Below are 144179 nucleotides of genomic sequence, written 5' to 3' on the forward strand. Positions count from 1 at the left end.
AAGCCCCTTGCTATATATGTATATATATATATATTACCTACTGGCGGTCGCCAGTAGGTATATATAGTTAGGATTTTTTCTCTATGGGATTTTTGAAAATTCTATGTCTAATAACTTTGGCGTTTGTGGACGGAATTGGCTGAAATTTTCAGGAAAATGGCACATTTTGTTTCTGAGCAGCCCTTGAAAATTTGGGGGGGTTCGTCAAGGGGGGGCCGAGAAAAAAGGGGGGTCCCAAAACGTGTTTTTAACATTGAGTTTTCCATAGGGCGGTTGGCCTCACTTTTAGCCCGAACGGCTGAATGGATTTGCATGAAACTTGGCAAAATTGTAGGGACTGGTAGCCCGATGTGCCTTTTGTAGGTCTCAATATATGTGCTACAGTGGATTTTGAGAAATTAACGTTTAAAAAAAGATATATATCTGTAACAGCGGACCGGGCAGCGCTCCAGGACGCGTACTTTTCGCGCAACGGAGCTTTGTGAAGCGAAGCTGATTGGTTCTCCGGCGTCTGTCAACATTCCAAACAGTCCGTAGCGGCCGCCATCTTGTCTCTCGGTAGGATCGAGAGACAAGAGGAGGCGAAAGCGAAGGGGCAAATGACCATAAGGGGGAATAGTAGATCCTCGCTGACCCCCTAGGTTTGATGTGGAGGTTTTAAAAGGGCCCCGCGGGGCAAAAAAAAAAAATAATAATAATAATCGAACGGCTGAATGGATTTGCACGAAACTTGGTAAAATATTAGGGACTGGTAGCCCGATGTGCCTTTGCTAGGTCTCAATATATGTGCTCCAGTGGATTTTGAGAAATTAACGTTCAAAAAAAGATATATATCTGTAACAGCGCTCCGCTTCGCGTAATGGAGGTTTGCGACGCTGATTGGTCATTCTGTCACTGGGCTATAGTTGGGCTACATCTGGCTGATATTTGTGTTACATTTGTTTTTTTTTCGTCTCTGGCGGCCATCTTTGGGCTACATTGGGCTACATTGGGCTTCATTGGGCTTCATTGGGCTACATTGGGCTACATTTGGGCTCCAACATATATATAGGCCAATGTAGCCCAATATATATTTTTCAAAGTTAATTTTCGTAAAAACCACTGGAGCATATATCTTGAGACATAGCAAAGGCACATCGGGCTACCAGTCCCTACAATTTTGCCAAGTTTCGTGGAAATCCATTCAGCCGTTCGAGCTAAAAGTGAGTCCAACCGCCCTATGGAAATGAAGGAAATGAATGGGTAATTTGTAATTAGCAAATAGCTCATCGCAAACTAGGAATGGTAAAGAATCGCTATTTATTCCTTAAAGTTCGCTATTTAGGAAATGCAAAAAACTTTGATGATACATATGGCGGTTCATCTCTAACAAGATAAGAAGCATAGGGATAGATTTATGATGACTGGCGCATCACCAGGGATGTGTTAGTCATTCTGTGCCGCTGTTCCGTCACCTATGGTGTGCTGCATTTACAATGCGGCGCATCATGGGGCAAAAACAGCACAGATGCGTGATGTATCTGTGCCGTAAAGGTGGCGCATTGCTGGAGTTGTATCGCAAGTGTGATGAAGCTCCAGCAAGGGTCGGGGGTGCCCCTGTCGCAGGGTTTCTGTTCTCACACAGAACTGTGGACAGAGGATTGGAACCTCGGCGAATTAGGGTGTCCCAAAACTCACCTTAGTAATCAAAAACCCCTTAGCAAGCTAGGTACAGTGTCACATTGGATATAACAAACTCTCAATGTTTAGACAATCCAGAATATGAACTTATAGTACCTCAGGATACGTGGAACTCATGAACAGTCGGTCGTTATATATTTCTTAGAAACCAGAACATGGAGTTAAGAAGAACACATGTGTATTTGAAATGTTTATTTACTAATGCCGTCTTCTCAGGCGTAGTATCTTAGATAATACAAGTACACATATTATCAGTAGCAAAATTACCAGCATAGTTACTAGTACATAAAAAGCGAATGGTGACAGTATGTTAACATGCTGTAAATGAATAAGAGTTAGCAACACTTATAAGCAGCCGCGGGCCGTGGAGCGAGTTACGGTGGGGCAGGGAGGCGGGGAGGGGGAGGGGCAGGGTGGAGAGGGCTCCACCCTGCTTCTCCCCCTCCCCGCCTCCCTGCCTCACCGTAACTCCCTCCACGGCCCGCGGCTGCTTATATCTCACCCTCCCTAATACACATATTATATTATTTGCTAAGAAGGTCTCTTTGTGTTGGTTTAGGGCGAGCCCATACTTTAGTGTCTTAGATTTGAAGGAATCACATCAGCATACACCAGCTCTCTCTTCATGTGAACCGCATCAAGTGTTGTGTATGTGTGTTCGGCAAAGCAATATAAAACCCGCCTCATGCCCAGAATTGGCAGAAGTTGCACTTATGTTATGAGTATGAAGTCGTGGAGATCAGACCTCATAACAATTCTGTATCGTGTTGTTCTTGAAACTTTAGCACTCGCTGTACAGATATAGTTTAACAAGCAAAGCAGATAGTAGAGCAATAACATATTATTCTCATGTAAACCACGATGAACTACTAGGTTGAAAGCTAAAGCAACAACTAAGTGTCGTGTGCAGAAGTTGCAAAAAAGGAAAAATGGCGTTTAAACCGGTAATGAGCCCATGCTAACTTAACACGGTGTAAAGATATCCAGGACCTAGATGACACCTCCCCATGATCCGGAAACGAACTGAATAAGATAATAGAAGTGCCATCTCATGAGAGCAGATTGCAAGTTTATATGTGGACGGTCCGCAAGGTAAAGCATTAAAAACTAGGAAAATTTAATGCTAAAGAAAAATAAAACAGCCAAGTACTTTATCGAGTCTTAAGCCAATAGGCAAGGTAAATAATAAAAACTTGACAAATAAGTCAATGAATTGTCAATGAAATGCTAGTACTTAGCATATCAAACATGAAAAAGGTCTATGACATAACTGTGTATGCAAAATAAGCTGCAACAGCCTCCAATAGGAAGTCACCGTCTTCATCCGAAAACAGTTCAGCCATCCAATTTAAAAGCGGAAAAGAACATACGTGCTCTCCCAGCACCGGATCCTCTATCACCATCAGAGGACAGCTCGGTGGGTTTTCAAGAAAGCTCTGTTCCAAGAAAGACTGTGTTGCCGCCAGTAAATTCCAGGGACCAATTAGTCCATGCATCAATGCCACAGCCATAATCCTTTCGCCAGGACAAACCAACTCGTGAGTAATGATAGGAGTCATCAGCTGATTAAAGTCGACGTCAGGAGAAACCGGTCCGCAGAGACACAAATCAATGGCCCAATCGAAATCACAGGTCAGGCAGTGAAATACAGGCTGGACACAGGTGAAGTAGGAGAATCGAAAAGATAATCCATATGCCGTGCTTAATATCGCCAACGGCATTGTGCCATAATATTCTAGCATGCGATTGCGGAACAGTGTCAGCAGCTGCAGGGCGGGAGGTTGCATAGGAGGAACATCCATATTTAAAAATGTAAAAAAGCACAAGAGCGTCCGCTGGTAATGCAAGTAAAAATGGCAATCCACGAAGCAGAGTGGAAAAAATACAATGAAAGAAAGCAGGGATGACTCCAAAGATTTTCTCAAATGAAGTCACGAGACCACTGGTAACAACTTTAAAAAAGTGCGCCAGGGCCTTTGTGGAGGATGCGTTAGAGATAGTCCGAACCATCTTGCTGAAATGGAAAGGCAAATCTGAATTGAAAAGGGTCTGCACCTCTGTACGGGTGTTCGCTATGTGAAGCACGAAAGTTTCACGGGCCGAACTCAAGGCCACCTCTCTCTGAGACAAAAGAGCTCTTATTCTTGCCATGCCGTTGAAATCTGCTCCCAAGGTTGGTATTTGTGGCGAGATTGAAAACTCCCTATGTTCATGTGTGGGAGGAAATAGAACATTTCTGCAGCAAATAACCCGTTCACTTACTGTTACGATAAAAGGAATACTTTTAATTAACCCAGAACAATCTTCATTATTGAGCATCAAATAACTACCATTTTCCAACAACTTGAACGTGGGGATGATAGCAGGAACTGGCGTGCCTTGCAACACGCAAGCCATATTTGGTCGGTGTTTGTTGCATGAACCGTGTAACTGTATGTGCCTACACATTAGTGAATGATCTGGCGTCTCAGTGCATTCCTCTCCATTCAGATAAACTTCTTGATCATCTTTGAAACATCTGTATGTGTATGGAAGCGACCAGACCTCATGAAGAAAAGCACTACCTAAAGGTTCATAACGACCTATTGGTATATATTTCATACAATTTGAAAACTTATATAAAGCAAAAGGCAGCGTTATTAAACCGTGGATAAGGCACGTTGCCAAAAAACCCACAATCCTCTGCTGATGATGTCACTGAGCATGTCATGAATGATGTAATATGTGACATCATCAGCAGTGGATTACGGGTAATAGTATCTCTAGTTTACTCCCCTATAGCTGTCTTTCTTTTAACATAAGTGTCTGTTTCCTTCACTTATACTTACTGTTTTTGGTTCGCTTCCGGTTCGCGTACCGGCGAGCGAACTGGGAAGCGAACTAAGAGAAATAGAGGTTGGCACAGTTCCAAATATTGTACCAATTTTTTAATAACGGGGAGGTAGTTCTGAAAAGAACTTTTTTTTTTATTGTTTTTGTTGTTTTATATTTTTTTTATTATTTTTCGGAACATTTTTTTACTTTTTTTGAATTTTTCTGAACAGTTTTATATTTTTGGGGGTTTTTCTTGGAGGGGGCAATGAAAACGATTCATTGTAAAGGGCTCAACAGGAGCAACAAAACAAAAAAAAAGTATTTATTATTTTGGGCGTTTCGTACAAACTTGCATATGATAGTCAATAGCTCTGTTGATCAGAGTGATGCTTCTTTCTCCGTAGCAAATGAATCCATCGCAAAATACGCAGATGTGTTTTACTTCACCAAATTTCATTTGTATATTTGGCACCATCTCCCTGCCCTCTGGTCCCGTTACTTCCGGTACAACAGATCTTCTGGCCATAATAGGGAGATTATCTAGGTCGTTCCGAAACTGTGCAGCACTGTAGTTGTTAGGATGCCACCTAGTCATATGGCGATGCATTGTGTAGTTTCCGAAACTGTATTTTTTCTCGGTTCCTCTGGACAGTCTATCTTGACATATAAGGCAAGTTACGTATCTTGCATTTACTTTTTTCTGACCTTTGGGAATTTTAAAAAATTGCCAAATGAAGTTTTCTTTCCGGTGAGACGTCCTGGGCTGCTCAGGCAAAAACTGCCTCTCTTCGTGCTCGTCGTCCTGTTCCTCTTCTTCCTCTTCTTGTTGAATTATAACTTGAGCAGGTGGTCCACTCTTCCTTGGATGTGGTGGAGGTGGTGGGGAAGCACCAGCTGAAGCTACTAATGAAGCCATTGCTCAGTGATCACAAAGGGTCTTTCTCTCACAATGATGAAAGTCAGAGTGAGGAAAGAAGGAGGGATTTTCATCATTTGGGAAAAACAAGAGTTCTCAACCAATGAAAAGTGTTCATTTTAGATTATATGACCTAGTCTTACATCATTAGGAAACCAAAAGTGAAATGAACCAATGAAAAGTGTTATTACCAAGTCACATGACCTGCTGTGTTTACGTTAAGCGCTTTGCAGGGCCTCCCGGTTTGCTTCCAGAAACCTGCGCTTTGCGACTCGCTTCGCGTACCAGTTCGCTAACGTAGCACGTCATATGACGTATCACGCGACAACGCGAAACGTCATGCGGACGGGAGGCGTCACGATGTTGTTTTCTAACGCGGCAGTTGCGGTAAAGAAACGTTTACCGGCTCGCGGTCTATTTCGCGGCATCAAGGTCAGCTAACGGGAAGCTTCCCGATTCGCGAAGCGGGAACGAAGAAAAAAAAATATTTAAAAAAAAAATTATTCATAAACATATAAAATATATTTTTGGATTTAAAGAAAAATACATTTTACAGCTACAGATATTAGCTGTTAAAAAACCAATGAAATTCACTGAAAAAACCATAGGTTATAGACCATATATAGTTAGGAATTAGCATTTACAAAACCTTGAAAATTCACTGAAAAAACCATAGGTTATAGACCATATATAGTTAGGAATTAGCATTTACAAAACCTTATTTTACTCACACAAAACCATTGAAATTCCATATATAATTAGTTGCACTAACTATATATCGCGCACCCGCAATCCACTGCTGATGATGTCACATATTACATCATTCATGACATGGTCAGTGACATCACTGATGACATCACTGATGACATCTCAAATGACATCACTGATGACATCACTGATGACATCTCAAATGACATCACTGATGACATCATGACACACCAATACCAGTTACTACATACGCACTCACTGATTCCTATGTCTACACACACATTCACTCATTCACCCATACAATTACTCATACATACAGTCACTCATTATTACAACACTATCATATGCACTCATACACCTATGCAGACACTCACACACTGCCACTCATCCATGGAGTTACTCACACACCTAGTCAGTCCTGTAAAGAATCAATCACACTTCCATTTCCTCATCTATACAGTTAAACACAGAACACCATACTTCAGTGACATCACTGATGATACCTCAAATGACATCACTGATGACATCTCAAATGACATCACTGATGACATCATGACACACCAATACCAGTTACTACATACGCACTCACTGATTCCTACGTCTACACACACATTCACTCATTCACCCATACAATCACTCATACATACAGCCACTCATTATTACAACACTATCATATGCACTCATACACCTAGTCAGTCCTGTGAAGAATCAATCACACTTCGATTTCCTCATCTATACAGTTAAACACAGAACACCATACTTTTTCACACATATACTAACACATAGTTACTCTCTTATACAATCACTGATACAAGTACACATTGATATGCACAGAGTCACACACCTCCCAGCCAGCCACACACACACTCAGTCTTCCATCCATCCAGTCATTCTTCAATATGTAAAACGTATTTAAACTTTACAAAAACACACAGACACTAGATGATGTCATCAGTGATGTCATCAGTGATGTCACTGACCATGTCATGAATGATGTAATATGTGACATCATCAGCAGTGGATTGCGGGTGCGCGATATATAGTTAGTGCAACTAACTATATATGGAATTTCAATGGTTTTGTGTGAGTAAAATAAGGTTTTGTAAATGCTAATTCCTAACTATATATGGTCTATAACCTATGGTTTTTTCAGTGAATATATATATATATATATATATTATCGCACAATCCACTCCAATCAGGCTAGAAAAATGACCAGCACAGCGATATCGTAGTGATACTTTTTAATTCAAGCCCCTAACCCCCACAACAGACGCGTTTCGCCAACAGGCTTCGTCAGTGTTAACCAGTGCAAAAATACAAGGCGCCATTTAAAGCCACTATTCACATTTCCATCAACAACATCAATGACGGTTCGTTTGTGATTCAGAGGGCGAATAACGTGCCCATCTTTTAGTGTGCAAATAAGCCAACAGATGTGTATTTTTCAAACGGCGCTATGTACAATAAAGTGCTTGGGTGCAAATTAAAAACAATTGTAGCAACAAGTTACTCATTCATTATTTCTGCGTATTTTTTTAGACCAATTAATTGAGCACTTCGACAAGGCTAAGAATTGGTAATATTCTATTTTACATCATATCCATTTTTTTTTCCCCCTTTCTTGCCTTGCTTGAATTAATTGCTGCCCTATATATATACACTGTTTTATTTACTTCACAAACCACTTATGTTAACCCCACCCATGCTCGTGACGGAACCGCTCTGTCACGAGCCTCGGGTGGGCTGTGCTGGTGACGAAGTGGTTCTGTCACGGCCCGCTCGGTGTGCCTGCGTGGCGCTGATTACGCGCCTGCGCGGCGCGTTCTATTGACCGGGCGGGGCCGTGACGGAACCGCTCCATCACAAGCACAGCCCACCCGAGGCTCGCGACGGAGCGGTTCCATCACGAGCATGTGAGCACCGCGCGCCCCCCCCCCCCGAGCGCTGCACCGGAATTGCCGCCGCAGCGAAGGGGTTGCTTGAATTTAACCTGATACTACAGCTCCCACAATGCAGGGTGACAGGGAACACAAATAATGGACAGGATAATGCATCAAGTGATTAATAAAAATGTTCTTATTGGCCCCTGTGACCCCTGACTATGTAAACTGTGATCAAGTCCTCAGAGGAGAACGAAACGCGTTGGTGCAGCTTTTGATGAAATACCAATAAAGGATTGTTTTATCACCGAATCTGGGAGTGCGACCCTCTTTCCCTCGCCGCGAGGGATCTGGAATATATATATATATATATATATATATATATATATATATATATATATATATGCTTCCAATCCTGGCTTGGAATGAAAAAGAACAGGCACCGACTCCGTGGATGAAGATCAAAGGCTTTTATTCACCTATATAAATGATCAATATATATATATATATATATATATATATATATATATATATATATATATATATATATATTCACTGAAAAAACCATAGGTTATAGACCATATATAGTTAGGAATTAGCATTTACTAAACCTTGAAAATTCACTGAAAAAACCATAGGTTATAGACCATATATAGTTAGGAATTAGCATTTAAAAAACCTTATTTTACTCACACAAAACCATTGAAATTCCATATATAGTTAGTTGCACTAACTATATATCGCGCACCCGCAATCCACTGCTGATGATGTCACATATTACATCATTCATGACATGGTCAGTGACATCACTGATGACATCACTGATGACATCTCAAATGACATCACTGATGACATCACTGATGACATCTCATTTGACATCAATGACCACATCACTGATGATATCATTCATGTGACAATACAATGCATCTCCTCACATTTTAATATAACCTTTGTTACACCCTTTGTTAAATACAGAGTATAATTTTTGAAACCATTCACACACCAATACTAGTTACTACATACGCACTCACTGATTCCTACGTCTACACACACATTCACTTATTCACCCATACAATCATTCATACATACAATCACTCATCTTTACAACACTATCATATGCACTCATACACCTATACAGATACTCACACTCTGCCACTCATCCATGGAGTTACTCACACACCTAGTCAGTCCTGTAAAGAATCAATCACACTTCCATTTTTTAATCTATACAGTTAAACATAGAGCACCTTACATTTTCAAACATATACTAACACATACTTACTCTCTTATACAATCATTGATACAAGTACACATTGATCTGCACAGAGTCACACACCTCCCAGCCAGCCACACACACATACAGTCTCCCATACAAATACTTGAGCAATCAATCAATAACCCATATAGTTACTCATATAGCTACTGATCAACACATGCAGCAGTTTACAGAACAACAGACATAATGATGCACAAATTAAGACAGTTTAGTCACTAACCCATGCACTCAGTGAGACACATTTAATCACTCACTCATACAGTCAGTCACGCACCTACTAAATACTTCATCCAGACACTTCTACATCTACTCATTCTTCAATATGTAAAACATATTTAAACTTTACAGAAACACACAGTCACTGGATGATGTCATCAGTGATGTCATCAGTGATGTCATTTGAGATGTCATCAGTGATGTCATCAGTGATGTCACTGACCATGTCATGAATGATGTAATATGTGACATCATCAGCAGTGGATTGCGGGTGCGCGATATATAGTTAGTGCAACTAACTATATATGGAATTTCAATGGTTTTGTGTGAGTAAAATAAGGTTTTTTAAATGCTAATTCCTCACTATATATGGTCTATAACCTATGGTTTTTTCAGTGAATTTTCAAGGTTTAGTAAATGCTAATTCCTAACTATATATGGTCTATAACCTATGGTTTTTTCAGTGAATTTCAATGGTTTTTTAATAGCAAATATCATAAGCTGTCGAATGTCAAGTACGTGGTAAGTGAAAACATTTTCGTGTTTATGCACACTGATCTGCTTTGAATGGTGCCCCCCCCTCATTTCTATTAGGAGTACTCTCTCTTTGCAGATAGTGAAAGGTAGTTAACGCAGGCCTTTGCCCCCGTTGTAATCCGTCGTGCCTGCTTCTCTCTCCATTTGATTGATTGTTATCCAAGTATTTACTGTTTTAGAATTAGTTCTCTTTGGTTCATTCTCTATTTACAAACAAACACAGAGTCGCAATACTCTGTTTAGTCTTTGCAGATAACGAAAAATCGTGTAAAAAAAAAGAAAAGGAATCGAGTAAAATCAGTAGGCCACTAATGGGATCTCTTTTTGACCTCGCTAAAATAGAAACATTAGGAACAACCCCTCATGACAAATACAAAACTAGTGAGATGAACTGAACTCCACACAATGATGGCTGCAAAACAGCTCGGCTTCGCCACCCACCCCGCCCAAAATAACGATAAAGAGCGGCTGCCATGATTGGTTGCGGAATGGCCACAACGGAGCTACAAAATGGTGGTGCTCTCATGCTAACCCCAGCTTCAGTCTGAAACATCCAGAAACACTGTAGACTACCAATTCGATCAGTTCCGGTAGCGCCCCAATGTAACCCGGTAGAGAAGAACTAGCCCTCCCCTCTTTGACTGATGGTTCTTGTTGCCTGTCCCTTCTGTTGTCATTTAACAGAACTATTTAGCCTGCTGAAAGGGGTTGTGTTTCGACCGCTGGTTGGTGGAGACATTTTGACTATATTCTGGACCTGCGTTGTCGCGTAATGCGTCATATGACGCGCTGCGTTAGCGCATCCGGAAGTCATCCGGGGCGCGCAGCGCGTAACGTAAGCATAACAAGTCATGTGACTTGTTAATAAAACTTTTCATTGGTTCATTTTACTTTTCTTATTCTAATGATGAAAGCCTTGGTCATATCACCTAAAAATTACGCTTTTAATTACTTCCGAACATTATTTTTTCTTAAATATATGTTATAATGTTCCAGGCTAATGTACTTTCCCGGAAATTTTACAACTGTCCTGCAAGTAAAATATATTCTTTTTTCGAGAAAAAGAGCGTTTCTTCGTCCCATGACGGAGCCGTTGAGCAAAAGAGGGTCGACCTGCTGTCTTAGTCGCCGATACGCCTGAATATGAGATTCTTATCGATCACTTTATGTTGCAGGAATAGAAAACACAACAGCCCTTGACCATTTATCTTTACTGCGTTCCTTCGTATTATACCTTTTACCCTTCATGTAATTGGTCTGCTTTATTTCACTTGCCTTTTAATGATTCTAAAACAGTGACTATTATTAAAAACTTTACCAATGTATATACTACTACCATGTTTTCTTTTAAAAACCTTTATTGTGAAAATTTCATTATACAAATACGAGCCTATAACCACGTGGGCCTGCCACAGAGCAAACTGTAATCGTATATGATGAATAGACATTTACACTGTAGAGGAACGTAACGGGCGGGCCATTAGGTTGCAAGAACTAAGGTGTCTAACAGTTACGGAATCGGTGGACGTACATTTTATAATTAAAATACGACAGGGCCAGTTACAATAAAATTATCTAGATATACATTTGCGGGCAAGTACCATGGGTGACGTTAATTCGAATTTTCAACAGTACAGTAATCAATAACACATCAGAACTTAATATCAATAGGGATGTCGAAATATTCAATCAATTCTCGTCCCCGCCCGCCATGTGCTTCAAAACTGCATACGTATCTCGTGATTTCAAGGTTCTGCAACCAGTACACAACAAGGAGTTACGAGTCCCATTTATTCCGGCGCCATTTTGGGCGAGGACGGGCAGGTCCAGGATATAGTCAAAATGTCTCTACCAACCATCGACTATGATGATGTTCATATGCTGTATTTATTGGAGTAACACTCATCTGTCCACATGAAATTAATTTACCACAATCTAAACATGTCATTTTAATCTTTCCAAAGTTCTTCTAAATATTTGGGACTGTTTCCCTTGCCTCTGAAGCTCTCAGTGCCACTTCTTTGATGAATGTACTAGCAGGTCAGGGGTTCTCCTCCAAATCTCTCTTTTATGCAGCACTATAATTAATTGGTGCCACCTCTCCATATGACGATGCATGGTATAGTTACCACAACTATATTTTTTTTCGGTTCCTCTGGAGAGTTCATCGTGGCAGATGAAGCGTGTAACGTACCGGGCATTTACCTTTTTTTGCATGTACAGGAAAGGAAAAAAAAATCGAGCGTCCGAGTTCTAAGGTGTCCCAGGGCCATTTTAGTGGACCAGGCCCAAATCCAAAGAACAGGCCGCCATTTTGAGAGTCCTCTTGCAGCCGCCTGTCGCTGTAGCATCAAGAGCAGCCGAAACTCAGCTGAATGGCAACTGAAACGGTAAATGGGCGCCCCACTACATTTCAGCATTGTAGGATGACCACACCAGTACAGCAACTTGCTAGACATCACCTCGGTGCCATCCGGATCTCGGCGCCCCACTGCAGATGAAGTGCCTCTCAACTATGAAACCACCACGGTGACATCCGGATCTTGGCGCGTTGTGCTGCCTTCGGCCTATTCGCACATCGGTCCGCTACTGACGCCATCTCACAGGCTAATGGGGTGACCCACGCCGAGTTTCAGCATTGTAGGATGACCACACCAACTTGCTAGACATCACCTCGGTGCCATCCGAATCTTGGCATCTCAACGCCTAGTGGTATCTTCCATACAGAAAATATTGTTACGCTGCCTTTGGCCCCATTCGCACATCAGTCCGCAACTTGGACATCACCTCGGTGCCATCCGGATCTTGGCATCTCAGCGCCTTGTGGTGTCAGTCAGAAAATATTGTTGCGCTGCCTTTGGCCCCATTCGCACATCAGTCCGCTACTGACACCATCTCACAGGCCAATAGGGCACCCCACGCCGACTTTTACCATTGTACGATGGCCACACCAGTGGCACAACTTGCTAGACATCACCTCGGTGCCATCCGAATCTTGGCATCTCAACGCCTAGTGGTATCTTCCATACAGAAAATCTAGTTACGCTACCTTTGGCCCCATTCGCACATCGGTCCGCAACTTAGACATCACCTCGGTGCCATCCGGATCTTGGCATCTCAGCGCCTTGTGGTGTATTCTCTTCAGAAAATATTGTTGCGCTGCCTTTGGCCCCATTCGCACATCGGTCCGCAACTTAGACATCACCTCGGTGCCATCCGGATCTTGGCATCTCAGCGCCTTGTGGTGTCTTCTACTCCGAAAATATTGTAGAAAATATTGTTGCGCTGCCTTTGGCCCCATTCACACATCAGTCCGCTACTGACAACATCTCACAGGCCAACAGGGCGCCCCACGCCGACTTTTACCATTGTACGATGGCCACACCAGTGCCACAACTTGCTAGACACCACCTCGGTGCCATCCGGATCTTGGCATCTCAGCGCCTTGTGGTGTCTTCAAATCAGAAAATATTGTTGCGCTGCCTTTGGCCCCATTCGCACATCAGTCCGCTACTGACGCCATCTCACAGGCCAACGGGGCGCCCCACGCCGACTTTCAACATTGTAGGATGGCCACAGAAGTGGGACAACTTACTAGACACCACCTCGGTGCCATCCGGATCTTGGCGCGTTGTGCTGCCTTCGGCCTATTCGCACATCGGTCCGCTACTGACGCAAACTCACAGGCCAACGGGGCGCCCCACGCCGACTTTCAGCATTGTAGGATGGCCACACCAGTGCGGCAACTTGCTACACACCACCTCGGTGCCATCCGGATCTTGGCATCTCAGCGCCTAGTGGTGTCTTCTATTCCGAAAATATTGTTGCGCTGCCTTCGGCCCCATTCACACATCGGTCCGCTACTGACGCCATCTCACAGGCCAACGGGGCGCCCCACGCCGACTTTCAGCATTGTAGGATGGCCACACCAGTGCGGCAACTTACTAGACACCACCTCGGTGCCATCCGGATCTTGGCGCGTTGTGCTGCCTTCGGCCTATTCGCACATCGGTCCGCTACTGACGCAAACTCACAGGCCAACGGGGCGCCCCACGCCGACTTTCAGCATTGTTGGATGGCCACACCAGTGCGGCAACTTACTAGACACCACCTCGGTGCCATCCGGATCTTGGCGCGTTGTGCTGCCTTCGGCCTATTCGCACATCGGTCCGCTACTGACGCAAACTCAAAGGCCAACGGGGCGCCCCACGCCGACTTTCAGCATTGTAGGATGGCCACACCAGTGCACCTTACTAGACACCACCTCGGTGCCATCCGGATCTTGGCGCGTAGTGAAGCTGCAGCAGCTGCAAATAAGCTTCAGACAGTGTTACAACCGCTGCTCAGAACTCTCAACTATGACACCACCTCGGTGCCATCCGGATCTTGGCGCGTTGTATTGCCTTCGGCCTATTCGCACATCGGTCCGCTACTGACGCCGCCTCACGTGCCAACGTATTTTCTCCGCATTTTACACCCTATGCCGCATAACAGGTCATGTGACTTGTTTATAAAACTTTTCATTGGTTCATTTTACTTTTGGTTTCCTAATGATGGAAGGCTTGATCATGTGACCTAAAAACAACACTTTTCATTGGATGAAAACTTTTTTTTTTTCCCAAACGATGAAAGCCCCACCTTGTTTCTGGATGTTTCAGACTGAAGCTGGCGTCAGCATGAGAGCACCACCATCTCGTAGCTCAGTCGTGGTCATTCCGCGAGCAATCATGGCAGCCGCTCCCCACCAGAAGCCTGCAGGAGTCGGAGCCCCCAAAACTTTTGATGAATTCTCAAGGCGGAGGGGACGCTTTCGAGAATGGGGTCCAAGACCTAGCAGACAAGCGTCCGATTTCCAAGGTGTCCCAGGGCCATTTCAGTGGACCAGGCCCAAAAAGGAAACAGCCTGCCGCCATTTTGAGAGTCCTGTGACAGCCGCCTATCGCTGCACCGCAAGAGTGGGCGCAACTCAGCTGAATTGCGGCTTTTGACACAGTGGACCAAAAACGGACGGAATGGCAACTGAAACGGTAAAGGGGCACCCCACTACAACAGATGACACTCCACCTGGAGAGGCCCGTTCACGCCGCCTCCCCTGGGGCGCCCCACGCCGTTATTCGGAGCAGCATTGTAGGATACCAAAACCAGTGCGGCAACTTACTGGACATCACCTTGGTGCCATCGTTCTGCTGCCTTGGAACTATTCGCGCAACAGTTTGCTACTGATGACCCACCCCCCGCGACGCCCCATGCCGTTATTTGCTGGGTGGCAACTTACTAGACATCACTTTCGTGTCATCTAGATTTCAGCGCGTTCTGCTGCCTTGGAACTATTCGCACAACAGTTTGCTACTGATGACCCACCCCCCGCGACGCCCCACGCCGGAAATCTGGACGTTGTGCTGCGTTGGGACTATTCGCACAGCCGACCGCTACTTCGTTGTTTTTCCCTAAAATTTTTTATATGTTATTACTATTTTTGTTTTCTTGTATATATTTATAAATTATTAAAGTTTTATAATCTTACTACTTTGTCGGAGTGCTATATATTTTTAATGTGACACATAATTGTAAAAACTTTGATGTACAAAGAGTCATCCCTGGAATCTTCCGCTTCAGGCTCGGTCCCCTCCCCAATCACAATACAGGATGGTTTTCAGATAATAGCAACGCTTCTGCTGTGACGGATCTCATTGAGTGTGGGCCTTGATCTACTATAACTCCTTTGAAGAGGGGTGATTCTTTACAGCTGTGGCCATAAACTACATCTGCAGGGCTAGCTGATACCCTAGGACCAGCCTGGACAATCGGACACAGAGGAAAAGGAGTGTCAGAGGGTGCGGTAGTGAATAGGGCGAAAGGGAGGTGTCGGGCGGGCACAGGGTGTGATTCTCAGGGAAGAGCAGCGCAGATGGGGGGAGGTTTATTACCCATGCATAAGACAGAGAGCGGGGGTGACCACTGCCTGGGGCAGATGCTTGCGAGTGTGGGGAGCCATGCTAAGGATCGACAGCGTGCACAGAGTGGGTCTGGTCAAGGCATCTAAAATGGCTGCCGTGCACGACAAAAGTGTGGCATTTGAAAAAAGACAAGATGGCGCAGACAATGTTTTTCAACACTTCCTGATTTCCTTCGAATCGAACGTTAACAGACGTTGGGGCATATTACCAAAGTTAAGCGATATTTATCCCTAACGATGCTTAGCAACGATTTTTTTACCATCAGAAATTATCGCAGATAAACCTTGCTATTATCAAGGTTTATCGGAAATACGATAAAAAACGACCGCAATGCATTAATGTCGCTGAAAACTCAGCGATATTCATGCATTACCGAGCTAATGCTCTTAGCCATGTTATCCACCTCCCATTGGATAACATGGCTAAGAACTGCTCAGGGCAGGTGGTAGCTTTTGGAGATATTCGCGCTTATCTCGAATATTTCCAAAAGTTGATAATAGGAGATAGCGATGTTAGCGACTGTTTCCAGTCGCTAACATCTTGGCATGCCCACTTTGCATGTCATTAGTGATAAATATCACTCACATGCAAAGTGGGGCCCAAGATGGTCGCTATCTTCTACTAGCCGTCGCTAACTGGTGTTAGCAACAGCTAGGTAATACACATATAATTTTATCTCCGCGAAGCGGAGCGCTGTTACAGATATATATCTTGTTTTTGAACGTTAATTTCTCAAAATGCACTGAAGCACATATATTGAGACCTAGCAAAGGCACATCGGGCTACCAGTCCCTACAATTTTGCCAAGTTTCGTGCAAATCCATTCAGCTGTTCGATCCTACCGAGAGACAAGATGGCGGCCGCTACGGACTGTTTGGAATGTTTACAGACACCGGAGAGCCAATCAGCTTCGCTTCGCAAAGCTCCGTAACGCGAAAAGTACGCGAAGCGGTGCGCTGTTACAGATATATATCTTTTTTTGAACGTTAATTTCTCAAAATCCACTGGAGCACATATATTGAGATCTAGCAAAGGCACATCGGGCTACCAGTCCCTACAATTTTGCCAAGTTTCGTGCAAATCCATTCAGCTGTTCGATTATTATTATTTTTATTTTTTTTTGCCCCGCGGGGCCCTTTTAAAACCTCCACATCAAACCTAGGGGGTCAGCGACAATGTACTATGCCCCCTTATGGTCATTTGCCCCTTCGCTTTGGCCTCCTCTTGTCTCTCGATCCTACCGAGAGACAAGATGGCGGCCGCTACGGACTGTTTGGAATGCTTACAGACGCCGGAGAACCAATCAGCTTCGCTTCACAAAGCTCCGTTGCGTGAAAAGTACGCGTCCTGGGGCGCTGCCCGGTCCGCTGTTACAGATATATATCTTTTTTTAAACGTTAATTTCTCAAAATCCACTGGAGCACATATATTGAGACCTACAAAAGGCACATCGGGCTACCAGTCCCTACAATTTTGCCAAGTTTCGTGCAAATCCATTCAGCCGTTCGGGCTAAAAGTGAGGCCAACCGCCCTATGGAAATTAACATGGAAAAACGCGTTTTGGGACCCCCCTTTTTTCTCGGCCCCCCCTTGACGAACCCCCCCAAAATTTTCAGGGGCTGCTCAGAAACAAAATGTGCCATTTTCCTGAAAATTTCAGCCAATTCCGTCCACAAACGCCAAAGTTATTAGACATAGAATTTTCAAAAATCCCATAGGGAAAAAATCCTAACTATATATACCTACTGGCGACCGCCAGTAGGTAATATATGTATGTATGTATGTATATATATATATATATATATATATATATATATATATATATATATATATATATTTATATATATATATACATATATATATAACCTAGGTAGTTATAGTTAGGACATATTATCCATAGGAAATTCGCAACATTCTATTCCCAATAACTTTGGCGCCGATTGATGAATCTTTGCGAAATGTTTCAAACTTTTGGCCAGCTCTGGTCTGCTTCCATCCTGAAAATTTCGGGATGATTCATCAAGCGGGGGCCGAGAAAAAAGGGTCCCAAAACACATTTTCCCCATGCAATTTCCCATAGGACCTTTAGCCACAGCTACAGCCCGAACTACTGAACGGAATTACACCAAATTGAGCAGAGATGTAGTCCTCAGTTCAGACTTGTGCCTTTTGCTTAAATGGTGTCAATCTGTTTAGTAGTTCCTGAAAAAACTACAGTTAAAAACATTTATATATCTATGGGCACGGTTGATCCGTGCACCCTGAGCGCACCATGAGCGCTCCATAAGTGTACCCTTTCGATCACGAGCTGAATGCTATTTGGCTGTCAAGTGGTTGTCAACATTCGAAACCAGGAACTGTTGGCAGCCATTTTGTGCCTCGGTAGAAGCGAGGTTGAAGAAGTCAGTGGAATATGTGTGCAAAACATAGAAAGGGGGCAGGGTAGAAATACTTTTACCCTCTAGACCCGCTACCCCCTGGGGCTACTAACAAAAATTGTTGGGGGCTGCAAGGTCTCCAAAGCCCCAGGGACTATCACTTCCCGGGTCTTTATGTATTGTGGGAGGGCCGGCTCCTGCAGTGTCCTGGGGTGTCATCCCACCCTCCTATAGCAAGGAAATCTGGGGCATATTATCAAGGGGTTTTATCTCTGCTTTTTTGGCTTTAAAAGCCAAGAAAGCGGAGATAAAATTATCTCCCTATTACCAAGCTGTCTCTAACACCAGTTAGCGACAGCTAATAGGAGATAGCGACCATCATGGGCCCCACTTTGCATGTCAGTGATATTTATCACTAATGATATGCAAAGTGGGCGTGCCAAGATGTTAGCGACTGGAAACAGTCGCTAACATCGCTATCTCCTATTACCAACTTTTGGAGATATTCGCGCTAAGCGCGAATATCTCCAAAAGCTAACACCTGCCCTGAGCAGTTCTTAGCCATGTTATCCAATGGGAGGTGGATAACATGGCTAAGAGCATTTGCTCGATAATGCATGAATATCGCTGACTTTTCAGCGATATTCATGCATTACGGCCGTTTTTTATCGCATTTGCGATAAACCTTGCTAATAGCAAGGTTTATCTGCGATAAAAATCACCGATTTGCGGCGATCATTTTTGTCTCTAAACAAGTTAGAGACAAAAATTATCGCTAGTTGTTGGTAATATGCCCCTCTGTTCTCTCTTTCAAAATATAAATCAGATTGCTTTTCCACATGGGGAGCTGCATGTTAGTAGCCCCCCTTGTGAAAAAGCAATGCTCCCAAATGTGTAGAAGTTGTGCACCAAAGACGCTGGAGTCGCGCACGCTACAAATTATGAGTCGTGCATCCAGCGCTCGCACACCAGGGGGCCGCACTGGGTACGCAACTTCTAATTTTATCATAAAAACATAGCCCCTATCAGTAATTCATAATATCCCCGGGGACCCTATCCCCCGGGTCTTATAAAAAATGTTGGGGACCACAATGCCTCACAGTCCTGTTGGCTCCCCGTGTCCTTTGGGAGCCAGCATTACTTTTCCACATGGGGAGATGCTAACTTGCATGTGGAAAAGCAATCTGGTTTGAAAGTGAGCACAGATTTCACTGCTCTGTCTTTCATAATCCAAACCAAGTTTGCTATGGGAGGGTGGGAGCCGTGAGACTCCCGCCCTCTCATAGCAAACAGCAGTGTCCCGGGGGTAGGCACCGGTGCCCGGGACACAGTAGGAGCCAGCCCTGGGGCAGTCCCCAGGGCCCTCAAGGGCTCCTGGCAGAGGGCCACGCAGTCTGCCTCCTACGATACACAAATCCCTAGGGTTGCTGGTTCCCGGGGCTTGAAGGGGGTCATTGAGGCCCCCACACTTCTAATTTTGCAGAGGTGGGGCCTTGGACGTGAAAGTGGTGCAAGGGGGTTGTAAATCTGGTACACAGTGTTCTGTTTTACTTTGCTTTCCTTTCTGTCATGTAGAGGATCCTGGGTAAATATAACGGTTTCTGTACAGCCACCTACCCCCAAACGGCTTACTCCCTGGTACCATAGTAAGAGTTCATGGAACACTTAAGTGAGCACAGAGGTTAGAAGTTCACCACACCATGTTTCTAATCGAAACAGTTACTGTGCTGGAGTTTTAAAAGTTTTCCATAGGAACCGTTAGTCGTAGCTATAGACTCTGGTAAAGAGCTGGTAAAGAGTTAGCCTCAGTATTATACTTCAAATTATAAATATTATTTCTATTTTTAAATGTTTTCTAACTGTATTATTATCACACTAAAATGTCAGTAAAAGAAGACGTATATACTTTTTTAAAATTAACTTTTATTAAAACAACAATAAATAACCGGAAATGTAACTTAAAGATACCAATGTAATAAATAACTAGAAACATAACTTTAAAAAAACAATTAAACAGAATGTGATATGGACTCCAATAGAAGTAGGGTAGGTAATCTGCAAAACAAAAATGAAAATAAATGTTAAAAATTAGATCGATGTGACTAATGAGGTCAAACATTACAAGTTAAGGTAACACTTGGCAATGTTTGGGTATTTGCACGTCTGCAGTGTGCCTGATACATTCCACCTCTCTTATAGGTCCGCGTTCAAGAGGTGTCTGTATGGAAGTGCCTACTGCATCAGATTTACAGTATGGACCAACAGATCTTTAAAATGATTCAGAGATGAGACAGAATTAGGTGAGAGATCAAGTCATTATGCAGGACAATATTCTTTGGGGCTTATTTGCAAGCCCCTTGCATCACTTTTGCATTACTTTTCCCATGTTAAAAGTGACACAAAAGTGACTCCAGGTGCTTGTAAATAAGCTCTTTTATTTCTTTTTTTTTTTATTATATTTTTATTTTCCAAGTTATACACACTTTTACTTATACAATTCAACATGTACCGATAATAAATTGGCTAGCCAAGATTGCATTCCCGGGGGATTTTTAGCAAGCCATGCCCTGGCTATAGTTAGCCTGTACACTGTCATAGCTACAAACAAAAAATCCTGTGGTATTTCCTCCTCATATGCACCAACCCCTAAAAGTATCCAAGATGGGACAATTTGTATTCCTAGCGATCTATGTAAAAACATCTCTATATCCCTCACTAGTGTGTGCAGTTGGGGGCAAGTGGCGAAAATATGGACACTATCTGCCTCTAGGGAGTTACATCTGGGACAACAAATACCCGCAGTACCACCCCACTTTGCAATCCTCGCTGGCGTGAAATATAGCGAGAAAAGGGTTTTATAGTGTTGTGATTGCAAAGGGGATGAACACAAAACTGTTCATCCTAGTTCCAGGGATTCCTGAAACCAACCCTGGTCACCACCCAATTTCACAGCCCACTTATTACTGTGTTTTTCCATATCATAATTTTTACTTTTTACAAGAATTGCGTAAAAGGATCGTATTGTACAGTCCCCTGACATCCTTATTTTCTCTAGGATATAATTTCTACTGAAACCAGAAGCTCCACCCTGCTTGTTACCTAAAAAACTCCTAATTTGAAGATATTTAAAAAAAACCCTATTGCTCAAACCGTACTTGTGTCTCATATCGCTAAACTGCATCATTCCATCAGAATTAATGACATCACCAATCTGTGTGATCCCCCTTGCATCCCAGTCTGCCATTACTATATCTGAAAATACCTCTGGGGGAAACGACTTGTTTTTGTACATCATAACATATCTGTTGTATCTACCTAATTTGAATTTTTTCAAAAAAGCACTCCAAATATTCACTGCAGCAGCTATTGTTTCATACTTTGTCCTTTTAAAGTATCCAAAGTCAACGCTATTTAACAAATAGTTTCCCGTTTCTGCCCCTAGTATTATTGCATATACCTCCGTAGAGAAGCTAGATACTCTTCTATCAAGATTTGCCCCTCCAATTAAGCCCTGCATATATTGTAAGGATACAGCCATATAGTACAATCTAAAATCTGGTGCTCCCCACCCTCCCTTCTCTCTGGGGAGGGAGATGAACCTATACGCCCTCCGTGTCTTCCCCTGTGCCCATATAAATCTATTCATCATCGCCTCTAGTGCATTAAACCAATTTGTTCCAAATAATAATGGGATTGACCTAAAAAGAAAGAGAAACTTAGGGAGTATCAACATCTTAATTATATTCGTACATTCGACTAGTGACAAATGTAAATTGTTTAATCTGTCCAGGTCTACTTTTACTTGAGTCATTAAGGGAGCCATATTATTCTTTATTATGCTTTCTAAATTCGCAGAAATCGCAATCCCCAAATATACTGCAGAATCAACCACCCTCTCATCATTGCAATCTACATACCTATTCTCTACAATTTGCGTTTTTAAGGAGTTTAAGCTATACCCCGATACCCAGCCAAACTTTATGGCTTCCAGTTCCACCTCCCTAATAGCCCCTGCCGGGTTGGGTGTCATAATGGCCACATCGTCTGCATACGCCAAAGATTTTATCGAGCCACCTTTCATCCGCATTGCCGGTATCTTTGGATTTTGTTCTAATCGACAGAGAAAAGGATCCAGATAAAGCGCAAATAATAAGGGGGAGGAAGGACACCCCTGTCTAGTCCCCCTGCTGATTTTAACCCAGGCCGAATGCCCTCTGTTAACCCTGATCTTAGCTTTTGGATCTTTATAAAGAGTTTGTATAGCCTTTATAAATCCATCCCCTATACCACTCCATCTCATACCAGCCCATAGATAACTCCAGGAGACCCTATCAAATGCTTTTTCAGCATCTAAGAAGAGTGCTGCCATAGGGTCTCCTAGAGAACCTGCTGCATCGAACATAGTAATTACTTGCCTGACATGTTGCGTTGTACCCTTACCTGGGATAAACCCATGCTGGAAGGGGCTAACCAATCTCTCAATAACCCTTGACAATCTTTTAGCCAGTATTTTAGAGAACACCTTTACATCGGCGTTTATTAAAGTGATAGGTCTATATGAACCTGGGGCCATTGCAGGTTTACCCTTTTTGGCTATCACTATGATGTCCGCAGCCCCCCAGGAGTCAGGTATTGCCTCCCCCTTCTGGGCCAGTATCATAATATTAAACATATCAGCTGCTAGTACCGTCTGAAACACTTTAAAGAATTCCAATGGGATTTGGTCTGGACCCGCTGCCTTCCCAGAGGGTAGGCTACCAAGGGACATGAGAAATTCTTCCAATTGGAATGTGGCTTCTAATTCCTCTTTATCCTGTATCTCAATTTCAGGAGGAGTGACGCCCCTCAGATATCCCTCTATCTCTTCCTCACCCCCTATGTTATCAGAGGAGTAAAGATCGACATAAAACTGTCTAAAAACTTCCCTTACCTGCCCAGCCTCTGTAAATGATCTGCTTGACATCCGAGTTTGCTGCACTTTGTCTACTCAGTGCCGCTAGGATATGCCCCACCCTTTTGCTAAACTCATATGCCTTCTCCCTTTGAGTCAAGTACTTCTCCACTACTTTTTTAGCCATTCCTTCCAGGGCTTCTGCTCCAGTTACAGTAATCCTAAGCAGTAGCTGGCCGAGCGGGGAATTTTGTGCTATAGCTACTGCTAAGTCTGCTTCAAGTTTTAGAAGATTTTGTCGAATTTCATCAGCCCTTAATTTCTCTTTTTTTTTATTAAATAACACGAAGCTCAGTGTCTCACCCCTTACCCCTGCTTTAAATGAATCCCAAACAACCCCCGGGGGTGCTGTCCCTCTATTTATGTCCCAAAAGTCCTTTATCCATATGGTCATATAATCCCGATATGCCTGATCTTGTAATAGTGCACGTTCGAAAGTCCATGAAACTTCTCTTTTTGGACTCTGGCCTAGCTTAAGTGTTACTACCAGTGGACTATGATCTGAGACTAGTCGTGGATGTTTCTCAATTTTTAAATCAGCGATCAAATTCTTAGAAATTAAAAAGTAGTCCAAACGAACCAACACCTTGTGTGGAACTGAATAGAATGTACTACCGTCTAAGTATGGGTGCCACCAGGGCCGGACTGGCTACCGGGCAGTTGTGTGTGCTGCCGAGCTAGGGGCTAATTTCTCTGTGGTGGGGGCTTATTTCGTTGATAGGGACCTGCGCGCGATTTGAAATAAAAAAAGCAAAACGAATTTCGTTTTGCACACGCAGGTCCCCATTAACGAAATGAGCCCCCAGCACGGCAGCACACACAACTGCCCGGTAGCCAGTCCGGCCCTGGGTGCCACCTTTTCCAGGGGTCTTCCAGGGAGTTATGAAACACCATGTCTGAGAGTGCTCTATAGACCCTTTTTTTCTCCCTATATATTGCCCCCCAGGAAGAACAAATGATCTACTAAGATCATGTAAATTGAGATCTTTTATTTCTGATGCATTTAATCGCAGGTATTGTATATCTAGGCCGCTCTGCTTACCTCATGTAAACAATGTGACCAACAGAGTTCACAACTTGAACTTAGCTTTGGTTGTACATGGCAGAGTGGACAGCAGCGTCCATAACTTTAAAAGAGAAAGAGAAACGATGTGAGAGAGAGTGAGAGAGAGAAAGTGAGAAAAAACAACACTAAAACTGTGAGAGAGAGAAAGTTATAGATGTAGCAGTTAATACTGGAGAAAATACTCATAGTTCACCTTTTGCCTCCGCAGTGTGTCCAAGCATGTGCTGGTTCATAGTGCATAGTATATAGAGTTAGTAATAGCATAGTACATACAACTGCACACAGATATTTTTGCTTTATTTATTTGTTCACTCAGGATAATGTATTTCATCAACTTCCCCTGTAAGAGGTGTCTGTGTGCTGTTTTTCTTCCAAAGTAGTATATCCCATGCACTCCCACTGCATAGCGGTGAGTTCTCAATATTGCATGCCTAGACTTTTGCCCCCCATTGATTCACAGAGTCCGGAGGTGAGTTTTTTTCTTGGGAACTCAGAGGCAGATTTAGAAGCTCATTATGCCACTTTTCCCATGTTAAAAGTGACACAAAAGTGGTGCAAGGGGCTTGTAGATCTTCCCCTCAAACTGTTGTAACCTATCCTCACTTGTCGGAGGTAATTGTACATTTCTACGCAGTGAAGTTGCTGCACACTACCCACTCTCTCCTTTCACAGATGACTTGTCGCTGTTTCAGAAACAAGCTTATTTGCTCACCTTGTGACACTGGTGAGATTCAAAGAGGGTGCACCACGTGTCGAAGCAGCCTTCTCAGGCGTTGTTACGATGGCCACACATCGTCGCAAAATCCACAAACGCAGAGCTTTGTAGCTGTTTGGTGGGGATGACGCCAATTTGTGAAACACAACCTGTAAAATTATAAAAAGGAAGTTAACATTGTGTGTCATTTCTTTATCAAAGGAGAGAGGAAGTGAGAGAGTGACTGAAAAGAATATTCGCAGCTCACCTTTCTGTCACTGGTGTGTATTTTTCTTACCACATGCCGGGACATAATGCACCCTGAAGCTCTACATCTAAAAGATAGTCAAAGAAAGATGTTATGATTGGTATTTGTTACTATCTTAATGTGAAGTACAATAAGATCGCCCAGTCACACACCTTCCCTCCTGCATTTAAAAACAACTATTTGTACGGTTTATATATCGGACGTATGACCGATTATAAAAATGCAATAAGATACGGTATATAGGACTGCGTACGCCTGAATCGTTGCGTCGGTTTTTTATATCCAGTCTGCTGCAGCCATCGACTCCCTCCGATGCGCAACCAGGCCTCACTGCTCACCTTCTCGTGGACAGGACACCTTCTACATCATGCAGTCCCGCTCTGCCACCAAGAACTCTGACATATGGTGCTGAGTTTTGATATTGGTATTGCTAACAACATACTCCTGCTCCCATCATCATCGCAGGTTCCTCAACTGCTCAGTCCATCCGGTACCACTAACTCAGTAACCAAAGAGGCCATGCATGTAGTGGTGGGCCCTTGTACTCGGTGGCTTGGGCCTACATGAGGCGTCCGAACCACTAGGACGGGCCATCTCAGTGTTTCGGATGGGAGCAACTCTAAAATGGTGTAGAGCACGTGCGCCCCGTCCTTTTTATTGGTACTGTCACATGTGTAGTGACGCATGTGCTGGATGGGTGTGGTGTGGGTGTATTCCAGCCATGAGGGAGTGTGTGTGTGCCGTTCTGACAACTAGACCTGAAACTAAGAAATCACTACAATGGAAATCTGGGCAATTTTCCATTTTTTGTTTTTCCTGGTAGCATAAGTGGAGTGGGCTGGCCTGACGTACGCCAGTGCTGCGTGAGGCTCTGAACCATGATTCTAGAGCTATGGGCATGATTCCGTTGTTAGCTATATGAAAGATCAAGTGATTCGGGTGTCCGTTTTTTCCTGCTGACGTCACCTAGGTCTTTAAAGCAAATGTGTCATTATATCTGTAAAGTTCCACAACTTGGCCAACATGGAAGGTAAGGGGTCTCACTGACTCTATGTTCGTTCATAGTTGCATACATAAAATATGGTGGACATGACTCATTTCTGTGATTATGAATGTTTGATGTACATTCAGTGGCGGTTCGTAGCTGGATTAATACAATGCTGTGAAAGGTTTAAGTTGCAATTTTTGGCACATGAAGGACAAGTAATATATACATGTATGTGATTATTCAGGTACACTGTAGAACTTGGTGGTGGAAATCAGTGTCTGAGGCTCGGAGTTGCGTGCACATCCTGTTATTGTAGAGTAATGACGAAATGTACGCGTGCCTGAAAATGTACTGTAAATACGGTGCTCATGTCAATTGCTGATATAGTTTTGAGTTGATTTTACGCTATATAAATATGCAAAAATAAAAAAGGAGGAATAGCCCACACTTACTGTCAAAGGTAAGATAGTTGTAAATGCTTTTTATAGGACAATATAATGTGGAAGGGCGCAGGAGCAGCATTTTACAAACATAATAAATACACAGACACAGATAGATAGTTGAAGTGGGTACAGGCACGAGTGCTTGACTCCATTTTATTACGGTGTTGTTGGTAACAAGTAGAATAGTAATCATGATATCATACACAGATATTTAATCATAAACTGTTTATGACTTCTACTGTACAAAGCTAGGAGCACTGTATGTGAAATAATACACAAAAGATTCTATCATAAAGATTCATGAGTTGTGGTGCACTGAGGTAGTGGCGGTTTGTGTGGAGCCCGCGATGATGCATGGTTCAGGCAGACCGTATTGTTACAAATGTGTTTTGACTATTGAATTTTGCCTTAACAAGGGCACATGGCGAATATTTACAGTGTACTAAGTTAGTGGTACATCTGGTGTTTAGCGTGTGCTCACCCTGTGATGATGCGTGGTCTTTGCAGTCTGCACTGAAACCATTCACTGTTGGATACTGGACCATATAAACTTTGAGGGGGGGAAACTAGCATCGATGTTTATCAATTGCTGAGCAAACTAGGTGTACTGATTGATCCCCATAACAAATTAAACAATTCCACTTCACGCAGTGCATTCTAGCTTTCAAAAATTGGGGACGTATGTCTGGTTGGCGATATTATAGGTGATACCCCAGAGGTACTTGGTATTGCCGGTGGTGGAGGTACATTTTGGCACAATCTTCTACATTCTTTGTGACCATAGTTCACAGGATACAACAATTGAAGGTGCTTGCACATACTAGCAGTACAACAGCACTATTTCTTTCTCTGCTTTAAATAAATCGAGGCTGAATTTAATACTGTCTGTAGTGTATATCAAAAGGTATATTCAAGTTCTGTACCCTACTGTCCACAGTGTACATCGAAGCTACTAGTCAGTCCAGTTATAGAAGAATGCTTTTTTTCACTTATTTTAACAAAATCTGAATACATACAGTATAATTGTTTCTGCATTAAATAAATCAAGGTTGAATTCCCTCCTATCTATATTGTATATGCAAAGGTCAATTCACTTTGTAAACCCTGCTGTCTGCAGTGTAGATCTTAGCGTGGAGTGCATCATCTGCAAGTTCAATGCTGTCCGTAGTGTAAATGCAAAGCTGAATTCAAGTTGTGAACCCTGCTGTCCACAGTGTAGATCAAAGGCAGTAGATTCTGACGACACAGTAGAATTCTCATTGTCTTAAATAAATCGAGAATTAATTTAATATTGTCTGTAGAGCTAATGCACTTCTGGTATTAAATAGTGAACTCTGTTGATCACAGTGTACATTTGAAGGCAGTACTTTGTACAGACATTGAGGAATGTTTTTTGTGGCATCCATTAACAAAACTGTCTCTTCCTTACATAAATCAAGGCTAACTTGACTGCTGTCCGTAGTGTAGATGGAAAGCTGAATTCAAGTTGTGAACCCTGTTGTACGCAGTGTAGATTGAAGTCAGTTGTTGACACAGACATGGACGAATGCTTTTTGTCACTTATGTAAACAAAATCTGAAGACATATAGGACAATTGTCTCTGCATTAAATAAATGAAGGCTGAATTTCCTACTATTTAAACTTTAACAAAATCTGAGGACATAGTACAATTGTCTTTGCTTTACATAAATTGAGACTGAATTCAATGTTTTCTGTAGTGCTGATGTGCAACTTGAAGGAATACAAAATACTACATTACCATAGAGCTATGGAGCTATTCTTACCAATAGCCCCGCCCCAATTACCAGTTAGTTGACAGTGAAGAAGGGTCAATCATTTATTATACAAAAGAACTCTGCACAGAGGAGCCTCTCACATCCTCACCCCTCTAGGTGCGCGGAGAAGACTGCTGGCTTACAGTCAAAACCAGACTGATATACTCTCAGTGAACACATGAAATCACCACACATGGCAAGTTTCTATTTCTCATGAAGCCTAGAGGAAAACCCATATATGGCACAATAGATTAGAATGTAAGACACGTGCGACATATTATGCCAATGAAATTAATGCAAGCCCCAACCCTTCCAAAATTATTTTTAAAATTCTGAAAGATCTGAGTGCGAAAAAAGTAGAAGTGAATACCTCTACATCACAGATATTTTGCGATAACCTGGCCCTGTTTTTTGTAGAAAAAATTAAGAAAATTTATAATCTATGCCCTGCAAAGCCCACGATTAGTCCTTCAAAAATAGAAATTATATCTGAACTTACTAGCATCCCAGAATTAGACCAGGAAGTCTTTGACAGGCTCTGTCAAAAAGTCAAATCAGGTTCGCCTCTAGACCCCCTAAAGCCCGAACATTTCAGGAAAGCAGATGGTATAGTGCTTGAACCTTTGAGAACCATTATTAATACGTCATTGATGACGTCAGAAATTCCCACTAAATGGAAACAGGCGTGGGTAAATCCCATAATTAAAAAACCTAATTTAGATCCGACAAAACCCAAAAACTACAGACCTATATCCTTGTTACCATGGCCAGACAAGGTTACTGAGTCTTACGTGAACACCATCTTAACGGAACACCTCTATGCCAATAACATCTTAGACGCCTCCCAGCATGGTTTCCGTGCAGACCATAGCACAGAGACGGCACTTCTCAGTGTGACAGAACATCTTAGGTCCATTAGAGACTCCGGTCAAACGGCAGCGCTGATCCTGCTCGACCTCAGCGCTGCCTATGATACGGTCTCACACGAGGTGCTTCTGTACAGACTGGAGGCAGCAGGGGTGAAGAGCTCAGCCCTGGCCTGGTTTAAAGCATTTCTGACAGACAGATCTTTTCAGGTAGCTATCCCCCCATTCCTCTCAAAAAAGAATAACATAATGCAGGGAGTACCCCAGGGTTCAGCGCTCAGCCCCACACTCTTTAATTTATATGTCCAACCACTAGCTGAGGTCGCCAAGGAGTGGGACCTGTCCATCGTCTCATATGCTGACGATACTCAGCTGGTGGTGACATTGAGTGATGATAACGGAGCAGGAGCGCTGAATTTTAAACATGGCCTCGCTGCAGTAACTGAATGGTTGACGGCCAATTATTTACAACTTAATGCAGACAAAACGGAGGTGCTAATAGTAGGAAAAGATACCAAAGCCTGGGGAAAGGAATGGTGGCCGGAGATTCTTGGCCCTCTCCCTGACCCCAAAACAGAGGTAAAGAACTTGGGGGTGTGGTTCGACTCAGCCTTGAGCTTTGTCGGCCACACCAAAAAAATTGCTGCCACTAGTTTTGGTATCCTGCGTAACCTGCGACCTATACTAAAAATGTTTGACCCCTCCACACGTCAGTTGATTATCCAAGCCACAATCCTTTCTCGCATAGATTATGCCAATTCCTTACTCTTGGGAGCTAATCAAGCGGAAAAAAAACGTCTGCAGCATGTCCAAAACGCGGCAGTACGGGCCCTAACAGGGCTTCCCCGGTTTGAGTCGGTAACCAACACTCTGGTAAAATTGCACTGGCTACCGGTGGAAAAAAGAATCAATTTTAAGGCCCTGTGCTTGGCCTTTAAGATCCTAAAAAAATCTTCACACCCCATGTTATGTCATCTTATAACACATTACACTCCCAATAGACCCCTCAGATCAGAAGGACAAAACTTGGCCTTGATTCCTCGTGTCAGACTCGCCCGCACGGGCGGACGCTCCTTCCAATATATGGCTGCTAAACTATGGAACGCACTACCACTGTGGATTCGAAGCATAAATGACCTTTTATCCTTTAGAAAGGCAATTAAGACCCACTTGTTCTGCTAAGCTGACCTTAAAGCTTGTGGTATGTTGCGCTCGCTCCTGTCTGGTCCAGCGCCGGGACGCCCCTTCGCTGGGGCAGCCGTTGCGCTATATAAGCAGCTGTAACATAACATAACATAACAGAATGAAACTCAGCTCAAGCTATTCATTACTGGGGAGGTCAGGAAGGAGGACTCCCTTTCTATCTCGGGCATGGGAGTACAGGAACAGTGTCTGCAGGAATATGCTTATCGTAGTCTTAAGCAAGATGTGGCCTTGGGTCTCGGACGGTATACTTTCAGCTGCTCAGGCTCCATGAAGGAGGGGGGCAAACTCTGTGGAGCTGCAGAGCAAATATCTGCATCAGAAGTCTCTCTGTCATTAACAAGCCTCTCTTTCTTATAGCAAAGTATACAGAAATATCCATATTGTAAACCTAACCAAAGGAAAGCAATGTACCACAACAGGTCTTTTACTGAGAAGGCAAGAATAAGATAAAAGCTTTCACATTACAGGAACAATTCTATACACCTGTAGCTTGCACCTTGCAAAGATAGCTTAGTGGGTTGCAGCACATGAATAATAAGCTGCAACTGAATATTGGTTTAGACACATTAGGCCAATACTATATATATATATATATATATCTTGCAAAGAAGGGTTAAGCACATCAGGCTAACACATATATTGGATACATCAGGCCAATATCACATATATCGAATTTCATATCCCATCAGACGGCCCTTTTGGCGTGATGTAGCCAACATTTAAACAAAAATTAAATAGAGAACACTCCCTCATTTATAAGTGCCACTGAAACTAAGAACCTGACATTTCATTGTCTGCAGAGGGTGAGATCACCACCACCTTGCACTATACCAACATTCATTTAATTAATCATGTCTCTGGTAGCCAAAGAGATGGCATGAGGAAAATTCAAATTGAGGCCTAAAGCCTAAGTCACTTATACTATTGGATGACATATATGAAATAATATGTTCTGCATGATTATCCACAGATATTCAGATACAGTTTCTAATAAGACATTTTCACATTATATATGTCTGATTGATTTAACTGAATACACATGTTTTTACACAAAATCACTGACTTGCTCAAGGGAAACATTTCTGCTCAAGGGAAAGAACTAGCGTACTCAGTGAGGTTGATCCATTGGAACTCTACACGTCATTTTCTTATCTGGCATGAAAAGTTCATGCTTCCCTCATTACATTTGGGCAGGCATTTGGATGAATGATACCTTTTTGCTGTCCTCTCAGGATCTATCTCTAATGCAATATACTGTACTTCACCTATAACAAGAATAGGGACAAAACCAAATCATCTGTTACTAGTCAGAGTGGGAAGCAATCCATGGACCCTATAGCTAATATATAGTATCAGTACTCCATCTGTGTCAGTCTTTGTGTGGGGTCAAACAGGTCATAGACATACTCAAATGAGACAGTGGCATTCCTTATTACTGCCTTCGGGTGAAAAGGGGATGCTTTTCATCATATGATGGACTGGATGCTGCTTCCATTAAACAGAATACTACTCCAAAACAGTGCCAGCAAAACAGTAAGATCAGTCTCCCATTCTATGTAATCGTGCTGAAATCGCTTGTGCAAATACAACTATGCCCAGAGTCCGTTCGAAGCCTCTCTGGTAGACTTCTATTGTTCAGCAAATCTGCTTCCGTCGTCACAGGGGCCTCTTGATTCAGGCCTTTCGTGAAAGTGGTTTTTCTTAGTATCCGTTGGAGTGCCCTCCTGGCAAACACTCAGCTCACTCGAAAGTCTCAATGTCTCTAGGCAGTGCACCAATACCTTTCCTCTGCGGCAGGCACTACAAATACCATGCTCTTCGGTGCTCATGGGCGCAGATCACATCGTGCAGACCCAGGTACTGTTAATCGGGGAAGAGCAACAGACTTTCATGCTCAGCAACACTTTCAGGCTCCAACACTCATTATTCAGTGTCAGAGGACGCTCTGGCTGCTGTTTCATGGATACCACAAATGTAGTGCCTTTTTCCAATCCTTGATCCTCCGGTGCACTGCCATTCCGTTGGAGCAAAGGAAAAGGGGACTGGCCCAAACTCAGGCCAAAGGGGGTCAGGGGACCGCGGGCTGTCAGAGGTTACTAGCACATGACAGGTAGAAAACTGAATCTCCAACCAACCCTGCCATCAATAGCAGGGATCCTTATCTTTCGCTCTTTTGCACTGAAATTCATATTCTGCGTTGAACAGGCCTCCTTCTCTGGAGTCCACCGCCGTCTAATGAAGCAAGCACAATACTTTGGAGATGCCATTGATGAAGCGCTGGTTATCTCTGTCCAGCTTTGCTACTTTCTGAGTGCTGAGACTGTTGGGCCAAGACGTCCGCTATCATTGATGGGAGTTAGGATTCGTCTTGATCACCGTTCTGCAGGGTATCATTCTTCCTTTGACTCTGGAAGATCCCGCAGAACCTAGTGATGTAGGAAATGTGACACAGTTGTTAGTTATCTTCCAAGTAAAGAAAATCAATTCCTAGTATTTAACAAGGTGACTGCAAGCAGGTGGCCTACAATCTTTGAGGGAGTGGCCATACGCCATGGGACTACTATAATCTAAAATGCACTGCTACTCTCATAGGATGCAAAGACAAAAGCAGTAGGCAAAAACAGTGCCTCTAGTCTTTTCAATTGGTACTTTCTATTATTTTCTTGTCATCTAAGTGTAGATAGCTACATGGGAATTCTGCATGTATGTCCTCACACACAATAGCATTGTATAATGGGGTAAACATCTCTTGAAATACTACCTCTATGTGCTCCTACAGTTCTTATCTAGAACATATCAAAAAGGGAAAGGTATGAAACAACTTATCAGAGGCATACAGATACCTCCCTTTAATAATGGTGTTTTAGGTGCATGATGCAATACAGGCTAATGATCAAAATGTGGAGAAAAAAATTCAAGGACTAGAGAGTCCTGGTATTTCCACTCTTTAAAACCCATCTGATTCCACCAATATTCAAAACAGCAGAAACAAAAAGGTAAAAACCAACTAAAATAGGCATTTGTAACTGTGCCATGTTCCAGAAATAAGCGTAAGGTATTCTCTATTGAGGTGAAAAACGTGTCTACTATAGTCCAAGTGAAGAAAGGCCTTGAAAACCCATCTGGTCATACAAAAGGGAACTATACATAATATAGGCATAGTACATCACTTCAGCCTGGGAATGCGTGCTTGAACAATACACCAAGGGCTGCAAAAAGACATAAAACTGCTTTTCCCTAATCAAAATTATGCAACATCAGCTTCTAATAAGGACTGTAAGTTTATTTACACAGACTAGCTAATAAAGAACTAGCTGTGTCACCTAAGATTAGTAGAACAAAACTACCCACAACTAATTCCCCTTAAAGATCAAAATAAAACATGAGAAAAGGAGAGAGCAACGTACATATTACCCAGCCTTAATTTGTAAGGGAGCTAGCGGGGAGCTAGCCTCCTCCCTCCAGTTTGACAGGAGTAAATCTGAAACAGGTTTCACATCTGTTAACACTATCAATCCCGGTGGGTAGCAACTGGGCATAAACAAAGTTACAGAGCAATTTTGAAAGGGCTGGAAAATCCCTGTAGCAAATCACATTGCCTCAATTTATAAGTATGAGGGCTGCATAAATATGGCAAAGCTGATCTGTTAATCAAAGTTCACATATACAATTTTAAGCAGCGGGCAATATACTTTGGTCATAATATAGAAGTCAGCCTTTCATATTATACCTAAATGTATGCATTTTACTGAAACCTAAGGCAGATTAAAAGTGCTCTGAAGACACAAATTGTTGTGTATTATGCTGCCTAATTTCGACTTTGCTATTTGGGGTACTTAAAATGAATATCCTAAATACTTTTTACATATTAAACATCCTCAGAATGTTTTCTACTAACTGCAGAGATTGGACATGAGATATATCCCATGTAAATCCTTAGAAAAATGACTTTTGTACGCTTGCGCTGAGTGAAATTTCCATATGCAAATGTCTTTATTATGTGACACCATAACTTAAACAATATTTCAATGCTAGGAGGTCATAACATGAGTATTAAGCTTCATAAATGTTAAAAAACGATTTTAAAAGCACTCATGTAAAAATTAAACATTTGTCATAATTAATAACTTTTTGATAAAACTAATCATTTTTGATAATTCCACATATAAAAGCAAGCTACATCCCTTGCCTATCATATTTAGACGCATTCATTCACTAGCTTAAGCACAGAAACCTAACTTAAAACATGAAAAAATGTTGCGTCTACACCCGTGTTGAACTGAGAAAGCCCTGACTAAATAAACATTCCTGGCTATTCGTGGGCTACAAAAACAACAGCTGCTGGCCTTAGCGGCAATAATCGCTGTTTCTCCGTGGTGAAATGTGAGCATGGTGGCAGTCAGTCTTACTTAAAACAGACTTTTCAAATTCTAAAATGCGTGTGCAACACAGCAAAATCCAATGTATTCAGATTGTGTGTTTGCCTGTTAGTGTCTAAAACAATATGTCTAGGGAAAATTCTGCAGCATCAGAAAAGTTCAGGTCACCTTTAGCAAGAGCCACACAGTTATAATTTCTTCCCTATGATCCAATAAGGGAATTATTTTAATCAAGGGCTGCCCGTTTCATAAGGGAAGGAGCAGTATCATGGCTAACTGCAGGTGACACACTTTTAATCCGGTATATCTCTTTTGTTTGTCTCCAATAAGACATACACTGGTGAAGTGTTGTCTCTTATGCTCACAGCATGAAGTATCATATCTGTGAAATTTAGTAACTTTGAACAAGTTCCAGCCAACTGTTGTGCAGAGATGGACATCGTCACGGCCATCTGCTTACATCACAGGGGAACTTGTACTAGTAATACAAAAAATAGAATTGTCAATACGACACAAAGACAAAATCATATATAAAATAAGAAATACATAGGCCAAGCCATCAGGTATACTTTGCTGTATACCAAGCACAGAAAGCATAGACAAATTACAATAGCATATATAAATGAGCAGTGACGCACAACACTGAATCTGCAGCTCAAAATCCAACATTCTGGCCTGCTTAATTTGTCAGGCTTAAAATCAATAACTGATTTCTTTGCCTTTCTTACCCCCATCTGACATTTGTTCATCTTTATGATGAACAGGTGTCAGCTAAACTTACTGTGTCACTCCTGACACACAGGACCAGCAGGAACAATTTATGAAAAGGACAAAATGTACAAAAATGACATTTTATTTTTGTTTGCCAATCCAACTCACGTGTCTTGTCAGTAACAATCCATGAATGATCTGTGGTCAGAAACAAAAAAAATACACAACACACACACAGAGACACTTCTCATAACATATAAAATATCAACTGTAACTGTTAATCAAGTGGCATTACATAATACACATTAACCAACCACAAAATTGAAAAAATGTACTTAACTGCAATCCTCTTATCAGTCAGCTTGCAACATTAAGCCACCTTAGTTTTAATTTGCTAAAAGTAAAATTGTTCCACTGACACTCCATGTTAGCTTTGTGCCACAATTTCTACTTTGAAAAATAATTCTTAATTGGCAAATCGTTTTCACCTAGGCATGTAGCCTATAAGATTTCAAGGAAGAGCATCATTTTACTTTTTGTCTAGGACTTAATGCAACATTTCATTTTCTGTTAGGAAAAAAAGCAACTAGCGACATTCTTTTTCCAGAGCAGAGATACAAATGTATCATTTCTGCAGAACATTTAGCATGATGTTGGGACTTTCAAAGAAACCCTTTGTTATATATTTCCTTTAGAATAAAGTTCTTTAATTTATTAATGTTCTTATGGAAAAACCAGAAACCCCCATTTCAGTGGCCCGGTTCAGCAAAGCCATTCAAAAATGCACTTCTCAGAGACAAGGCCCCAATTTAGAAGGTCACAGATGCCGACATGACAGCCTCCTTCCCTTGCTTACAGGAACTAAAAATAGCACCTCAGCGCGGACTGTGAGCCAGTCACTGCAAGTGCTCCTAGCCCCCACCTTCTGTTCACTCTGAGCTGTCAAAGACAAAATGCCTTCCTAATTCCTCCTAACCTGCAATAATTCACCCTATTTTTTAAAAAAAATATTTTTTTCTTTTAGGGGCTAAAAAGTTCTCTTATTCTCACACATACTGTGAATATTTTCACAGAACCTTAGAACACACATACCAGCTTTTTTTAGAACAAATGCTTGTTGCAATGGTATTCATTTCATCAACCTTAAATGAATGAACGTCTCAGTAAGCCATGCTAAAGTTAGAACCTTCATCCCTGATTTTAAACACAAACCTCTGCACCAAGCACATTGGCTCACTGAGCTATCAAGAACACAAACCTACATGGGAACAAATTACAAATTCGAAATACACACAATTTTTCTCAGACTAAACTTTTAATCTGTCCCTTTTTGCTTTTCATTAGTACTTTTTGTACATTAAGGGTGTCATCAAATCACAGGGGTTGCTCCTTTTTTTTTTTTCTAGCCTACACCCCTTTTCAATTTCCTTTTGTGACGCATTGATGGCGACGAAACCAAATTAAATGTACTCCTTAACATTTTCACTTCTCAGAATTCTCTTACATATTCACAGTCATCTAATCACACGCTTTTTCCGGCGCCAGCAACATCCAAAACACAATTTACCACAACACAACCTTCTTATTCACTAATAGCTTACTTCCATTCAAATGAGCAATCTTACAAACATACAATCTCATAGTTACATGGCCATGTTACATACACTCCCATAGTTTATACTACAGTCATATATTCACCACTCACACATTTATTTCAAAAAGTGATTGAAAGCAAGGAAACAGTCGGTGCTTTTAACCAAAACAAAATGCAAAAATAGGAGACAATTCCAAATACCAAAGTGACATGTCTTCAAAACGAACAGAGCCCGTCGACTCCTCTTCGGGGAATCGATTTAAAAGAATTCCAGACCAACAAAATTCAACAACAAAAAGAGACAGTTGTTAGACTGTCTTGAGATCATCAGACAGGCGACCACAAACCCTCTTACAGGCCATCCCATAGTCCTGTGCTGGTTGGGCCGGGCGTCTGGGCGCGTAGCTCCAGAACCATAGCTTACCCAGTTCCTCCTAGGGCTTTTCTGAAGAGAATTCGGCCGAGTGAGCAAAAACCCCTTTTGCAACACTAGGGCGTCCAATGTTTTCTCAAATATCACCAAACAAGCCTGTGGGGCATCTGCCCGTGCAGCCACATCAGACCCCCAGATTCCCTTGTGGTTCACTAACCACCAAATTCCAAATACAGTTAACTGTTACCAAAAGCACCGCTCAACAGTGCTATTTAAAAAGACACCAACAATACAATTCACTCACCTGGTGCACTCAGGTCTGATTGCATATTTTTCACTGCCAGCTTCTGACAAAGTGCCCTGAAGACCAACATGGTCAGCTCCTGGGTTACACCTTATAGGATTCCGGCGAGGGGTCATTTAGCACCTGGGGAGACCTCTGGGTACAAGAGTGGAATCTCACCAAAAACTGGCTCTGCAATTAGGATCGTTATTTTCTTATCCACCCCTCTGACCAGAACTCCCCCTTATCCCTCTTCTCCCGCTTATGGGAGGGGGGGACCCTAAACGCGGAATTCCGGACGAGCCCCCAACTGAAGGAATACAAAATATTACATTACCATAGAGCTATGGAGCTATTCTTACCAATAGCCCCGTCCCAATTACCAGTTATCAATAATCAGTCAGTTGGCAGTGAAGAAGGGTCAATCCTTTATTATACAAAATAACTCTGCACAGAGGAGCCTCTCACATCCTCACCCCTCTAGGTGCGCGGAGAAGACTGCTGGCTTACAGTCAAAACCAGACTGATATACTCTCAGTGAACACATGAAATCACCACACATGGCAAGTTTCTATTTCTCGTGAAGCCTAGAGGAAAACACATATATGGCACAAAAGATTAGAATGAAACTCAGCTCAAGCTATTCATTACTGGGGAGGTCAGGAAGGATGACTCCCTTTCTATCTCGGGCATGGGAGTACAGGAACAGTGTCTGCAGGAATGTGCTTATCGTAGTCTTAAGCAAGATGTGGCCTTGGGTCTTGGACGGTATACTTTCAGCTGCTCAGGCTCCATGAAGGAGGGGGGGCAAACTGTGTGGAGCTGCAAAGCAAGTATCTGCATCAGAAGTCTCTCTGTCATTAACAAGCCTCTCTTTCTTATAGCAAAGTATACAGAAATATCCATATTGTAAACCTAACCAAAGGAAAGCAATGTACCACAACAGGTCTTTTACTGAGAAGGCAAGAATAAGATAAAAGCTTTCACATTACAGGAACAATTCTATGCACCTGAAGCTTGCGGCTTACAAAGATAGCTTAGTGGGTTGCAGCACATGAATAATAAGCTGCAACTGCATATTGGTTTAGACACATTAGGCCAATACTATATATATATATATATATCTTGCAAAGAATGGTTAAGCACATCAGCCTAACACATATATTGGATACATCAGGCCAATATCACATATATCGAATTTCATATCCCATCAAACTGGTATCAAGTTGTCAATTCTACTGACCGCAGTGTAGATTGAAGGCAGTACTCAGCACAGATACCGATGACAAATTTAGATCCAAAGTAGAATTCAAGTTTAAACCCTGCTGTCTGCAGTGTAGATCGAAGACAGTAGTCGTTACAGACATAAGTCTGCGGTGATGTGGCGCTGAGTTCACAATGGGCCTGTATCAAGGAGGCACGCGGTCATGGTGGCAGCAACTTGGCAGGGTGCGGACCTTGGCTGCCGCGCAGTCTCTTCTCTTTGCAGAAGTGAACCACACCCAAGGCATAGCCTAAATATTTATAGTCTTACGTTGACGTTGTTTACGTTGGACTAGCCCACTCTGCTTTTGTTTCAATGGGGGGGGGGGTGAACACAGCTACATGACCAAAATTTTCCCCAGTGCCCGAGATAATATGGTTGCGTCCACTATTCATTACACTACACGTATCAATGGTATATCAACACATGGAAAAGGATTTGGTTTGTAAAGTGAATTGTGTATAGTATTTCAACTGTAGTCTTAGCGTTATGTACATTATAGTTGATGTTCGAGTCCTTTCCCTTATTCATACTTGGTTGCCACATCTCTGTACATTGAGCTAGTGTGCTGTTGAGGGGATATATTATTTTGGAAAGGTCCTTTGTCCTGTTTTGCGCTGCCTCTGAGGTAGTAGGGGGGAGGGATCCGGGGGGGGTGGTTGTGGTAGTGGTGGCGCTGGGTATTGTGATTTTGTTTGGTGTCGGAAGTGTATAATTAGAACTTCTATCACATATTGCTTTTTAAATATGGGTGTGAGTTGGATGTAATTCACGCAGTACATAGTCGACATTCTTACATTAGTTAAATGTTGATGTTAATTTGTTAGTGGTAAGTGGAACTATTGCCTGATTTTTTAAAATGGGGAAGTGGTCAACATTATAAGTAGGAATTGTCATTTAAAAAGCCTTCGAAATTCACAGAAAAATTCATTGGTTTCAGGCAGGTTTATAGTTAGGAATTATCATTTAAAAAACCTTTGAAATTCACTGAAAAAACCATAGGTTTCAAGCAGGTTATGGTTAGGAATTATCATGTAAAAAACCTTAGAAATTAATTGAAAAAACCATAGGTTCCAGGGGTGTTATAGTTAGCTGGACATTTCACTCATACAAAACCATTGAAATTCCTCCATTATAGTTAGTTTTACTAACTGTAACTCTTGCCCGGCAATCCACTGGTGATGATGTCACAGATTATATCATTCATGACATGATCGGTGATATCACTGATGACATCACTGATCACATCACTGATGACATCACTGCGCACACCCTGAGCGCACCCTCCCGATCACACACTGAATGCTAATTGGCTGTCAAGTCGTTGTCAACATTTGAAACTAGGAACTGTCGGCAGTGTGGAATATGTGTGCAAAATATATAAAGGGGGCAGGGTAGAAATACCCTGATCCTCTAGAGCTGCTTAGGGGGTCCCTGACGGACTCCTATGCCCCCCAATATATATATATTTTTTTTAACTCGCTAAGTGCGCGCAGGGTACTTGGATCCTGCCGTAAAAAATTAAATAAATAGAATGGAGGTTCTTTTAGAATTTTAGAATTATCCCTGGGGGGGGCCAAATCCTGGGGGACAAAATTTATAAATTTAAAGGGACCCCAGGGACCGCCACTCTCCGGGGGTACAAAAGAAATTGTTGGGAGGGGCTCAAAAGCCCCTCCCAGTACAATTTGTAGGGGGGCTCAATGGCCCCCCCAAGCCCCGAGGACCACCACCCCCGGGGCTTTATGAGTTGTGGGAGGGGGCCCCCCTCTTGGAGCTCTCGAGGGCTCTGGGGAACGCCACCCCCCGGGGCTGACTCCTGCAGTGTCCTAGAGTGCCCACTGCTGTTTGCTATGGGAGGGCAGGAGTCTCCCCCCCCTCCCATAGCAAACTTGGTTTGGATTTTGAAAGAGAGAGCAGGGAAACCTGTTCTCTCTTTCAAAATCCAAACCATATTGCTTTTCCACATGGGGAGCTGCATGTTGGTAGCTCCCCATGTGGAAAAGCAATGCCGGCTCCCGAAGGACGCTGGGACCATGGGGGCATTGGGGCTCCCCCCACGGTCCCCAATGTTTTTTATAAACCCCGGTGGATGGGGTCCCCGGGGATAATAAAAATTAGTGATAGGGGCTTTTTTTTACAGTAAAATTAGGAGTCGCGCACCCATTGCTGCGCTCAGTGTGCCCCCCTGGTGTGCACACATTGGATGCATGGTTTCTAACCCATAAGGTGCGCGACTCCAGCGTGTGTGGTGCACAACTTATACGCGTTGGCAGCACGACTTTGGCGCATTGGGTGCGTGACTCCAAGCCAAAATACAAATAATATTTTTCAGATATACATCAAGCTTATATGTTTAGTTCTTAGGTGGCTCTAAAAAGAGCCCTTGTGTTTATTGAGAGATTTTAGTACCTACAAGTAAGTACCGATGCAGAGTCTAAAGTTTATGAGGAAGACTGTTTCCCTCATGTGTAAAATATACACCATCTCTCCTACAGATGCCATCCATATTGAAAAGCAGATTGTTGTGGTAAATGGACCCCATTCTATAGTCTCGGGGAAAAGCAGAAACAGATTTATTCACATGTTTCCTAGCTTTCTCAATCTGTGGACAAAATTGATTGGACCAGTTCCATTTCTGTCTTTTGCATATGTTAGAATCGACAAAGGTAGTTTGGGGGAAAAGCGACATCACTTCTCTAAAGGTGTCCTTCATAAGCATTTCCAGACCTACCCCAGTCAAAGTGCCTAGGTCATAGCCACCACAGTGCACAATTATGAGGTCAGGGTGTTGGAGATGCAAAAAGGATATAACCAATGGCATCAATTGGTGCCACTTTGACCCTCTCTGTCCAATCCTTTTAATGTCTACATTTGGTAAACCTAGGTCTTTGTGAATTCCTTTGTTTTCTGCATACCTTTGGCTTCAGAAAATATAGCTGTGTCCCAAAATCCACACTCCAAGCATCTTGAAGGGAGGTCTGGATGCACTCAGATTGTGTCTGTAAATGAAATGGCAGTTTGAAAAGTCAGATTTTTCTAAAATGGTGAATAAGATGCAGTTTTGAAAAAAGAAAAGAAATGATTGGTTGTTTGAGAACATTCTACACTGAAAACTAGGGTTCATGTTTCTGTTGTTTAAAAGCATGATTCTTATTGGTTAACAACATCTGATTGAAAGGACCATTACATAGGATAAGCTGATATGTTGAAAAGTCAAGCACACTTTTGTTTTGATTAGCAACATTGTGTGATGAACCTTTGACCTGTGTGCTCAGTTAAGTGTTCCATGAACTGTTTCTATGGTAACAGGCACAAGGCAGATTGAGGTTAGGGTTGATATTTATGTCAATTGAAAAGGGTTGAAATGTGTAACCAATAGAAATGTGTGCTTGCTTGTGAATTAATGTGGGAAGCAATGTGATTTGATGATTACATATATATGTGTGGAAAATGAGAGTGAAACTTTGCCATTCTTTGGTTTTGCTGACAGGTGTACAGAATAGAGATTTTGTATAAGAAATTCTGGTGTGTGACTGACATACTTCTTAATCCACAAAACAACTTGAAAGGGGAGTTATTAATTTGTGAGGGGGTGTATGTGGTACATTTTGATTTTAATAAGACTAATGTGTTTCTCCTGCTAAAGTGCAGGAGCTACTTTTTGTTCTAGAATCTTATTGTGAGTGTGTGTGCATTTAGAAACAATTCTGAGATAAGTATTAGTGTATTTCATGTGTTTGCAGACAGATAACTGTGTTGTTCTGATGTTTTGGTAGAATTAGGAACCAGTCATTTTTTTATGTCTTTGCAATATGAGTCAAGTTTCTACATTATAATGCAGTACTCCTTCTAGACTATGAAATGTGTTTTGGTAAAATGCAAGGGATAGTGCTGTTTGTCTAGAATCACACAGAGTGCACTTAGGAATCGTTCTGATAGAAGCACTCTACTAATTTGTAGTAGAACATTTTGTGCAATGTATACAGTCACCTTATGTCTTGTAGTCTAGTAAATGAGTTTAGGTAAAATGCAAGGAATAGTGTTGCTTGTCTAGAATCACAGAGTGAGTCTGTGTGCATTTAGGAATCGCTCTGAGAGAAGCATTTTGGAACTTCATGTGTTTCCTGACGTGTAATTGATTAAAAACCTATTTCTAATCAATTTTGGCAGAATTAGAAAATAGTCATTGGTTATGTGTTTCCAAAATGAGTTTAGCTTTAATAGTAAAATGCAGTAATGAAATATGTGGAATGGATGATTGATGTGTTTGCAAACACAAAAGTACATGTACTGTTGCAGTGAGCCAGGCTTTAGGGTATGCAGTGGTCGAAACTTCTATGCACTATCCATGTAGTAGTCTAACCACCTTCACACTTGTGTTTCAGGTCTACATTTCCCCAGTCAGTATCTATAAACTCCACTTATAAGAAATACTGTTATTTGTCTAGAATCACACCGTGAGTCAGTGTCAATTTGGGAAAATTGAGGGAGATTGATTTGGTTGGTTGATGTTTTTGCAGACATATAAGTACATGCACTCTTGCAGTGACACTACCCCTAGCACGACCCCCTACAGTACCAATTCACCACTGCACTACCCTAAACCCTAAAATACTACCCCAGCATAACCCCCTACTCTACTCAAACACCATTGCACTGCCCTAAACCTTAAATCTACCCCAGCATGACCTCCTACACTACCAAACACCACTGCAATACCCTAAACCCTAAATCTACCCCAGCACGACCACCTACAGTACCCATTCACCACTGCACTACCCTAAACCTTAACTCTACCCCAGCAGGACCTCCTACACTACCCAAACACCACTGCACTACCCTAGAACACTACCCCAGCACGACCCCTACACTATACAAACACCACTGCACTACCCTAAACCCTAAATCAACCCTCAGCATGACCACCTACACTATGCACTAACTACTTCACTACTCTAAACCCTAAAACACTACCCCAGCATAACCCCTACACTAGCAAAACACCATTGCACTACCCTAAACCTTATATCTACCCAGCACAACCTCCTAGACTACCCAAACACCACTGCACTACCCTAGAACACTATCCCAGCATGACCCCCTACTCTTCCCAAACACTTTTTTAATTACCTATCATCCGGGTGCGCAAAATGGAAAGGCAGACGCATTATCTAGAACTGGCACGGAACCTCAGAAAAACTTAACTGAGAATCAACCAATCATTCCAAAATCGAGGATTATTGGAGCCACAACTTCCATCAATCTGGAGAAAGCAATAGAAGAAGTCATGAGTTCGGAGGCATTGCAAGAATGGGTTAAGGAAGATGCAAACAGAAGAATCATTCAACAACTGCTGTATTTCCAGGACACCTTGTATATTCCCACTACAGAATTACAACAGCAAATAATGCGTGAATGTCATGATGATCGTCTAGCTGGGCACAAAGGAGAAGCCAAGACTGCAGAGTTAATTAAGAGACATTATTGGTGGCCGAAGATGACCTCAGACATAGAGAAGTATGTTACGTCCTGTGAGATTTGCGCGCAGGGAAAATCGGAGCTGCAGGCACCCAAGGGGCTATTACAGCCATTACCCACACCACCTTATCCTTGGCACACAGTAACACTTGACCTTATCACAGATTTGCCAAACAGTCAGGGTTTCGACACCATCCTATTAGTAGTGGACGCCTTTTCTAAGATGGCCCATTTTGTAGCACTAAAAGGGGTTCCCTCTGCCAAACAACTAGCCACCCAATTCAGTTCCCTGATAGTAAAGATACATGTAATTCCTAAAATAATAATCTCAGATAGGGGTTCCCAATTTGATCTGATTTCTGGAGGGCCTTCATGGAGAGTCTAGGAACCAAAGTCAGGTTTTCCACCAGCTATCACCCAGAGACTGATGGGCAGACCGAGAGAGCGAACCAAGAACTGGAACAATATCTACGTTTGTATCTCCTGAAGGAGGAGGGGGATTGGTCTGACTACCTATGGTCAGCAGAGTTTGCTCACAATAATGCGAGAAACTGTTCAACTGGGTATTCCCCCTTTTACTTAAACTATGGCAGACATCCAAATGCGACTATTCGACAAATGGAAACAGCAGTTCCAGCAGTAAAGGAAGTAATTTCGCATTTGCATCAGATCCAACAAAGAGCAGAAGACAATCTAAAAATAGCCAAAGAAAAGTATAAAGGTTACGCTGATCAGAAGAGACGTGAAGGGCCTTCCTTGACAAATGGAGATCAGGTCTGGTTGAGCACCAAGAACTTGAGGTTAAAGGGAAATCAGAAGTTTCAGCCTCGATTTATTGGTCCTTATCCTATAGAAAAACAAATCAATCAAGTCACTTACCGATTAACTTTGCCACCTAAATTAAAGATTCATCCAGTTTTTCATGTATCTTTGTTAAAGAAGGCTTCGACAAACCTGAGAACTCAATTACCTCAAAACCAATTCAGTTAGAAACAGGGACTGAGTATGAAGTAAAAGAAATTTTAGATTCCAAGAAATCCAGAGTAAGACTGTACTATTTAATAGATTGGAAGGGTTATGGGCCTGAGGAGCGATCTTGGGAACTGGAGGAAGATGTTCATGCTCCAAGGTTAATTAGGTCTTTTCACCAACGTTTTCCCAGTAAACCCAGAAGGAGAGGATCTGTCTTGTTGGGGGGTACTGTCAGGACTCAAACCCTGGGTTCCATCCTTAGTGACCCTAATATGAGGCGAGCTGGACAAGATGTTTCTGCCAAATACACTTGGACAAAAAAGGTACAGATTTGGAGAAATAAGATGGCCGCTGCAGTGGCCACAGCAGGAGGCGAGTAGACGCTATAGTCTCTCTCGTCACAGCTGCAGTGAACTCTAGGAGCAGCGGGAGCGCATTAAGGAATGCGCACTTCACCACAGAATCTGACCGGAGAAGTTTGTTTCAAGGTTGCGCTATAGTTTAGTCAGAGAAAACGTTCCAGTATGAAAGGTATTTAGGTGGCAATGAATCAAATAGAGGACGAGTTCTATTAGGCTCTCGGCGCATTCAGTCAAGCACGAGTTGCAGAGTCAAGTTTAATTATTTATGTCCTCAGAGGTGCTGACGCGTCTGTGAAGGTGACAGAGAAAAGATTTATCGAGTCTTGTTGTTAGAAGGAGCTTGGAGTCAAGCTGTTTGAGAAGGCGTCTGGAAAAAGAAGCCCAGTGACGCGTGAAAGAGAGAGGATTTTACGAGTCAGAAACCAGCTGGAGAAGGATAAGCTAAGTGAAAGCTAAATGAAAGTATTAACAGACTTTTACAGAATTGCAATGTAAATTCGTAACTTCCCTGATTAGAAATGTTCACTGAGTTCCAACTGATCTGAAAATAAAGAAAAAAGATAAAGATTTAACATGGACAGTGTGCTTAGCCAGGAGAAAGAATCTAATGAAATGTAAATATTGTAAATACTCACCAGGAGCTGAGGAATTGTAGTTTACCCCGTCAACCTGCAAAAGACATAAATATCTGGGTTAAAAAGTGTAAGAAGTGCAGAGCAGAATTACAAAAGAATAACAGATCCTCAATTAGAGAAGAACTCCGCTAATTAGTGAAGTAAGTGCACTTAACCTTAAGAAAGAAAATTAACATAGTCAAGGGCCATGTTAGGGAAGTAAATTAAATGTTATTTTTCTTTATATACTAGTGACAACTAACTAGAGGAGAATTGAACCACGACCATATTAAAGAAGAGGAGCTAAGGTCCTGAAGCATAAGGGTGGGTGAGAGAAGATTACAGAGTAGAACCTAAATAGTTTAAAAGAGGCTAGAATTATGATAATGTGTTATTGTTTTTAGGTTCCTTAGAGAAAGACAGCGACAGAAGGTAGCTGAGCGAAGGACCCATACAGGAACAGTCTCTTCTCTTCTCTTTTGTTATTTTATCCAATTTCCCCCTTCCCCCGAGGTAATGCAAGGAGGTTCTGTTTAAAGACCTACTGGCATTGCTGAGAGGGATTTGGGTACAAGCATCTCTGTTCCTGTGCAAGAACCGGTAAGCCTAAGTCCAGCTTGAGTTCTGACAGTTTCTGAGTGATTCAGTTTTGGTGATTATTGGTCTGAATTTACCAAAGCGCCAGCGACCTTTAACAATCGCGCACGCTGCGTTGTAGGATTTTTTCTCTATATTGTAGTGTTGTGCAAATCTGTCCATGTAGATTACACATGTGTATTGTTCGAGAGGCAGAATTTTGATTGGCAGAGGATATTCTTCTTATTCTAGATCTTCTAGTTTTTTCATTTTCGGGTCAAAATAGAATTTCACGTCTTCTGTAGCAAGAGAATTTTCCCATTGTATCCATTTTGGATCTAATGCCACAGCATTTAAATTGCGTGGGCTTGTTAATGCCTCAAGGGCTGATTCTGCTGTTAAAACAGTTATTCTTCTGCCTTGGGCTTGGGCTCTTTCTTTTGCAGCAGTTTGAACCGCTATTAGAATTTTTTCAGTAGAACTGAATTTCATTACAGCTTGTGTGTACAAGTGAGATTTGAAAGCTATTGGTACAGTTTCTCCCTCATTAGAGGTCAGGTACGTGAATCCACATCTTCCTGGGATGACTCGGATTACAAGGTTGCGTACGTTTTCGTAAGTTTGTAATTTTGTTTTAGCTAACATGTCTGTTTGCAATGATCATAACATTTCTGTGTGTATCTGAGTCCAATTGATTGGTTTGAAATCAGGTTTTATTAATTCATAGAGAGGTTTAACCCTCTCTGCATAATTTAGAATGTATGTTCTTCCGAACGTTCTTCAGCATTTTAGGTGCTTGGAGTACAGCACACTTCTCTAAGAAGTTGTCTGCTAGGCTTTTGCCTTCACTTGATAATTCATATCCTAAAAATAGGACAGTTAGATGGGCAATTTGTGACTTTTTAAAGTTGAATTTGTAACCCTCAGCTGCAAACCCAAGTATTATGGTGTTCACTCTTTTCAAGTGTGTCTCCAGGTCATCATCTGTGAGATAGATGTCATCGATATAAGATAATGCTTCATCATCATATATTTGTAGTAACTCTGTTACCCTTGCTGAGAATAATCCTGGGCTGTTCTTGAATCCCTGTGGGAGTCGACAGAAGTGTTCCTGCGACCCCATTATTGAGAAAGCGGTCAAATACCTGCTTTCAGGTGAAATATTTTGACAAAAGAATCCATTAGAGATATCTAATGTCGTTTTATATTTTTTGCGCACAATGTTATTCATTGGTGCTGCACTGTGTGAGCTTTGTACTGCAAATGTTTTGCAACAGGAGTTTAAGTGTCTGTAGTCCAAAACTAGACGATATGAATCGTCTGGCTTGGAGACAGGAAACAAAGAATTGTTCATTTGTGAGGTGCATGTTTCAATCACCCCTTGATATTCAAGTTGATCTAAGATCTCCCTGACTTGTTTTTTAGCTTCTTGTTTAATTGGATGCTGCCTTTGTGCAGTGGGTTGACTTTTTAACTGGATTTTGTGGGGAGGAGAGTCCTCATCCTATCCTACATGATTTTTATATAATGCAGGAGCTTGGGCCACTGCCCATTTTCTTGCAAATATGGATTTTTTATGAGTTGAAATATGATTTGAGAAGGCAGGCATAATCATTTCTTCGCCATGAGGGCACTCCCTGACAAACTCTGGTGGCCAGTCTTTCTCAGCTAAAAGAATGTCATAGCCCTTCGAAAGGTTATCCCAAAAGATACCCTTTACTTTCCTAGTCTTATCTCCCTCTATACGCAATGTTATTTTGTATAATTTATGGGGTTTGCTAACTCTGGTGTCTGCAGTTTCCACCTGAATGTATTCATTTGTGTCCACTGTCTCCAGAAGATTCATCAGGATCTTGCGAGCTATTGTCACTTCTGCTGCGCTGTCTAGCATTGTCTGGGCCCACTCTCCGTATTTTCAGTTGTGTCCTCAGTATTCTCGGCATGTTTTATTTTAATACTGGCTACCTTCTTTCTTGGAAATTGTAATTTTTTACTTTGATGAGCAGGTTCCTTGTCTTTGGACTTGACGTGCTCTTCTTTGTGTTCTGACCGTCCTCTTCTTTCTGATTTCTGTGAGGAAGTCCGAAAATATCGAGAGGGACATGTATCAATATCTTGATATCTATCAGGTTTTCTCAATTTATCCCTATCTCTAAGGTTGTATCTTTCCTCAGAGGACTCCCTCTGGGGAGACTTGTTTCCTCGGTCTGGAGATCTTTCACTCCGTTGAGGAGACCTTCCTCTGGACTGGAATCCTTTTTCTCTGGGAGTGGATTGTTTATTACCATCCCAACTCTTTTTTGGAGTGTTTAGATTATTTATAATAAATGTTTTCTCAGGTTTTTCAGTTAGTTGGGGTTTTACTGGTTTCCCACCCAAACTATCTCTACCTAGTTCTTCATAGGATTTTTCTATGATTCTGGCAAGTTCAAATGGTTGTTCTGCTATATCCATTTCTTTCAATTCCTGGAGATATGTTATATCGTCCATTGCCAATTGAACTAATTCTCTATATCTTATCTTATCTTAAGTGAGATTTGTAAAGCGCGCTGACACCATAAGTTTCCTGGCGCTGAGAGAAAGATGCCTTTGTTAATTCTTTTAGTTTAACTAAGAGTTCTTCGCTTGACATTTTTTCAATGTCAGATTCTGGTGTGTAGCTGGCTAGAACTGGCCAAGTGGCTCCTGTTCTACCTAGTGGACCTAGCCTGGTGATGTGATTTTTATGTTTTAGGGCGCCTTTAAACCAGAGCAGCTGCTCTTGGTATGTTAGTGGAATTTCAACGTCCTCGAAAGGAGCGTATTCATCCTGAGGTTCCTCTATTTTGTAATAGTGGAATTCTTTTGTTTGCTGCTGGAAAGTGTATCCATGAATAGAATACCTCTATCTGCCGATATTCATGGGCCTCTACCACAAATATGACTGTACCACTTCGTGATGTCAGTCCATTTTCTATAAGTTTAATAGTTATAGTTCTTCTTACATTCGCCGGGATGATTATTGCATCTGGGTCATTCTGTTGGAGAGTCGTGTCATCTAACAACAGTGGAGACGCTAAGGCATCTCTTTCTTCATCACCTTCCGGCATTTTACTGACTGAAAGGTTTTTGTTGCAGATCAAGTTTCAAGGAAACAAAGATTAGGTGAACAATATTTTGGAACACTGTATCCTTAAACGTTGACTAAACCAAAAACTATACATAGGAACTTCTTCCTACTAAGTTCCGGCGGATTTAAACTTTTACCCACTCCAGACGTCTATTGGAGTTTTTACGGGAAAAGGGGTCTGTGTGAAAAAGCACGACTGAGTTACTCTAACGTCTTGCGTTAGATTATCGCCTTACCAAACGTTGGGCGCCATGTAGTGTAGTTCCTATATTACCAATAGGCTCTGCGCATTGGAATAATATAAACAGCAGTGTAGACGTAGGAATGAGGTCGACTAGGTCTCTACTGACTATATTAGACTTAATTAGTTTTGCCAGCTAGCTCAGAGGTCACTAAAACTTTCTTGACTGTTCAGGAAAGAGTTAACTCTCCGTATTTAGACAAGAAGGGATTAGCTTCTGACAACCGCATAAAATGACAACTTTGCTCCCTCAGAATAAAGAGTGTATCTCTAGAGTCGTGTGAAAACAATAGACAGCTATTTCACTCAGTCAATCGTGCATACTTAGTTTCACCAGAGTGCAGAGAAATAGAGAGACGGGCGTTTTCAATAAAAGGTGTTATTTATTGAGCAGTCTTCTTTCTCATGCAAGAGAAATGAATTGCCACAATGGTAATACTTATCATGAAGTAAAGTGCGTACCGTAAAAGGAGTATTATAAAATAATACTGTAAAAGCATTGATATGGTTTCTTAGCCATATGATATTTTAAAATAGATAAAATATATACATACATAAAAACATTGACTAACGGACTCAACTGGTGCTTCTACATACGCCTACCCCGGTGTACCTGACCTAAGCATAATACGTGGGAAGGGGTAAGTAAGTTGCAGTTTAAGTTAAGTTGGTTTTTGCCAAGGAATCTGAATCAACCTTGGTAATAGAATGTAGGAGGTCTTGTATCTCTCTCTCAGGACTCGATATCCCAGTAACCTGCAAGGGTATCTGGAAACACCGGAGCTGGATTTTCTCGGCTGGAGAAAAAGACAGCATCTTTCTCAGTGCGTCAAAAGGGAGGGGCGGCTTCCGTGGGCTCTCGTATCAGCTGGGCTCTCGGGCAAGTAGATAGCAGCTCTGCTCCAAACCACCGTGTGTTTGCTTAAGGCAACGTTGGTATATTTATACCTGAAAGGTGCCGGGTTTGAGGTAAGGTTGGACATAAGACGTCAATAAAAGATGTCACTAAGAACTGGCCGTTCTTTCAGTGCTCGCAGGAGTTCTAGGACAAATCAAAACAAAAGCATGGGGAATTCCCAGGTTGCTGGAGGTTTGGTTTGTTTAAAGAATGTGTTGTACTTTCTAGGAGTCTAGGGACGTAGCCTTGCCTAATTTGGACTGCATGGGCTATGACTAAATATGGATATGATTCTTATGCCTTTATAAGGATATTATTTGTTATAACCATATAAGGGCATAAATCGGGAATATCTAATTAGGGTCCTAGATAGAAACACAACAGATGTTTGATCTGTACTACACACCAGCAAAGATAGCAAAGTCGGGGGGGGCAGAAGGGCGATAGTTGTGACATGTGTTGGCTTCAAGCGGCTGATGCAAAACACATGTTCTATAGGTGTCCAAGTCTAAGGGAATTCCATCACAAAATTGAGTACTTTATAAATACAGTGTTAAAAATCCAGGGTTGTAATCTCTCCAGAGCTGATCATAACGGGATCTGAGGACACTGGGACAATTGGAAGATCTAGGCATACTGCCGCCTTCCTGTTTGTAGAGATGGCAATGATTTGGTTGTGCATTACGTCTCAATGATTAGGTCCGGAAGCTCCTGCATTTTTTAATTAGAGAGCTAGAATGCTCGCATTATATAATTGGAAGTCCTCTGTCCTTTTAAGGGGGGAAAGGAGGCGTGAGATGGGCACTAGAATATGGGCCCCTATCAAGGAGTGGTCCAAGGGGTAATGGATACAGATGAGTTGGACTAATTGCTGCTGGCATGGCTATATAGATACTTGCCCTATCATGTGTGTCTTTGTTGTTTCCTTCTCGCTCATCTCTGGTTTTGTTTTTCTTTTTTTTTTAGGCTCCACAAGTGATTTACAAGTGTATGTCATGTTTATTCTGGATCAGTTTTTGTTTCATTGTTCTTCTTCCGTCTTTTTGCATTTCTGTATATTGTGTTTGTCATGACTTGTTTTAACAATCAAATAAAGAAAAAGTTTAAAAGAAAAATGAAATTGAGGTACCAGATGGGTATCTCTCTCTCTATCACATTTACATCTTGACTCAGTGCGAGAAAACCCAACATAGAGCTAGCAGACCCTACTCAGGGCACCAAGACCCAACTACCAAGAAGAGAATACTTTCATTTGGTGGTTGTCACACTGTAAACCCCCACTGAAGCTATAGCCCTGAGAAGAGTGTTAAAGGGAGCAGGGTCCAGCGGGAAGTCCTAGTGTAGTAACTCCTTGTGCGAGGTGAGAGGATTCAGCTGTGCACCGATCAGGCCTTCATCTATATGCAGGATTATTTTTGGTGACCCCTATATGCCAGGAGAGGTCTGCTGTAGACATGCAGGTTCTGCTTTGCCCATACTAACCAGCTACAGTGTCCATGTAAGCAAGAGGGGGCCACCCGTAAATTTCCCACTTCAAGGAATGCCAAGAATTGTGATCGGTTGGGTTGGGGTGCTTGTGCTGGAAGAGCCTGCACCATTAAAACCATGTACAGCAGCAATCCAGTATGCCGGGAGGGGGTGCTGGTACCAGAGGTGCTGGTACCAGAGCAGCCAAAGGATTTGGGCCACTCCCCAAAGGATAGAGTGCAGCTACGATCCATGGTTGGACACCCACTGCAAAGAAACTGCCCCCAAAGCCCCCTTAAAGACTGGCAGAGATGCAGTGGACAATATGCCACCCTTGCTGGCTCCAGTAGGATGCTGAAGAAAGGATTCCTTTTATTCTTCCCCTGCAACCTCCCTCCCCATGTTGAGCAAAATCATCTTACTGTGCCTTTGCAAGCAGGGAGCTGCTCCAACATCTAGGAGGGTTCTGGCAGTGCTACTTGGAAGAGCGAGCCTGCGCTGGGGGTTCTGACACATGGGCAGCAAGCAGCGCCACATTTCCAAACTAAGAAGGACTTATGAGTCAGCGTTTTGAAAGGTTGTGCTTCATCGCTAAACTTTTCTGTGCTGTAAGAGGGGAAAAGTTGGGACTGAGGTAAATTCCCTTCTAAAAGTGCTGCTGCACCAGAGACACTTCTGACTAACTGTCTGATTTATATTTAGGCAGGCAGATCACAATTTCTCCATGGAGATGAAGTAAATTATGCAGTCCCCATGGTGGAGTGGCTGCCCACCTAATTCACAGATGACTTCCAAGGAAGCAGTCATATGTAAAGGCATTGGCAGGAACTGCCGTTACAGCAATTACTGGCAATGCATTGTACTGCCTGTTACAGGGCTGCATTGGAAGGATGCAGCACTGCAGCAAACTGTATTCTTTTTTCTTTTCAAAAACAAAATCCTGAAACACAACTTTATTTTTAAAAAGAAAAAAGTTATACTCCCCTTGCTATGGGAGATTTCTCCCATGGCACCCTCACCTCCCACCCACAAGGGGGCCCACAACGGGCCCCCGTCACTATTCTCCACCAGCCATTCCATAGCAGCATCACTGCCATGGAAAGGCCTGCAATACCAGACATCCTGATTTGGTGGATGGGACCTGCTAGGCACTGCCACGATTTCTGGCCATCGGATCCGTCTGCCAGGCAATCTGTCAGATTGCTTTTGGCGGACCCGTGGCAGACAGTCTTTGCGTCCGCCATGGTCCAAGCGCTATTCCCTCCACCATCGTAATATGGAAGGGAAAAATCACAGTACAGATGCGGAAGGACCGTCACCGCATGACTGGCAGTAAAGGGGTTTCTGCCATCGTAATCAGCCCCTAAGTTGCTATCAAGTCAGAAGGGAGAAATCTTGAATACGGTCTAATAGTTTTCATTCTCTAATGCAGCCACCAGTGAATGGGGAATAACCTTGAACATGTTACATGATTGAGAATGAGACAGGATTTCACTTAGCAGCTAGTAGAGCCTCTGCCTCAAGGGAGATTGTGTTGTTGCATTTGAATGTTGCTTTTCTTTGCATGTGTAGAGAATAAAATGTAACCTTTTCCTATAAAAGTAAGTATTTGGCTGAACATTAATTTACTCTTTGTAGTGTTTTAGCTTTGAGTTATGAGTTGTGTTTACTGACCTGTATCTTCATCCCCCCGAGAGAGCCTTGACTGCTCGACCACACCTATCACTGAGAGTCAAGTGCAGAAGGGGTTCTTGGCCCAGCTGAGTAGGGATCCATACTAGGTCTGATGCTGGGATATCAGGAGTAAAAGTCCTCAACAAGCAATATTCGGCCCCATTAGCCCCTGCTTACCCCATGCCCGCTGAAAGAGGTTTTGAAAATTGGTGTCAGCAGTGGGATTCAAACCCACACCTCTCTAGAATCCAACATAATTTATCCTGTTTATAAAAAAAATTTGACAAAAAAAGATTTTTCTCTGATGAAGGCTAGACATTTGCAAAATGCATTGACACACTTTTAGGCAGTAAATTAGTAGTGCATGTCGGTGTCCGCTTGATCACACAACAAAAGACTTAAGGAATTGACAGTAGGCACCCAGGAACAGAGGATGCTCTCACGTTTACATGCATAGCCAAGTTAATAAATGAAAAACTAACAGTAGTGCTCATCTAACCTCTCTAATACATTTTGGACTTGGCTTAAAATTAGCAATATGTCCTCAATTGGCAGACCTACATATCCAAAGTCCAATTGGAAATACCTGAGCAATAAGAGAAACTGTGCATCTCAAATCACCTGGCAAACAGCAGAACTGCAGGGTAGTGAAAAGTGTTTACCGTCATTAAGGCAAGGATAGTGCTAATTCAGCTGTACTTGTAGTCATTTATTAGACTGTAGACGGCAGAGTTATTAGCACTAATTATTTATCTGTGGTTTATTGCGCCTTATTCATTCTGGTCGTGCTCAAGCACTGTGTGGTTTTGGAAGATGTAAGCTTCAGTTTAACTGTCCTATGTATGTTATTTCTTTTATTCATGGGGCATCCAGGCTTTTTTGGTACCAAAAAGCCCCTCGCTTGGTGACCCCTGCCCTGAGTGCCCCATATGCAATGATATCTAGATCCCTTACTTACTTACAACCAAGAATCTCTGGCCATCTCCGTCCTCGGCTTATCTTTCAATCGAACTCCAGGTGTAACCCGTCTCCTTGGCAACAGGTATTTCTTGGACTTCCTCTTTTCTTTTTCCCTTGAGGTTTCCAGGTGAGGGATTGCCTGGTGATGTTTGATGCAGATTCGTGTCGGGTATGAGCTATCCACCCCGATGTCTTTTCATGATTTCCTCATGAGGATGGAGTTGGAAAGTCTGCTGTAATAGGTAATTGTTGCAGATGGTGTGTGACCAGTGGATCGGGAGGGTTTTCTTCAAACAGGTTTAGATGTTGGTCTGTACTTTGTTGGTGGTGGTGACTGTTGTCCTCCAAGTTTCTGCTCCATACAGAAGGACCGATTTTATGTTGGTGTTAAAAAGCCTGATCTTGGTTTGCAGCATTAGGATCTTGGAGCTCCACATCTTCTTTAGCTGAACGGGGCTGATTTTCCTTTGCCAATTCTTGCCCTGATGTCGGCATCTGGTCTGCCCTGCTTGCCTATAATACTGCACAGGTAGGTGACGTCCTCATCCTCTTCCAATGCATCGCCTGCAAGACTAACTGTAGTTGTGCGGCCCGTGTTAGCCTTCAGGATCTTTGTTTTTTTCCATGTGAATGTTGAGGCCACGTTCTGCTGATGTGGCTGCCACATTTTCAGTCTTCTATTGCTGCTGCATATGGGTATGGGAGATTAGCGGGAAATGGTCTGCAAAGTCCAACCGTTGAGCTACGTCCAAGTTGTCCACTGGATCCCATTTCTTCTCCTTGCTATGGATGGTTTCATGATTCCGTCTATGGGCAGCAGGCAGAGAAAAGGTGACAGCAAACAGCCCTGGCAGACTCCAGTCCACAGTTGGAAGGCTTCTGTGAGTTAACCCTTCATGCACTATCGTGCATGTCATTCCATTGCATTTCCTGATGATTCTTATGAGTTTTTCTGGCACACCACAATGGGGGAGGAGCTCCAAAGGGTTTGTCTTCCCAAGCTGTCCAATGCCTTCTCATGGTTGAGGAAATTGATGTAGAAAGGGAAGTTCCATTCCATCGACTGCTCCATGATGGTGGGCAGTGTCGCAATCTAGTCTTTCCGGATCTATCTTTGCAAATGCCAACTTGCTGGTCTTGCTACTCAGCATTTTCTTGTTCCTTCATTCTGTGCAGGATAACTCTAGTGAACACTTTGCCGGGGTTTGGTAGAAAGTTATACCTTTTCAGCTTGCACAGTTACTCAGGTCACCTTACCTGGCGATCGTGATGAGATATTCTTCCTTCCAGTCTGACTGGTCCCTTCCTCTCCCCAAATTTTTCCAAACATGGGGTACAGCATGTCTACAGATGTTTCAATGTCTGCCTTCAGTGCCTCTGCAGAAATGTTGTCAGGTCCTGCTGCCTTCCCATATCTCAGATGTTTGATGACTTCCCGTATTTCTTCCTTTGTTTGTGTGCTGCAGTCGATTGGCAAGTTCATGTCTGCTGTCTGTACGTTTGGTGAAGAAGGTGGCCAGGCTGGTTCAGCAGTTCTTCAAAGTGCTCCAACCAGCTTTGGTACAGGCCTTCATTACCCACAATTGTCTTCCCAGCTTTGTCATTGATAGGTCTTTACAGCTCGTATTTTCTGGAGAGTTTCAATGTTATGTCGTAGAGGTCTATCAAGTTTCCATGGCTTGCTGCTTCCTGGGGTTCTGTGGCAAGACCATCAATGAATCTTTGCTTCTCTGCTCTAAAGCTTCTCTTTTCCTCCCTTTTAGTTTTGGTGTATTTCCCTTGAGCTTTTGCTTTTCTGCTCATTTGTCTGGTGTTGACTGCAGATTTCTTTTCCTTTCTCTCTTGGATTTTGTGGAGAGTTTCAGTGGAGATCTATTCTTTATGCTAGTGTTGCTTGGGACCCAATACCTCCAGACAGGTTCATATCACTGTTTCTTTGAACTTCTTCCACAGTCTTTACTGGGTCACTGTCATCCTCTAGTTTTTGCAGGACTTGAAACTTTTTACTGAAGGTGACTGAGCTTCCACTCCATTTCTCTGCATGTTTGAGGATGGTGGTGTTATATAACTGGTCTTGGGTAGTCAGTTCCATCCATGCTTTTGTCAGATTTAGCTGTAGCCTGGCCATGACAAGGTGATGTTCTGACACAATGTCCGCTCCTCTAATCCCTCTCAAATACTGCAGGGACCTCTGAACATTCTTGGAAATGCTGACAGGTCAATCTTATTCTCTCTTGAATGGTCTGGTGACACTAATGTTGCCTTGTGCATTCTTTTGGGTGGAAATATACTACAACCTTTCATCAGACTGTTCAGGGCAAAGAGACCCTGCGAGCCTTTCACCATTCTTGTTCATGTCACCCAGGCCATGTTTCCCCATGACTTCTTTGTACCCAGCATTGTCGCTTCCAATCTTGGAATTGAGATTACCCATCAGTATGGTGACATTTTTCTCAAGGCATTTCTCCTGGATGGCCTGGAGCCTTTTGTAAGAGTGTTCTTTTTCCTCTTCTTTGCTGTAATTTGTAGGTGCATAGTTCTGGATAACATTCATTCTGATCCTGTTTTTCTTTGTGGGGAAGGTATCTGTGATGAATCTGGGACTGTGGGTTCCCATCCAATCAGACGTCTGGTGTTAGCATCAGTGCTACTCCCGGAGTATGTGGGGTATTTTTTTCCTCATGGTCAGAATACAGCAGCATTCCTCCAGGAGCTGGTCTTTTCTGTACATACTGTGTCCATCTGGTCCTGTTGATGCCAAGCAGGGCAAGGTTCTAGTCTTCATCTGTGCTGCCACTTGGGCTGTCATGCTTGTCTCCTATATGGTCCTCACATTCCATGTTCCGATTTTGATGGCTTGGTCAAAAGCAGGTAGATCAGCTTTGTGGCTTCCAGGGATCTCTGGCTTTAAACACAAGGCATCATAGTTCCTCCTGAAGGAGATTCCTCCCACCCCAAGGCGGGGATGTCTTTTGGTTGATGTTTCTGTAGCTAGGGTTTTTTACATAGAGGAGTAGCTAGCCCCACGCATAACAGTACTCCTTTCACAGCTGGGCTTCGGACCAGCCACGGAGGAGTTATCTGTATACCTTGTGATGATTTTTCTAGTCATGGGTGAACACAGATCATGCACTTGTGCCACGACATAGGCCTCTCTGACAGACTTCTGCCTTGTTGAACTGGGAGGGGGTACACAAAGAGCTATCATTTTGGTGGTGAAAGTATACTGCCTTTACCAGGAGTTAGGCAAAACCACAGGGGATGATGGACCGAGTGTTGAACATTGCAAGCACCCACCCCCAGTCAACTGATCTGAGTTTAATCCATCATCATTCTTTAGCTCACTCTGCCACCCCAGTACAGACATGGCCATATGCAAATCAGTCTGACCCTGTGAATCATGGGAACAGTCCGGCCCGAACGGCCAAGCCATGTCTTCCCTGAACCGGAAAAAAGAATCCTGGGACCTGTTGCCACCTAATCAGCCATCATCAGCCAGGCTAGCTTGAATACAGTGGCAAAGTGAGCAAGAGACCCACATCTGGGCATATCCTACCAACTTAGGGCAAACAAAGCAAAACCAAAGGGGATGATGGACGGAGTGTTGAATATTGCAAGCACTCACCCCCAGTCAACCAGGAGTGGGCGTAGTATGCGTAGTGGGGCTACACGAAGCTCCGCGAAGTGGGGTGGAAGCTACACCCACCCACACACTTCGCGTAGCCCCACTACGCGCCACCCGCCTCCCTCCCGCCCTCTTCTACATGCTAATTTTAATGTTAAACACAGTAAAAGTAATGACAAAGAACTTACCTGGGATGCGGCGTCCTCGGGCTCCCTCTTCCTGTTGTCGCGCCGACTTCTTCCAGATAAATGCGCACGCGCGGGCACCCGTGCATGCGCATTCGTCTGGACGAAGTCGGGGCGACAACAGGAAGAGGGAGCCCCGGGACGCCGCATGCCAGGTAAGTCCTTTATCATTACTTTTACTGTGTTTAACATTAAAATGGGGATGTAGTAGAGGGCAGGAGGGAGGCAGGTGGCGGGGAACTTTGCTCCGCCATGGAGTGTGCGTAGTGTTGCCTACTACGCCTACTTTGCGAATCGCGAAGTAGGCAACACTACGCACACTCCGTGGATGGAGCAGAGCACTGCGCCCAGGGTTAAAGTCAACTGATCTGGGTTTAATCCATCATCATTCTTTAGCTCAATCCACCACCCCAGTTCAGACATGGCCATATGCAAATCAGTCTGACCCTGTGCCTCATGGGAACAGTCCAGCCCGAACGGCCAAGCCTTGTGTTCCCTGGACCGGAAACAAGCATCCTGGGACAGGTTTCCGGCTAATCAGCCATCATCAGCCAGGCTAGCTTGAATCCAGTGGGAAAGTGAGCAAGGGACCCACGTCTGGGCATACCCTGTCAACTTGGAAAGAACAAAGCCAAACCAAAGGGGATGATGGACGGAATGTTGAACATTGCAAGCACTCACCCTCAGTCAACTGATCTGGGTTTAATTCATCGTCATTCTTTAGCTCACTCCGCCACCCCAGTTTAGACATGGCCATATGCAAATCAGTCTGACCCTGTGCCTCATGGGAACAGTGCAGTCCGAACTGCAAGCCATGTCTTCCCTGGACTGGAAACAAGCATCCTGGGACTGGTTTCTGGCTAATCAGCTATCATCAACCAGGCTAGCTTGAATCCAGTGGCAAAGTGAGGAAGGGACCTATGTCCGGGCATACCCTGTCAACTTAGGGAGAACAAAGCAAAACCGAAGGGGATGATGGGCGGAGTGTTGAACATTGCAAACACTCACCCCCAGTCAACTGATCTGGGTTTAATCCATCATCATTCTTTAGCTCACTCTGCCACCAGAGTTCAGACATGGCAATATGCAAATCAGTCTGACCCTGTGCCTCATGGGAACAGTCCAGCCCGAACTGCCAAGCCATGTCTTCCCTGGATGGGAAACAAGCATCCTGGGACTGGTTTCTAGCTAATCAGACGTCATCAGCCAAACTTGCTTGAATCCAGTGGCAAAGTGAGCAAGGGACCCACCTCTGGGCATACCCTGCCAACTTAGGGTTAATAAAGCAAAACCAAAGGGGATAATGGACGGAGTGTTGAACATTGCAAGCATTCACCCCCAGTCAACTAATCTGGGTTTAATCCATCATCATTCTTTAGCTCACTCCGCCACCCCATTTCAGACATGGCCATATGCAAATCAGTCTGACCCTGTGCCTCCTGGGAATAGTCCAGCCCGAACTGCCAAGCCATGTCTTCCCTGGACCGGAAACATGTTCTGCATTCTGTCCATCAACTGATGTTTTTGCGTTTACCAGGAATTAAGCAACACAAGCATATTGGTTGCAGCATACTTTGTGGTGATCAGTAAGAGTGAACAGGTACTTTTACCTGTATCGCTGGAGTAAGGCCTACAGGCCTGCTCATATAAAGTTCCGCTGCTGTGGACTTAACTCACTCTTGGTCTATATCAAGTTACTATGTATTGGTGTACAGTGCATGTGTGGTTGCATGTATGTGCTCTATTTGTGCCTGTGAGTAGTACAATACATGGAAGACTCTAGATTCCATTTCGGGAGACCCAGGGCTGACTGTAGGTGCTTGAGGAAGTAGAGGCTTCCCCCTCGTACAGATTTGTGATAAGTTGCAGTCCTAGGAGATGGGCAGGACACACACCGGAGGGTACATTTTAAAGGGTGCTCTTTCTTTCTGACAGAGTGCACTGGGCGCTTTTTTTTAGGAAGGAGATGGAACTGATATAACAATCATCAAGAGTAGGGCTGAGGCTCTAGCATAACCTTTTGATGCATAAATCACTGTATCTACATCTAGGTGTGAACCTATAGTTCATGAGTACTCACAAACATTTTCCCAAGGGCCATACATTTTGGTTTGTGGTGTGACCGAGGGCTGCATGAATGCTAGCTGGGTAGCTGGCGGCAAGGGATGGGGATGGTAAGGTGGGTGTAGAAGTAAAACATGTACATCTAGTGGCTGAATTGCACAATGTGAAGCCTGAAAACCTGGGATCAGTTCCGCCTTCCACACCAAATTTTATGATTCTAAGCAATTGTTTTATTTCACTTTCCCTCCTTTTTCTTCAGTATCCCATATAAGAGGACCTTGAAATTCATGACTTTAGGATGTGCCCTGTATGAAACCTTCTCCTGTGTATGATTTAATAAACTCTAATGTTGTCCATGTATGATAGCAACCCAGGCCACGCCACCCAAAGAGTGCACACAAAAAGTGACTTGCCTCTGAGTTTACTATTGCGATTGTTGTCAGTGTGGGTGGAAGGAAGCATGAATGTTTCTTAAATTTATGTTTCAACAATAACACTTAAAAAACACTTCTCAATACAGTGATATAATTTAATGTACTGAGGTGCAATGGTTCGGCATGTTAATGAACTACACTTTTTGAATTTTGAAGACTTTATCATATTTTCAAATGTTTGTTTCAAGAAGACTTTAAAAATGACAGTGTTCCTAAAGTTAAGTGGTGGAGGAATCCTTAGTTACTTCCTTTCCTTAACTTCGATTAATATGAAAACAAATGCTTGCCCGTTTATTTAACATCTGTTTAATGTTAGGGCTGATGCAAGTAAAAAGCAGCCCCTGCTGTTGACCAAGGGGGCTACATCTTAAAATCAGGAGGGCCGCACGCAGCCCAAGGGCCATACCTCGTGTATCACTACTTTAGTCACTCCCGATGCTTGTTTTGGGGGGTTTTAAGATTTGGAGTCACCCCTGCTGTGCCAGACTGTTTACTGGAGGAACACCGGAACAGGAAAATGGATCCTTCAAAAGGAAGCCAACCCCCAGCCCAAACCTGAAAGACTAACACCCTAAATCATATTTTGTGCCTAAAAAAAGGTAGTTAGATGCCTCCAACATTGTCAACTGTCATGCAGCCAGTCAGGCTGTATGTAAAAGAGGAGAAGCTGTGCAAGATTTTTACCTGTGACCAGGGCAGGGGTTTAAGGTCTGCCAGTCTCCCCACTGTGTGAGGGGACATCCAAGGCCACCTGCCACAGAGCCTGGAGCATCATTGCTTGCCTGCTAGCCAAGACCAGTGTGCCATGTGAGGAAGAGGAGAGTATTTGGAGGGAGCGAGGTCCAGCACAGGATCCAGGCGGCTGGAAACCAAAGATGATGTGTGGGGAAACTGCTCTAGTACTGATCAGGTCATCTCCTGTGTGCCTGTAAAAGTCAGCAACTCCCTATGCCAGAGCGGGTCACTGGGAAGAGTGCATTATTGCCACATCTATCGGCCCATAGCCCACATGTAGAGCAAAGTCAGTGATCCCTTATGCCAGACGGGGGTGCCATGAAGAGAGAATTACTGTTCTGTTGATTGGGATGTAGTCCTTGTGGGAGGTAAAGGTAGTGACCTTGTAAACCAGAGGATCATGACCTGGTTCTGTAGGTGTGAATAGGGAAGGCCCCAGTGGTGACCTAAAAGGTTCCTGTGCCCTGACTGAATCATCACAACCTGTCCCACCATCTGTTTCCTGCAAGAGGGATCAGAGGAACTTACCATGATACTGGAGGGAACACTGCGGACAACCAGCTGCAGCCCCTGAAATGTTGAGAGTGCTACTCACTGCCAGCAGCTGGTTCAAACTTCCATGATGTTAGAGTGTGGAATGCTCTCAAGGACTAGTAGAGCACAGAGTATGATGTAAGGATGCCTGCATTGGCCATGACTGCCATGAGAACAAAAGCGCAGGGAGAAGGCAGAACTACACCCCATCTTAGTAGATATGGTGCAGTTCTGCTCTCTTTCATTCACACAACACAGTACAGCAACTTTACTTACTTGTCGTACTGTATTGTTTGAACATTTTGTCAATCTTTCCCTGGTCTTGATTCAGAGATTGCTCACATTTCAGTGTCAATAAAACAAGTATTAGCTTAGGAGATGTTAGCCATTCCAAAATGTTTGGCAAACATTCACTACACAAAGCAGAGGGACAGAAACATGTAATTGCCATGTGATAAGCTCTGCCAAACTGGCCCACATGCTTCGTACTTGACAGCTCTATCAAATTATATTAGATGTGAGGCTGGAGGCTTGGGTGTAAAGAAGTATGAGCATTCATTTCCAGGCAATTCTCAATGCCCACAAGGCAATAACAGTTTTCTCCGCTGCACCAAACGGCCATCTGTAATCAGGTGCCCTTGGCTGCAGCCCGGATCCCTCATGCCTAGGGCCTGTCCAGGTGGCATTGGAACCTGTTACCTGCAGGTAACCAGACAGGACTCATATTGAAACTTGTGACCTGCATGTTACCGTTACAGACATGTTTCCAGAAAGCACATAAACCACTGAATGGGACCATGGACCCAACAGACTAGTGCAGCACATTGAAGTATGTGCATTAACCCATGAGGTATATTCTGATTGCAGAAGCTCTGGTTTGCATTGAAGATACAGGGACCTGTGGGAGGCACATTGATCCCTTCATTTATCCTAATGTGATCAGAACCTGTGACTTTCAGCATATAAAGAATTTACTACACTAAGGTCATTAACCTCCAGAGCTACCCGAGTGAGATCATTGGCCTGTGACTTACACACACATTTGTACAACCACTTGAGCAGTGTTAGTGGCATTAGACCTTGTTACCAGCAGTTTTTGCTCAGATCAATGCAACAAAGCAGACACCCGCTGACCTATACGATCTGGTCTTGATGCTGCTACTGAGAGAGGGGGTTTCCACAACTGTTCACATTACTAACTCAATTATTTTTTTTAATTAAATCTACGACTAAATAATGACACTGGTTTAGGTCTACTTTATGTTGCAACGATTGAGGAATGTTGGAGGAATAATTACAAATAAGCTCCCGTTGGTGCAACATATGTCTCTGACCCCTTTCTTCGATGTGTGATTACTGCAGCTGACACCCTCACATGCAAGAGGTTCGTCTGCTCTGGTTCGAAGCCCTGCATGGAAGCAATGATCACCTGCTCCGACAACAAAGCACAGTGCTTCACCCTTAAGCAGGACAAGCCACTGCGTGAGTTGACTACTTTTTATGGGTCACCAGTGCAAAGCAGGGATGAGAGGCAAACAAAGGCACGTATAGTTCAATCACAATGGTTGGAAGTGTTGGCAGGTGTGAAAGTTATTTGGTAAAGCACATTTAGCCCGTAAGACAAAGCATGTGTCTTAGAATCATTAAATGGAACTGATATTGCATTTATATAGCACTTATTACACCTGATAAGGTATTGAAGAACTTTACATTACGCTACCAGGGAGCCCAAAGTTAGTGGTTGCTCCACTGGTTATTGGAATTAGTATCACGTTCTCAAGGAAATCATTCTATGCATATACTTCAATTTTGTTATGGTATATATTTATGAGTTAGGTGTGATCATTAAAGAGGATTATGTGAGAAGCAAATTGTTGGTGGAAAAATAAGATATTGTCAGGTTTCAGTGACATGGTTTCAAAGAAAGTGACTTTAAGACAGTCATGCCATTTAGAGTATTCTATATATAAAAGAGGCATACAGAAAATAGAAGGAAATGTGAGGCACATTCAAAATAAATAATGGAGTACAAAATTTAAAGTTTAAGTCAATGTACATTTTTCATGCCAGGTTTGAGAAGTATGCCAGGTAGATTTTTGTGATAGTATTGAATCTGTGGATGTAGACCTGTAGAATTAAACAATTTTTTAAATGTTCGCCAATGAATGTAGCTTTTAGAACTAAAACTTTTTCTACAGACCCTTTAACCTTCAAAGAGTTGAGCGATACTTGCCTCAGATCAAAAAGCCACACCAGTGCTTGTTGAGACCCTTTTATCGAGTGATTGACAAGCCGAGAAAGCTTTAAGCACATTCCAGTACCAGTAATTCTCATTTGATAACATAATTAAGGAAGCTCTTGTGCACATCACCCCACTGTAGATGTGATAAATACTTGCAAACTCATAAAGGACACCTGTGTTTACCAAGTACAGAAGTGTATTCAATACTATGAAGTATTTTTATAGTTTTGTATGCAAATCACTCTACACTGTATATAAGAGACACATGTAAACATTCGTTACATAAACACCCGCCAACTTAATTTATAACAAGGCAAACATGTTGCAGTAATCATCATTAGTAAACTCAGGGCATCATTTATCTGGCCCATTCATTATTTGGTTCAGAAGGGTGTTGGATGGTGCTATTTCCTGCCGCTGCCTGAAGAGCACCTCGCGCAATAACTCACTGTCCACAACTTCTTGGTTATCAAGAAAGGCCACTTTATTAAGACAGGTGCAAATTAAATTCTAATAAAACAGTTTGCAATTCATTATTTAATAAACCAAAATTTCCCTCAACTTATCTTGGCATCCTTATGAAAGATGAAACCCCCACCAAGTTAACCCAAACAAACCCAGAAGCAACTGACTCTGGTTGATACCCCCCTCCTTTCCTTTAACTTCCCTTTGAGGATGGACCAACCCGCTCCAGGCTACCCACCCCCCAGAAAAACCGCCTACGGACTAAATGAACCTATACCTGCCTTAGCGTGGCAACCAGGAAAAAAAAGCTTTGGCAGTACCCAAAGCACAGAAAAACAACAAACAAACAGGACCGGAAAAAAAGGGGAAGGGTGGGTGGGGCTAAACCAACCTTCGCTACCCGCCTCCCACCGGCACAGTTCCTTTCCCGCCCTTTCTACCCTCACTTATCCTTTTTCCTCCGCTTCACTTAACTAATCACCCCCCTTTGCACCTGTGGCCAGCTCCCTCATGCGAACCAACCCAGGGGAGTGACCGGCTCGCGCACGCCTCCCCCTGGGTCCCCCCAGATGCCACATACCGGGCACCAAGGCCCACAATGCAATTTATCCAGATCATCTGAGATTTATGTTTTTTCCTAAATGTGGGAATTGGAATATTGGCATATGTCAATGCTTTGTTATTTTACTGATGAAGGTAGGATATTTAATTAAGGAGGATTCATAGATGCACAATTTAGGTTTGAGCAAATATATGACTTGAATTCCATATGTATGAGTCTGTGACACTTTTCAACCGAAACATGCTTGATCATCTTTAAACTGTCTCATATTTTACTGATGATGCCATGACCCTCCAGGATCTTACTTGCCCTGTAGTGGAGTACGCCAGATCCTCAACAGTGGGTGGTAACAAAGAATATTAACCAACTGAATGGGGAGAATTAAATGCAGGTTCCAAAGCAGTTCCAAGGGCACAGCTGCAATCAAGGGAATGAAAAGTCCTTAGAAATCTAGACTTTGGACATTAGAATTTCCACAGCATCCCAGGCAGCAGTCCGGATGTGTTTGCCCTTCCATATCCTGAGAATCTGTGAGGGTCAACAATGGCCATGTGAAAAGAAACTTAGCTCCAAAAACTAATACAAATCTGAGGACGTTTTCACCTGTACCCTTTTATTATATCCCAACATCCCCTGGCTGTATTTGCGTGTAGCTGGTGATCACCATGTACTAGCTCAATAAAGTAAAAACTAAAAGATTCATCACAGATCCCTCAATGGAATGGTTCCTAGATGGTGGGATATGGTTGACTGCTGAAGAGTGCTTCATGAATTCTACCATATAACAGGCTGCTGAAAGTAACCTGGTTTCTGTGATTTGATTGGTTGATGCAAAGCGTTTCACCTTTCCCGGGAGTTGATTGCCTGCGTGAAATTGAAGGCTGGAAGTTAAGAAACACTGGCATCCGGTTGGGTGGTGAAAAATTACCTCTAAGATCTTTCAGATCTGATTGGCTCTGAATGTATTCGTCAGGTTTGTGGCACTGATGGCTTTTAAATATTTCTCTCCTCTTAGAATCCGTGCTTGGTGGTTGCATAAGCCCAGAGAACTGCATAAAAATGAAGAAAAATAAACCATTAGTCTTCTGCTGCTCCGATACCCTCTGCAACTTAATGAACTCAACCAATTCAATCAACTCAATCAACTTAATCAAACCAATCAACAAGTTACGCAAACCTCCCAAGAAGCATCGGAATTGATGAGCAGAATGAAGAGCCCTGCCACGTCAAAGAACTTTAATATGTGTGGGGGGAGGGTAGGAGGGGCAATTGCTGGCTGCTAGGGAGAGGGCCCAAATGTTGGTCTTTGGCAGATGTCTCTGAAGGGAAAGCAATGGTCGGAAATCCTAGAGTGAACCTCTGTGTATAAGGGATACTCTTCATAGGTTGAGGAAAGTGGAGAGACAGACACAATGGTTCTGGTGAGTAGGGGTCATACTGCCCCCCAAAAACTGTTTTTATAATGTCAGATTTATTCTTTCCCCGTCACAACTTTGAGAATGGTATGAGGTCTCTTTGTTTTGTTTTAGGTTCCAGAATACCCGCTCTTGACAAACAGCCACCATTTTCATTTGGAAATGGCACCAAAGCCCTTATCATCATCCTAAGAATTTCGTACACACAGTTTATTCCAGTTTCTAAATAAATATGTTAAAATAAAGTCTTCCCAGCCTAAAGACCAATACCATGTTTTCATGGCTGGTTGATTAGGCATATGGCTTCAGCCTACACAATGAGCATAATTAACAAGATGTCACAAGCAACAATAGAAGCAAATGCAATTCATCCAGATCATCTGAGATTTATGTTTTTTTCTAAATGTGGGAATTGGAATATTGGCATATGTCAATGCTTTGGTATTTTACTGATGAAGGTAGGATATTTGATTAAGGAGGATTCATAGATGCACAATCAAGGTTTGAGCAAATGTATGACTTGAATACCCTATGTATGGGTCTGTGACACTTTTAAACCGAAACATTCTTGATCATCTTTAAACTGTCCCATATTTTAAGGTTGATCTTCCTTAGGTGCATTTACACATCTTAAAATACCCATCTCGATCAGCATTCAACACATTAAAGAGAAGAGAGACAGTCTGGGGACAGAGAGAAGGATTAAACTAGAAACAACAAGATCTAAATGGATAATAATGGGATTGAACATTTAACAGAAGACATCTATTAAAAGAATTGAGGGGGTGAATACAAATGGTTATATTGTCTTTAGCTCAGGAGGCCAAACACAAGGTTACAATCTTATTAAATAACATTTATATACAGATATTTTGCTTGTGCCTGTCATTTAGTGTTTTGTGACTCTCGCTAAAGAATCTGGCACTCCCAGAGTTAGGTAGGATCCTCACCTGTGTGGGAGAGAAGCTCTAGGTTAAATTCTTTTGAGAAGTTTATAAGCCTGTGTCTAAGAGCTCTCGTTATTTCTAATGGAGTTGGAATCAGAGCATGTCATCCTTTTCATTCATGGGAGGATTCTCCGTTAGGGTACTTGGGCTGCGCCCCCCTGAAATGCTTTCATTCACATTCCTAAACAAATATTGAATAGATCGATTTATTTAGAGATACAATTGTATCTCTAAATAAATAAATCTATTTAAATCTCGGCTGTATGTCCCTGGGTGCCTGCCCTGCCTCGCTCTGAATCAGGAGATGGAAGCCAGGTAGTATATCTACTTTCTGAACAGGGAAGCACAATGCTGGGCTTACTGTTCTAAAGGACTTCATAATGAATCATTGCCATTGTAGTCTATGGCAGTATTTTCTATAGGCCAGTGATGCTGTCAGTGTCATGGTTTGGGGCATTGGAGTCTTCCTCCCTGTGTGAGAGCAGCCGCCCATCATTCACTGGCAAAGATCCCACCCTTTCTCATTGGTTGCACATAGGAGTGGATGCAAGCACCGGTGCACATGTGTTTTGGTGCCTTGTCCTCGGTAATGGTAAGTGTTTGAAAGCTAATCTTCTAATATATATTTTGTCCTGAGACCCCATACCACACTAACTCCCCCCATTGTGACATCATAGACCCTGACTGTACATCTCTTACTTCATTAGAAGTGGAGCTGCAGCATTTGTTCCCTTGTCAAATGGATAAAAAAGACGAGCAGGCCAGTGTTCTTAATCCCTTGTGAAGTTGATACAGATATCCAAGTTAAGGGCAAAGATGAGATATGTGCTTACAATAGAAAGTTATCTGATGTATGACATTAAAACTGGCCTGATCTTACAACATTAATGCCAATGCATTGATTTATGAACAATGCGTGTTAAAAAGTTGAAGCAATGCTTTTTAGCGATTTAGTTCTTCTCTTATGTGACGTTTTACTTAATCTTGCCTCCCTCCATCAAAAGTTAGCTATTTAATCATGTTGTGTTTCTTTCTGTAATTTTTTCCATGCATACTTTGAACTGTGCAGTTGTTTATGAGGGTCTTTGAAGCTGACCCTGAAGCCAAAGCAAGGTGCCTCTCAGTTGGTTGGCCTCTCTGCAGAGCCCACAAAACACTGGTCATGTATTCCAATTGTAATTCCAATTTTGTGAAAATGTGTGTGGAGGGGGCGCAAAATGGTAAAATATTCACAGGGCAAAAGCAAAAGTAAAATAAATTGCTTAAATGTGAGTGAGAGCAGTGTATGTTTGGACATGGTGATGTGAGGGAGATGCAAGGAAGGTCATTTGGGGGAGCATAAAAAAGGGTGCTGAAGAGGAAAGAGAGGTGTTTGAAGATGTGCACAACTTATAAAAAAAACTTTCTCTAGGGAAGGATCCTGATTGGACCCCACCTTTGTCCATTAAGCTTGCATGTGTCACTCAATACTTAAAAGTCATATCAAACATATATGCCCAACCAGCTGCCACTGCTTTTATTTGAAGTAGGCCCAAAAGGTGGAGATTTAAATATTGATGGAGCGGAGGGTCTAGGTTCAGGTTCAATAAGACAGTATAAGGGTAGGAAAAGGGTAGGAAAAAAAAGGTCTACAAGGCCCTTATTGATCTTCTAGAAAATAATACACTGCAAGATGCCTGGGGGTCAATTAGATCGAAACAACTTGGTTATACATATTATTCAGCACCGCATCAGATATGCGTTAGGCTGGATTACTTTCTGGTCTCCAATGATTTAATTAGTATAGTGGAAATTGATAGACTTCCTCGGATACTTAGTGACCACAATCCCCTAATCCTAACGATAAAGCAGAGTGGGGGAACAACAATAAGAAGGGAGTGGACATTCGAAAGGGGATTGCTTTTAGATGATGATTATATAAAACATATGTCTAAATGGATTACCGAATTCTTTGAATATAATAGAGGAACCGCTGCAGTTGGCATAGTATGGGATGCCTTTAAGGCAGGAGCACGCGGTGAAACGTGTAGTTATAGCGCCTTTAAGAGGAAAACAGAAAGACTGCAATATAAGGAGAAAGAGGGAAAAGTACTGGAGGCAGAAGAACAACTTAATAACTGTGTAATAAGGGGCGAGCCGATTGAACAATTCGTAATAGAATTACTGAAGGTGAAAAGTGAGGCAGAGGAAGAACTTGCTAATAAATCCGCAAAGCAATACACAATCAGAAGGGAGAGATGTTACGAGTTCAGTGAGAAAATAGGGCGAGTCCTTGCTATACGAACCAGACAGATAGCGGCGGCAGGGATGATTAAGGAAATAAAAGATGAAAAGGGACAATTACATTCAGATCCAGAAGAAATTCGGGAGGTCTTTAGGAAGTTTTACCAATCTTTATATGATGAGAAAGACCCCAGTAGTATCGATAGAATAAATGAATATCTCCAGAACATCGAGGCAAAAATTATATCCCCTGAAGATGCAGAGGAATTAGAGACCGTGTTGGACGAAACTGAGATTAAAGAAGCAATGACTGCTCTACCCTCGGGGAAGGCTGCTGGACCTGACCAGCTACCGATTGAGTTTTATAAAACTTTCTGGGGATGTTTAGGCAATAATCTAACTCAAACGTTTCAAGCTGCACAAAGTGGGGTATCCATTCCTAAATCCTGGAGCGGGGCAGATATAGTCTTAATTTTAAAAAAAGAAAAGCCTCCGAATGAACCAGGTTCGTACCGCCCAATAACATTGATGAATAATGATACCAAAATTTATTCGAAGGCACTGGCTGCAAGATTTGCAAGAATTATAAGTAACTTGGTTAGTGATAACCAACATGGGTTTATTCCTGGTAGAGGGACAACTCACCATATTAGAAAAGTTATAACTTTATTTGATGTGGCGGAGGTAGCAGGAGACCCGATGGCAGTTATGCTTTTGGATGCGGAAAAAGCATTTGATCGGGTCTCCTGGCAGTATTTGTGGCAGACCCTAGTTAGAGTTGGGATTAGAGGAGGTTATTTGAAAGCAATCCAGACTCTATATGTGGACCCAGGTGCAGCATTAAGGATAAACGGTGGTATAACTGGACAATTTAAAATCAAGAGAGGAACCCGTCAGGGTTGTCCTTTCTCTCCCCTGCTATTTGCCATTTATATGGATCCTTTAATACGGAAGATAGAATCAGCACCAGAGATCACCCCAGTCAATACAGTTCTTGGGCCATGCAAGATATTAGCCTATGCTGACGATGTTGCGGTGATAACACCTTGCCCTACGGAAGCAGCCACATTTGTAGAGGCCGAGGCCTTAAGATTTGGACAAGTCTCAGGGTACTCATTGAACGCGTCTAAAACTCAGATTATCAAAAACTCTTTTACACCTTGTGAAGATAGAAGAGTAGTGTCGGCAGGGAAATACCTCGGAATTAATATTATGTCTAATTTAGATAGTTTGGTGGATAATAATATTGCCCCAGTAATTGAAAAGGCAAGAAAAGATCTGGATCGTTATGAGAACTTACATTTATCATTAGTTGGGCGAGTTAATATTATTAAAATGTTGATCCTACCCAAACTGTTGTATCTTTTTAGGGCAATCCCTCTTTTAATTGAAAATAAGTGGTTTAAAACTTGCGAAAGTATGGTAAATCGGTTTATTTGGGCCAGAGGTAAAACCCGGAGGGCATTGAGGTTTATGTCCCTTCCTAGGGAGAGAGGGGGGTGGTCACTGCCGGATCTAAAGGTATATTATTGGGCTGCAGCAATACAAGGAATGGTTGGATTAATTGGGGGGGCTGAGATGGATGGATGGGATAAGACAGGCTCGTTGGCTATATATGGTCTAGCTCTGGGTACAAATGCTGAAAATATTTTTTTAAGATTTACTGATGGAAGTTATTTTAAAAGAACACGTTTCAAGATAATTATGGCGGCCTACAGTATTTGGAAAGGATTTTCCCAAAAAGTTGGAATAGGGAAATATAGTGTATATACTAGATTCAAAAATAATCCCTCATTACCTAGGGCTGTGTTTTCAGGAATGGTATATGAAGAATGGGAGATTCGAGGCATAAGAATGATTGGCGATATGTGGGACGATAATGGCATCTTACAATTTATAGATTTGAAAAATAAGTATATGTTAAATACAAATCATTTCTTTAAATACCTTCAAATAAGGAGCTGTATATTAAATAAAAAAGGGGGAGCTCTAGGCTTTGGGAGGAGTATAATGATGGATCTCATACAAAAAGGTAATGACTGTACTATAAAAAGATTTTATTTAGAAATGATAAAGTTAAAAAAGGATGATCTTGACAAATGGATAATTAAATGGTCCTCAGATTTAGATATAGCTAGAGAAAGAGATATTTTCTCTGAATCACTTGAGATGGGATGTAAATTACTATGCTCAGCGTCTCTTCAGGCCCAGCATTACAAGAGTTTGTATCATTTGTATTATACGCCATGGAAAATTGCTCAATGGGGGGCTGTGTCGGGCATCTCGTGTTTTAGATGTGGCAGTATGGAGGCCAATTTGTTACATATTTTCTCTACCTGTCCACATTTAGATAAGATAAAACAAGATATCGGGAATTTTTTTCGGAATGCCTTAGACACAACAATAGAGTTGGACTCAGCAACCATTTTGTTGGGAATATCCCCCAACGGACAAATTAATTGTAAATATTTTCTGTTTGTAGCAATGTCGATTTTTAGACTGCTTGTGGCCTCAACTTGGTTAGATCCAAATCCTCCAACGTATCATCAATGGCTTGGGAAAACTTTGTCAATACAAAAATTGGAAACAGCTATTTACTCTAGGAAAGGGAGAAAGGGTAAAAAGCTGGGTATGCAAATCTGGGGTCCTCTGATCCAATGGAAGGTTGGAACTGAATAAGGTATTTAGAGAAATATATGTATTATGGAATGTTAACATATATTATTTGTATCCGTATATATTATGATTGGATCTGTATGTAGTATATATATTGTAATATTTCATTTTCCCTTTTTTCTTTTATACGTAGCTGAGTATGTGGCTGCCTTATGAAACTCATTGTGCCTTGTCCATGTAATGGGGGAGAGGGTGGGAAATAAAATGTGGGGAAAAAATTTATCAATAAAAATATTTAAAAAAAAAAAAAAAATGAAGTAGGCCCAAAAGCCTAATTAGATCAGTCCACCCTGCTAAACCTTCAGTTATTTTTGCAGGTAAGAGCTTTACTGCTCCTTCTTGCCTAAGAAGGGGGGTCGGGCAGGACTCCGTTTGCATTTCAGTCCCAAAGCTCCTGGATACTCTTCAGGTGATAAGTTTGTGCTTTGCAAATCCAAATAATGTACCAAAGAGATTTTACCTGCCACATTTCTGGCTCCTAAATTCTGGTGTGCTGCTGCCGCTCCCAGCAAAATACGAGGGGCAGCAGCAACGGGCTGCCTCTCTGCTTATCTCATAATTGGGGTCAAATTGGTATGCTGCACGTGAGGTACATCAGAGCCTTTGAAATGTAAATGCCAGCTTTATAAAACAATGTATTGCTAGGCCTAAACACCATTCATTGAGAAATCATTACTCAACCTCTGTTAGCTGTGGCACAAGCAGCACTTTTTCCAGAAAAATGCAGGTAGGTTCAAACAGTACCAACAAATGAAAGTCAGGAAACTTCACAATAAAATTCCAAAACAGATGTTTAAAAATCTAGAGTCATAATAAGCACAATCATTCAATAAATATATAATTTGAAATACGTCAAAATATACCCATTAAACATTGTTTTTGAAGTTAATGCTATTTTTTTAAGTCAATGCTAGTTAATATGTATTAACAAAAGCAACCACTGAAAGCTTTACTTGTATGAAAAACAGCACAAGAAAATGTTACCAGAAAACTATTCTGCCTAACACAAGTCAAGAGGGTTAGGGGCATAGTTGGTGTTTTAAATCTTCCTGGCACTCTTCTGATGAACATCAGTCCAAGTTCCAAGGGCGAAACCAACCCCTATGCCCCTGTTTCTCACAGCAGCCAAGATTCCCTTTTCTTTAGAGAGCTCCTAAAGTTGCATCTGTTCTCTCCCTAAGCTCCCAGGATTTCAGGGACAGTTCATAGGATTTAGGTGTCGCTCCAGCCAGAGCTCCCAGAAGGTAAAGTACAGTGTGCTCTACACTGAGCAGATGTTTTTCTCTCACAGGGGAGGAGTGTTTGTGGTCCCCGGGGTTCTCCGTCCTAATAATGGGAGTAGTTTTCAAAAGTTCCAGATGTCCTGAATGGTGTGACCCACTAACACATTAGAACAAGGTATTTGATTTAGGAAGGTGGACAGATATAGATGACACATTCTGGTTTTGATTACATTTCCCAATAGAAAAAGAAAGATAGGTAATTATTTGGAATTTTGTTAATTCTGTTTAATATTGCTATTGCATAGGCATTTGTTCCTGTCTTTGCAAAAACAACATTAAACAGAATCAACAAAATTGTTTTCCATTGAGAAATTTCATCAAAACCAGAAGATCTTGTCCAGCCAGCACTGTCCACCTTGTTAAAGCAAGTTTCCCCCTCAGAGACTGGAGCTTTCCTTAAGCCTTCTGTGTCCCTGAGACAGAACAGCAGGCTCTCTCAATGACCCTTGGGGAGCTATTCTAGCTCCTGAGTACAAGAGGACTGCAAGCCACATCCCAGCCCTCTTCAAGTGCAGGTGCAAAAAGAATATTGCTTCTTCTTAGACTTCACCAGGGTATACAGTCATAATATCGAGTAAAAAATATAGAATGGGCAAAATATCGAGTTAAAAATATAGAATGGGCAAAATATCGAATGGACAGAATGTAGACTACAAAAATATCGAATAGAATAGCAGTAATATCGAATCCAAAATATAGAATGGACAAAATATCGAATGGACAAAATATAGACAACAAAAATATCGATGGACAGAATATAGACAACAAAAATATAGAATTTTAGGTAAGTAAGTTATTATTTATATTTTCAATAATATGTAAGTGTTTTTTACGTTAGTATATGTGTTAAAAGTGTATTTTTATTTTATAATTCATTTTAATTAATTAATTTTATGGTATTTAATTTTTGCGTAATATAGTTCTGGAGCGTGTTGTTGGTTTATAGGGGAATAGGGTGGGAAGTAATTTAAATATAATTAATTACATATTTTAATTTATTCACTGGTATTTATTTTGAATTAATTAATTCATTTTTAATTGGTAATTATTTAAAATATAATTGGTAATTAATGTTTTTAATTGATTAATTGATAATTATGTTAATTTTATTTATTTATTTTCTGTAGCGGATTGTGGGTTTATAGGGGAATAGGGTGGGAAGTAATTTATTTATAATTAATTAAATATTTTAATTTATTTATTGGTATTTATTTTGAATTCATTGTTAATTAATTTTTAATTGGTAATTAATTAAAATATATTTGGCAATTAATTTTTATTAATTGATTAATTGATAATTATGTTCATTTTATTAATGTATTTTCTGTAGTGGGTTGTGGGTTTATAGGGGAATTGAGTGGGAAGTAATTTAATTGTAATTAATTAATTTTTAAAATGTATTATTTGGTATTTTTTTTAATGATTTGTTATTTATTTTTCAATTTTTAATTAATTAAATTGTTATTAGTAATTAATTTGTATTAATAGGTAATTATTTTTTAGTGATTAATTGTTTTATTATTTTTAATTGATTAATTATTAAAATATATTAAATTGGTGATTAAATTTAATTAATTTGTAATTGGTATTAATATTTAATTTATTTTTAATTATATATAAATTATTTAATTTCCCTACTGTTGCTCTCCTTGGAGTGGGAATAGTAATTTTTACCCTCCCGCTATGCAATGCTTTCCTTACTGTTGCCCTACCTGGAGTAGGAATAGTAATTTTTACCCCTCGCTATCCAACGCTTTCCCTACTGTTGCACTCACTGGAGTGGGAATAGTAATTTTTACCCCTATGAAATCCAACGCTTAGCCTACTGTTGCACTCTTTGGAGTGGGAATAGTAATTTTTACCCTTCCGCTATCCAAGGCTTTCCCTACTGTTGCCCTCTCTGGAGTGGGAATAATAATTGTTACCCCTACGCTATCCAACGCTTTCCCTACTGTTGCACTCACTGGAGTGGGAATAGTAATTTTTACCCCTACGCTATCCAACGCTTACCCTGCTGTTGCACTCCCTGGAAAGGGAATAGTAATTTTTAACCCTACGCTATCCAATGCTTTTCCTACTGTTGCACTCTCTGGAGTGGGAATAGTAATTTCTACCCCTACGCTATCCAACGCTTTCCCTACTGTTGCACTCTCTGGAGTGGGAATAGTATTTTTTCTCTCCCGCTATCCAATGCGTTCCCTACTGTTGCAATCTCTGGAGTGGGAATAGTAATTTTTACCCCTACGCTATCCAATCCTTTCTATACTGTTGCACTCTCTGGAGTGGGAATAGTAATTTTTACCTTCTCCCTATTCAATGCTTTTCCTACTGTTGCACTCACTGGAGTGGGAATAGTAATTTTTATCCCTACGCTATCCAATGCTTTCCCTACTGTTACACTCTTTGGAGTGGGAATAGTAATTTTTACACTCCCGCTATCCAACGCTTTCCCTACTGTTGCCCTCCCTGGAGTAGGAATAGTAATTTTTACCCCTACGCTATCCAATGCTTTCCCTACTGTTGCACTCCCTGGAGTGGGAATAGTAATTTTTACCCCTACGTTATCCAACGCTTTCCCTACTGTTGCACTCCCTGGAGTGGGAATAGTAATTTTTACCTCTATGAAATCCAACGCTTAGCCTACTGTTGCACTCCTTGGAGTAGGAATAGTAATTTTTACCCTCCCGCTATCCAATGCTTTCCCTACTGTTGTCCTCTCTGGAGTGGGAATAATAATTTTTACCTCTACGCTATCCATCGCTTTCCCTACTGTTGCACTCACTGGAGTGGGAATAGTAATTTTTACCCCTACGCTATCCAACGCTTACCCTCCTGTTTCACTCCCTGGAGTGGGAATAGTAATTTTCACCCCTACGCTATCCAACGTTATTCCTACTGTTGCACTCTCTGGAGTGGTAATAGTAATTTTTACCCCTACGCTATCCAATGCTTTTCCTACTGTTGCACTCTCTGGAGTGGGAATAGTAATTTTTACCCCTACGCTATCCAATCCTTTCAATACTGTTGCACCCTCTGGAGTGGGAATAGTAATTTTTACTTTCTCCCTATCCAATGTTTTTCGTACTGTTGCACTCACTGGAGTGGGAATAGTAATTTTTACCCCTACGCTATCCAACGCTTTCCCTACAGTTACACTCTTTGGAGTGGGAATAGTAATTTTTACACTCCCGCTATCCAACGCTTTCCCTACTGTTGCCCTCCCTGGAGTGGGAATAGTAATTTTTACCCCTACGCTATCCAATGCTTTCCCTACTGTTGCACTCACTGGAGTGGGACTAGTAATTTTTACCCCTACGTTATCCAACGCTTTCCCTACTGTTGCACTCCCTGGAGTGGGAATAGTAATTTTTACCTTCCCACTATCCAACGCTTTCTCTACTGTTGCACTCTATGGAGTGGGAATAGTAATTTTTACCCCAACGCTATCCAACGCTTTCCCTACTGTTGCACTATCTGCAGTGGGAATAGTAATTTTTACCCTCCCGCTATCCAACGCTTTCCCTGCTGTTACACTCACTGGAGTGGGAATAGTAATTTTTATACCTACGCTATCCAAAGCTTTCCCTACTGCTTCACTCTTTGAAGTGGGAATAGTCATTTTTACCTTCCCGCTATCCAACGCTTTCCCTACTGTTGCACTCACTGGAGTGGGAATAGTAATTTTTACCCCTATGCTATCCAACGCTTTCCCTACTGTTGCACTCCCTAGAGTGGGAATAATAATTTTTACCCTCCCGCTATCCAACGCTTTCCCTACTGTTGCACTCACTGGCGTGGGAATAGTACATTTTACCCCTACGCTATCCAACGCTTTCTCTACGGTTGCACTCAGTGGAGTGATAATAGTAAATTTTACTGTCCCGCTAACCTACGGTAAAAATGTTGTATATTTTTTTATTAATATTATGTTTATATATATGCATTTGAAAATTAAATTGTATGTTTATTTATTTTTAACTTAAATTAATTATTTATTAATTTTAAGGTTATTTAAGTATTTTAAGTATGTTTAAGTTAATTATATTGAATTTTTTTTGTTTTTCAATTACTTTTAAGACATTTAAAAAATTCGATATTTTGACTATATTTTTTAGAACAATATTTTTGATTCAATATTTTTGCACTTACCTGTTTGGAGATAGGAGTTCGATATTGTTGTATTCTATATTTTTTACTCGATATTTTGCTACATCGATATTTGTGTTATCGATATTATGTCAGTGATCCTTCACCAGGTTTCACTATGTTGTGGGAATATTGTTATGAGGTGCCATTCTTACTGTGCACAGTAACCAGTGATTGGAGAGAAATTCATATATAGCTCCCACAGAATTCCCACCATCCAGAAATGTTATATTTGTTAAAGTTTCTGTTTGTCTGTGTGAGAGAATGCCCCTTTTTGCGTGGTTACTCAATTGTTTTTGCAGCATATTATTGCTAGTTTTGCAGACTGTGCACACTGAGGCACTGCTGCTAAGTGCCCATTGTGTGTGCTGAGGCCCTTAAATGTAAGAATGTTATAATCTAGGATTGACATATTTAACTCTCCTGTAAGGCCATGTATATGGTGTAGAATCTTTACCTATGGCATGGAAAGTTAAATGACACCTGCGGACCACAGTACATATTGTGACATCTGCTAGTGTGGCATAGGAAAACATGGCTTCTGGGCTACAACTGTAGCCTGACTGCAGCAGTATAACACTGCAGTCCAACCTGTCAAAATAACCTTTTAAGACTGGGAAACTCTCCCTTTTAAAATTGTAATAAATCACCCTAATGTAGGGCTTGTAGCCCACAAGGAAAGGTACATGTTATTTAAAATGGGGCATGCAGAAATTAAATGTTACCATATCCCGAGGGTTATTATGCTTCAAAAGATATTTTCACTGTAGATAACTCTGGCTGTACTTTGAAAAAAACTAGTGCATGCAATAAAAGATTAATTTTCCTACTGCAGATTTCTGACCAGCTAGAACAGTGGTTCTTGACCAGTGGTCCGGGAAACCCAGGAGGTCCATGAAGCCTACTTCAGGGAAAATTAAATAACATTAACAGATTAATAAAGTTATGAATGAAGAAGCAAAATGTGCAACATAAAATTTTACAACATTCTATAAATGTGTAGGAGTTTGAAACTGGAGTTAGAAATTAAGTTAGTAACCTCGGATTATCTTGTGGGAGCAGATCAAGTGCATCAAACAGAATAGTTTATGGGTGGTGTCAGTTTAATCTAGAAACTCCAACCCTCCTATAAAAATTTTGACTTTTTTATGTTTACTTACATGTTTGTGAATTAAATAAAATATTCCATCATTTGTATATTTGATGAATTCATGTTTCATTATTCTTTGAGTATTGTTTTGCATTTCAAATCATTGAAAATGGAGAGGGGGGAGTATGGCCAGTCGAAGGTGGTGCAGGACGCAAGCCATGCTGCTCAAGGGACAGGTTCCAGAAATACCCAGATTACCTCCTGAGACTAGAAAAAGGCCAGACCAGGCCTGGAGGGCCATCACCTGACACCACTGGTGTGCTAGCTCACGGAGCAGGGCCTTATCATGAGTGGACAGCAACCTGCAACATGGCCTCCAAGCATGCAGAGCAGGGCTGGCCCAACGGGGCTGTAGTGGTACCAGAGGACCAGTGAGGGACTGTGAAGGATGCCCAGACATGTACCTGCCATTAAGGCACTCCCTTTTTCCCGGCTAACAGGCCCACCTGCTGGGCCCTAACAAAATGACAATGGCTCTGGGTGCGAGCCCCCAAATGCAGGAAGAGAGGCCTGTCTGATTGCAAGGAGCCCCAGACATGGTGTGCAACCCTTTTAGTGGCTGACATGAGATCATTTAATGGCATCAATCCCAGAGGGCATTGGAGGCACCAAGTTGGCACTGGAGGGCAAGATTGATGCAGTGGCCATAGACCTCTTCTGTTTGCAAGGGGATTGTCGCAAATTGGTGGACAGGTTGGGGGAAATGGAGAATGCAATACAACAGCTATGGCCCATGACCATAAACCACAACTAACAATTGCAACCCTTGCGGCAAGAATCAGGTCAGCTATGAGACAGAGTAGAAGATGGGAGGGTTGCTCCCGTTGCAACAACGTTTGAGTGGTGGGCCTCCTTGAATGCAGTGAGGCACACAGTATGCAACTCTGTAATGAAAAATGGCTCTTTGAGGTAGTCAGCGACTGAAAGGCCTCTACGTTCTTCATGGTGGAGTTAGCCCATAGTGTGCAGGGAGACGTACTGAAACCAGGAGTGACCTCTTTATCAGTTGTATTCCATCTTCCCCACTATCAAGATAGGAATGACATCCTACAATGTGCTAGTGTGCAGGGACCCTGGCAGGTGGAAGGGGGATCGGTGAACATCTCCCCCTACTACAACCAGACAGTTCAGCGGCAGCGAGAAACATTTATAGCCATAAAACAACAATTGAGGGCCCTGGACTTGAAATACAAGCTCCACTTTTTATGTCAAATTGCCCATAGTGGAACCCGACCGCACCCACTTCACCCACAATGCATAGGCTTTGACCTGGCTGGAGGGAAATGGCTGCAGCTGGCTGACTAGTCAGGAAGTCCCAGATTGGAGAGACTGGACAGTTCCCAGATCCGGATGGAAATCCCACCGCCAGTCACAGACAGCTCTGACCAAGGCACAAGCAGAGATGAAATGGGGAAAGATTGTAACAGAACTGCAATGCAGATGTTCCATACCCATGAACAATAGACAAGCCGAGTTGGCATATACCTCCAAGGATCAAGACAACATATCTGAAGACTCCCTGCACAATGGAGAGCATAGAAGGGGGCCGGTGTGTCTTGCCTTATACTCCTGAATAAAAGAAGTTCAGCACTCCCTTGCAGAGGCTTTTTTTAAGTCAAGAAAACACCTGGCAAGGGGCTTTACCCTCACCAAATGAGGAACATCTAGAGATAGTCTTCAGAATAAAGCAGGGGATTTTATTAGTGCATGACTCTCTAACAGAAAGGCTTTCAAATAATAGTAATGGAGCAAATCATAAGCTGATTACAATAAAAGAATACTCATAAATCTAATACAAGAGAGCAAATATATAAACAATGGATATCCAATGCAAGAAACAAGCACAGTCAAATGCAAGTAGTAAGAGCATATATACACAGAATACATCAGATAATGGCAATGAACAAGATAAATGAATAAAAATACTTCATAGGCTGGTCATTCAGCACACAAACAAAAACAAATATCTCAATACCAAGGATCAGAGAAAATACCTCACTGGCTGCAATAACTTCATCTTAGCGTACACAAGACTCGGGGATTCCAAATCACAGTCCTGGGGTCAGGAGACTCAAGCATGGAAATGCAGCACTGGGCAGAGGGGTCCGTCTTTCAGTAGAAATCCGGCTTCCGAGAAACCCCAGTTTTATAATATTATCAATGTATGGGAAGACATCCTCTACAGCAGGGAAACTTACTGATACTGGTCCAGCTCCATGCAAGCATTCCAAGGCAAAGGAGTCTCACATATTCTCTCATCATGTTCCAGCCCCCTATCTTAGTGAAGCTTGCAAAAGTAGAAAACATTTCCAAGAGTTCAGAAAACACTCTTGAAAGTGGTTAACCTAAATAACCGTAAGTAATCTGGGGCCTGCTTGTGTGTGCAGAGCTCAAGCTAAACTGAGTCAGAATTCACAATGGAGTTTAGGGCTAATTAAAGGCCATAGGTAAAACTCTATTTACAATGTGAAACCTAATGCACATTTGCGCTCCACTGCCTACAGCACTATACTGCGAGATAGAGAAGCAAATTCTACACATTTCTCTCTCATGTTTTTAAACGCACATCCCACACATTCGGTTTCTGGGAAGACTAAGGCTGTCCTACTCTGTGAAACACTCCCACTCTGTAGCTAAAAGGAGAAACGAAATGAAATCACAATCTAAGATGCAAGGGCAGAAAAAATAATGTTGTTAAAACACAGAGTCAATTAAAACAAAGGTTGTCAAAGGTCATCACGTGGTCCCAATGCATAGGAGTGCCTCTATCACTACATTTCACTCCATGACCTTTGACTATCATAATTTACATATCTTTTTTTTATGTTTGAAAGCTTTATTAGAATAAAATCAGATATTACAAGTAAGGTGACATCAGCAAAAATTAGAAAAAGTTAACGATTGGGATAAATTAAACATAGGCAGCCAATATCACAGTGAAAAAACCAAGCATTTGGAATTATTTTACGGGGGAAAGGAGGGGGAGGGGAGGGAGGTAAATAAAAGCATGGTAATAGGATAAGGAGTGAGTAAAATAGAGAGTTCAATAAATGTAATCAAAAGAGTACAGTAAAATACATAATATTTAGCAATTACTTGAAATAAGAACCTTTAGCGAAAAGGAAACAAGTATAACGATAAAAAGAGAAATCACAATAGTGAAATGGAAATATCATAAAACTGCAGGCAGAGTACATGTATTCAAGGGGGTTTGAAATTATCCGAGGAAACAGGAGAATATATCTTTTTGGCAGATTGATCTAAATATAAAGTGAGAGGTAACCAATAAAGTTCAACATTGCGGGGGGGTTTACAGGAGGAGGCAAAGGCAACATCAAGTCTATGTGAGTGACATACTAGATTCCACCAACAATTTAGAGACAAATTGTTCAAAGATTTCCAGTTAGATACAATGTGTTGTAATGCAAGGGCTAACATGAGGTCAAAAAGGCCTTGAGAGTGTGGAGGGAGATCCAGATCATCTGAAAGGCTACCTAGAAATACAGTGGTAGTGGAGAACTGGGGAGAGATGTTGAAAATACAGGAAAGGCGAGAAAATATCTGAGTCCAAAAAACGCGAACTGATGGGCAAAGGAAGAAAAGATGTGAAAGATCTGCGTTGGGAGCGTTACAGGTCCAGCAAGTAGGGATAGAAGTGGAGTGAAAGCGAGATATAGAAAGAGGAGAAAGGTAGAGTCTGTGATAGAAGAAAAATAGGGATTGAGTGAGAGAGGCAGTGCGGGAAATCTTCAGAGATCTGGCCCATATTTTGTCCCAAAGAGAAGTGGGCCATAAAGAGCCCAAATCCTTCTCCCAAGACAATTCTAACTTCGATTTAAGACGGTGTGGATCAGGGGCGGAGAAGTGGCGATAAATAAGAGAAGCTTTAGGAACAGTAGAGAGGACGGTAAGTAAAGAGGGAGGTGAGGCTGGCAGGTCTTCAGACGGAAGAGAATAATAGCGCTCTAAAATGGTTTCCATAAGAATGAGGAATTTTTTTGCAAAAGAAGGAGGGCAGCGGAATTGAGACTGGAGTTGGGGAAACGAACAGGGGGATGAGCCATCAAACAGATGACGTACCCAGATGATACCTTTCGCTCTCCATGAGGGCCATGCAATAGGTCTGTTATTTATTAGTATGAGTGAATTATACCATATAGGTAATAGTAGGAAGGATTCCTGAGTGACCTGGGCAGAAGAGACTAAAGGACGTAGAAGAGAAGAGGTATGTTTGAATAAAAGGGGATTAAGACATGGGGCTTTAGAAGTGAAGCGGATAACCTCTTGTAAAGAGTAAGGAAGCAATAACTCTTGTTCGACAGAGAGCCAGAGGGGAGAAAAAGGGGAGGTTTCCTGAGAGAGCCAGCGGGAAGCTTGTCGAAGTGAGAAAGACTTGTGGTAAAGTCGAAAGTCTGGGAAGTTGGTTCCACCATTGAGTTTAGATTTACGGAGGCGCAAGAGAGAAATACGAGCCTTTTTCTGTTTCCAGAGAAATTTGGACAAAACCGAATCGATGCGGCGGAAATAAGAAATAGGGATACGGATTGGAAGCATGGATAATAAATAAATCAAAATTGGGGCAATCATCATCCTGATGGAGTCAAGACGACCCCACCAGGAGAGAAACAGAGGATTCCAGGAAGCGAGTAATAATTCTATTCTAGAGATAACTGCATTCATGTTGAGTTGAATAGAAGAGGGAATAGAGTTAGAAAAGAGAACACCAAGATATTTAATTTTCTTAGAGTTCCAAGCAAAGCCTGTAGCCGTAAAGAAGTGGGGAAGGCAAAGTTTAGTTAACGGAAGAATTTCAGTTTTGTCAGAATTAATTTTATAACCTGAGACCAAAGAAAATTTTTCGAATTCACTTAATAAAGAGGGAACAGAGGTGACTGGGTTTGAAATAAATAAAAGAATATCGTCAGCATATGCAGATAATTTAAGATGATGAGCTCCATAAGGGAATCCGGAAATGGAGGGATTGTTACGTATAGAGGTGAGGAAGGGTTCAAGTGCTAAAATAAATAAAAGAGGTGACAGAGGACAACCTTGACGGACTCCACGTTGAAGCGTGAATGGGGAAGTGAATTGACCATTGACAAGAACAGAGGCTTTGGGCGTAGAGTAAATCAAAGAAATATAAGATATGAATTTAGGGTTGAAGCCATGCCATTTTAAAGAAGCCATGAGAAAGGACCAGTCAACCCGATCAAAGGCCTTCTCAGCATCGACTGAGATGGCGGCAATGGGAATTGACAATGAGGGGGCTTTACTTAACACATTAAGGAAGAGTCTGGAATTATCTGAAGTAAGGCGGCCTTTAACAAATCCACATTGTTCTTTCCCTATGAGATGTGGTAAGAGCGGGTCAAGACGGAGAGCTAATAATTTTGCAAAAATCTTATAATCCACATTGACTAAAGATATAGGGCGATAATTTTTACAAAACTTAGGGTCTCTACCATCTTTAGGAATAAGGCATATGGTAGCGTCCTGAAATGAGCCTTGGGCCGATCCAGTAGAACAAAAAGATTGAAAAAGAAATAGAAGTTTAGGTAAAAGGAGATCCGAAAAATGTAAGTAAAATTCAACTGGAAAGCCGTCAGGTCCTGGAGTCTTGCCTTTAGTGAGGGAGGATAAAGCAGTGGACAACTCAGAAATGGTGAGGTCAGTATCAACGGACGAAAAATCAAGATGGGAGGTATCTGGTGTAGGTAGGTTGTCAAAATAGGATTGAATAAGGTCTGGGGTGGGAGGGTTCTCAGGCGTGTATAAAGATTCATAAAAAGAATGAAATTGTTCCAGGATTTCTGCATTTGTATGTAACAGAACATTAGAGGGGGAATAGATAGAGTCTATGTGAGTTCGTTCCTTACGCGATTTGAGGTAGTTAGCTAATAGTTTGCCAGATTTATTTCAGCCTCCATAGTACCGTGCGCTACTTCTGAGGAGAAAAGAGGAGGCTGAGTCTGTAGTAAGCTTGTTAAAAGCGATCTTAGCTTTAAGAAGTTCAGGAGGTATATGTTTATTAGAGGAGGTATAGAATTGATGTTCCAGCGATTTAATGTGGGCAAGGGTAACTTTACGCCTATGAAGGAATTGTTTCTTCTTCTTAGAGACAAAATCAATAATAAACCCTCGGGCTGTGGCCTTGAAGGAATCCCAAAGAATATGAGGAGGGGTATCAGGTGAAGAGTTGAGTTGAAAAAATTCAGAAGCGAAAGAGCGAAAAGAGGAGGGGAAGAGAGGATCAGTAAGAAGAGAAGGGTTGAAACGCCAACGAGAGGATTTAGGAGTAGGTGGAAGAAGGTCAAAGACAGTAATAATAGGAGCATGGTCAGAGATAACAATAGGTTCAATAGAAGAGGATATAAGGTGTTGAGAAAGAGATGAAGATAGAAAAATGTAGTCTAAACGAGAGAAAGAAGCATGAGGAGGAGAGAAGAAGGAGAAATCCACAACGTCTGGGTGAGTGAGTCTCCATGAATCCACAAGATGTGTCTGAGTGATAGTGTCAAGGAATTGCTTATGTGGTTTGTGAGGGGAAAAACGAACAGAAGATTTACGGTCTAAAAAGGGGTCAATGATCTGGTTACAATCTCCACCTAGTAGGAAAGAATCATCTTTATATTGAATACATTTCGCTGTAATGGAGGGCCAAAAGGAGGAGTCAAAACCTGTGGGTCCGTACACATTGAATACAGTAATTGGGATAGCATTAATGAGTAGTTTAGCCAAGATCCAACGCCCCTCATCATCTTTTTCTTCTAACAATACTTTACACTGGAGGCGTTTATGAACCAAGATAGCCACCCCATTCTTTTTTTGAGAAGCAGGAGAAAATAAAACAGTGCCAACCCATAAACGCTTTAGTTTTAAGGATTCAATATCTGAGAGATGGGTTTCTTGAATAAGAACAATATCTGGATTGAAAGAAGATAAATGTGAAAGTACTCTATGCCTTTTGATAGGGTGATTAAATCCTTTCACATTCCATGAAACAACTTTGAAGGTGAAAGAGCAGTAAATGGATCAAAATTGAAGAATGCAACAACATACTGTACAATAAGTAATTCAAACTGTAGACAAATAAGAACCATATAGATCATCAAAAAGGTAGAAGGAAGGATAGATAGAAGATGAAAAAGAAAAGGAAAAATAAAGGGAGAAAGGGAGAAGGAGAGGAAAAAAGAGAAAAGAGTAGCAAAGGAAGGAAAAAGGAGAAAAGAGAGAAGGCATAGAAGACAGTACAAATCCAAAAGGATGACTGTAATGAACATACCTGGAGGGGGAATTACACAAAGGGGAAGGTGGGGAAGTGGTGATGCGCTACAAGACGGACGAACCAGGGTCGGGAGCAGGACCACGCCAAGACCGGACAAAAGGAATACAGGACGGGACAAAGTGGTGAAGGAAGCGTCCGACAAATATCCATCTGGGAAAAAAAGAAAAACATTATTGACAGACATACGAAAACAAGTGACTTAAACGTAGAGTTAGAAAGACAGAGAGGAATAATAAATAAATGTAAGAGATGCATGAGAAAGACAATCAGAGAGGAGATAGGGGAAAAAAGGATGTTAAGGATAAAGTAAGAAATACGGAAAGGAGCACGTAATTAGAGAAAGGTTATGAGAGAACAAGACATGAAATACAACAAAAGTCAAAGCTCAGCCACTGTTCGAAGCAGAGGGGGAGGCATCCATTCCTTCTTCATTTTGCAAAAGGAGAAAGTTCCGTAGTTCTCCAGGTTCCTGAAACGACCAAGTCTTGTTCCGATAGGTGACTCTGAAAGTACAAGGGTGAAATAGGCCATATCTTGCTCCCATAGAACGTAGAGATGGACGCATAGCCAGAAATTCTTTACGTCTGGAGGCAGTAACATTAGATACATCTTGGGATAAGTAGACTCGTTGACCTTGCCAAGACACTTGTTTTTTGTTCCTTGCTGCTGAAAGAATCAAAAGAAGATCTGTGTACTTCAAAAATAGGATGATCACTCCACGAGGCTTGGAAGAAGAGTCAGTTCTCGCCCCCAATCTATGGGCCCTCTGTATACTGATGGTTGTAGAAGGGGGCAAGTCCAAGAGTTTCGGTAAGAAGGTGGTAAAGAAAGTCACTGGATTGTCACCCTCAAGATTTTCCGGCAAATTATAAATACGGAGGTTGTTTCTCCTATTGCGATTTTCCAAATCTTCAGTATGCTTTTGCAGGGAAAGGACAGTCTTCTCCAACGCCCCAATACGCTGCGTGTTGGATTGAAGTTCAGGAATATGGAGCTCAACAGTAGAAATACGGGCATCCATGGATTCCCATTTGTCTTTCAAAAGCTGCATATCTGTACTCGTCTTCTCAATAAAGGGACGCATTGCTCGTAGTTCCTCCAAAATCTGATCAATAGGCGAGGCAGGGGGACTATCCTCTGGTGTAGGAGAATTTTGTTTGAGGCGCTTGCCTGGTGTAGCCGGTGAAGAGGGCTTACCAACTGATGAGTGAGCCAAGGATGACTTCTGAGTCGTCATTTTGACAGAGGGATTCGACTTAGGTGTACCAGATGAAGAGCCCACCAGAGTTTTCATAGAGGGTATAAAAACAAATTGAGGCTTGTGTAACCAAAAACGTACCTCAGACAGGTAAAGTCAAGTTTGAAAAGCCCCTTGCACATGTATTGATTCTGTGAATAGATGGAAAATATTCATCAGATGGACAAAGGACGAGAAGGTATACTGTAGTCCTTTCGCGCTGAGGTAAAAAATGAGTTGCAGCATAAGATGAACCGTACCACTAATGGCGCAGGCGCCCTGGTTTGTTGATTCGCGCTGTAGATGCGAGGACGCTAATCCAGGATGAAGTAAATGGCACAGCGCAGTATGAAGAACGGTTATAATAAGGCGCGCTAATGACAAGCGCCCGTAACTGAGATATCCAAGTTAGTAATGATGATGATGTAGTCAGTGTTCATGAGGCAGTCACCACAGGGAGGTGCACAACATGAATAGGAGATGTGTGTCGAGTCACAGCGCCGTCACAAATAGCAGAAGAGAAGATAAGGCGGCAGTGCGCAGATGAGAGATGTAGACATCATGGAAGCGTGAGGAGATGAACTCGGACCGCGGTGCGCAGTCAGTCGCGGTGATTAGAAAATGGCGGGCACTTGACAGGAGAGGGATAGCGGTGTTAAGTGAAATAGGGGCATAAAGAAATAAAATGCGCCCAAATGCTTCCCTGTTAAGGCGAACTCGCGTAAGTGGCCATTGGTGTGAGGCCGGTAATTAGAGGCGCTAAAGAAGAGCCAGTCTGTAAGCGAGTCGCCGGCGCTGAGGCAGTTCACAAAATGGCGGCTGACGGTGACTGGAGAGTTAATCAGGCTAAAAAACCCTCAAAGTCACGGAATACGAGCAGGAAAAAACACACCTCATGTTGGCGGCATGCTCCGGTTTCCAAATCCGGTGTTTTGGGCGAAGTCCGGCTTCCTTCACAGCGGTAAAAGCAGAAGAGGCTGTCCCGGCGCGTCGGAGCTCCTCACCTAGCCGTCCATCCCGCACGGCGTCCAAGCCACGCCCCCATAATTTACATATCTAAAATCAACCTTTGAATGAAAGCGCAAATATAAGTTAAGCACACATTAAAACAGTGACATTATAAAATCATATAATTAATTACTAAATTTAAAATAGCTCATGTATATCTGATATTAACTCAGCTACCTACAGATCTAAATGTCTGAAGAATACACAAACTGAATCAAACATGTTAATTATTATTTCTCCTAGTGTAATAAATGACTAATCGTGGAACTTCTACTATTGAAGCACCTAAAGTTATATACTTTGCTTAAAAAAAATCATCTTCATCAAGCTGAACAGTTTTCTCTTGTAACACTTTGGGTATGCCATGCTGGATTCAATTAAAACACCATCCATCAGTCCTAACAGTGTGAATGTACACCGCCCTCCTACTATATTTAAATCTATATCCTTTTAAATTTGTCATTCAAAAGAACAGTTGGAATCATTTTATTTTCATAATTATTCTCATTTGATCATGTTTAATATGATCTGTAGAAAATAGTTGGTGCTAGGTAAGCCCGTCTGATTGATTCAGTGAAAGGATGTCAGCAAAGGAGTTGATCTGCTCTGTGAGGTAGTCACTCCGGAATTGGGGGCTCCCACACTCTCACTGCCCCACTCAGACACAGGCACCCACACACTGGGGAAGGGTATCCAAGGCACCAACATTCCGCAGTATGATCTAGGAAAGACACAAGTATCACTCTTATTAAAATCACAATTTTTCAGAAAGCACATGTTCTCCTTGTTCTGCCTTGCATTGGATGTCAAAGGTTTGTCTACAATGATCTCTGCTGGTTCTGGGGAGTGATTTGGGGATTCTTGCCAGACCTTAGCCTCTGGTTTCTTGGTACTGCAGTCAAACCCTCCATTCTCTCACACAGTAAGAAGGGCTGGGGCATCCCACTTCTTGACTAACCCTCCCCACACTGCTGAATAAGTACATCCTCAGCTATTTGGCATAAGCTTAATGTCTGGTAAGTTTCCTCTTTGCAACTGGCCACTCAGCACCTGTGGGACTAGTCTGTTCTGTTAATGGTCACAATTAAGAATCACAGTTTTACTCAGGTCTACGGGTATTTGCATCCTTTTATCATCTGCCCATCTGTTAGTGGCTTTCTCTCCCAGGCGTCCACATTTTTGGTGTGCCCACTTAGCCCTTCCTACCAAATTAGAATCTTTCATAACCACCTCTATCTCCACGATTTTGGCTTTTTTGTCTACAGGGAAATTGAACCAGCATTCGAAGGAAGTGGTAGGACAGTGAGCTTCTACATGATAAAAAGTGACTGTGCTTTGTGCTAAAATTTCCCACATTTCTTGCCACAGATGCTTACCCCGAAGCACAGGGGACTCGTGTTTTTAAGATACCTTATGCACCCCCATGTCTCCTCTAAAGGGGCCTGCAGCACCTGCTCATGCAACACTACATTTTCTGCCTTTATGTACCATTTAATAATTTTATTTTTATTTTATTTTATTTAAAGAGTTCTATATTGTGCTGGCTAGACCCGAAGGTATTAGAGCGCTTCACCTGAGATTTAACAATGTTACAGAAAAAGATCAACAATTACTCATTACATCAAAAAATAGGCAATACATTTGGAGAGGAGAGAAAGGAGAGAGAAAAGTAGTAGAGGGGGAAGGGAAGGTGAGAAAGGGAGGATAAGGGAAGAGACAACAGGAGAGACAAAAGGAAGTCTGTCTAAAGACCGACTCGGTAGGTGACGACCAAGGAGGGAATCCACGGCCCATCTTCCCTATAGCTAAACCAGGTAGCTCCATCGGGCATCAGACAAAATAGTTCGGTCACAAGTGGCGAGGGAAGAAGTTCACAGAAAAACAGAGTGGGGACAAAGGGCAAGGACAGGTGAGGGCAAGGGACAGAAGCTGGAAAGAGTAGGAGTGGAGAGGGGTGAAGGGTGGGGGAAGGGAGGGGGAGATAAGGTCAGGAGAGACGCAGGAGCATTTGCCCAAAGTCTGGCTAGGAAGGTGATGGTCAAGGAGGGAGTCCAAAATCCATCTACCCTTTAGCTAGCGAGGTAGCTCCACTGGGCATCAGACTAAGTAGCTAGGTCACAGCTGTCTAGGGAAGTAAGTAGGGTCAAGGTCCTGGTGAGTGGGCGGGGACAGGGACGGGCGAAGGCTGGTTGAGGTCCCGACAGTGATCAGTGATTAAAGACCAGGGGAGGAAAACAAAAGGAAATATCGTAAAGGGTCTCACTGAGTCGGCCATCTAGATCTCAGGCAGTGGGTACGTGACATTGCAAGTTCAGATAGAGTCAGTCCCCATGGATCTCTATGTCCCAGAGGGGAAGAGTTAGGGCAGCCATCTTAAGATTCAGTCGAAAACGCTGAAAATTGGAGACATTTTCTATATAGAGATCGTCTTGGAGGACAAAAGTGGCCCCACAATGATAGGCATCTCCCAAACAGTGTGCACAGGTACAGCAACGATCATCCAGCATGCCCAGGTCTCCTCGCACAGCACCCAGGAGAGGATGAGATGCTCTGAGTAGTCCTCGTTTCGCCGCCATTTTGGGGTCAGGCACTATCCCCTAGGAGAACGTCGAGGGGATGAAAAACGGCCTCAAAAAGAAGCGCTCCTCACAGCCAACTGGCAGCATCAGCACAGCTGTCCTAAGTCACCCAGACTTCAGGGACAGTACAGTGGAAGTGATTGATCTCAATTTATTGAATGCCCACATATGGGTTCCTCCGCGTTCTGTCTCCAGTGTTCATGCTCGTGAAGATGCGTGAAAAATGCTAGGGACAAAACCAACAAGACAGATAGCCAATATTAAAGAAGAGAGCTCCTCACACAAAGGGAGCACGGGCTGATCCCGATTAACGGCATGACCAGCCACGTAGCTCGTCTTGTGGGTGTTTGTGGCAAGAGGGGGAGGAAGGGTCAATACCTGCAAATGGCAGAGACCCTGCCACGGTGACCTCTCGGGGATCTAAGAGCTGCCTCTGGCGCCATGGGAGAGCCTGGTTAGAGAGAGTGTCATCACTCCCGCACTTCCAGCCCAGCTATCGATGTATTCCTACATACACTTTGGTCCCCTTCGGCGATGTGGGATAACTTGGTCTCCGGTCGGGTCATCACCTCTGGGGTCCTGTTCTGTATGGTTCAGGGGAATTCATCGTCCATTGCATTAGAGAAATGTCACATCTCAAAATTACATTGTGTCTTTTTTTTATCTGCCCAGTTTCTGTCAGCGTGCAAAAACATAAACGCAACTGTATCTTCCCAGTGTCTGTCAAGTGCAGTAAGACACTGGCAACTGTTTTTCAAAGGACATAAACCACTTTCCAGCATCTGACAACATTTTAATCAAAAATCCCAGGAGCACCCTCTTCTTTCCTTGTTTTCCGTGCATACTTCAAGTAGCACACTGCCCCATAATTGTCCCACGTAACCCAGATTCATCAACAAACACATTTGCGATTCCTTAATAGCGAAAATTACCGATTCGCTATTAAGGAATAACAAAATGCTATTCATCAAGAAATCACAAAAAAAATAGCGATTTCTACTAATTCCTTAATTGCGACTCGCAAATTGCGAGTCGCAATTAAGGAATATCTCCCCATTCATTCCTATGGGCCTAGAGGCCCATAGGAATGAATGGGAAGACAATCTCAATTTGCTAATCGCAATTAGCGATTCGCAAATTGAGATTGCGATTTCAAGGGTGCAGGGGTGTCCAAAGGACACCCTGTTGCACCCCTGAAATTGATGTGTGCACATATGTTGCAACATGAAACTTTGAAAAATGCACTTTAGTGCACTTTTCAAAGTTTTTGCTATTTACCACGTAGTTAGACTTCGTGGTAAACAGGGGCCCCAGATTGCGAATTCGCAATTTTAAAATGGGTGATGAATTGCATTTAAGGAATCTCTAATTGAGATTCCTTAAATGCAATTTATCGCAATTTAGCGATTTCTAGAATTGCGATTTTTGCATTTGGGATGATGAATCCCAAATGCAAAAATAGCGCTTGCAAAGGGCCAGATTCTCAGAATCTGGCCCTTTGCGAGACGATTTTCCTTTGATGAATCTGGCTGTAAATTTCTCCTGTCTGTACTAGCCACACATCTAAATCATGATAGTGACAAAAAGTGATAGAGAGAACACTGAATTTATAATAACTACGTATTAACAGTCAACGGAAGAACTCACATATTAATTGAGCACATTTATAATGAAAACCAGAACTCTGTGCAGGTAGACAGTATAGTGCAATTATTAAAATTACCAGACTGGTTATCCACATTGTTGCAATCAAGATGAAAATGATATACATGATTTTATATTAATTACGTGTTAACATTCAATGGAAGAAATTCCAGTAAAGTACTAACTTTATTGACCCATACTAATTGAGTACAGTTATAATGGAAAACAGAAATCTATGCAAGAGGACAGTGTAATGCAATTAATGTCAACACAAGAAATGCTAGCCATAGTTTTTTAAGTAAGGGGATCATTATATACAACTGTAGATTGTCATAATAGACTAATGATGCTGTGTGGGATACTGATATAATGTGGGCGGAAAAGCTAGGCCTATATGGTGGCCAGTGTCATAGGTATAGGGGATCAACAAGTGGAAGCAGGTGGGAAGATCCGTGATTTGACATCCAGCCAAAAAGACTTCAGAGTAAATGAACATTCCTACTCACTCAAGAGTTTCACCAATTGACAGTATTGTGGGTGAGCAAGATGGCGACCGACTGACTGATGTGAGAGGTGCACTCACACCCTGGCCCCTATGTAAAGAAAGACTGTGAAATAGATATGAGAAAGAATACCTATCTCTCAAGCTTTCCAGTCCCCTGGTGGCAAAGAGGTTCACGGTAACAAGGATTACGAGTCCTGGTTGCGGCTGCTTTGTGGGAGGCCGGAACAGTGATCAGCATTCTGAGAAGGACACTGATGTAGTCCACCTCAATTTCCCCCAAAATAAACAAGGCATCGAGGGACTCATCGAAGGAGGCCACCGTGACAGGAGCAAGGCAAGTGACGAGCTGCTCTTGGCATGACATCTCAGCCAGCAAATTAGAGGAGGCTGATGCTCGAGCAGCCAAGGGGGAGTGACCCAGTAGCTCGCGGTAAACAGCGTGGGACAGCTACTAACCTGGGCGGCTTGAAGCAGCTGTCAATTGCTGTGGCTTTCTCCTCAGCCACCACAGGACCAGGGCGCCCTGTGCCTGAGTCCATGGCTGAGAATGCTTTTCCCACCTCTGACCATCTGGAAGAGACGGGTGGAGCACAAATGACTGCCCCACCCTGGATACAATGTTGCAGTAGCAGCACAGAGATGGGCTGCAGAGAACAAATCACTCCCTGTAAGAGCAACACCTGCAAGAGGTCAAGTTAACCGAAGAAAGGATTGGTACTCCCGGGTCCCCAGGATCCCCAGAACCCATGACAGGAATAGAGCCTTCAACAGAGGCATTGGTAAGAAAAGATAATCTCTCTATCTGTATTTTGAAAAGCAGGGCTATGTGGGACTGATGTGTAGAGAACTCTGTCTGGACCTTGGTTAAAAAATCCACTGGGATCTCCAGAACTAGGGGAGAAATGATGTTACCTCTGGACGATTCAGAACTAGTTTCTAGATTGGTGCTTACAGTGGAAGATTCGGAGTGGGAGTGCTCATCGGTCAGTTCAAGGGGGATTCATAATAGAATAATGCAAAACATAATTATAAAGCTTTGGGGAGGTGGTGGTCCCAGGGGCTGTGGGGTCCCCATGGGCCCCCACATCAGAATTTAGTATTGCTCCATCCGGGGGCTTTTTAACAACCAAAGCGAAGGAGACTGCGCTTTGTTTTATTAAATAATTTCATCCAGATTCACATACCCAGCGCAAATTCGGCTGAAATTATAAAAAAGAAAATGCTTTTTTCTGCTGATTTAAAAAAGGAAAAGGCTTTTTTTGGCCCTGGGGTTCCTTGTGGGACCCCCTTCGCAGGCCTAGGTGGCGGGTGTGTTTCTACCCAGCCCCCTTTTCGTGTTTTTTATCAGCTTTTTTCTGTTTTCTTGTGACTCAGTAACAGAGTCACAAGATGGCTGCCAAAAGTTCCTGGTTTGCAGTGTTGGCAGCCAATAAGAATAAAGCTTGTGCTTTCCTCTGTGCTCAGCTATATAATTTTATTATTTCTTGAACTTCTCTGTAACTACTGAACGGATTTACACCATTTGAAAAAAAGGTTACTTTCTGAACAAAGAGCTACCCTTTTGCCAAATGTGGTGCAATTCCGTTCCGCAGTTCAGGCTGTAGCCATGTCTAAAGTTTCCTATGGAAATTAACATAGAGAAAATGCATTTTGGGACACCTCTTTTTTCTCTGCCCCCGCTTGACGAATCACCCCGAAACTTTCAAGACAGGAGCTGACCGGAGAGACCTATTGTTTTGAAAATTTCTAGAATATTAGTCAAAGAGCACCAAAGATAGTGGCAAATCAAAAAATTATTTTCCTATGGAAAAAAGGTCCTAACTATAACTACCTACTGGTGACTGCCTGTAGGTAATATTTATATATATATTCACTGAAAAAACCATAGATTTCACACCAGTTATAGTTAGGAATTAGCATTTAAAAAACCTATTAAATTCACTGAAAAAACCATAGGTTTTACACTAGTTGTAGTTAGCTGAAAGTTTTACTCGCATAAAACCATTAAAATTCCCACGTTATAGTTAGTTGGACTCACTATAACTTGCGCGTGCAATGCACTGCTGATGACGTCACATATTACATCACTCATGACATGGTCAGTGACATCACTCATGACATCACTGATGACACCATCCAGTGAATGTGTGTCTTTTTAAAAAATAAATATGTGTTATATATGTATATGTAAAAGTTGATGGAAGAATAAATGTTTAAATAAGTGTTTACATGGATGTTTTTTGAAAAAAAATTGATTGGTTAACTGGTTTATTAAGTGTATCTTAGTGAATACATATATTAGAGAGTAATGTTTAAATATTTAAATATATGTATTAGTGTTTCACTTTGTGTATAAGTGGCTGCATGGGTTGGTGAGTAGCTACATGTGTATGTATATGGGTTATTAGATGTTTTTTTAGTATCAGTATGAATGTCTGTATGGTTTGGTGGTAGATGCATGAATCACTGACTATCTGTTTGTATCTGTTTCGAAGACAGCATATGTGCAGGACTATATGGGTGAATGAGTGTGTATATGTGTGTGTTAGTGAGTGAATGACTGTCTCACTAGTGTCTTTATCAGTAACTACATATGTTTTAATCTAGTATATGTGAATATTGATGTATATAAGTGAGTATATGTGAGAGTGAGGGATTGTAAGAGTTCCTGTTTAAATTAGTATGTGTTTCTATAAGTGATTGTTTAAGAGAGTAAGTATGTGTAAGTTTCCTTAGAAGTAAATTGGTAGTGTGTGTATAACTGTATATGCAAATAAATGGATGTTCAATAGTTTATTTGCATGTGTGAGTATGTGTGAGAGTATCTTTTGGATGACTGTTGGTGTGTAACAGGATGTATAGGTGTATCACTACATATGATGAGTGAGTATATGTATGAGTGACTATATAGAACTGTTGGTGAATGAGTGGATGTGTATATAGATGGTGGAATTATTGAATTGGTTGTTGTAAGTGGTATGGGTATCTCCATTTTTTTGAAAATTTTAGTTTCTATTTTTGAATATGTGTTTCAAGGGTTACATTACAGTGAAAGTAGGTCTGTCACTCTGTCACAAGGATGGTGTCATCAGTGATGTCATGAGTGATGTCACTGACCATGTCATGAGTGATATAATATGTGACGTCATCAGCAGTGCATTGCACGCGCAAGTTATAGTGAGTCCAACTAACTATAACGTGGGAATTTCAATGGTTTTATGCGAGTAAAACTTCCAGCTAACTATAACTGGTGTGAAAGCTATGGTTTTTTCAGTGAATTTCATAGGTTTTTTAATAGCAAATCTCTATAGGTATGAAAAGTAATATTTTTTATAACGAATTTTATATTGTATAATTATGTAATTTATTTATTTATTTTTTATTTTATTTTTTGCCCCGGGGCGCGTACCGGGGAGTGCCCCGGTCAGCGCAATGTGGCGGCGCGCCCCGGGCCGCGTACCGGGGAGCGTCCCGTTAGTGCTATTTTCGCAAACGAAAACAACATTGTGACGTATCGCGTATACGCGTGATGCGTCATATGACGCACAGCGTAAGCGCATCCGGAATCACGCTAGCGCATACGATCGCACAACGTCTTGACGCGCTAACGCTACGTGCCCGCGGGCGCGCCCCGGAGTGCGACTACGGGCGCGCCCCGCGGCGCGTAGCGTAAGCGCGTCGGGTCATGTGACCTGAAAATAACACTTTTCATTGGTTGCTAACATTGTTTTTATAAAGAATGAAATCCCCACCCATTTCCTTCACTTCTTCTTTCACTTTTGTGACTGAAAGACCTGCCTGTTTTGCTGTCGGTTCTTTGTTGGATATCTTGGATTATCATGGCTGCCAGACCATCCAGCAGTGAAGATGACTCCAATGAATTCATTGATGAAGAGCCTCCTCAGCCAAAATACAAAGAACATTTCATCTGGAAATTATTTTCCATACCTGATCACCAGAAGAAGGTAAATGCTCCAAAAGTGGAGTGCAGGATCTGTCACACAGTTCTGTCACGGGGTAACCCCAATAAAAAATATTCTATTGGGAACTCCACAATGATTCGCCATGTGGAGAGAAGGCACCCCCAGAATTTTGCCCGGGAAAGTGTCAGGGCTCTGGCACAAAAGGTTCCCAGTGATGGGGCCTCTACATCAACCGGAGGACGAACACCATCGGTGAGGGGGAGATCACAAGAGCAGGTTCCAAACATTCAGCCTGCATTTAACAAAGGCACCCTTAAATGCAGATACTGTGATCAGCTACTTTCCTGTGGGGAGCAAAGTGTTCTGCTCATGGTTCGAGCATTGGAGAACCATCACTGCCGTTACCAGCCCTAATTTTATTTTATTTTTATTTTTTGCTCCTTTTGAGCAGTTTCCATTCCCTGTTTTTGTTGTAGTTCTAAAAAAAGAAAAAAGAAGAAAAAAAAAAGTTATTTTCAGAATTACCTCCAATTCTCATCAAAGAGCTATATTCTTAAAAAAATTAAAAAGAGTAAGTGAAGTGGAGTGCATTGATAAATGAAAGGAAAATGAGTAAGAAAGAACAGAAAAGTATGAGAGGAGAAAGGAAGTGAAGTAGGGGGACTGAAAGAAGGTGAGTGTTGGGAACTGTGGTAAATAAAATATTACTCTGGCAGAATTTCTAGGCATTAACAAAGTATCATGCATCAAATGAGAGACAGGATCCGTGGTGTCCAAGTTAAAATGGGCTTTATTCCAATAACTCGAGTCAAAGGGAGAATCAGTTCCATCACCACAGAGGCTCAGGAAGGGTCATCTAACAATTATTTACTGAACATAGTATATATACATTTCTTGTACATAGGCTAAGCAGAGCAAGAAAGAAAATGAGATAAGAACATGTGGGTGTACATGAGGGTGTGTACTTTGATGAGTCATAGGTAGGTGATAGGTAGGTGTCATAGGTGGGTGGGTACTTAGAGGAGGAGTTTGGATAGCTAGCTGGAACTATGCCCTAATTGTGCAACTTTGAGCATGACGTGCAATTGACTTGTAACTGGGAGGAAGCTGACTTTCAACCTAGTAGAGAGATCTCTTGTGTCAAGGCGACCAGCACATCTAGTACAACTGATATCTAGAGTCAGGGGATGTATTATCTGATTATTCGTTCATTGCATGAGGGCTGTGAGCTCTTCTATGGATGCAAGCACTGTAATCCACTTAAATGGAGACAGAATGGCTAGGCCCTATCTCCCTCGGACGGGTTCTGTTTACTTTTCCTCACCGGGCAGGGATGCCACTCTGTACAGCAAACAGATAACTGTTATTCATAATACTGTCTTGGCAGGCCTCTTGCTGGGCTTCTCTCGGCTGAGCTAGAAGCATGCGAGGTCAGAGGGACGTAACTGCAGCTTCAGTGTGTCAGGAGTCATGAACTGCAAATACATGGGCCTTATGCTACCTTAACGTTTGGGAGACTTTGATGACTGGCATTTCTAATGCAGGACATGATTGCAGGGGCCTAGTGATTCAGGCCACTACGAGGAAGTGCATGGGTGACATGCACATATATGTAACATAGGGTATACGCAGGGGAAACATTGGTCAGGCAAAATTTCATTTTCCTCATTCCCTCCTTGTCCCCTACGTAACCCTTTAGGATACATCTATATTCATGAGACCGTATAGTTCATCATACAGAATCATTTGTTCATCTTTAACTCTTTGTTTACGTGGATGGGGAATACAGGCAGTGGCACACAGGCCGCAAATCGCCGGGCCACACTGCAGACAGAGACAGCAACCAAATACCATAAGTAGGGCCATTCCTAGGAAGGACATGACTTTCCATCCCCAAGCTGATATTATACCCCAGAACCAACTGGACCAAGTCCATGTGCCTGGGTCTTGATGTATGGCATGAGCAATTTTGTGGAGCCTTGTTATTGCTTCGTACACAGATGGTGCATTATCTGGGATGAAAATGCAACAACTAGATCGGATGACTCTACAAGCTCCGCCCCTATCCGCCAAGATGATGTCTAGAACGAGGCGGTTTTGAAGAACGAGAAGTCTAATAGCAGACTGTTCCTGGGTTAAGTTCGCCAGGGCAGATGCAGTCACATTCACTACTGCTTCAAGAGTCCTTGTTAACCTGCGTATCAGTTTACTGTTTTGGACGGGGCCAACGAAGAAAAAGAATCCTTTGTTGAAATCTGTATATTGCTCCCAAGTTGTTTCAGTCTGATCGATCCCTGCGGAATCTGTCTCTCTCCTTTGTCTAACATGTTCTAGTCGTGAATCTCTGTGATAATTGGATGGGGCTAGAAAAATGGGTGGCAATAGGAATGCTATATAACAAGTCCCACCCCAGTCTAAGGGCAGATGTACATAGGCTGTCTGACCACAAATGAAATAGGTATGGCGTGATGTTTTGAAAGAAGAAAGTCCTTTATCACTAAACTCCACTACAGTGTTACACTCGCTGTGTCCCATAAGTACTGAGCCTTTCTTACTAACACATAGGTCACCTATTGCTGGCAGGACTGATATAAACGGTGGACCTGTATTTTGCTTGGGCTGAACATTTAACATTATAAAATTAACAGATGCATTTCCCTGCTCGTACTCTTCATTCTCTAAATCAGTTCCCTTTCTTTGGGGGAATCCGTCTTTGTCTGGAAAGCATGCTTCATTCATTACTTTATTCAGGTTTCCATATATCCAGCCACCTGGATAAGCTATGTACTTTCTATCTATTGAGGTCATTAGAGCAAACCATGCTCCACATGAACCATTGTGTGAGAACGGTAAAGGGTAGAAGGGCAAGACTCCCTTTGTCTCTTGATAAGGTGGCATTTGGCCACATACCCAGCAATCAGTTGCATTGCTGGTCTGGTGAGAATGGTGTAACATACGAATAAAAGTATTGTTACGTAGTGCAAGTCGATATGACAATTCATGAGGAGGCAGGTCACTAAATGTATGCTCTGCGGTACTGTTAAGGGATGAGTGCATATGTGAGGCAAGAGGAAAGAAAACATGTAGTAATAAACTGATACCAATTATAACAATGCACAGAATAAAAAAAATGATCAAGGTAACTATACATCTACTGCGTAAACTCTTGCAGTATTTTTCCTTCTTATCTCTCTTCTTGCTATTCTCATATGTGATCTTATACATGTCAGAAATCTAGCCTAACCGATTCACCACCGAGTGGACTTAGACAATTAAACTACGTCTGACTTACTGGATCGCTACTTAAACCTATACTCCTGCTGTGGAGTCTTTTCTAGCAAAGGTCAGTGTTCTTTATAAAAGTTCCAAAGTTCCAAATAGTCCAAAGTATCTTTTGTAGTGATGAAGGTGAGTTCGGCCTTTACTTCCTTCCACCAACTTCGGCGTCTTCCAACGTGGCTCAAGGGGGCTTGATCGGTCAAGATTCCGGACACAAGTATAGAATCTTCTGGTGCTATGGCATGTTCCTTGACCTGGGTGTTGTCAGGGAAGGCAGCAGCAACCTGTGACCAACAAGAGAGTAGTGCAGAAATCAAGGAAGCCAGGTAATCTGTCAGCATGTTACTGTCAACATCAGGTATTTTCTTTGGCATAGGCGTACCTCACATATTTGGCGGTCTACCGAAAACTACTTCATAAGGAGCTAGGCCTGTTCTGGAATGAGCTACCATACGCATGTAAAAGAGGGCAACCGGCAAGGCCACCATCCAATCCACGCCTTTTTCTGTACAGATCTCAGCAACTTTTGTCTTAATTTGTCTGATTATGTCTTTCTACAAGGCCTGCTGCTTCTGGGTGTCGTACACAATTTATTTCTGCCATTTATAGAGCGCGTACAATTACCCTTGGGCGTCTCGGCGCTAGAAAGTGCATTGAGGTCTCACCTTGATCAGGAAGTACGGAAATGGATCACTGACTGAATAACCATGTTTTCAGTTTTTTTCTGAACTGAAGAAGTGTGGGACTTGCTTTTATATGGTTAGGTAAAGTGTTCCAAAGTCTAGGGGCTGCAATTGAAAAGCGGCGATCGCCCCAGGAAACTGTTCTGCTTCGTTGAACCACTAATTGGTTAAGAGAGGTAGATCTGAGAGTTCTATATGGATTGTAAGGGATCAGTTGATGTTTGAGGTGACGGGGTCCTTGATCCTGTAGGGATTTATATACTGTACACAAAGATTTAAATTTTACCCGGTTGTGAATGGGCAGCCAGTGGTAGCTTTTTAGCGTGTCTGAAATAGGTGCAAACTTGGTTTTTTTTGACAGAACGCGAGCGGCAGCATTCTGCACGGTCTGTAGTTTTTTGGTAACTCTGCTCTGAGCATTGAGCAGCAGACCGTTGCAGTAATCTAGCGAGGTAAGCACTAAGGAGGTGACTAAAGTTTTTGCTGCGGAGTCTGGTAGATAGGGTATAATTTTTCTTACCATCCTAAGCTTGAAATGGGCGTTAGCTGCCACCTTGTTTGCATGGGCCATAAAGTTAAGCTGGTCATCGAAAGTAACCCCTAAGTTTCTGACTTTGACCGTGGGACTGGGAGGTGTGCCCAAGGCCGATGGCCACCAGGTAGCCGACCACGCTGGGGAGAGATTACCAAAGATGACCACCTCCGTTTTATTGGAGTTGAGCTTTAGGCAATTCTTTGCCATCCACTCGCCGATGGCAATCATACCACTTTGGAATCTTTCTGCCACCCTTTGTCCGTCGCCCTTTATCGCCAGCACCAACTGAGTGTCGTCAGCGTATGAGGTTAGGCCCATCCCGTGTGCTTTGATGACACTAGCAAGGTCCGACACATATATATTGAATAGTGTCGGACTTAGGGATGAGCCTTGAGGAACCCCACACGGCAGCGACAGGTCAGCCGACTGGAAAGGGCCCACTGTGACCGCCTGAGTTCTGTTGGCCAGGAAAGAAGCCAACAGGTCCCTGGCCGTGGACGTGATGCCCATCTTCTCGACACGGTCGACCAAGATCTTGTGGTCAACCGTGTCGAAAGCAGCTGACAGGTCAAGGAGAATTAGCAAAGCAGTTCCCCCTTGATCACGGATGATTCTTATGTCGTCAGCTGCTTTGATGAGAGCGGTTTCCGTTCCATGATGTTTGCGGAAACCGAACTGCGTATCATCTAGCAGGTTGTTGTTTTCTAAGTAGGCTGATAGCTGCTGGTTCATAGCCTTTTCTATGACCTTAGCTAGAAACGGGAGGTTTGCTATAGGGCGATAATTTTTTAGTTCTCCTTTGTCTAGACCAGGCTTTTTAAGCAGAGGCTTGATCAGGGTGTATTTAAGTGAGTCGGGATAAGATCCGGATGCCAGGATTGTATTGCAGACCATGGTGATGATTGGGATTACTGTATCCGATACCTTGGCAAGTACGGAGGATGGGCAGGGATCCATGGCGGATCCAGCTTTGATCGTTGTTACTATGCCCTTGATTTGGTCAGTGGTGAGGGGACTAAAGCAGGTCATGGTGGTTCTGGGAGTGATCATGATGGTAGTAGTACTACTGCTAACCTGGTCGGAATTAAATATTTGATAAATGTCGTTAACTTTTGCAAAAAAGAATTCCGATAGAGCATCACATAGAGTTTGCGATGGAGGTGGATTAAGATCCGGGGCATTGCCAGCAAGGGTTTTGGCAATGTGATATAGCTGTTTGCTGGAGTTTTTGGCAGTTTCTATGTGGCGTGTGAAAAAATCCTTCTTTGCTGCAATTAACATTGTTTTATAGGTAGCAAGAGCTTTCTTATATTTCTCCCTACTTTCACTGTCGTAAGTTCTTCGCCAGTGTCTTTCCCTATTCCTGGTTAATTGTTTTTGAGTTTTAAGTTCTACCGTATACCACTGAGCTTTGGGCATATTTCTATTTTTGGATATTGATTTGGTGGGAACTTCCATGTATAACCTAACAGAAGTGACACTTGTTTCATTAATTCAGAGGAGAATGGCTGACCGTTATCAGAATAGATGACATGAGGTTATTCATATCTGGGGAAGTTCTGCGCACTAATTGTCTGGCTGTTGTCACAGCAGTATAATCTGGAACTGGTTATGCTTCTGTCCATCTAGATAGTGCACACATAACTACTAAGACATATTTGTAACCTCTACATCTGTCCATTTGGATATAATCCATCTGGAGAACCTCAAAAGGGTGGTCAGGAGGATGAAATCCGCCTTGATCCACCGGAATGCCTTTACCTGGATTGAACTGACAACAGATCATACATGTTCGCATATTCTGTTAGCTGTCTAGCATTGCTTTTTCTCTTAAGTGTGCTGGACTATGGGCTGTGTTGATGATTACTTGTACCATAGAATCTGAAAGAAACCATGTGCTTTTTCCCTTAGTCATCCAACCTTGGTCAGTCTGGACCCCTCCTTGTTCAGTCCATTTCTTTATCTCATCTGCAGTGGCATGTGTCTGTATGTCGAGTACATCTTGAGTGGGATCCCTGACTGTCATACATTTTGTCAGTAATGGTACCTCTGTCCTTGTCGTGTCTGTTGGTGTCTGTGCTGTAAGTTTAGCTGTTCGGTCTGCCAGGTCATTACTCTGGGAAATGGTGTCTGTAACTTTGGTGTGAGCTTTGCACTTCAGGATAGAAATGGCTGTAGGTAAATGTATGGCTTCTAACAGGGCCTAAATAAGTTGGCCGTGCTGAATCATGGTCCCATGGGAGGTCAAAAACATTCTCTCCCTCCATAGGACCCCAAAATCATGAACTACGCCATTGTCATATTGTGAGTCAGTATAAATGTTCACTTTCAAGTGCTTTGCTCTTATGCAGGCTTGTGTCAGAGCAATGAGCTCTGCTGCTTGAGCAGACAGTGTGTCTATTTTCTGTGTCTCTAGGACTTCTGTGGTCACGGCATACGCTGCTACTAACTCTCCTGCACTCGTTCTCATGCATGATCCATCTACATAGAGCGTCAGGTCAGGGTCTGGGAGTACAATATCTGTCAGGTCTTGTCTTGGTCACTATATTCATAACTTCCACACAGTCATGTGGTGGTGTATTTACTGTACTTGAGGGCAAAAATGCTGCAGGATTCAGAATGTTACAACGTCTGATCTCTATGTGTGGTTGAAATAATGTCAGTTCATATCCTGTCAGTCTCGCTACAGTCAAATGTAAAAATAAATAAAAATATGGCGCGTGATATAATGCTCTTTTTAATTCCTCAAATGCCAAGGTGTGTTCTTGTGTCCAAGGGAGTACAGTCAAAATGGCTGCCTCCTGTGTAGTTAACTGTATGAGTGGTTGGCTAGATATGCATACTGGGGAATCCATTGCCTACAGTAAGAAGTGAGGCCAATAAATGCACGTACTTCCTTTTGTGTCTTGGGCTGTGAAAGGTTAGTAATGACCTGCATGTGATCTTGTGTTAGCTGTCTACCCTCCTTGGAAAGCAAGTGTCCTATTACACCACTTGCTTTTCACAGAATTGTAACTGTCAGTGATGCATTTTCGCATTCTTTTTCTGAACGTGCTGTAATCAGGATGTCGTCTACGTACTGTATCAGTCCTGTGTTGGCAGGCATGTGAATACTGTCTAGCCTTTCCTTTAGTGTCTGACTGTAGATGCTAGGGCTCACTGTCAACAATCTAGCAAAAATGATGTATATAAAAATAAATAAATACATAAAAATGAATTCTCAATTCAAAAGCACAATTTCTATTTTGGGGAAACCTTTTTCCAAAAGCTCTGCAGTATACAAAAATCCTACTCTAAATCTTGGGAACAGTATGACCATACCACCTACAATATGTTCTCTAAATGTATTTGAATAAATCCAAAGTATTCTAGCATAGACAGATGGGCTGGAGCCTAGCTACTCCTCACTCCTATGAGAAACAGCCCCTCCCTTTTGAAAGATGTCCGCGCTCGGAGTTTTGAATCAACTCCAAGCCAGGCTACACTGTGATCTAAAATTGAATGACTGCCAGATGCTGAACCCATTGCAAGAGCAAGACTCCTGCCAATTATTCTGTTTACACTACTGAAGGAAAAACGTATTCATTTGCAAGCGTGAATTTATCTGAAGTCAATGAAGCTTTTAGTGTTGACTGTAGACTGTAAGGAAGAACATTTTTTTTTGTACACAAGTCAGAGGGGCTGGGGAGGTAACTTCGCTACGAACTCACTCCTTGCTCACCTACCCCTCCCCTCAGAGCCAGGAACTGGCTCAGTGTCAAACATCACTAAGAGGAGACAAGCCTCTTACTCGTCTCTGCTTCTCTAAAATTGGGTCGCTGCCAACGCTGAGCTCATTGAAAGAGCCAAGCGTCTGCCAAGAAAGCTAGTGTCAGTCGGAGGAGTGGCCCTCCCTTTACATAAACAAAGGGATCGCGGAAAGAATTGGGTTATGGCCAATAATAACAAGACAGGCACGGCAAGAGGGAGTAACCCTCCCTTTACATAAACATCTGTCCCTGGGAGTCAGCCAGGAGAAGTTGTTCAGCCACTTCAAGGTCGAAAAACACATTCTAAGTAATTCAAAACATAACTGTTCCCAGGACAGAGAGCTTAACCCACGTTCTCCAACTTAACTGAAACAAATTTAAAACGTTGTAAAAAGTAAATTAATAAAGATATATATTTTTTTGTAACTAAGTGACATGCTAGTATTTTAAAATAATTCTGTTACAATGTACTGCTACTTAAAAGCCCCACTTTCTAAAAAAACACTTTTGTCTAACTAATTCAGCTAGAAGGCAAGACATTTGAAACATGGGCAGTTGTTTAGCAGGCAAATTAACACACAAATATAGGACAATGTGCTTCTGCACACAAGGCTACGCATTTTGCAGTTGAGAGAAAAAAACGAATTATCATGGACTGTTAGGTTGGGACTGTTCTCTGCATACATCAATTGAAGTGTCTCCACTAAATGTTTATCTGTAACCATCTGTGTAAGCATTACAGCCTAACTGACCTCTGAATCAGACATAATAAATCCTATTTTCCAAGTCTTGTTTAATGAACACTGCTTTTATCGTGCAAGAAATAACCTTTCTATCAGCAGCCTGTCAAAGTACATAGGTGAGCCTTGAAACTAAATGAATGCAAATTAAACTAATGTAGGGGACACATAGCAATGCATTAAGATGGTGGTGTATTATAGCTATCAAAAAGGGCCACGTTCATTAATTTACAAATAGCCACTTTCCTAAGTAAGTGGGATAACTGTCACACGCTATTCTAAAGGGCAGCTTGCATTGGGAAAATATTCTGTAGAAACATTCCTATTTAAAAAAAAACACACGGTTGCAGTACACTAATTAAAAGCACATTCTCTAATGGGTCTATTCTATAATTTCTTCTCAACCGTGAAAAACATTAAAGCACTCTCCGTGTAAAAACCCTTATCTCAATAAGACTGGTTTATTTACAACTACCGACCTCTGAGTCAAACACATTAAATCAAGTGTTCCAAGGCAAACCCTTTACAAATACACTTCTTTACTCTCCATGCAAGTTTTTACCATTCAATCTGTAAACTGACTACGCCCATTGGATAACATGGCAAATCGCACCTCCGCACAAAACATGCTTTTTCCACCACTACCACAGCTCGGATCCTTTTCAAATTTTGCATCACAGTAGTCCAAGCTATTCCCTAAATCCTCACCAAAAAGCAACCAAATCCCTCCACTGGAACGGGTACGAATTTCCGCTCAAAAACACGCCCCCCGCAAACACCAAAAAACACCAAAATCCCTCAACACTTTGTTAAACAGCATGTTAAAACAAATACTGCCTACTCAGTACAAGATATTAACTCTTTGGCAGCTGAAGCACAATCATTCCCCAATGACTGCAGTACATGGGAAAGTCATGAACTCATCTCTCCACGTTATCACATAACACGTACGCACATCTTCAAAACATTTTCTCTAAGCACTTGAAAGAGATCCAGCTCTCTCCTGACTAACGTAATGATAACAAGCTCTGTACAAAACATAACCACATGGCGCTATTCACAAGCCATATTTACAAGAAACTCAACATGTCACAAAAATGACACGCTATTCACAAGGCAAATTTACAAGGCGCTATTTACAAGGAACTCCACAGTAGACTTATAGCTCCAACTCTAACTCTAGCTAGTTCTTCTGAGAGGACGTGATTCTTTTTCTTTGGCTTTTTCCTCTGCTTGTTTATTTCTCTCTACTTTGTTGAATTCTTTCTCTGTTCTCCTATGTGACTCTTTGCGCCATAAACTCAATAGCGTCTTTCTGAGAGGGTTTTGACTTCTTTTATACATATCATGACCAGGTGTATCTCTTGGCGGGATGTTAACTGACTCTTCTAGTATACCTTTCCTGATCCCTATCTGACGTAATTTTGAAAACAGTGGCATGTTTGAAATCAAAAAAATGAAAACACAATACACAAGAATAGACTGAAACAAGTAACAATCATTCACACTAGAACATCATAACATTGAAACACTAAAACAGATACCATTACAGAGAGTTAAACATGTACTTGAAAAACAGTTTTGTGCACTGAAAATACAGTACAACCATACCGGTCCCAAAAAATTGAGACACGTCTTGACCGGGCCCACGTTTAACCGTGGACCCGTCTTGACCGTTCCCACCTTTTACAGTGGGCCCGTCTTGAAACTTGATGCATTCCCCATAGTGGTACTCACCGGGAAAGCAGAACTTGAAACTTGAAGGCCTCGGAAACTTGACTTGACTACGCTTGCGCCTTGGAACAGGTGGACCTCTGGAGACCTCGGACCTTGCTCTCTCACGGGCTGGGCTCAGGATGAGTCGATCCGCGTTCCTCACCGCCTCACATGGATGCCTGGTCGCAGTCCGTCTCCTCCGTGGGCCTGAGGGAGTGGCAGGAAGTCCTGCTGAAGCGCTTTGAAGTCCGTCACGGCTGTAGAAGGGGGCAAAGACTAGACCGACAACTCCGGCGAGTGGGGAAAGGGATATGTCCCTGTAAGGGCGCCAAATTATGTGGTAAATAAAATATTACCCTGGCAGAATTTCTAGGCATTACCAAAGTATCATGCATCAAATGAGAGACAGGATCCGTGGTGTCCAAGTTAAAATGGGCTTTATTCCAATAACTCGAGTCAAAGGGAGAATCAGTTCCATCACCACAGAGGCTCAGGAAGGGTCATCTAACAATTATTTACTGAACATAGTATATATACATTTCTTGTACATAGGCTAAGCAGAGCAAGAAAGAAAATGAGATAAGAACATGTGGGTGTACATGAGGGTGTGTACTTTGATGAGTCATAGGTAGGTGATAGGTAGGTGTCATAGGTGGGTGGGTACTTAGAGGAGGAGTTTGGATAGCTAGCTGGAACTATGCCCTAATTGTGCAACTTTGAGCATGACGTGCAATTGACGTGTAACTGGGAGGAAGCTGACTTTCAACCTAGTAGAGAGATCTCTTGTGTCAAGGCGACCAGCACATCTAGTACAACTGATATCTAGAGTCAGGGGATGTATTATCTGATTATTCGTTCATTGCATGAGGGCTGTGAGCTCTTCTATGGATGCAAGCACTGTAATCCACTTAAATGGAGACAGAATGGCTAGGCCCTATCTCCCTCGGACGGGTTCTGTTTACTTTTCCTCACCGGGCAGGGATGCCACTCTGTACAGCAAACAGATAACTGTTATTCATAATACTGTCTTGGCAGGCCTCTTGCTGGGCTTCTCTCGGCTGAGCTAGAAGCATGCGAGGTCAGAGGGACGTAACTGCAGCTTCAGTGTGTCAGGAGTCATGAATTGCAAATACATGGGCCTTATGCAGGACATGATTGCAGGGGCCTAGTGATTCAGGCCACTACGAGGAAGTGCATGGGTGACATGCACATACATGTAACATAGGGTATACGCAGGGGAAACATTGGTCAGGCAAAATTTAATTTTCCTCAGAACGAAAGTAAGGAGAAGGAGAGTGAACATGGGGAATGTGGTTATTCAAACAAAATGTAGAAAAGGAACGGGGGTGTGGAAGGGTAAGAAAAGATGCATTGCTGGAGTTGCATCATTTTTGTGACACTCTCCAGCAATGCATCACTTTTGCACTTACAGATACGTCTGAAATACTGACGTATCTAAAAGTACTTGCGACATAATACGTCATATAATTAATATGACGCAAGAGTAGAAGACTGAAGGCCTCATTTATGAGGCCATGCATCACTTTTACGCCACCGGTGCGTCACTTTTTGTGACGCACCAGTGCTGTTAAAAATGCACCTTATTTAGTCATATTTACAAAGTGACGCATCTAGGTACATGCATCACTTTGTAAACCCCTGCGCCACATTCTACCTACGTCAGGTGTAATGTATGCAAAAGGGACATATTGACGCAAGAAAGGGTCGTAGAGGTGACGCAGTAAAATCTATGAGATATCTCTACGTCACTTTTATGACGCTGTTGCGTCCAAATCTTGCGCCTGTTTCACAGCAGGTGTAAGACTGGTGCAGGCCCTTTCACATGGGGCCTGGCCCCATGTGAAAGGATGCATTCCTGGAGTTGCATCATTTTTGTGACAGACTCCAGCAATGCATCACTTTTGCGCTTACAGATACGTCTGAAATACTGACGTATCTAAAAGTACTTGCGACATAATACGTCATATATTTAATATGACGCATGAGTAGAAGACTGAAGGCCTCATTTATGAGGCCATGCGTCACTTTTACGCCACCGGTGCGTCACTTTTTGTGACGCACCAGTGCTGTTAAAAATGCACCTTATTGAGTCGTATTTACAAAGTGACGCATCTAGGTAGATGCGTCACTTTGTAAACCCCTGCCCCACATTCTACCTACGTCAGGTGTAATGTATGCAAAATGGGTATATTGACGCAAGAAAGGGTCGTAGAGGTGACGCAGTAAATGAACGGGGTTTTCCCCATGCTACGCTCCCCGGTACGCTCCCTGTAGGTAGATGCGTCATTTTTTACACCTCTGCGCCACATTATACCTCTTTCAAGTGTAATGTACACAGAGGGGTCATTTCTCCGCAAAAAGCCTCGTAATAACGACGCAGTGAAATCTATGAGATTTCACTGCGTCACTTTTAGGACACTGTTACGCCAAAATCTTGCACCTGCCTGACAGCAGGGATAAGACTGAGGCAAACGCTTTCACATAGGGCTTTCCCCATGTGATAGGATTCTGACACCTAAGCAGGAGTACAGATGAGATGAAGCCTGTCCAGGGGAGCACAAAAGGTGAGGCTTGTGTCCAAGAGTGCAATGGACAGGACTAAACTGGAGTAGTGTGCAAAAAAAGATGAACCTCATTTATGAGGCCCTGCGTCAGTTTTGCACTGCTAATGCGTCACTTTTTGTGACGCATCGGCGGCATAAAACATGTACCTTTTTGCGCCATATTTAAAAAGTGACGCATGTAGGTAGATGCATCCCTTTTTAAATCTCTGCGCCACATTATACTTCTGTCAGGTGTAATGTATGTATTGTATATATGTAATGTACACAGAGGGGGCATTCCCCCGCAAAAAGCCTCATATTAGTGACACAGTAAAATCTATGCGATTTCACTGCATCACTTTTAGGACACTGTTACGTCAAAATCTTGCGCCTGCCTTACAGCAAGCGTAAGACTGAGGCAAACGCTTTCACATGCAGCTTTCCCCATGTGAAAGGATGCATTGCTGGAGTACAAGCATTCCATTTCATTACTGAAAACTCACTATTTTACAAAATACATTTCCTCTCTCTTGCAAACAATGCTACCAAGCATTACCAAAAAAATAACACAAACCAACAGCAAACAAGCTCAGTGTGCTTCCTAATCGTTTTCCAATTACCATTTTATGAACAGAACACAGGTCCTATGTACAAGCATTCATTTTCACTACTGAAAGCCATTAATTTACCCTAAAATCGTTTTTTATTTAATATTTTATGAACAGAGCACAGATCCTATTTACAAGCATTCATTTTCACTACTAAAACCCATTGTTTTGCACTAAAATCATTTTTCAATTAACATTTTAGAAACACTGCACAGATCCTATATACAAGCATTCATTTTCACTACTAAAACCCATTGATTTGCACTAAAATCGTATTTCAATTACCATTTTAGGAACACAACACAGGTCCTATGTGCTTCATATACAAGCATTCATTTTCACTACTAAAACCCATTGATTTGCACTAAAATCGTTTTTCAATTACCATTTTAGGAACACAACACAGGTCATATGTGCTTCTTAATCTGAACTCTCTATCTAAATGAATCATAACTCACCTTTACAAATGCTTTAGGAGATTCAGAACAGTGTCAGATACACACACCAATATTTCTTTAGCAGAGCAAAAGGTATATTCTCCAGGCACTGCAACCATTAATGGCACAGAAAACCTCTAATTCTATCCACATATTGCTCATGGTAACCAATCAAAACTCTTCCCTCTGTATTTTCAAACCAACACCCTTCCCCCCCTCAGCCCTTTCTACCTGTTACCATAGCAACTCCCTCCTCACTGAGCTCTCAGGTTTAAAAGTTTATTCTACAATGTTGCAAATCACCTCAGCAAGGATGTTTGACCTGCGAATACACCAGCTTATCTGGTGCAATGTTTCTTTAAATGACTTTTTTTAACCATTCAAATTACTTCTTACACAGAACACAACCATGCACCCTAACTTACAGTTTTCAACTATCTCAATCTACCAATCATTGCTTGTGATTCAAGAGCACTGAAACTCCACAGGTTTTTTTTTGCAAACTCCTACTGTTCCAACTGCCATTTTATTCCTACACTTCATCTGACTGCACCAGAACCTCCTCTACCATGTATTCTGTCTGGATTATTGGACATAGCTATATCCACTGGGCTCAAAGGTATGCAGCTACCAGAAATTTTCACAACCTTGATTCACCTAATGTGAACATTAAATGGATTGGCCAGAGAGGATTGAGATGTCACCAATTGATACCATTGGTGAAAACCTTTTGCACTTGCCACACCCTAACCTCATAATTCTGCACTGTGGTGGAAATGACTTAGGCACTTTGACTGGGGTAGGTCTGGAAATGCTTTTAAAGGACACCTTTGAACAATTGATGGCACTTTTTCCTCAAACTGCCTTGGTATTTTCCAATATATGCCAAAGACAGAAATGGAACTGGTCCAACCAATTTTGTCCACAATTTGAGAAAGCACGGAAACATGTGAATAAATCTGTTTCTGCTTACATGAGAGAATATGGAATGGGTTCAATATACAACAACAGCTTGGGTTACATCATGCAAGATATCTACAGAGGAGATGGTGTGCACTTCTCAGATGAGGGGAATAGAATATTCCTCCTGAATTTAAGACTGTGCATTGGTACCTACTTGTAGGTACCTAAATCAGCCACAGAACCCAAAAGCTCTTTTCAGAGCTACCCTACCTCTGATCACTCCAAATGATTATCTTTTTCTAACTTTTTTCACTATTTTTCACCAAAGTACGCTCCCCGGTACGCTCCCCGGTGCGCGTACCGGGCGCTTTACCCGAGGGACCCTTTTATGGCCCCCACATCAAACCTAGGGGGTCAGGGGGGTCTACCCTGCCCCCTTTTGGTTATTTCCCCCTTTGTTTTTACCACCTCTTGTGTCTCGATCCTACCAAGACACAAGATGGCGGCCGCTCCGGACTGTTTAGAATGTTTACAGACACCCGAGAGCCAATCAGCTTTCTCTGCGCAAGTTGCGTGGCGCTCCCGGAGCGCTCCCCGGTGCGCGTACCGGGGCGCGGCTATAGATATATACATTTTTTTTAACCTAAATTACTCAAAATCCTCTGGAGCACATATCTTGAGTCTTAGCAAAGGCACATCGGGCTACCAGTCCCTACAATTGTGCACAGTTTGGTGAAAATCCATTCAGCCGTTCGAGCTAAAAGTGCGACCGACCGCCCTATGGAAATTAACACGGGGAAAACATGTTTTGGGACCCCCCTTTTATCTCGGCCCCCGCTTGAGGAATCCCCCCCAATCTTTCAGGGAAGGACCGGAGCGCCGCGAGGCAAAGTTGAGGAAAATTTGAGGCAGATTCCTCATCCGGCGCCAAAGTTATTCCCAATAGAATGTTGCGATTTCCCTATGGAAATCAATCCTAACTATAACTACCTACTGACGACCCCCAGTAGGTAATATATATATGTATATATATTACCTACTGGCGGTCGCCAGTAGGTATATATAGTTAGGATTTTTTCTCTATGGGTTTTTTGAAAATTCTATGTCTAATAACTTTGGCGTTTGTGGACGGAATTGGCTGAAATTTTCAGGAAAATGGCACCTTTTGTTTCTGAGCAGCCCTTGAAAATTTGGGGGGGGTTCGTCCAGTGGGGGCCGAGAAAAAAGGGGGGTCCCAAAACGTGTTTTTAACATTGAGTTTTCCATAGGGCGGTTGGCCTCACTTTTAGCCCGAACGGCTGAATGGATTTGCACGAAACTTGGCAAAATTGTAGGGACTGGTAGCCCGATGTGCCTTTTGTAGGTCTCAATATATGTGCTCCAGTGGATTTTGAGAAATTAACGTTTAAAAAAAGATATATATCTGTAACAGCGGACCGGGCAGCGCACTGGTTCGCGGACTTTTCGCGCAACGGAGCTTTGTGAAGCGAAGCTGATTGGTTCTCCGGCGTCTGTCAACATTCCAAACAGTCCGTAGCGGCCGCCATCTTGTCTCTCGGTAGGATCGAGAGACAAGAGGAGGTCAAAACAAAGGGGGAAATAACTATAAGGGGGCATAGTAGATCCTCGCTGACCCCCTAGGTTTGATGTGGAGGTTTTAAAAGGGCCCCGCGGGGCAAAAAAAAATAATAATAATAATAATCGAACGGCTGAATGGATTTGCACGAAACTTGGCAAAATTGTAGGGACTGGTAGCCCGATGTGCCTTTGCTAGGTCTCAATATATGTGCTTCAGTGGATTTTGAGAAATTAACGTTCAAAAAAAGATATATATCTGTAACAGCGCACCGCTTCGCGTACTTTTCGCGTTACGGAGCTTTGCGAAGCGAAGCTGATTGGCTCTCCGGTGTCTGTAAACATTCCAAACAGTACGTAGCGGCCGCCATCTTGTCTCTCGGTAGGATCGAGAGACAAGAGGAGGCCAAAGCGAAGGGGCAAATGACCATAAGGGGGCATAGTAGATCCTCGCTGACCCCCTAGGTTTGATGTGGAGGTTTTAAAAGGGCCCCGCGGGGCAAAAAAAAAAATAATAATAATAATCGAACGGCTGAATGGATTTGCACGAAACTTGGTAAAATATTAGGGACTGGTAGCCCGATGTGCCTTTGCTATGTCTCAATATATGTGCTTCAGTGCATTTTGAGAAATTAACGTTCAAAAACAAGATATATATCTGTAACAGCGCTCCGCTTCGCGGAGATAAAATTATATCTGTATTACCTAGCTGTTGCTAACACCAGTTAGCGACGGCTAGTAGGAGATAGCGACCATCTTGGGTCCCACTTTGCATGTGAGTGATATTTATCACTAATGACATGCAAAGTGGGCATGCCAAGATGTTAGCGACTGGAAACAGTCGCTAACATCGCTATCTCCTATTATCAACTTTTGGAAATATTCGAGATAAGCGCGAATATCTCCAAAAAGTAACAGCTGCCCTGAGCAGTTCTTAGCCATGTTATCCAATGGGAGGTGGATAACATGGCTAAGAGCATTAGCTCGGTAATGCATGAATATCGCGGAGTTTTCAGCGATATTAATGCATTGCGCTCGTTTTTTATCGTATTTGCGATAAACCTTGATAATAGCAAGGTTTATCTGCGATAATTTCTGACGATAAAAAAATCTTTGCAATGCATCGTTAGGGATAAATATCGCTTAACTTTGGTAATATGCCCCAACGTCTGTTAACGTTCGATTCGAAGGAAATCAGGAATTGTTGAAAAACATTGTGTGCGCCATCTTGTCTTTTTTCAAATGCCACACTTTTGTCGTGCACGGCAGCCATTTTAGATGCCTTGACCAGACCAACTCTGTGCACGCTGTCGATCCTTAGCATGGCTCCCCACCCTCGCGAGCATCTCACCCAGGCAGTGGTCACCCCCGCTCTCTGTCTTATGCATGGGTAATAAACCTCCCCCCATCTGCGCTGCTCTTCCCTGAGAATCACACCCTGTGCCCGCCCGACACCTCCCTTTCGCCCTATTCACTACCGCACCCTCTGACACTCCTTTTCCTCTGTGTCCGATTGTCCAGGCCGGTCCTAGGCTATGAGCTAGCCCTGCAGATGTAGTTTATGGCCACAGCTGTAAAGAATCACCCCTCTTCAAAGGAGTTATAGTAGATCAAGGCCCACACTCGATGAGATCCGTCACAGCAGAAGCGTTGCTATTATCTGAAAACCATCCTGTATTGTGATTGGGGAGGGGACCGAGCGTGAAGCGGAAGATTCCAGGGATGACTCTTTGTACATCAAAGTTTTTACAATTATGTGTCACATTAAAAATATATAGCACTCCGACAAAGTAGTAAGATTATAAAACTTTAATAATTTATAAATATATACAAGAAAACAAAAATAGTAATAACATATAAACATTTTTAGAGAAAAACAACGAAGTAGCGGTCGGCTGTGCGAATAGTCCCAATGCAGCACAACGTCCAGATTTCCGGCGTGGGGCGTCGCGGGGGGTGGGTCATCAGTAGCAAACTGTTGTGCGAATAGTTCCAAGGCAGCAGAACGCGCCGAAATCTAGATGACACGAAAGTGATGTCTAGTAAGTTGCCACCCAGCAAATAACGGCGTGGGGCGTCGCGGGGGGTGGGTCATCAGTAGCAAACTGTTGTGCGAATAGTTCCAAGGCAGCAGAACGATGGCACCAAGGTGATGTCCAGTAAGTTGCCGCACTGGTTTTGGTATCCTACAATGCTGCTCCGAATAACGGCGTGGAGCGCCCCGGGGGAGGCGGCGTGAACGGGCCTCTCCAGGTGGAGTCTCATCTGTTTTAGTGGGGCGCCCCTTTACCGTTTCAGTTGCCATTCCGTCCGCTTTTGGTCCACTGTGTCAAAATCCGCCATTCAGCTGAGTTGCGCCCACTCTTGCGGTGCAGCGATAGGCGGCTGCCACAGGACTCTCAAAATGGCGGCAGGCTCTTTCCTTTTTGGGCGTGGTCCACTGAAATGGCCCTGGGACACCTTGGAAATCGGACGCTTGTCTGCTAGGTCTTGGACCCCATTCTCGAAAGCGTCCCCTCCGCCTTGAGAATTCATCAAAAGTTTTGGGGGCCCCGACTCCTGCAGGCTTCTGGTGGGGAGCGGCTGCCATGATTGCTAGCGGAATGACCACGACGGAGCTACGAGATGGTGGTGCTCTCATGCTGACGCCAGTTTAGTCTGAAACATCCAGAAACAAGGTGGGGCTTTCATCGTTTGGGGAAAAAAAAAGTTTTCATCCAATGAAAAGTGTTGTTTTTAGGTCATATGATCAAGCCTTCCATCATTAGGAAACCAAAAGTAAAATGAACCAATGAAAAGTTTTATAAACAAGTCACATGACCTGTTATGCGGCATAGGGTATAAAATGCGGAGAAAATACGTTGGCACGTGAGGCGGCGTCAGTAGCGGACCGATGTGCGAATAGGCCGAAGGCAATACAACGCGCCAAGATCCGGATGGCACCGAGGTGGTGTCATAGTTGAGAGTTCTGAGCAGCGGTTGTAACACTGTCTGAAGCTTATTTGCAGCTGCTGCAGCTTCACTACGCGCCAAGATCCGGATGGCACCGAGGTGGTGTGTAGCAAGTTGCCGCACTGGTGTGGCCATCCTACAATGCTGAAAGTCGGCGTGGGGCGCCCCGTTGGCCTGTGAGTTTGCGTCAGTAGCGGACCGATGTGCGAATAGGCCGAAGGCAGCACAACGCGCCAAGATCCGGATGGCACCGAGGTGGTGTCTAGTAAGTTGTCGCACTTCTGTGGCCATCCTACAATGTTGAAAGTCGGCGTGGGGCGCCCCGTTGGCCTGTGAGATGGCGTCAGTAGCGGACCGATGTGCGAATAGGCCGAAGGCAGCACAACAATATTTTCTGACTGACACCACAAGGCGCTGAGATGCCAAGATCCGGATGGCACCGAGGTGATGTCTAAGTTGCGGACTGATGTGCGAATGGGGCCAAAGGCAGCGTAACAATATTTTTTGTATGGAAGATACCACTAGGCGTTGAGATGCCAAGATTCGGATGGCACTGAGGTGATGTCTAGCAAGTTGGTGTGGTCATCCTACAATGCTGAAACTCGGCGTGGGTCGCCCCATTAGCCTGTGAGATGGCGTCAGTAGCGGACCGATGTGCGAATAGGCCGAAGGCAGCACAACGCGCCAAGATCCGGATGTCACCGTGGTGGTTTCATAGTTGAGAGGCACTTCATCTGCAGTGGGGCGCCGAGATCCGGATGGCACCGAGGTGATGTCTAGCAAGTTGCTGTACTGGTGTGGTCATCCTACAATGCTGAAACTCGGCGTGGGTCGCCCCATTAGCCTGTGAGATGGCGTCAGTAGCGGACCGATGTGCGAATAGGCCGAAGGCAGCACAACGCGCCAAGATCCGGATGTCACCGTGGTGGTTTCATAGTTGAGAGGCACTTCATCTGCAGTGGGGCGCCGAGATCCGGATGGCACCGAGGTGATGTCTAGCAAGTTGCTGTACTGGTGTGGTCATCCTACAATGCTGAAACTCGGCGTGGGTCGCCCCATTAGCCTGTGAGATGGCGTCAGTAGCGGACCGATGTGCGAATAGGCCGAAGGCAGCACAACGCGCCAAGATCCGGATGTCACCGTGGTGGTTTCATAGTTGAGAGGCACTTCATCTGCAGTGGGGCGCCGAGATCCGGATGGCACCGAGGTGATGTCTAGCAAGTTGCTGTACTGGTGTGGTCATCCTACAATGCTGAAACTCGGCGTGGGTCGCCCCATTAGCCTGTGAGATGGCGTCAGTAGCGGACCGATGTGCGAATAGGCCGAAGGCAGCACAACGCGCCAAGATCCGGATGTCACCGTGGTGGTTTCATAGTTGAGAGGCACTTCATCTGCAGTGGGGCGCCGAGATCCGGATGGCACCGAGGTGATGTCTAGCAAGTTGCTGTACTTGTGTGGTCATCCTACAATGCTGAAACTCGGCGTGGGTCGCCCCATTAGCCTGTGAGATAGCTGTTCTTTGGATTTGGGCCTGGTCCACCAAAATGGCCCTGGGACACCTTAGAACTCGGACGCTCGATTTTTTTTTCCTTTCCTGTACATGCAAAAAAAGGTAAATGCCCGGTACGTTACACGCTTCATCTGCCACGATGAACTCTCCAGAGGAACCGAAAAAAAATATAGTTGTGGTAACTATACCATGCATCGTCATATGGAGAGGTGGCACCAATTAATTATAGTGCTGCATAAAAGAGAGATTTGGAGGAGAACCCCTGACCTGCTAGTACATTCATCAAAGAAGTGGCACTGAGAGCTTCAGAGGCAAGGGAAACGGTCCCAAATATTTAGAAGAACTTTGGAAAGATTAAAATGACATGTTTAGATTGTGGCAAATTAATTTCATGTGGACAGATGAGTGTTACTCTAATAAATACAGCATATGAACATCATCATAGTCGATGGTTGGTAGAGACATTTTGACTATATCCTGGACCTGCCCGTCCTCGCCCAAAATGGCGCCAGAATAAATGGGACTCGTAACTCCTTGTTGTGTACTGGTTGCAGAACCTTGAAATCACGAGATACGTATGCAGTTTTGAAGCACATGGCGGGCGGGGACGAGAATTGATTGAATATTTCGACATCCCTATTGATATTAAGTTCTGATGTGTTATTGATTACTGTACTGTTGAAAGTTCGAATTAACGTCACCCATGGTACTTGCCCGCAAATGTATATCTAGATAATTTTATTGTAACTGGCCCTGTCGTATTTTAATTATAAAATGTACGTCCACCGATTCCGTAACTGTTAGACACCTTAGTTCTTGCAACCTAATGGCCCGCCCGTTACGTTCCTCTACAGTGTAAATGTCTATTCATCATATACGATTACAGTTTGCTCTGTGGCAGGCCCACGTGGTTATAGGCTCGTATTTGTATAATGAAATTTTCTCAATAAAGGTTTTTAAAAGAAAACATGGTAGTAGTATATACATTGGTAAAGTTTTTAATAATAGTGACTGTTTTAGAATCATTAAAAGGCAAGTGAAATAAAGCAGACCAATTACATGAAGGGTAAAAGGTATAATACGAAGGAACGCAGTAAAGATAAATGGTCAAGGGCTGTTGTGTTTTCTATTCCTGCAACATAAAGTGATCGATAAGAATCTCATATTCAGGCGTATCGGCGACTAAGACAGCAGGTCGACCCTCTTTTGCTCAACGGCTCCGTCATGGGACGAAGAAACGCTCTTTTTCTCGAAAAAAGAATATATTTTACTTGCAGGACAGTTGTAAAATTTCCGGGAAAGTACATTAGCCTGGAACATTATAACATATATTTAAGAAAAAATAATGTTCGGAAGTAATGAAAAGCGTAATTTTTAGGTCATATGACCAAGCCTTTCATCATTACAATAAGAAAAGTAAAATGAACCAATGAAAAGTTTTATTAACAAGTCACATGACTTGTTATGCTTACGTTACGCGCTGCGCGCCCCGGATGACTTCCGGATGCGCTAACGCGGCGCGTCATATGACGCATTACGCGACAACGCAGGTACAGAATATAGTCAAAATGTCTCCACCAACCAGCGGTCGGAACACAACCCCTTTCAGCAGGCTAAATAGTTCTGTTAAATGACAACAGAAGGGACAGGCAACAAGAACCATCAGTCAAAGAGGGGAGAGCTAGTTCTTCTCTACCGGGTTACATTGGGGCGCTACCGGAACTGATCGAATTGGTAGTCTACAGTGTTTCTGGATGTTTCAGACTGAAGCTGGGGTTAGCATGAGAGCAGCACCATTTCGTAGCTCCGTCGTGGTCATTCCGCAACCAATCATGGCAGCCGTTCTTTATCGTTATTTTGGGCGGGGTGGGTGGCGGAGCCGAGCTGTTTTGCAGCCATCATTGTGTGGAGTTCAGTTCATCTCACTAGTTTTGTATTTGTCATGAGGGGTTGTTCCTAATGTTTCTATTTTAGCGAGGTCAAAAAGAGATCCCATTAGTGGCCTACTGATTTTGCTCGATTCCTTTTCTTTTTTTTTTACACGATTTTTCGTTATCTGCAAAGACTAAACAGAGTATTGCGACTCTGTGTTTGTTTGTAAATAGAGAATGAACCAAAGAGAACTAATTCTAAAACAGTAAATACTTGGATAACAATCAATCAAATGGAGAGAGAAGCAGGCACGACGGATTACAATGGGGGCAAAGACCTGCGTTAACTACCTTTCACTATCTGCAAAGAGAGAGTACTCCTAATAGAAATGAGGGGGGGGGGCACCATTCAAAGCAGATCAGTGTGCATAAACACGAAAATGTTTTCACTTACCACGTACTTGACATTCGACAGCTTATGATATTTGCTATTAAAAAACCATTGAAATTCACTGAAAAAACCATAGGTTATAGACCATATATAGTTAGGAATTAGCATTTACAAAACCTTGAAAATTCACTGAAAAAACCATAGGTTATAGACCATATATAGTTAGGAATTAGCATTTAAAAAACCTTATTTTACTCACACAAAACCATTGAAATTCCATATATAGTTAGTTGCACTAACTATATATCGCGCACCTGCAATCCACTGCTGATCATGTCACATATTACATCATTCATGACATGGTCAGTGACATCACTGATGACATCACTGATGACATCTCAAATGACATCACTGATGACATCACTGATTACATCTCATTTGACATCATTCTTGTGCTAATACGATAAACCTCTTCAGACTCTAATATAACCTTAGATACACTCAGTGTATACAGACACTCACACACTTCCACTCATCCATGGAGTTACTCACACACCCAGTCAGTCATGCAAAGAAACAATCTCATCTCCATTTCTTCAACTATACAGTTAAACACACCTTACTTATTGAAACATATACTAACACATATTTACTCTCTTATACAATCCCTGATACAAGTTCACAATGATCGATACAACCACTCACTCATTCGGTGGCTCTCATGCACAGTTATTTATATATGCCAACTCTCACATGTACTGTGTTTTACATATGTACTTACTATGACATGTAGCATTGAGATATCCATTCACTCATCAATACACTCATGCACACAGTCAACTGCCCATGTAGCTGTTTCCACATGCACTCTTGAACTCATACACCTAGTGAATAAACTGTTCACACATCTATGCATAGAGTCACACACCTTCCAGCCACCCCCACACAAACTCAATCTCCCATAGAAATACTTGGGCAAGCAATTAATAACACATATAGCCTCTCGTATAGCTAATGATCAACACATGCAGCAGTTTACAGAACAACAGACATAATGATGCACAAATTAAGACAGTTTAGTCACTAACCCATGCATTCAGTGAGACACATTTAATCACTCACTCATACAGTCAGTCACGCACCTACTAAATCCTTCATCCAGACACTTATACATCCACTCATTCTTCAATATGTAAGATATATTTTAACTTTACAGAAACATACAGTCACTGGATGTTGTCATCAGTGATGTCATCAGTGATGTCATTTGAGATGTCATCAGTGATGTCATCAGTGATGTCACTGACCATGTCATGAATGATGTAATATGTGACATGATCAGCAGTGGATTGCAGGTGCGCGATATATAGTTAGTGCAACTAACTATATATGGAATTTCAATGGTTTTGTGTGAGTAAAATAAGGTTTTTTAAATGCTAATTCCTAACTATATATGGTCTATAACCTATGGTTTTTTCAGTGAATTTTCAAGGTTTTGTAAATGCTAATTCCTAACTATATATGGTCTATAACCTATGGTTTTTTCAGTGAATATATATATATATTCACTGAAAAAACCATAGGTTATAGACCATATATAGTTAGGAATTAGCATTTACAAAACCTTGAAAATTCACTGAAAAAACCATAGGTTATAGACCATATATAGTTAGGAATTAGCATTTAAAAAACCTTATTTTACTCACACAAAACCATTGAAATTCCATATATAGTTAGTTGCACTAACTATATATCGCACACCCGCAATCCACTGCTGATGATGTCACATATTACATCATTCATGACATGGTCAGTGACATCACTGATGACATCACTGATGACATCTCAAATGACATCACTGATGACATCATCCAGTGACTGTGTGTTTCTGAAAAGTTTAAATATGTTTTACATATTGAAGAATGAGTAGATGTAGAAGTGTCTGGATGAAGGATTTAGTAGGTGCGTGACTGACTGTATGAGTGAGTGATTAAATGTGTCTCACTGAGTGCATGGGTTAGTGACTAAACTGTCTTAATTTGTGCATCATTATGTCTGTTGTTCTGTAAACTGCTGCATGTGTTGGTCAGTAGCTATATGAGTAACTATATGGGTTATTGATTGATTGCCCAAGTTTTTGTATGGGAGACTGAGTGTGTGTGTGGCTGGCTGGGAGGTGTGTGACTCTGTGCAGATCAATGTGTACTTGTATCAATGATTGTATAAGAGAGTAAGTATGTGTTAGTATATGTTTCAAAATGTAAGGTGCTCTATGTTTAACTGTATAGATTAGAAAATGGAAGTGTGATTGATTATTTACAGGACTGACTAGGTGTGTGAGTAACTCCATGGATGAGTGACAGAGTGTGAGAGTCTGTATAGGTGTATGAGTGCATATGATAGTGTTGTAAAGATGAGTGATTGTATGTATGAATGATTGTATGGGTAAATGAGTGAATGTGTGTGTAAACATAGGAATCACTGAGTGCGTATGTAGTAACTAGTATTGGTGTGTCAATGGTTTCAAAAATTATACTCTGTATTTAACACTGGGTGTAACAGAGGTTATATTAAAGTGTGAGGAGATGCATTGTATTGTCACATGAATGATATCATCAGTGATGTGGTCATTGATGTCAAATGAGATGTCATCAGTGATGTCATCAGTGATGTCATTTGAGATGTCATCAGTGATGTCATTTGAGATGTTATCAGTGATGTCATTTGAGATGTCATCAGTGATGTCATCAGTGATGTCATTTGAGATGTCATCAGTGATGTCATCAGTGATGTCACTGACCATGTCATGAATGATGTAATATGTGACATCATCAGCAGTGGATTGCGGGTGCGCGATATATAGTTAGTGCAACTAACTATATATGGAATTTCAATGGTTTTGTGTGAGTAAAATAAGGTTTTTTAAATGCTAATTCCTAACTATATATGGTCTATAACCTATGGTGTTTTCAGTGAATTTTCAAGGTTTTGTAAATGCTAATTCCTAACTATATATGGTCTATAACCTATGGTTTTTTCAGTGAATTTCAATGGTTTTTTAATAGCAAATATCATAAGCTGTCGAATGTCAAGTACGTGGTAAGTGAAAACATTTTCGTGTTTATGCACACTGATCTGCTTTGAATGGTGCCCCCCCCTCATTTCTATTAGGAGTACTCTCTCTTTGCACATAGTGAAGGGTAGTTAACGCAGGCCTTTGCCCCCGTTGTAATACGTCGTGCCTGCTTCTCTCTCCATTTGATTGATTGTTATCCAAGTATTTACTGTTTTAGAATTGGTTCTCTTTGGTTCATTCTCTATTTACAAACAAACACAGAGTCGCAATACTCTGTTTAGTCTTTGCAGATAACGAAAAATCGTGTAAAAAAAAAAGAAAAGGAATCGAGCAAAATCAGTAGGCCACTAATGGGATCTCTTTTTGACCTCGCTAAAATAGAAACATTAGGAACAACCCCTCATGACAAATACAAAACTAGTGAGATGAACTGAACTCCACACAATGATGGCTGCAAAACAGCTCGGCTCCGCCACCCACCCCGCCCAAAATAACGATAAAGAGCGGCTGCCATGATTGGTTGCGGAATGGCCACGACGGAGCTACGAAATGTTGCTGCTCTCATGCTAACCCCAGCTTCAGTCTGAAACATCCAGAAACACTGTAGACTACCAATTCGATCAGTTCCGGTAGCGCCCCAATGTAACCCGGTAGAGAAGAACTAGCCCTCCCCTCTTTGACTGATGGTTCTTGTTGCCTGTCCCTTCTGTTGTCATTTAACAGAACTATTTAGCCTGCTGAAAGGGGTTGTGTTCCGACCGCTGGTTGGTGGAGACATTTTGACTATATTCTGGACCTGCGTTGTCGCGTAATGCGTCACATGACGCGCCGCGTTAGCGCATCCGGAAGTCATCCGGGGCGCGCAGCGCGTAACGTAAGCATAACAAGTCATGTGACTTGTTAATAAAACTTTTCATTGGTTCATTTTACTTTTCTTATTCTAATGATGAAAGGCTTGGTCATATGACCTAAAAATTACGCTTTTTATTACTTCCGAACATTATTTTTTCTTAAATATATGTTATAATGTTCCAGGCTAATGTACTTTCCCGGAAAATTTACAACTGTCCTGCAAGTAAAATATATTCTTTTTTCGAGAAAAAGAGCGTTTCTTCGTCCCATGACGGAGCCGTTGAGCAAAAGAGGGTCGACCTGCTGTCTTAGTCGCCGATACGCCTGAATATGAGATTCTTATCGATCACTTTATGTTGCAGGAGTAGAAAACACAACAGCCCTTGACCATTTATCTTTACTGCGTTCCTTCGTATTATACCTTTTACCCTTCATGTAATTGGTCTGCTTTATTTCACTTGCCTTTTAATGATTCTAAAACAGTGACTATTAATAAAAACTTTACCAATGTATATACTACTACCATGTTTTCTTTTAAAAACCTTTATTGTGAAAATTTCATTATACAAATACGAGCCTATAACCACGTGGGCCGGCCACGGAGCAAACTGTAATCGTATATGATGAGTAGACATTTACACTGTAGAGGAACGTAACGGGCGGGCCATTAGGTTGCAAGAACTAAGGTGTCTAACAGTTACGGAATCGGTGGACGTACATTTTATAATTAAAATACGACAGGGCCAGTTACAATAAAATTATCTAGATATACATTTGCGGGCAAGTACCATGGGTGACGTTAATTCGAACTTTCAATAGTACAGTAATCAATAACACATCAGAACTTAATATCAATAGGGATGTCGAAATATTCAATCAATTCTCGTCCCCGCCCGCCATGTGCTTCAAAACTGCATACGTATCTCGTGATTTCAAGGTTCAGCAACCAGTACACAACAAGGAGTTACGAGTCCCATTTATTCCGGCGCCATTTTGGGCGAGGACGGGCAGGTCCAGGATATAGTCAAAATGTCTCTACCAGCCATCGACTATGATGATGTTCATATGCTGTATTTATTAGAGTAACACTCATCTGTCCACATGAAATTAATTTGCCACAATCTAAACATGTCATTTTAATCTTTCCAAAGTTCTTCTAAATATTTGGGACCGTTTCCCTTGCCTCTGATGCTGTCAGTGCCACTTCTTTGATGAATGTACTAGCAGGTCAGGGGTTCTCCTCCAAATCTCTCTTTTATGCAGCACTATAATTAATTGGTGCCACCTCTCCATATGACGATGCATGGTATAGTTACCATAACTATATTTTTTTTCGGTTCCTCTGGAGAGTTCATCGTGGCAGATGAAGCGTGTAACGTACCGGGCATTTACCTTTTTTTGCATGTACAGGAAAGGAAAAAAAAATCGAGCGTCCGAGTTCTAAGGTGTCCCAGGGCCATTTTAGTGGAGCAGGCCCAAATCCAAAGAACAGGCTGCCATTTTGAGAGTCCTGTTGCAGCCGCCTGTCGCAGTAGCATCAAGAGCAGCCGAAACTCAGCTGAATGGCAACTGAAACGGTAAAGGGGCGCCCCACTACAGCAGACGAGCCTCCACCTAGGAAGGCCCGTTCACGCCGCCTCCCCCCCCCTTCGGGCACCCCACGCCGTTATTCGGAGCAGTATTGTAGGATGGCCACACCAGTGCGGCAACTTGCTAGACATCACCTCGGTGGTAACCGAATCTCAGCGCCTTGTGGTGTCTTCTATTCAGAAAACATTGTTGTGCTGCCTTCGACCTATTCGCCGCAAGTGCGCACGCAACTCAGCTGCATAGCTTGCTAGACACCACCTCGGTGCTAACCGAATCTCAGCGCCTTGTGGTCTCTTCTATTCCAAAAATATTGTTGCGCTGCCTTTGGCCCCATTCGCACATCGGTCCGCTACTGCCGCCATCTCACAGGCCAACGGGGCGCCCCACGCCGACTTTCAGCATTGTAGGATGGCCACACCAGTGCACCTTACTAGACACCACCTCGGTGCCATCCGGATCTTGGCATCTCAGCGCCTTGTGGTGTCTTCTATTCAGAAAATATTGTTGCGCTGCCTTTGGCCCCATTCGCACATCGGTCCGCTACTGACGCCATCTCACAGGCTAATGGAGCGCCCCACGCCGAGTTTCAGCATTGTAGGATGGCCACACCAGTACAGCAACTTGCTAGACATCACCTCGGTGCCATCCGGATCTTGGCATCTCAGCGCCTTGTGGTGTCTTCTAGTCAGAAAATATTGTTGCGCTGCCTTTGGCCCCATTCGCACATCGGTCCGCTACTGACACCATCTCACAGGCCAACAGGGTGCCCCACGCCGACTTTTACCATTGTAGGATGGCCACACCAGTGCCACAACTTGCTAGACACCACCTCGGTGCCATCCGGATCTTGGCATCTCAGCGCCTTGTGGTGTCTTCTATTCAGAAAATATTCTTGCGCTACCTTTGCCCCATTCACACATCGGTCCGCTACTGACGCCATCTCACAGGCTAATGGGGCGCCCCACGCCGAGTTTCAGCATTGTAGGATGACCACACCAGTACAGCAACTTGCTAGACATCACCTAGGTGCCATCCGGATCTCGGCGCCCCACTGCAGATGAAGTGCCTCTCAACTATGAAACCACCACGGTGACATCCGGATCTTGGCGCCTTGTGCTGGTTCCGGCCTATTCACACATCGGTCCGCTACTGACGCCATCTCACAGGCTAATGGGGCGCCCCACGCCGAGTTTCAGCATTGTAGGATGACCACACCAGTACAGCAACTTGCTAGACATCACCTCGGTGCCATCCGGATCTTGGCATCTCAACGCCTAGTGGTATCTTCCATACAGAAAATATTGTTGCGCTGCCTTTGGCCCCATTCGCACATCAGTCCGCTACTGACGCCATCTCACAGGCCAACGGGGCGCCCCACGCCGACTTTTACCATTGTAGGATGGCCACACCAGTACCACAACTTGCTAGACACCACCTCGGTGCCATCCGAATCTTGGCATCTCAGCGCCTTGTGGTGTCTTCTAGTCAGAAAATATTGTTGCGCTGCCTTTGGCCCCATTCGCACATCGGTCCGCTACTGACGCCATCTCACAGGCCAACGGGGCGCCCCACGCCGACTTTCAACATTGTAGGATGGCCACACCAGTGCGGCAACTTACTAGACACCACCTCGGTGCCATCCGGATCTTGGCGCGTTGTGCTGCCTTCGGCATATTCGCACATCGGTCCGCTACTGACGCAAACTCACAGGCCAACGGGGCGCCCCACGCCGACTTTCAGCATTGTAGGATGGCCACACCAGTGCTGCAACTTGCTGGACACCACCTCGGTGCCATCCGGATCTTGGCGCGTTGTGTTGCCTTCGGCCTATTCGCACATCGGTCCGCTACTGACGCCGCCTCACGTGCCAACGTATTTTCTCCGCATTTTATACCCTATGCCGCATAACAGGTCATGTGACTTGTTTATAAAACTTTTCATTGGTTCATTTTACTTTTGGTTTCCTAATGATGGAAGGCTTGATCATATGACCTAAAAACAACACTTTTCATTGGATGAATACTTTTTTTTTTTCCCAAATGATGAAAGCCCCACCTTGTTTCTGGATGTTTCAGACTGAAGCTGGCGTCAGCATGAGAGCACCACCATCTCGTAGCTCCGTCGTTGTCATTCCGCGAGCAATCATGGCAGCCGCTCCCCACCAGAAGCCTACAGGAGTCGGGCCCCCAAAACTTTTGATGAATCCTCAAGGCGGAGGGGACGCTTTCGAGAATGGGGTCCAAGACCTAGCAGACAAGCGTCCGATTTCCAAGGTGTCCCAGGGCCATTTCAGTGGACCAGGCCCAAAAAGGAAACAGCCTGCCGCCATTTTGAGAGTCCTGTGACAGCCGCCTATCGCTGCACCGCAAGAGTGGGCGCAACTCAGCTGAATTGCGGCTTTTGACACAGTGGACCAAAAGCGGACGGAATGGCAACTGAAACGGTAAAGGGGCGCCCCACTACAACAGACGAGACTCCACCTGGAGAGGCCCATTCACGCCGCCTCCCCCGGGGCGCCCCACGCCGTTATTCGGAGCAGCATTGTAGGATACCAAAACCAGTGCGGCAACTTACTGGACATCACCTTGGTGCCATCGTTCTGCTGCCTTGGAACTATTCGCACAACAGTTTGCTACTGATGACCCACCCCCCGCGACGCCCCACGCCAGAAATCTGGACGTTGTGCTGCGTTGGGACTATTCGCACAGCCGACCGCTACTTCGTTGTTTTTCCCTAAAAATGTTTATATGTTATTACTGTTTTTGTTTTCTTGTATATATTTATAAGTTATTAAAGTTTTATAATCTTACTACTTTGTTGGAGTGCTATATATTTTTAATGTGACACATAATTGTAAAAACTTTGATGTACAAAGAGTCATCCCTGGAATCTTCCGCTTCAGGCTCGGTCCCCTCCCCAATCACAATACAGGATGGTTTTCAGATAATAGGAACGCGTCTGCTGTGACGGATCTCATCGAGTGTGGGCCTTGATCTACTATAACTCCTTTGAAGAGGGGTGATTCTTTACAGCTGGGGCCATAAACTACATCTGCAGGGCTAGCTGATACCCTAGGACCGGCCTGGACAATCGGACACAGAGGAAAAGGAGTGTCAGAGGGTGCGGTAGTGAATAGGGCGAAAGGGAGGTGTCGGGCGGGCACAGGGTGTGATTCTCAGGGAAGAGCAGCGCAGATGGGGGGTGGTTTATTACCCATGCATAAGACAGAGAGCGGGGGTGACCACTGCCTGGGGGAGATGCTTGCGAGGGTGGGGAGCCATGCTAAGGATCGACAGCGTGCACAGAGTGGGTCTGGTCAAGGCATCTAAAATGACTGCCGTGCACGACAAAAGTGTGGCATTTGAAAAAAGGCAAGATGGCGCAGACAATGTTTTTCAACACTTCCTGATTTCCTTCGAATCGAACGTTAACAGATGTTGGGGCATATTACCAAAGTTAAGCGATATTTATCCCTAACGATGCTTAGCAACGATTTTTTTACCGCTAAGCATCGTCAGAAATTATCGCAGATAAACCTTGCTATTATCAAGGTTTATCGCAAATACGATAAAAAACGACCGCAATGCATTAATATCGCTGAAAACTCAGCGATATTCATGCATTACCGAGCTAATGCTCTTAGCCATGTTATCCACCTCCCATTGGATAACATGGCTAAGAACTGCTCAGGGCAGGTGCTAGCTTTTGGAGACATTCGCGCTTATCGCGAATATTTCCAAAAGTTGATAATAGGAGATAGCGATGTTAGCGACTGTTTCCAGTCGCTAACATCTTGGCATGCCCACTTTGCATGTCATTAGTGATAAATATCACTCACATGCAAAGTGGGGCCCAAGATGGTCGCTATCTCCTACTAGCCGTCGCTAACTGGTGTTAGCAACAGCTAGGTAATACAGATATAACTTTATCTCCGCGAAGCGGAGCGCTGTTACAGATATATATCTTGTTTTTGAACGTTAATTTCTCAAAATCCACTGAAGCACATATATTGAGACCTAGCAAAGGCACATCGAGCTACCAGTCCCTACAATTTTGCCAAGTTTCGTGCAAATCCATTCAGCCGTTCGATTATTATTATTATTATTTTTTTTGCCCCGCGGGGCCCTTTTAAAACCTCCACATCAAACCTAAGAGGTCAAGGAGGATCTACTATGCCCCCTTATGGTCATTTGCCCCTTCGCTTTGGCCTCCTCTTGTCTCTCGATCCTACCGAGAGACAAGATGGCGGCCGCTACGGACTGTTTGCAATGTTTACAGACGCCGGAGAACCAATCAGCTTCGCAAACCTCCGTTACGCGAAGCGGAGCGCTGTTACAGATATATATCTTTTTTTGAACGTTAATTTCTCAAAATCCACTGGAGCACATATATTGAGACCTAGCAAAGGCACATCGGGCTACCAGTCCCTAATATTTTACCAAGTTTCGTGCAAATCCATTCAGCCGTTCGATTATTATTATTATTTATTTTTTTTGCCCCGCGGGGCCCTTTTAAAACCTCCACATCAAACCTAGGGGGTCAGCGAGGATCTACTATGCCCCCTTATGGTCATTTGCCCCTTCGCTTTGGCCTCCTCTTGTCTCTCGATCCTACCGAGAGACAAGATGGCGGCCGCTACGGACTGTTTGGAATGTTCACAGACGCCGGAGAACCAATCAGCTTCGCTTCACAAAGCTCCGTACCGCGAAAAGTCCGCGAACCGGAGCGCTGCCCGGTCCGCTGTTACAGATATATATCTTTTTTTGAACGTTAACTTCTCAAAATCCACTGGAGCACATATATTGAGATCTAGCAAAGGCACATCGGGCTACCAGTCCCTACAATTTTGCCAAGTTTCGTGCAAATCCATTCAGCCGTTCGGGCTAAAAGTGAGGCCAGCCGCCCTATGGAAAACTCAATGTTAAAAACACGTTTTGGGACCCCCCTTTTTTCTCAGCCCCCCCTTGACGAACCCCCCCCAAATTTTCAAGGGCTGCTCAGAAACAAAATGTGCCATTTTCCTGAAAATTTCAGCCAATTCCGTCCACAAACGCCAAAGTTATTAGACATAGAATTTTCAAAAATCCCATAGAGAAAAAATCCTAACTATATATACCTACTGGCGACCGCCAGTAGGTAATATATATATATATATATATATATATGCCTTAACCTCAGTCCCAACGTGCAGCAGTTGCATTAGCAGATGCGATGAAAAGCAAAGCACGGACTAAAATTCGATTCTTCTTTAGGTATTTATTTTGCTTGTCGGCTTCATAACGTTTTGGCTCCCTTGAGCCTTGCTCACATGACAGCGAGATTGTGTGGGGGGTGAAAATTTAAAGTGCCAGTGCTACAATCCAATTGGGCCATAATAAATTAACATGGTAAACAGACTGACAGTACATTCAATGTAAAATACACAGAATCTGTACAATAAAAATAAGCAGTAAAACACTAAAAATGATACTGGTAAAATACCTAGCAATTCATTAATAGTGTTAAAATAATGTCTATATTCACATATAATCAAGGACAAGATTACACAAAATATATCATGATATATAAAGGTCACTAGCTATAGACATTGTGCAATATTGGGATAAATCCCCTAACCATGTGTAAATCAGTTAAAAGTAGGGCCCATTAAAGAGATAAAATAAGTGAAAGTGCAATGTGCAAAACGTGCAAAGATAGTTGAAAATATCAATAGTTACCACATATGATTGATAAGACATCTGACTCCCTAAAGGAAACTGAGCCCAGTCCAATAGTAGTAGGGTCACTTACATAATCATACTAAGTAGATACAAATCAATTCAGGTATATGCTCAATAATGCATAGTTTTCCCGGAGAAAAAGATTAGAATATAGAGAGATTGAACGTAGATACTCAATGCATACATACAATTTCCAAATTCAACAACGATTGTCAATGATTCTTGTAGGGGAATGTCAGCAAATCTAGTCTGCATCCAAATTTGGTAAAGAACTAAGAACTAAGAAATAAATGGGGTGCACAACAAGGTAGCGAAATTTTTCAGTTATAGATATAGTTAAGCAGTCAACAGTATACCTGAAATCATGACTAAATATGAACAATGTCCTACATTCAGCCATCAATTTCAATGCATTAAATCTTCAAAGCAATGTAAAGTTAAAACAACAATAAATAGATAAATAAGTCAATAAATAATAGTTGCATAAAAACCACTCTCTAAAAAGTTATAATAAATATTCATATAGTTAAAACACTGTTGTATACTAGATGATCCAAGGGGGGGCGGTGTAACTCTCTTAAGTACTTCTAATGTAAACAGGTACAGAGATCCTCCGTCACGTTGAGCCCCCCCGTCTGCTTGCTGTTAAACTGTAAAATATATCTAGTTTCTAATTTGCGTAGTTTTGCTTCTCTATTGCCCCCACGTCTGCTAGCTAGGACTGCATCAACTACATAATATCTAAGATCCTTATTGTTGCTCTGATGATATTGTTTAAAATGCCTAGCAACAGGATAAGTGTTGTCTTGCGATGTTATGGCGCGAAGGTGCTTTAAGATGCGTTTGTGCACAGGCAATTTGGTGCTCCCCACATAACGTAGTGGGCACGGACATTCCAATAAGAATACTGCAAAATCAGTCTTGCAGGTTAGGGTCTTTGTGATCATATGTTCCTTCTCCCCAAACCCATCCTTGTAGCTAGTGTGGTTCACCCCATGTGTTCAGACTTTGCATGACTTACATTTGTAAAAGCCTCCCCTGTTGTGCAACCATAAGGTTTTAGTTAAAACCTCAGGGCCAGTGTCCACCAGACTGTCTCTCATATTGGCGGCTTTGCTGTACGTAATGGATGCCCGTTTGGGTAGGTGATGCCCAATAACCGGGTCTTTAAGTAATATAGGCCAGTTCTTATTGATCATTTTACGTATGTCTTTGTGCTGAGACGAGTAGCCAGTAATAAACCTGAATGTGTCAGTGCTATCAGTGCTACTGGACTCAGTTACCACATTGCCTGAAGGTACTTCCGTGGCTGCAACATATCTAGATAAGAGGGATTGACGGGTGAAACCTGAAGACTTGTGTATGGCTTCGTCAATTGTTTTCTGTATGTTCCCCCTTTCCAAGAATCTTTTAGAACTAACAGCTTGAGCCTCCTTTAGTTCTTGCTCATTACTGCAAAGCCGACGTAGGCGTAACATCTCACCATACGGAATACTCATAATGAGATGGGATGGGTGTGTGCTTCCAGCATGCAAGGTAGTATACCCGGCTGTGCTTTTGCGAAATAGCCTAGTCTCTAACCTGTTGTTCTGTACATATACTTCTGTGTCGAGGAAGGGGACCTGCTGTTGACTCATGGTCACTGTGAAGTGAATATTGAGTTGGTTGTCATTAAGACGGTCAACAAATTCCATTGCCTCATCTTTGCTTCCCCTCCAAATGATGAACAGGTCATCTATGAATCGATGCCATGTGATGACCCGATTCGTCATTTCATGCTGAAAGCACGTTTGGGGGATCAGTTTCTCCCAAGCCCCCATGCGAAGACACGCGAAGCTTGGGGAAAAACTGGCCCCCATTGCTACACCTTGAAGCTGCCTGTATAAGAGATTGTTAAACATAAACACATTATGTTGTAAACAGAATGTTAGCATTTGAATAAGCATGTCACTATGTAATTTGTACTTAGCCTCCCTCCTATCCAGATAGTATTGCACTGCTGCAATGCCATCTGTATGGCGGATACTGGTGTACAAGGATGTAACATCCAGGGCTAAGATCCAATCGCCCTCCTGCCATTGGATGCTTTCAAGTTTGACCAGGAAATCACCTGCATCCTGGATGTATGAGTCCAAAGATCTTACGTGGTACTGTAAAAAATAATCAATGTAGATAGATGCTCTTTCAAGCAGACTGCCTCTGACTGTAATGATAGGTCTACCCGGAGGGTTGTTTTTGTCTTTGTGGACCTTGGAGATGAAATATATGGCTGGAGTCACTGGGAAATCAATTTTTAGATATTTATATTCAGAGTCCGCCAATAATTTCATAGACTTCCATTTGTGTAATAAGAGATGGTATTCACTCCCCATGTTTTTTATTTCATCACCTTTTAGTCTTTCATAATGGTCACGTTGTTTTAGTTGGTGGAACGCCTCCTTATCGTAATTTGTTTTGGTTTGAATTACCACATTGCCCCCTTTGTCACTAGGGCGTACAACAATCTTGTTATCTTCCTTAAACCTGGTCATCAAGGCCTCATATTCAAATGTCAGTGAATCAAATTTATGTTTACTCTTATTAATCTTGCTGTATAGTTCTTTGAGGTCACTGGTCATGTGTTCATGAAATACGTCTATAGCATCGCGGGCATGAGTGGGCAAAAGGTCAAGGGTGGTAAGTATGGGCGAAATTTGCGAATACGCAAATTCGCGTGAAAGCAAATTCACGGTCCGCGAAATCCACAAATTTTATTTTTTTTGCGTGTTCGCGGGGATTTTTGCGTGTTCGCGGGATTCCTTCAGCGCGGCTACCGTGAGGTTACCCATGCGGTCGTACATGGGCTAGTTGAATGCTCGCGTTGTGCAATTGCTTGTTCACGTCCATTTTTGCGTGCTCGCAGACAAAAAGTCTTGCGACCAGGCAAAAAAATCCGCAAGCTTGAGAATTGCGAATATTTTGACAAATTTGCGCGATTCGCGGAACGCGAATTTGTCAAAAATTTGCAAATTCCGCAAGCGGAACGGATTTTACGCCCATGCTTAGAGGGTGGTTTAAAGGGAGTGAGGGGGAACCGCTGGTGGAAACCTCTGAGATTCTAGTTGTATTCACTCCCATCTCCGTAGGACAGAGGTGGTCTGTGTCCATAATTGAATCATTGCCATCATTGTTCCAATGGGTACCAATTTCCTGCGAATATGTGGTGGTACTGGTGCCCAGTTCCACATCACAACTGGCCTGTTGATCATCTACCGTTTTCAATGCATGAAATTTTTTCAATTTGAGCTTCTGTGTAGCTCTGTATATGTCCATTCGAGTTGCGCATAGTTTAACTTGGTTTTGTGAGCAAATGAAAGTCCCAGTTTAAGGATATTTTCTTCTTTGGTTGTTAGTACTGATGAAGCAAAGCTTAGCATATTTTGCGGCTTGCCAAAGTCAAGAACCTCGTTTATGTGTAATAAGGTAACGAACGTATGTTTTACTAACATTTATTTTTGTTTAGGCAAAGTTCCCGAAGCTTGCCTATGTGTATTTCTAATGAATTTAATCCGTGTCCTTTAATATGGCCGCCGCTTGTATTTTAGTTACTGCGCATGCGTCAGCCACACTCACGTGTCCTGACGCGTCTGCAGAAGTGGAGGGAAAGTTATGCGCATGCGTAATTCATAGCTGTGCTTATCATGTGGTACTGCTCGTGCCACTGCTCTTGTGACTGTGTCAATGTAGCTAACATTTAATGCAATAGTTTTATTTCTTGATGATGAGTCAAAAGTACAAATCCTGTGATGTATTTTCATAATGACATTATTTTGTATTAATTTGTTTTCGCTTACTTTTCATGTACCGCGGGGAATGGGGGTCCAAACTGATTGGGAGCCATATTGACGGTCTCTTCTGCGCATGACCAGGGAGCATTGAAAGGTGGCCACTTTGGACAGTGGAACTCAGCCAGCTGGCAGCCACAGTCAAGATGCGCCTGGGAAAGCCACCTCTGCGCTACGAGAACGGCGAATGTTGCTCCTCATGTGTTACAATGTTAATTTTCACTCGTATTTCTGCACAGTTCTCATGAGAACCCCAAACCTGCTAGGCGGTACCCAAGTATGCTAATGAAGGCTTAAAATCTTGTATTGTGATTGGTGTGTTACCCAAATCCTACCTTAGGACCAATCGAAATTGAGGGATTCTGACACTTTGCAACATTGGGGGGTGGTACACTGTCCCCAAACTGTATATCTACCCTGGGTTCACCTAGTGAACCGTCCGACTTGTCTGGTTTAGCTGACCTGTCACTGACCCAACGCACTCAATAGGTGACTGAAGATACAGAGCGCTGCGAAGCACTCTGTCCGAATTTGACCATAGACTGAGGTTCTACTGAGCCTTAAAGTGCTGGCAAGCACTTAGCTGGGAGTTCGCTGACCCAATCGGGGTCTTGATCGATAGCTGCAGAGCGGGTGGAGCGCAGGCGTTGCTTCCGAACTGTGGGTCCCGGTCCTGTCCTGAAGAGGGTCCTGTCCTGAGGGTTTGCTGTCCTGTCCTGAGGGTCCTGTCTTGATTCCTATTCCGAGGGTATCCTGTCCTGTCCTGGGTGTCCATTCTGCACCTGCTGTCCTTTGAGGGGTATCCTTCCTTGAGGGTTTCCTGTCCTTAAACTGACCCGTGGCCAGGGTTTGGTTTCCACACCTTTCTAGGTAAATATTGCTCTGAAAACTCTTTAAATCTTGCACCTTCTAAATTTCTGACTTTTGCTTTAATAAAGTTCATCATTGCATATGTTATATTTTCCATGCCTTTCCGCAACTATTGAAAGTTAATTACATATTTTCCCGTGAGGTTTTGTTCCTATGTCTTCTCACTGGTTAGAAATTATATTTTGCATTGCAGTCTGTAATTTTATGATATGGTCTAGAACTTCATTGCCTAGATTGTTCAAAGGCCCATTCACCTTAAGTGAAGCGTGTTACTCTTTATAGGCCCTCCCATAGTTATTCATGCATAAAATGTCCATGCTTAAACATTTCTGAGATTTTATAGTATTTTCCATCTGCATTTCATATTACATTTGAATGATTACCCTGTCATTATTTCTTTATGCCTATATGATTTACGTTATCTTGGTTATTGATTGCCTTATTTTACTGTACCTCATGCAAGAAAATATTGAATTTAGATAAACATTTTAAAACTTCCAGTTGTCCGTGGTCATTTAAACAGTATTTGAATGTTATTGGTTGGGTTTGTATTTTGCTGCCTTTTCTTTACAGCTACCTCCCTGATTCATTGTGGTCATTAGGTACCCGCATCGGTGGATGGTAAGTCGGGTGCACTGAAAATTATTAGCAGGGAACACACACACACAACTTGGTGGAGCTCGTGAAGTCACCTGATCGATGTATATGGTGATTTGAAAAGTATATGGGCCCTGAAGCCGGAAACGGCGAAAACTATTGGTCGGGTGGCCTCGCGCGCTCTACCAGTTTTCTGGTAGCTAGAGGATGGTTAGGGACTAGTTGAGAGTAAGGCAGGGATTAGTTGGACTAGTTGAGTCAGAAGCTGCTATTATATTGATGCTGCTAGAAGAGCGGCTGTTCTAAGAGACCTGATCATTCTCTTGTGAATACGCTGCTGAAACTCATGAATTTTTGCATTGTTTTTATTCTTGTTCTTATATTGCTATATGTACTAATCCATGCATTTGTAAACCGTATCGTTTCGTGTTGTCCGAACTCCCCGGGGAATTGAAAGGGCAAGTGGTGAATAGAATCCATTGTCCTGAGGTCACAGGTTCGAGGAAAGTTAGGTGCAGGTTAGGATAACCGGGAAGCACTAACTAGGGTTTTCTGAATACATGTGTGAATAAATGACAGTAACGGGGTTCATTGGCAAAATTCCCATAGTGGCGTAACCTAGTAAGGGTCACATCGGAAGAGTAGCAGGTTCCTCGGAGCTAGCGTGAAAGCAGAGGGGTCCGCTGAGAAACCTTAAACTCGGAATATATCCCGGAAAGAAGTGGATGAGTTTAGGGGAATAACAGGTTCACCGATGCTAGAGTGAAGGGTAGGCGGAAGAGATCTGCCCGCAGCGAGTGAAAAGTAAATGGAAGTAGTTTACTTGCAGTAAAACAATTCTTTCTCTGTCTAGACACTTGAGCACTGTGGCGAATGTGTATTTGTCGTAAAATAACCAAGCACTGAGCACTTTAAAAGAAAGAAAGTTTCCGTTACCTTGTGAAGGGAGGGAGTCAGTCGCAAAGCGCCTCTGACGTCACTCTGTGCCGCGCTGGGATTGGTAAAAGCAGCGGGCGGGTAGCGGAGCTGGAATTGTAAAGGAGGGGTGAGCGCCGGAGCGTGGGAACTGTCTCACGAAGGGGCTGCGCACCCATTGGCGGAGCTTATTTAGTGTCGCGCACCCATTGGTTGCACGAATTTCTGAAGCGCGTTCTGATTGGAGGTAGTTTGTAAACAAAGTTTAGCGCAGAAGTTGTATGTGGCACTCGCAGACTACAGGAACTCGACCTGATCCAAGGCACCTAGGGTTTGAAAGGGATCAGTGGAAGACTAATAGATACGATATTATGTATGGAACAAAGAGAAAAATGTCCCTTATAAGTAAGGTGAAAAATTATTTTAAAATGGACAAACCAATTAAATCTAGGGAAGGTGTTCTTGTCCCACCACCTAATACTCCTGCCTCATTCATGATGTTTGACCGAGGGTACAATACCTGTGTGTGGTTGGAGAATTGGGTGAAATACACAAAGGATGACGGAGTATTGGCTTTTCCGTTAGATGGTACCTTCAATGGTAGGATCCTATTTAATTTAAGGACTCGGATGAACGAATTGCATCCCAGACCAAGACTAACGCAGTATGAGGCATTAGAGGAATGGGAGATTGAGGCTTTTGAAAGAGAAAGACCCCGAATGGACAAGGGTTTGACCAAGTGGTACCCCAGGCAGAAACAGGAGTCCAGGGATAAAAGGATGAAACAGTGGAGGCAGAGCATGATTGTTGAGGGTCTGTTTCCCATGATGCCGGCATGTCATAACATTGGAGCAGGTGAGAAAAGTACTGAAAAATGTAAGCATTGGGGGGCCCTGGGGGAATCAGATGATGAACTAATAGATGACATCTGTACCAGAAGTCCGCCACCTTACAATGAGGGAACCCGACCTTCCAGTGTAGGAGATGTTCCCCGACGCCACTTCCTAAAGGAAGAAGACAGGTCCCTGGGACTGGGAGGGGGTGGTCAAGTATTGCCCTATCCTGAAAAACCCGAACCGACGGAAACAAGAGATATATATCCCAAAGTGCCCGCGAGCCAGGAAGAAAAATACTCACTACGAAAATCTTTTTTCCCAGACCCTTGTATGAAAGCGAAGAAAAACCATCGAATTCAGGACTGCCTTTTGTTCAACCTCCATATGGGGAAGAGCGCAGGTCCTTTAATACTGGAACTTTATTCCCGAAACCAAATTATGGGGGAGGACCAAGTGAAACGCATCCTACTGCCCCGAGTTTTACTCCTCCATTGACCCCACAGATATTACATGACACAACTTTAAGAAGGGTACTAGTGGAAAAGGAGCAAGAGGCTCTAGCTAGACAAAGGACAGAAATAATTCAGAAAATTTCCCAGTTAAATACCAGTCCTGAGGCATTGACTATTCCAGTAACTATTGGACCGGTGGTCCCGTTATACGGAAATGGTCAGGGAAATCCGATTACTCCAGTTATGACCCCAGTCATGGCAACCCCGAGACAGGAACCGATCATCATAGATGATCAGTCCAGTGAGTGCGAGTCTGAAGTTGCGTTCTTGGAATTGCCAAACAAACAGACTGGAAAGGGAATACAGCAGAGGCATAACCCTTTTAATACAAAAGAAATTAAATTAGAGACAGCAACAGGTACTAGGAATGTCTCTCTGGTAACTCCGGATGAAATTGAGAGTTGGAGTCGTGAATTAGAGAAGCAGACTCCGCAAACAAAACCTTTAGACCTCTACAAGCTGAGGGTCGAAATAGAAGAATTAATGGCAGGAAATGTGGGGTTGGATCGATTGAATACCTACTCTGAAGAAGAATTGTCGTTCATATGTAAAAGCTTTACAAGGAACACCAGAGTGCTCCACGAAAAACTGACCGAAACAGCAGTTAGTATGGGGGTAGATATCTCAAAATCCAAGCCCTTACAGAAACCGTACAGAGCAGACTTCTCCGACAAAGATATAGAACACCTGAATGTGGCAGGGAAGAAGTTGCAGATTAAAGAATTAATGGGGGTACTGCAGAAATGGGGAGATGTGGAAAGATGGAGAAGCAGGTGGGCGAAAAAGAGGGAAGAGGTTCGCTCCCGACAAGTGACTCCTGAGTTTGCTTTAAGGGAGGTAGAAAAACCTGAGCAGTTATGCCCCATGCGCGAAGTTCCAGGAGGGAAATATGTGCATGTCCCCTGGTCTAGGCAGGATATTGTGTCCTTCACGAACGATTTTCCAAAATTACGAGAGAAACCAGTTGACTGGTACAGGCAGGTGGAGAGGTTCGTGAAGGTACAGAAATGTCTGTGGAAAGACCTGGATGGGTTTTTCGACATTGTGGTTCCAGTAGATTTATGGACCCAGTGTAAAATAGCTATAGACTGGCCCAGTGAGGAGTACCCCAGAAACAAGGAAACTGGGGAGCCATCAAAGGATGTCATGCGAAAATATGAGCAGGTAATTCAGCATTTGAAAGAAAAGGTGCCCGCAAAGGAAACTGATTGGACAAAAATAGATAGAACAACACAGGAAAGGGACGAGACAGTGCACTCCTTCTATGAGAGGTTATTGCAGGTATTTAAAACATACAGTGGTATTGATAACATCGATTTGAAGGACATGACGCACTTTATTTACAGGTTTGTAAATGGTTTAAGACCTGAAATTTGTCAGTGGATAAAAGATAATAAAATCTGTTGGCATACTAAGAAAATGGATGAGGTCCTGCGGTACGCTAAGTACTGCGAGGACGAGATGGCAGAAAAGAAAAAGGCCCTTAAGGAAAAGGTTATGTGGGCTCAGGTGAAGCTCGCAGAACAGCAGGAAAAACAATTGAGTAACATGGTTAAGAATGCTGAGAACAAAAGTCCTGGGGGAGGGGGTGGAGGAAAGCCCCGGCCCAAATTTAGCAGGGAAGAGGCTATGAAGAAATTTCCCTGCCATCAGTGCGGCGAAATTGGACACTGGCGAAACGAGTGTCCCCAATTAGTAGATATTAATGAAAAAACTCCTGATTTAACTCCACAGACGCAGAAAGAAAGACCAAGAAAGACTCAACCCCAGGTAAAAACAGTTCAGGTGCCTCGAGCACCCAAGCAGGTATACAGGGGAAGACAGGCAGAAGATGAAGAGATAGAGGTTTGGGAAAGCGGGGAGAACAGAAATACAGCAACTTCGCAGTATCTGCTAAATGATACCTTCCTTTGTAATGATCAGGACTGACGGGGCCTGAGAGGGGAGGACGAGGAGTGCGTACTTGGCGCTTCCTTGCCGGTAGACCAGTCTGGACCATATATTGAAGGAAAGGTTGACGGAAATGATGTCACCTTTCTGTTGGACACTGGCGCTACCCGTTCTACTGTAAGAACAGTGGACATTCCAAACCTACCCCTCTCGGGAGAAAATATCCAAGTAGTGGGTGTATCTAATCAATTGATTAGTACTCCTGTTACCGAACCAATGGAGATTTCAATTGGAAATTTTAAACAGATGCATAGATTTGTCGTCTGTGACACCAGTCCAGTGAATCTACTGGGTCGTGATTTGCTGTGCAAAATGAACTGTACCATCTTTTGCACACCAAAAGGTGTTGAGATACAGACCCCAGATGAAGATGGCATTTATAAATTATTGTTACTTAGACCTGACTCAGAAATTAAAAGATTGACCCTGCAGGACTTGCCCCAAGAACTCCAGGAAGCCGTAAAGCCAGAGGTGTGGGATTTCACTGGAAAAGATGTGGGTTTGATGAAAGATGTGGACCCCATACAGATAGCCATCAAGGACAATGCAGTATATCCTAACACTAGGCCCTACCGAATGAATGCTGAAGTGAAAGCAGGTGTCACTCTAGAAATACAAAAATTGTTAGAAGGAGACATCATACAGGAAGTGATGAGCAGCCCATGCAACTCACCGATTATGGGCATCAAAAAGCCTAGTGGCAAGTATAGGGTAGTGCAGGACCTGAGAAAGGTTAACAAAATTGTAGTTCCTTGCTGCCCTATTGTCCCGAACCCTGCAGTGATATTGTACCAGATTCCTTGGGATGCTGAATGGTTCACTGTGATTGATTTATGTCATGCATTCTTTTCGATACCCCTGCACCCCGACAGCAAATTTCTTTTCTCATTTGCCTTCGAAGGTCACGTGTATTGTTGGAACCGGGTCCCTCAAGGGTATACAGAGAGCCCCTCTATCTTTAATCAGATCTTGAAAAAATGTCTAGAGACTTTGACCTTACCTGGGAACTCTGTGTTAGTGCAGTACATAGACGACCTTCTACTGGCGTCTAAAAGTCACAGGGACTGTGTAGTTGACACCATTGCCCTCCTAAATCATCTGTGTGAGAAAGGGCATAAAGTGGCCCCTGACAAACTACAGTTCTGTGCGAAATCAGTGAAATATCTAGGACACCAGATAGAAAAGGGTGTCAGAAAAGTCACATCAGAAAGAGTGAGAATAATTCAAAAGATGCAGTTGCCCCGTACTCAAAAAGATGTCAGAATGTTCCTGGGTGTATTAGGGTACTGCAGGCAGTGGATTCTGGGATTTGCAGCCTTAGCCAGGCCCTTGATAAAAATGACCACGAGAGGAATGCCAGATGTTGTAGAGTGGGACGATGAAAGTCTAATGGCTTTCACAAGACTGAAAAACTGTCTGTGTACAGCCCCTGCGTTGGGAATGCCAGATTATTCCAAAGAGTTTGCCCTATTCTGTG

Source organism: Lissotriton helveticus, chromosome 1_1 (genome assembly GCF_964261635.1).
Source record: "Lissotriton helveticus chromosome 1_1, aLisHel1.1, whole genome shotgun sequence".
Lineage (NCBI taxonomy): Eukaryota > Metazoa > Chordata > Amphibia > Caudata > Salamandridae > Lissotriton > Lissotriton helveticus.